This window comes from Protomyctophum parallelum, assembly GCF_964188405.1.
Source record: "Protomyctophum parallelum genome assembly, chromosome: 7".
NCBI classification, from domain to species: domain Eukaryota; kingdom Metazoa; phylum Chordata; class Actinopteri; order Myctophiformes; family Myctophidae; genus Protomyctophum; species Protomyctophum parallelum.
Genome location: NC_139705.1, coordinates 15,662,016 through 15,806,194, shown reverse-complemented (window position 1 = coordinate 15,806,194; position 144,179 = coordinate 15,662,016). Strand labels below are relative to the sequence as shown.

The window sequence follows — 144,179 nt, the reverse complement described above, 5'->3', positions numbered from 1 at the left end:
CTTGAAAATGTGGCGCAAATCTTTGAATATATGTTCTTTCAGAGAGAATGTTTTTTAACTCAAATCTTTGCTTCTGGGTGGGGGTCCCTGTAACAGCATATTTTCAGATGTGGGTCCGCGGCCAAATAGGCTACATATCATTCTGGGGGTCCTTGACATGAAATACTTTGAGAACCACTGATATATAAACATAGGTTTTTCTTGAAACTGTCATGATTTAGGTCAGATTCTCACCTAATACGGTAATTCGGTAGACTCAGATCCGTATGGGCGGGGAAATTGGGATTCTTGCATATTTAATTGGCTGCGGTTTGCCTTCACACTGTCATTCGCAGCAATTGGAAACGCAGCAGGGGGGACCTTTATCAATGTGTTCCATTCATAAACTATAGCCTACACAGTGAAATCTATGGTGATAAAATTACACTCATAACGTGCATGTGTCGTGCCGTCTGGGACCCCCCCCCCCTCTCTCTCTCTCTCTACGCACGCAGCCGCCACACACTGTTCTTTTGGGCATGCAGCACAGCGCTGCATGAGCGCACTGATATAACTCCCCAGTCCCACACAGTGACAGCACTCCATGTTTACGGCACGCACAGACAGACAGACAGACAGAATATTATGTAGGCTATAATACACTGCAGTGTTTTATGTGTTTTCTTAAGCAATTGATTAATGTACACGTCCTCATTTCGATCAGGGCTTCAGTCTCCTTATTCGACCACGTCTATCCACAGTAACGGGACATCTTTGCGCTGCGTAAAATATGCCTTCTCCGTCTCCAACTGTGTTCAGCTCCTCACCTGTCACATTATGTTTGCTTCATTTCCTTTATTTACTGCGGATTGCATTCACACCTGCACCGAATCGTAGTCAAGTGCGATTCGAAGCGAAGCGAAACCCACGTTTTTGGGCGGAGTAAAATGAGGTTATTTGCTGCGCATTAGGATTCGAATGAGCCTTCACACCTGCCAAACGAAGCGCACTTTCTGACAATGCGCAGCAGGATTCGTTTTAATCGCAGCAAAGCTCTCTGGTATGAATGTGACCATAGAAGACATTTTGTAGAATCAGTTCTCAGGTCTACTGCCAATGACCACTTTGATGACCCCCCCCCCCCTCCCCCCAAAGGCCCACACTGCCAAGCTGTGGTTGACTTTTGTTTTCTGCATCAACAGTTGCTGGACTAGACTATATACACATTATTTTGAAAACTAAAGAAATAAACAAAAGTTCCTTGTTCAACAATTCAAGCCAGGTGTTTTGCAATGCAGCCAGCTGGTATTTCTGGCAAACCCGTTTGTTTATATAGTCAGCGAAACGATTCAGCAAGTGATTTGCTCGTAACTCGGAACAACACACCTGCCGTGCCAAGAAATCAGATGGATAAAAGATCACAATGATGTGTTTTTCAAACCCAAACTGCAATTTGCAATTGGCAAAATTCCATACCTGAACAATGACCATGCTGTAGGCTATTCATAGACAAACAACTGTTGTTTGTAAGCAGTGAGTTTTTGGAGACATTTCTCAGAATGAGAACGCGAGTGGCAGGTTGTCTAGTATGATATGATGTGTTTTGATTTGAGCATCCAAAATCTGCTTCTATAAATTGCAGAGATGAGAGGTGGCAAGTTATTCACAAACATGTGTGCCTCTGGTGGGAAGCTACCATCAACGGTAGGGCTGTGGCTAGGAGGTAGAGCAGGTCGTCCAATGATCCGTGGGTCAGCGGTTCGAATCCCAGCTCCTCCTGTCCACATGTCGAAGTGTCCTTGGCAATGTTGAGCGCACTTTGTACATTATGCTCATGTCATGTTATGGCTTTATCAAACCTATAGAATAAGTAACAGTTGCATTACTTTTAACAAGTAAGACGCGCAAACGCGGGAAGCGAGCGCAGCTCGTAAATTGCAATAACAACAATTAGAATAAATTACGTACTTTTTTTTCTTTTTAGTTAGTAATTGTTTTTAAGTTTTCTACTGTGTGTGTGTGTGTGTGTGTGTGTGTGTGTGTGTGTGTGTGTGGTTGTGTGTGTGTGTGTGTGTGTGTGTGTGTGTGTGTGTGTGTGTGTGTGTGTGTGTGTGTGTGTGTGTGTGTGTGTGTGTGTGTGTGTGCTACAGCTGCGCCCTCTGGTGGCGGGCGGGTGGTGTCACAGCGGGACAGACAGACAGACACAGACACACACACAGGACATGATCTGCAGGGTCTCATAGTTAGTGCTCATTGCATTCGCAATAAACTGTAGGCTATAAGGGCAGTTACATAAAAAAAGAAAAAAGCATATCCCAGTATTAGCTATGTGAACACAGGTAGAGGAATAAATGTTGACAAAATGGTGTGTAGATAAACAACAGGCCTAAATGAGTCAACAAAACAATGCATTGACATACTGATTGACAGATGTTTAAAAAAAAGGTTACCCCTGGCTGAGAAGTGACAGGCATTATGATTAATACAAGCCGGTAGCCTAATAATGTATGCATGTATTGTAGTCTATATGATGTGAGCATTTATAGTCCTATACCATTTGTAGCCTTAGCCTTACTAGCCTACACTCCGAGTTAAATTAACAGATTGGGGTCCCAGACAGTCCAGAGATGAAAATCATAATGAAATGGCCTAGGCTAATTTATAACAATTTAATTTGGGGGACCTTGAAATTAAAATGGCTGAGAATCACTTGGTTAAACTGTAGAGTATAACAACAGGGCTTGGTTTAGAAAAGCCTATATTTTTTTTAAACGGTGTTAGCTATATTTGGAACTGGACATGAGGCATCAACATATTATTCAATTATGATAGCACACCAAGGTCAGCCCTCAAGCGTAAAGAGGATTTGGGAGGTTGATTTAAATCAATCCTTTACTGACAGTGAATGGAAGATGATTCTACGTAACTCAAAGATGTCCCGTCAACTTAGAACCAGATTAGTTCAATTTAAAATAATGAATAGAGTCTACTCGACTCCGACAAGATTGTTCAAGGTGTACTGGAGGTGTGGTGAGGACCCTGGTACACTTATTCATGTATTGTGGGAGTGCCCTAGGGTACAGACGCTATGGTGTGCTATTCATGAGAATATAATGCAAATCACAAACCAGGATATTCCTTATACACCTGCTCTCTTTATTCTGGGTGATCCATCGCCATTAAAACACCTCCCCGCACCTCTAGCTGACTGGATTCATACAGCATTAATGGTGGGCAAGAAAATCATTGTTAAGGAATGGAAGTAGGATTTGCCTCCAGCACATTTATGGTTCACTCAGCTTGGTATTGTGGCTGCTTTGGAGAAGTTATCTTTAGTTTTAAGATGAATAATCAGTTAGATAAATATGATTCGAAGTGGAACGTGTTCCTCAGTCATGTTGCAGGTCCTTGATGTGATCCGTGGTCAGGCAATGCCCTTTTGATTATTCTGTCTTAGTTTACATAATATGATACGGTTGATGATGCTCCGTGTTTGGTCGTGTAAACTAATTTAAACTTAATTTGATTTATTTGTATTTTTATTTGTTTATCTTGTCTATCCTTGTTTTATATTATGTTTTTGTGTTCATACATAATGCCCATGCATACGTATAATGTTGTTGTTGTTGCTTGTGTTTGTTCTTTCTGTTTATTTGTAAAAAATCCAAACGATTATGACGATTATCACAAAAAAGGGGTGTGCACGCTTATTCGACATAACATAGGACTGACATGCGGAAAACGATCAGATTAAGATGGCTACCGGATTAAGGTTGGCGAACATGCGTTAAGTTTGGCGAACATGTGCTGCTCCGTGCTTGAGTTTATGGTTAGGTTAGGGTTTGAGGTAGGTTGTCGTTGTTGGACCAATAGTATACCCCAAAAAATTGCCATTTCCTCAAATAATTGTGATAGACGATTATGCGATAATTGTGACAACCCTAGTTGTGAGCTTGTAGATTGGTAAATGATAACTTTTTTTGCCATCCCTGTGTTATTTCTTCTGAAATGACTCTGAACACAGGTGCTGGCCATCACGCCCCGAGGTCACCATACAGCCCTGTTTTTCTTTTCCAGTATGGGGGCTAGAAGTGGCCATCTGGTGTCTCTACTACTGTGCGTTTTCCAGCACGGTGTGATCTGGATGCAGTGATGCACACAGGATAGGAGACACACAGGCATCATGTGGCATTATTTTTTGTTGATTACTATCTTTCACCTGCATCCCTCCTCCCCTCCACGCCCCGGTAGAAAACAGCGGAGAACACTGACGTCACCAAATTTGGGCTTTTATGCAAAGTTTTCCAATGGTTTTCCCCAGACTTTTCTTTTTGGGAAGAATGCAAACGAAAATAAAAGCCTGGGTACCGAGGCTACTCTACAACAGTCGGCAACCACTGCCAGGGTTTTTTGAGCATTCTTCTTATTAATCTTTCAAGACCCACAGAATATTTTCTTCTATGATCTTCTGATCTGGAATCTTTAGGCCTGGGCTACACCTATATGGATCTTTTTTCAAGCGCACATTCTTTTGTGCGTTTGGGCCTTTCAGCCACACACAAACTGTGTATTTGGCCACTCAAACGGAGGTTTTTGGAAACGAATAAATAAGTGAAGATTTTCCAAAATATCCGGATCAGTGGATCTGTGTAGTCATGTGAAACGGAGCTTTTGAGAAACGATGATGTCACCGCTCATTAGCGCATATCATTTGACCTATCATTGTTTCATCAACTGCACCACGTCACCAGCGAGCAATCCAATATAAATAAATCTTTTTTAAATAAGCCTATACAGCTAGTCCACGGTGGCCACCAGATGAATTGTATTGGTGCGGAGGGCGAAGCTTGAATAATAGGTTAATTGCGGACCGACAGAGAAACTGTGGATCATGCGTGGCGTGTGCATACTGCATGCATAACTATATTCTTGTGCGTAAAGTTAGTCTGACAGCTACACCAGCTCACGCCGCATGGATGTGAGAATCATGCATTTCCTCGCCTATTGTGACATCCCCTACGACGTGTTCATTGCGATGAAACATGATGAAACATGACGGTCGTATTTTTTCAGAGCTATGATAAGACATGCAGTATTTTGCTCTCCGTTTCATCATGGTCATGGAGGGGGGGGAGAGAGAGGTGTGAATGCAATCACATCAAATAGCGTGGTTGGTGAGAAGAAAGTGTAGTGGGTCATGTCCAGTCGCGCACCGTGCACATAGCACATCTCTCGTTACACAAGGCTGGAATATTGCAAGTAAACTAGAAATGTAGTATAGAAACATAGTATAACTAGTACAACCTTTCATCAATTAAAACAAGTATTTCCTAAATAATATCAAAACAAAACCAATAATTTCCATATATAGATAAAAAATGTTGTTAGCATACAAGCTCGAACAATGCGGCACAAAGCAATGCGTTGTGAGCTTGCCTTGTACATCTGCTATTTTTACTAGTTTGGGGAAACATCTAAATTCTCTTTTGTGAATAGTTTGTGAAAGCAGTTGCCTCCTGGCATCTGGTTCCCTTTCTTTCTTCTGCCAAATTCCTGCTATATGTATTGCATCATGGGAATTAACGAGTGACAAGATTGAGCCTCTAAGGAGTGAGGAGTGAAATATATAAAAAACTATATTTGCCTCTGAGACATACTGTAGTGGAGTAGTAAAAGTATTGACATTTGTAAATACCGGTACTCCAGTAAAGTAAAGTAAAAAAAAAAAATCCTCGAAAGTGTACTGTAAGAGTACAGTACTTGAGTAAATGTACTGAGTAGCTTTTTTTTTTAACACCACTGCCCTATTGAACCCAAAACATATACCCAATTTACCAGAAACGTCATGCTCCTGGCTGCAGGAGGAGAAGGAGCCTGTTAGTGACAGTCCTACCACAACCTCCACTATACGCTGACCTGCTTATGAGATGATGATGTGCTTATGTTACATAACCCTCTGGAAATCTAGGACTTTTACTTGCAACACTAAATTCTCCTCTCTCTTAGAAGGCCACCGCCTCACACACACACACACACACACACACACACACAAACACACACACATACACACATGTGCGCATACATGCACAGCACACACTTAAGCTTGCATTATGCACACACAGCACAAACACAAATATGCGAATATACGCACACGTACACACATACGCGTGCGTGCGTGCGAGAACCCACATGTACACAGAATGAATCACAGCCCTCTGGATTAGGTGGACAGATTAGAGATTAGAGACTGCATTGAGGATTACACAGTTCAAGCCTGACTCCAACACAGACCACAACCATCGCTGGTTCTGTCATCTAAACAGCACAGACACACATACACACACACACTGGCATACGTGCACACATAATAAACTTGCACCTATCCACACACACGAGTCACAAGTATGCAAATATACTGTATGCTCACACACGCACACACTCATGCAGGCACGCGCACAACCACACACACACACACACACACGCACACACACACACACACACACACACACACAGTCACACACACACACACACACACATTTCAGACTTTTGAAAACAGCCAATCTGCAAGCTCACACAATGTGTCGCATCGCCACGCATTATGAGCTTGTAGATGTTCCATCTTCAAAAGAGTATTTTTATAGTATATTTGAAAACTTGAAATTGTTCATAAGTATATTTTGAATTCCGGACATGTAACTTGTAACAGAATATTTCTATATTATCCCATTTTGGGCGGGAACCCCTTTTGGTGTTAGCATTATGTTATGCTTTAGCTATTGAAAAATAGCAGATCTACAAGCTCATAGCGCGCCACCGAGTGGCGCGCTACGAGCTTGTAGGTCTGCTATTTTTGAAAAATCGAAGAACGACTGAGATAGAAACATGGCTTTTTCAGAAAACTGTCAGGATGTAGATTTCTTTTTTTTAATCTGATCTCCACCACTGGATGTAGGGCAGAATGATCTCCGGAAGGAAGTATTTATGTGTCTAAAAGGAGCCATGGAGGTGAATTAACCCATTAAGACCTGAGAACAGATTCTATAAATGTCTTCTAAATCATGATGATTATGTTTCTTTATCAGTGGTGCTCAAACTTTTTCATGTCAAGGACCCCCAAAATTTGTATGTATTTGGCCGCCGACACCCTTCTGAAGATACGTTGTTCCAGGGCCCCCCAGAAGCAAAGATATGAGTTCAAACTCAGAATATATCATTCAAAGATTTGCACACGTTTTCATGATTAAAAAAAATAGCAGATCTACGAGCTTGTAGATCTGCTATTTTTCAACAGCTAAAGTTTAAAATAATGGTTGAAATGGTTAAAAGCTATAAGGTAGAGCGGACCAAGAATGCGCACATCGACAGGCTCGGTGCTGGGCTAAAGAGACTTAAGTAGATGATGGAAGGACCCGGTTGAAGATCACATAGATCAAAACGTTGTCAGAAATGTCAATAAAGAAAGTATTTTGTACCTATAATGGTGTGCGGGCTCCATCTATCATCTACTAAAAGCTATAAGTTGACACAGACGCAACCTCAGGTCTTAATTGGTTATCCAGTCGGAGCTGGTAATTGAAGTGCGCTATCCAGTTGAAGAGTGACACCCCGGGGAAATGATGGCAGAAGTGTCTTAGGAAATGGGTCCTCAACGGAACATAGCAGTGATGAAAGAGGGCGGTCGAGGAAGCCTGCCCCTAAGGAGCTGTTTTTGAGATGCTGTATTGATTCCTGAACAGTGTTGAATTCGGCGATTAATACTTTGACAAAAAATGTTCGTCGACTACCGTTTTTCACTGGCGAAAACTAAATGGAAACTAAATGAAAACTAAGCTGTGATGACTAAGACTAAATATATCGACAATTTCGTCAGCAAACAAAAACGTTAGACTAAAATGTTGACGGGGACTAGTGGACAAGAGATCCAGTATAAGTCATCTAAGACTTGGTTGCATAGTGAAAATAGCCGATCTACAAGCTTGCGACGTGTTGTGAGCTTGTTTCAGCAAGTGTAAAATCAGCCATTATGACAGAATCAAGGGCCGCCACATTCATTTTAGTCAATTAAATCAACCGTAGATTTAGTCGACTAAAACTAGACTAACACTAAAACATTCCAGGTGATGAAAATGTGACAAACTAAATGAAAGAACAACACTGTGCCTGAATTACTAATCAGAACAGTGTGGGCAGAAGACTGGTCTCTTTTTTTAAGCTACTTTTGGAGGTTTTGCATAACTTGGTTTAACCAAATGAACCCCCGCGTCCAATGGTGGTATGTTGTTAATCTGTGAAATGGGGTCGTTGAAAATTAATGGCATAGAGCATCAAGGTCATATTATTTATTCTGCATTTGAGCCACGGACCACCATTTGATGACACTTAGCCTCTCAGACCCAAAACCTAGAATATTTTGTTGTCGTTGAAATAAGCCCACAATTCTGTGCTGTATTGATGTTGGTACCATGTGTGGGGTAAAAAACATCTCGAGTTTGACCCGACGAGATTTTGTCTGTGTTGATTGGCCCTTGGTCGTCTTTGTAGGTGTGCAGAAGTCTGGCTTGTTAAAAATAATATGATGTCATATGGTTAATGCGCGCCGTTATCAAGATCTAGTAATAAGTGTCAAGAGTTCAGAGAGCTTTTTGTGGACACAGGGACCTTTTTTAAATAAAGACGATGGACAGACAGACCTCGCTGACTCACCGACTTGGAACAGGAGCAGAGAGGAGCTTATATGGTGGCTTAGTATTCTGACAAGGCTGGCTGGAGACCAGGGTGTCTGTCACCCTGAAGAGGAGACTCATGGTGTGAATGCTATGAGTCATTGACTCCTCCTGGCAGCGAGTGGACTGTATAGCCTGCGTGTGTCTGTGGCAGTTCATAGCTGATAATCACAACATTCTTAACCGACTAACCGGGGGGGGGGGGGGGGGGGGGTTAGTCCAACCTATGTGGCCGGTTAAGACTGAGGTTAGGGTTAGGGTTTGACATATTGTTAGTTATCGGTCGGACTAACGGGAGGTCGGAACGATGACATGTCACCCTAGACAGCCACATGTCTCCTCCGAAACACACACACAGTTGCCTGCCGCTTCTTTTGTTTTCGCCTGACTTATTAACCTGGAGGACGTAACAGCATGTGGAATAACTTACTATCCCCAGGGACAAATTAGCCATTGGGCCTGGGGCCGGAAAATTGGTACTAGGTTTGACACCCTAAAAAGGGCTCCTGGGGCCCTTCATTGTCTCCACCAGGCCGAAGGCATGGGGGGAGAGTATGTTTTGCACTCCGTCCGTCCGTGTGTCCGTCCGTCCGTCCGTGTGTGTGTGTCCGTCCGTCCGTGAGCAGCTAATCTCGGCCACCGTTAACCCGGTCGATGCCAAATTTTGCACACACACTCCCTGGATGCCAACGATGAACCTCTGCCCCAAACTTTCCAGAACGGCCTGTTATAGCGCCACCAGGAGGCCGCTTTGTTCAAAACAAGTTTTTGCACAGTACACCTACAGATTTTGTCCAAACATCACGCAAATTGGTACACAGTCTCTCTAGAGCCATTCAACGAAACCGGTCTTTCAGATTTCTCAGACTCCATCCTGATTGGTTAAGATTGGCTTCCAAAGTTCACAGGAGTGCTCAGTTTCAAACAAAATGCTGCAAATCATGAACACATCGCGTGATTTCCGTGAAATTGTGCACCCACATTCCCACTAGGCCGAGGACGAAATGCCACATGAACAATTTCAACTCAGCCTCAAGGTGGCGCTATAACTGGCCGAAAAGTGTTTTTATTTACTTTTGTTGCCCTTTTATCCAACCACCAGATGAAGGCAAGCTGCAATGTCCTACATTCCTATCCTGGTGGAGACCTGTGCCCAGAAGGGCACTTTTTCTAGTTGGCCATTGATTTAGTTAAATTTAGGTCAAAAACATGATAAAAACACGAAGAAATTTGAAAAAGGGACCCTCTTGGGGGTTAATCCGTCCCTGACTACATTCTGCTGGAGGGCAGAATGTGGAGGGTGTAGGATAGTACGTTCCTCCACATGCTGTTAGGTCCTCCAGGTTAATAAGTCAGGTGAAAAGAAGCGGCAGGCAACTCTGTTTTGGAGGAAACATGAGGCTGTCTCTGTAACAGTGTGGTTCCCTGGAGGAGACATGTGGCTGTCTCTGTAACAGTGTGGTTCCCTAGAGGAGACATGAGGCTGTCTCTGTAACAGTGTGGTTCCCTAGAGGAGACATGAGGCTGTCTCTGTAACAGTGTGGTTCCCTAGAGGAGACATGAGGCTGTCTCTGTAACAGTGTGGTTCCCTAGAGGAGACATGTGGCTGTCTCTGTAACAGTGTGGTTCCCTGGAGGAGACATGTGGCTGTCTCTGTAACAGTGTGGTTCCCTAGAGGAGACATGAGGCTGTCTCTGTAACAGTGTGGTTCTCTGGAGGAGACATGAGGCTGTCTCTGTAACAGTGTGGTTCTCTGGAGGAGACATGAGGCTGTCTCTGTAACAGTGTGGTTCTCTGGAGGAGACATGAGGCTGTCTCTGTAACAGTGTGGTTCTCTGGAGGAGACATGAGGCTGTCTCTGTAACAGTGTGGTTCTCTGGAGGAGACATGAGGCTGTCTCTGTAACAGTGTGGTTCCCTAGAGGAGACATGTGGCTGTCTCTGTAACAGTGTGGTTCCCTAGAGGAGACATGTGGCTGTCTCTGTAACAGTGTGGTTCCCTAGAGGAGACATGTGGCTGTCTCTGTAACAGTGTGGTTCTCTGGAGGAGACATGAGGCTGTCTCTGTAACAGTGTGGTTCTCTGGAGGAGACATGAGGCTGTCTCTGTAACAGTGTGGTTCTCTGGAGGAGACATGAGGCTGTCTCTGTAACAGTGTGGTTCTCTGGAGGAGACATGAGGCTGTCTCTGTAACAGTGTGGTTCTCTGGAGGAGACATGAGGCTGTCTCTGTAACAGTGTGGTTCTCTGGAGGAGACATGAGGCTGTCTCTGTAACAGTGTGGTTCTCTGGAGGAGACATGAGGCTGTCTCTGTAACAGTGTGGTTCTCTGGAGGAGACATGAGGCTGTCTCTGTAACAGTGTGGTTCTCTGGAGGAGACATGAGGCTGTCTCTGTAACAGTGTGGTTCTCTGGAGGAGACATGAGGCTGTCTCTGTAACAGTGTGGTTCCCTAGAGGAGACATGTGGCTGTCTCTGTAACAGTGTGGTTCCCTAGAGGAGACATGTGGCTGTCTCTGTAACAGTGTGGTTCCCTAGAGGAGACATGTGGCTGTCTCTGTAACAGTGTGGTTCTCTGGAGGAGACATGAGGCTGTCTCTGTAACAGTGTGGTTCTCTGGAGGAGACATGAGGCTGTCTCTGTAACAGTGTGGTTCTCTGGAGGAGACATGAGGCTGTCTCTGTAACAGTGTGGTTCTCTGGAGGAGACATGAGGCTGTCTCTGTAACAGTGTGGTTCCCTAGAGGAGACATGTGGCTGTCTCTGTAACAGTGTGGTTCCCTAGAGGAGACATGTGGCTGTCTCTGTAACAGTGTGGTTCTCTGGAGGAGACATGAGGCTGTCTCTGTAACAGTGTGGTTCTCTGGAGGAGACATGAGGCTGTCTCTGTAACAGTGTGGTTCTCTGGAGGAGACATGAGGCTGTCTCTGTAACAGTGTGGTTCTCTGGAGGAGACATGAGGCTGTCTCTGTAACAGTGTGGTTCCCTAGAGGAGACATGAGGCTGTCTCTGTAACAGTGTGGTTCTCTGGAGGAGACATGAGGCTGTCTCTGTAACAGTGTGGTTCCCTGCATGGAGGAGACATGAGGCTGTCTCTGTAACAGTGTGGTTCCCTAGAGGAGACATGTGGCTGTCTCTGTAACAGTGTGGTTCTCTGGAGGAGACATGAGGCTGTCTCTGTAACAGTGTGGTTCTCTGGAGGAGACATGAGGCTGTCTCTGTAACAGTGTGGTTCCCTGCATGGAGGAGACATGAGGCTGTCTCTGTAACAGTGTGGTTCTCTGGAGGAGAAATGAGGCTGTCTCTGTAACAGTGTGGTTCCCTAGAGGAGACATGAGGCTGTCTCTGTAACAGTGTGGTTCTCTGGAGGAGACATGAGGCTGTCTCTGTAACAGTGTGGTTCTCTGGAGGAGACATGTGGCTGTCTCTGTAACAGTGTGGTTCTCTGGAGGAGACATGAGGCTGTCTCTGTAACAGTGTGGTTCCCTAGAGGAGACATGAGGCTGTCTCTGTAACAGTGTGGTTCCCTAGAGGAGACATGAGGCTGTCTCTGTAACAGTGTGGTTCTCTGGAGGAGACATGTGGCTGTCTCTGTAACAGTGTGGTTCTCTGGAGGAGACATGTGGCTGTCTCTGTAACAGTGTGGTTCTCTGGAGGAGACATGAGGCTGTCTCTGTAACAGTGTGGTTCCCTAGAGGAGACATGAGGCTGTCTCTGTAACAGTGTGGTTCCCTAGAGGAGACATGAGGCTGTCTCTGTAACAGTGTGGTTCTCTGGAGGAGACATGTGGCTGTCTCTGTAACAGTGTGGTTCTCTGGAGAAGACATGTGGCTGTCTCTGTAACAGTGTGGTTCTCTGGAGAAGACATGAGGCTGTCTCTGTAACAGTGTGGTTCCCTGGGGGAGACATTGTTCAAACACAACAGAAACAAAGGATTATATATTTCAAGGGCGAGAGATCACAATAAAAATCCTAATCATTCTTTCTCCACACTGTGAGAAAAACGGCATCTGAAAGTTTGATGGTGCATTTGTTTACATGTAAGTGCAGTGTGTTAGACTTAGAACTTTTTCATTGCATCTTATGAGAGGTAGGGTCCTTGTGCTGCTGGTATGTGTGCGGCCGCGCGCATGCTGTTGCTTATCAGTGTGACATCGTCTGTTAAGGCGTCTATCATCATACATCATCTCATCCGGCCAATCACAATTTGCATCCTTACCTTCGTCTTCAATGATTCTGTTTACACAATGTTTGTGTTTACGCAACAGTCAAAGCTGGACATAGGAGGGGCCCCTAAAACATTACAACACAGTGTATACACAACCCACGGACGGATCACACAATTTACACACACGGCTAATTGTGCTCGTGGGAGCCTGCTTTTCAATGCATCACTAGTTCCATCATTAAGTCTACTCTAGTTTATATGCATTAGTGTGACACTTTCCACCATTATGCTGTTGAGTATAAATTAACCACTTTCATTCTGGCCTTTTAAATGTTGTCTTTTTAAATTTCTGAAAACTTCAACGACTTCAACTGTTTTTTTAGAGTAGCCAATTATTTTCACCCCCCTTTTTCTCCCCAATGTATTCCTCTCACCACACACATTTCTTTCTGTGTTGTCACTGCTGTGAGGAGCCCCCATCGGGAGGACGTGAGGCCTTTGACCTATACTCCCTCCTGCCCAACACTCCCCGGTGTCAGGTGCCACCTCAGCCTGTAGGATTACGTGCAATGACCCTCCTCTCCGCCTGACTTCCCTCCCCTGAACACAGCCAATTGTGTTTGTGTAGACGCCTGACAAAGCCGGATGCACCACGGTGGGTTCGAAACCCAAAATCTGGGAGAAAAAAGAGCGGTGGGCATGGACTTTACCACTGCTTTGCTTTACCGCAGCTCATGTTGAGAATAGATCTTGTAGATCACCTATTTTTGGGGCGCAACCCCACACTCTTTAGCTACTGGAGATGCGTTGTACGACATGGATTTCTACACGCGAGGACAAATTCTTTCAACGCTCAAAGTTCAGGAGCTCGAGTTTGGAAAAAGGCAATACTCCTGAATGCTGCCTTCGGGTATGGCATGGAAAAGGGGGGAGGGCATTTGCATTTCTTTCACCATAGTAAATGCTGTATTCATGGTCTGGAGAGGGCACTTTTTTTTACAGACCCGAGCAAGGGCTCAAGGCAAGCTTCCTGTGATGTATACTGTAGGTGTGCACGTGCCTGATACTGTGTCTCTGTCTCCCCCTATAGGTGGATGCCGCCATGCCATTTGGGTGCCTTGCCCTGCGAGATGGGCGGTCGTACAACAGCATATCCGATATCACCGACAAGTATGAGATTGGACAGGTCCTCCGGGCGTGAGTACACCGTCGGCCAATCAGGGCTCCTGTCCTTGTGTTTCCGTTATTAAATTTAACCTCTCTTCTCCTAGGCTTTTTATGAAATCACTTCTGTACTTGCCAAGTGATTTACTGCTCTTGCACTCTTTCCCTCATCAGTCATTTAAAGTGTAGTTGAATTGGATCATTTTCATTTAATGTGTCATTTTGATGCGTTTGCCACACTTTGACCGAATGAAGAAAGAGGAGATAATAGAATGAGGCTGCTATCCAGCCCCCGGACCCACTAGATGGGCTATTTTATTTGATCCATTTTTAACCAAGCAATTGACTGTATATCTTTTTTTTAATCATTAAAATACATGAATCATAGTCTTTGAATGGTGTAATTTATTCTGTTTAAAATATTTTGTCTTTTGCCCTGAGTATAGGAAATATTTTAAGAGCTGTGGAAATCTCGCTGCAGCTTCTCCAACTGAATTCTAGTCGTGCTCTTTTATTCTGAGTAGCCTACTTCATTATGTTCCGCATGCACGCACGCACGCACGCACGCACGCACGCACGCGCACTTGCAGGAACACACACACACACACACTGGCTTCATATCTGGTGCTAAAGATCTCTGCTCTGTATTTATATCAAATCCAATTAACCGAGTGGAGGAGAGTATAGAGCGTCTCAGTCCCGCCCCCTCGAGAGACCCGGAAAATAATTCCCCGTCCATTTTCCTCATGCGGACAAAGCCAACTCGAGTTGTGACACATCATGCCAATAAACACAATGTTTTGGGCCAAACAAAGAATTAGAAAGAAGAAAAAACGGAAGGTTACAACACTTCTTTTGTTGTTTTTATTCTTTGTAATAATTTGTTTGGTCCAAAATGTTGTGTTTGTTGTCATGATTTGTCACAACTCGAGTTGGCATTGTACGACGCTTATAAGGTCTTTAAATAAATACTTTTTGAAATGTCTATGGGAAAAATGCATTGGGAATTATTTCCTGGGCTTGGCGTCGTCATGAAAGGGGGCGACACTCTAGGTCGTCCTCAGACGAGCCCTCCATCGTCGTTTCCAGTCATCCCGGTTCTCCATACATCTGGCCAGTTCGTTGGTACTTTGCGCTCCTGCGTCGTTCTTGAGTACATCCACGTATGTTAGCGTGGGACGTCCTCGTGACCGGTGCCCGTGTGTTGGATCCCACAGCACTAGTTTACTGGCTGGCAGCTCTTGGTGTCTTTGGCAGTGTCCTGCTAGTCTCATTCTCCTGGCTGCTATTTTCTGGCTCACCCTTGGCATTACATCATACAGATTTGTGTTGGTAACATGTGTGCTCTTGTTGATGTTGAGTACTGCACGCAACATTCTGGTGTAGCACCCATCGAGAGACTTCTGCAGGGTTGGCTTCAAAGTCCAGCATTCACTGCCGTATAGGAGAACAGACTCTACCGTTGCGTAGAAGAAGCTGAGTTTGGTTTGACAGGGGAGGTTGGAGTTCCATACACTGGCCATGCCGTTTAGGGCCCTCCATGCAAGTGCCTTCCTCACTTTCAGGTCTTGTTCGGTTGAGTTGACCCATGAGCCCAGGTACTTGAAGTCATTGACTTCCTTCAAAGCAGTGCCTTCTGTTGTTGTTAGAGGTGGATGATCTGATGGGATGTTATAGGTGATAACTTGAGTTTTCTTGGCATTCAGCCGGAGGCCAACCTTGGCACATTCTGATTCCACTCTGGTCAGGAGCTCCTGCGCTTGTTCCACATGGTCAGAGAGCAGGCTGATGTCGTCCGCGTAGTCCAAGTCTGTCAGGACTACTGTTGGGTGTCGTCTCGACCTCCTTGGTGTTATGGTGAGGCCAAGGTCTTGCTCTCGTCCATTGATGGCCTTCCTTAACGCGTAGTCCAGGACTATGACGAAGAGGAAGGGGGCTAGGGTGTCCCCTTGCAGTACCCCAGCCACGATGTTAAACTCCTCACTGTTGCCATCTGGAGTCAACACCTTGGCCCTTGTTCCTTCGTACATGGTTTCTATTGACCGGAGTAAGTTGGTAGGGACACCGTAGGCCTTAAGGATCTTCATCATCGTTCCTCTGTGTATCGAGTCAAATGCTTTTTTGAAGTCGATAAAACACAACACGGCAATCAGGTTGTTCCTTTTAACCTCCTCAATGATTCTCCTTAGGGCCAAGATCTGGGCCACGGTAGTTCTCCCTTCTCTACACACTATAGGCCAGTCAATCTAAGTCAATCTAAAAAGGGGCGTGACCCAAAATAAATTGCAATAGCAATTGTTCAAGGTTTGTTATGATCCTTAGGGTCATCCAAATAACATATTAAAATGTGATTATTATATACATTTTGGATCATGGTAAATTCAGAATAACCCCTAGTTTGACATGTCACATGCTACTTAAAACCCATTTTGGGCGGGAAACCCTTTTGGTAGCATTATGTTATATGCTTTAGCTATTGAAAAATAGCAGATCTACAAGCTCATAGCTTTTTCTGAAAACTGTCAGGATGTAGAAGACATTTTTAGAATCTGATCTCAGGTCAAAATGGGTTAAAGCATCATTCTCCGTCTCTCATTCAATGATGAAAACTGAAAGCCCATAAGCACCTACAGTATATTTATAGTTGAGCACTGAGCAGTCACACCATTCATGTATCTACCCCCCCCCCCCCCCCCCCCCCAGAGGCAGAGAGGCTGGTTTTAAACTGTTCCAAGTGCAAGTCTTCCAGTGCAATCAAACGCAAACCACATAATGAAGAGCACCAGTGATTAAAATGTGCGATCAAATCCCCCTGAAACCATTGGCAATATGTTGCAGGAACTCATTCAGATTGCTTCCAATCTGTGCATATCGTTTTACTATCTCTTCACAGTCTTCCAAGAGAGTCGAGTAAACTTCTTGTGCTTTTCCTGTAATGTCAAAGTCAACGCTAAGTATTATAATAATAATCTTTATTGTCCCCGAAGGGATATTTGTCTAAAGTTTTGTCCTCATCAGTTGAGGTTCTTGAAACAGCCACTCACTCAAACAACACTTTTCATCTTTTCCGTTCTTCATCTTGAGCAACAACCGCAAATTACTTGCAACATCAAAATGTGTACCAGTGGTTAACTAACTTAAAAGAGGACGCAGACATCAATGCCAGTTCCAGATGGAGCCAATTTTGTGTTGTTCCTTGTTGTATTTAATTATTTACAACTCCTTTTCATGTTCTAATTTCAAAAGCAGCAATTATATATGCTGTTTGAATGTTAATAAAGAAGCCAGATATGTACTTACAGTACACCAATCTTACCTCCCCCAACCCCCATGCGTCCATCAGTAGCACACCGCTTTAACATGTACAGTATTAGCCTTCATGATTCTCTTCTGAGGGAGACTGGAGGAAATCTTCCACAGTGTTAGCCATAAAATGCAATAGCAATCTAGAAGAAAATCAACGGTAAATTATACAAAACCTATACCGACTATGACAACGTGGACAAAAATTACTGGAGTCTCCGCACCCTAAACTAACTAAGATTAACGAACTACCTGAACTCTCCTAAGAGAGATACTTGTTGTGGGCACGTCACGCAGTGGCACTGGAGGACAATTGCATGCCAAGCAACGCCCCCAAGAAACCCTGGATGTGATCCCAAGTAAAATGATTTAGAAAATTCCGCCATAAATAAAAGAAACCCGCAAAAGACTCCAAGTAGAACCTGCACGCCTCACATATGTGCCATGTGCAGTCACAACCCAGATATCAGCCATCGTACTCAGCGAGCCATTATCCAGAACCCAGCAACCAACCGAACTGAACAAATGCAACACACAAAACATTAGCTTTTGTCATGCATGCAAAAGTATGCATGCCTCCACCAGTCCACCTTATTAGTCATTATATCCTCCACACACACACACACACACACGCACCTTGTTATGGGTCTAAACACAGTCGAACACGATGTGAGATACAAATCTCAGAACACACAAACGCACACCAATTACAGCAATCTGATCCTATGCCATCTTTAGCGAGAGCGACTGATGATCAAAATCGGTATGAGTATCAAAGACAGCGCATAAGCCTGCTCCTAAACTCTCTCCACACTTCAACCTACAGTGACATTTTTTGCTTGGTGAAGAAAAGGAACATATGCCGGCGCTAACTGCCTTATCTATTGCCAATTCTACAAGTAGGGACCCCCACTCACTATTGTATGAAATTGTGTACACCATACAGGTACATACTCTGAAAATAGCTGATCTACAAGGGATGTTCACCAAAAGTAAACTATATCACACAATCTAATAAAATAAAATGGCTATAATATCAAAATAATATCTAGTTCAGACCTCACAGATGCGCAACAGACAGTAAAACAAACAAGTTGATTCTTCTGCTGTAGATTTCTGTTTAGTCGGTTTATGCATAAAGCATGCATAAAAACCGATACCGATAATTCCCGTTATTACATTTTTATGTTATCTGCCGATAATCTTCGGGAGACCGATAATATCGAAACATCCCTAGTTGTTAACTTGTAGATCTGGCCTGCTTATTCCCTCAGAATAAGGTTTCTAGGTCGTAAAAGTCGTAAAAAAAAAAGAAAAAGAAAAGAAACATATTACACAAAGATTAGGCGGCCCCCTGTAGTAACTCTGAGGACCCCCTAGGGCTCCCGGTCCAGGGCCCCCTGTTGAAGACCCCTGATGTAGATCTTATTGCCTTTTTATTGCCCGGTGCTGCTGTAGTTTGAGCCCACTGAAGCGGCAGAAAGCAAGAAGACCCCCCACTGACTGACACGCATATCTGATTGTTATTGTTATTTACTGTAAATATCTTATTGCTTTCTTCTTCCACGGGGGGACATTGTTCTGTGCTGTTCTGGGTCCAAACAACCCCAATCCAATTAAAAGTAATTTCGCTGCATTTCCTCAAGGGGCCCCCTAGTGCCCCATGATTCACTAATTTGAATATTACTGTGTAAATACTGGATATTTGAGTGGGTCGTATTGTGCTTGTCTACTTCTCCATGTATAATATTCATGTATTCTTCTTATCTGCTTAATTGTGTACCATGGTGTCTATTGATTTGTCTATAGGAAGGAGTTCTGCGAGCTGTGCCTGGCCAAGGACAGACGGACAGACAAGGTGTTTGTCTGTAAGAAATTCCTGAAGAAAGACGGCAGAAAAGTCAGAAAGGCTGCCAAGAACGAGATCATGATCCTGAAAATGTACGCAAACAGTCATGCGTAGCGTTGCTGTTGGGCAGAAACATCCAATCTTCATTGTACCTTTTTGCTTTTCCCGTTGCACAAAAGCAGTGAAAATAGCAGATCTGAACGCTTTTTTAAATTGTTATAATTATTAAAAGGGGACATGCATGGTTTCTACGCAACAGCAACGGTAGGAGATTTAAATGTAAACATGTATTTTCCTGTGTCCTTTTACTCCTAGTATAGTATATTACGTACTTAAGTTTAAATCAGTCGGTGATTTTCATCTGACAGCCTACAGCATGTTATCCAGACCAACCCAAAACAATTCATTGCAGACTGTGTGTGTGTGTGTGTGTGTGTGTGTGTGTGTGTGTGTGGTGTGTGTGTGTGTGCGCCTGTGCGTGTTTTCAGGGTGAACCATCCAAATATCCTCCAGCTCATCGATACGTTCGAGACGCGTAAAGAATACTTCATAATTCAGGAGCTGTGAGTGATTCTTTTTTCAGACGCTCTGACTTATCGTGCTTATCTCGTCATCTGTCCAGCTGTATGCGTGTCCGTATGCATGCATGTATGTATGTGCGTGCGTGCGTGCGTGCGTGTGTGCATGTTTATATATCCCTGTCAGGATGTCTATGACACTTTTCCCCCCAATTTATTGACTCTCTATAGGCTCTCTAAGCCTATAGAGAGTCACAGTCCCGCCCCCTCAAGAGACCCGGAAAATAAATCCCCGTTCATTTTCCTCATAGACTTTTAAGATAGTATTTATTTAAAGACGTTTACGCCGCGGACAAAGCCAACTCTTGTCGTGACAAATCATGACAACGAACAAAAGATTTCGGGCTGAACAAATAATTAGAAAGAAGAAGAAAGCGGCAGGTTACAACACTTTTTTTTCCTTTTTTTGAAATTATTTGTTTGGTCCAAAATATTGTGTTTGTTGTCATGATTTGTCACGACAAGAGTTGGCTTCGTACGATGCTTATAAGGTCTTTAAATAAATAAGTTTTGAGATGTCTATGGGAAAAATGCATTGGAAACTATTTCCTGGGCCTGGCGTCGTCTAAAAGGGGGCGACGCTCTATAACCCCTAACCTCACTCTGCCAGATGGAAGAGGCTTGCTTCACATTTGTTTCACAACGTACTTCCATATCAGATCTCTGTTGCCCAATCACGCCTTCCCTTTTTTTAAGCATACTTGGCAAGTGATTGGATGGGACCGTCCGTCTATCGCGTGCTAACCCCAACCAATCATATTGACGTTGTCTACATCAGGGGTAGGCGACCTTAGGCACCAGTGCCAACATTGGTCCCTCACATTTGTGTGTAAATTACATCCTGCATTCTACATTAATTAAAACTAAACTCTGTTATTGCCTTGACTCTAATGATCATTATAACAACGTGAAAGGAAATATTAAAAAAGAACACGCAAACAAGCAACAAGCTAAATATTTTGGGATTAATTAATGAAAACAGGGCACTTCATTTAAGGTCGCAGACCCCTGGTCTACATGATGTATAGTAGCTGCGCCAACAGGAAAGTAAACACTTGCTACACGACCACAAGCGAAAAAAGTGTTAACGCATGCCTGATAGCTTTAGGTTTACCTCATTAAAACTCATTATCGTGTCGGATGTGTAGGTGATGTTTTCGTTTGCTTTCAAGAATACAAGACAATTTTTTAATTTTAAGGCGCTGGGCCATTATAGTACAGTTAACGTTTCAGGCGGGCAGACCGGCAAGGCGCTGGGAAATGAAATTGCAACATGCGCTTCTTCGATGCTGTCACACCCGGCCTCGCCAAGATCCCGCCCGTTGCTGTCAGTTCCAAGTTAACGCCAATCTCTGGGCGATCTCAGATGGAGGCTGTATTGTGAACTTGTGAACTTAATATCGCCCCATCTGGCAGAGTCAGGTTATATAACCCCAAGCCCTGAACCTATCCTCTAAATTCCTAATCCGAACCCTGACCCCAAACTGAATCTTTTACTAGTCTTTCTAGTTTAGAACAGACTGTGTTGTCCAATCTCTGTGTTGTTTCACAGCCTGTTACACAAGGAACAGTAGCATACAATACAATATATACAGGTCAAATGTCACTGCGGTAACGTGTGTGACAAATCGCACAACTTTGACTTTGACATGCTGGCTTGTGGTGGACATAATTTTGCCACAGACACACAAAATGAGTGGACGATAATATTACTAGAAACACTTACATTGTATGAAGAAACAGCGCTCAAAGTCACTCTTTTAGTGCATAAACAAACACAAACAAAGTTGATTCAGACAATGTAGAACATCACCAAACTTCCTACTGTTTTATTTTTTGGAGTTACATCATGCCGAGGTAACTATACAAGCCTAAACCTGTACCAAAGTGGTCTTGCACTTTAAGGGGGTCCTTGCAAATACAACATTTGAGAACCACTAGTACAGTACTAGTTGCACTCCTAATGTGCCACATAGTGTCATCGTAAATCAGTGTCATACATATACTGAAGAAAACCTGGAAACTTCGGTAATTGGCTATTATGATCCAAATAAGAACATTGTAATTCCGTGCCGTGGCAAATGTTTTGGCACATTTTGTCCATGTGCGGACATATTGATGACCCCTGTTCCCATCTCAAACTTCTAGACCACTGTCCAGGTGGCATTAAATGAGACATGTCCACGTGGGGCTTCAAAATGTCCCAATAAGGTCAGGTTTTGTGTTCTTTTTTTTCAGGTTTAAATATCCCTGTGCGGCACCCCGTGTGTGTCGTTAAACATGCATGTGCGTGCGCACACACACACACACACACACACACACACACACACACACACACACACACACACACACACACACACACTCAGTGAGCTCCAGGGCCAGGGGTGCGATATGACCTGCTATTATCAGTGTTCTGTGCTTCGCCTTCACGGGAGGACCAGCGTTAGATTTGATGAGATATTTGCTCTTCCCCGTTACTCACTCACTGTGACGCTGCTGAAGCTCCCATCCACCATGACAGTCTCTCTCTCAACAGAACAGAGGGCCCTGGATGGATCGATGCCCGCAATACAGTGGTGGAAAAAGTACTCACATTTTGTACTTTGTACTGTAGGATTCAAAATTTACTTTAAGTACAAAAGTATTGGCATCGAAAATGTACTTAAAGTACCAAAGGTAAAAGTACTCATTATGCAGAATGTCCCGTTTGTGGTTTTAAAATGCATACAAATCTTTTGAAAATAGCAGATCTACAAGCTCAAGCACTTTGATCTTGTAGATTGGCTATTTTCAAATGACTGAAATGCATATAGGGCTGAAGTGGTTAATTTAGGTTTTGTAATAATAATCAAAATCTACAAAGTCAACTAAATATAGATAAAGATAACTAAAGGTAACTAAAGTTTTCAAAAAAATGTAGTGGAGTAAAAGTACAATATTTGGATCCGAGATGATGTGGAGTATCAATATTGGAAATTGTTAATACTCAAGTACAAATACCTCAACATCGTACTTAAGTACAGTACTTAAGTAAATGTACTTGCTGTATAGTTTCTTTCCACCACTGGTTGCGCGGGAGATATTGTTCTGCTCACTACATGTATAATCACACACACATTGTTCTGCTCACTACATGTATAATCACACACACATTGTTCTGCTCACTACATGTATAATCACACACACATTGTTCTGCTCACTACATGTATAATCACACACACATTGTTCTGCTCACTACATGTATAATCACTCACACATTGTTCCTGCTCACTACATGTATAATCACACACACATTGTTCCTGCTCACTACATGTATAATCACACACACATTGTTCCTGCTCACTACATGTATAATCACACACACATTGTTCTGCTCACTACATGTATAATCACACACACATTGTTCCTGCTCACTACATGTATAATCACACACACATTGTTCCTGCTCACTACATGTATAATCACACACACATTGTTCTGCTCACTACATGTATAATCACACACACATTGTTCTGCTCACTACATGTATAATCACACACACATTGTTCCTGCTCACTACATGTATAATCACACACACATTGTTCCTGCTCACTACATGTATAATCACACACACATTGTTCCTGCTCACTACATGTATAATCACACACACATTGTTCTGCTCACTACATGTATAATCACACACACATTGTTCCTGCTCACTACATGTATAATCACACACACATTGTTCCTGCTCACTACATGTATAATCACACACACATTGTTCTGCTCACTACATGTATAATCACACACACATTGTTCTGCTCACTACATGTATAATCACACACACATTGTTCTGCTCACTACATGTATAATCACACACACATTGTTCTGCTCACTACATGTATAATCACACACACATTGTTCTGCTCACTACATGTATAATCACACACACATTGTTCTGCTCACTACATGTATAATCACACACACATTGTTCTGCTCACTACATGTATAATCACACACACATTGTTCTGCTCACTACATGTATAATCACTCACACATTGTTCCTGCTCACTACATGTATAATCACACACACATTGTTCCTGCTCACTACATGTATAATCACACACACATTGTTCCTGCTCACTACATGTATAATCACACACACATTGTTCTGCTCACTACATGTATAATCACACACACATTGTTCCTGCTCACTACATGTATAATCACACACACATTGTTCCTGCTCACTACATGTATAATCACACACACATTGTTCTGCTCACTACATGTATAATCACACACACATTGTTCTGCTCACTACATGTATAATCACACACACATTGTTCCTGCTCACTACATGTATAATCACACACACATTGTTCCTGCTCACTACATGTATAATCACACACACATTGTTCCTGCTCACTACATGTATAATCACACACACATTGTTCTGCTCACTACATGTATAATCACACACACATTGTTCCTGCTCACTACATGTATAATCACACACACATTGTTCCTGCTCACTACATGTATAATCACACACACATTGTTCTGCTCACTACATGTATAATCACACACACATTGTTCTGCTCACTACATGTATAATCACACACACATTGTTCTGCTCACTACATGTATAATCACACACACATTGTTCTGCTCACTACATGTATAATCACACACACATTGTTCTGCTCACTACATGTATAATCACACACACATTGTTCTGCTCACTACATGTATAATCACACACACATTGTTCCTGCTCACTACATGTATAATCACACACACATTGTTCCTGCTCACTACATGTATAATCACACACACATTGTTCCTGCTCACTACATGTATAATCACACACACATTGTTCTGCTCACTACATGTATAATCACACACACATTGTTCCTGCTCACTACATGTATAATCACACACACATTGTTCCTGCTCACTACATGTATAATCACACACACATTGTTCTGCTCACTACATGTATAATCACACACACATTGTTCTGCTCACTACATGTATAATCACACACACATTGTTCTGCTCACTACATGTATAATCACACACACATTGTTCTGCTCACTACATGTATAATCACACACACATTGTTCTGCTCACTACATGTATAATCACACACACATTGTTCCTGCTCACTACATGTATAATCACACACACATTGTTCTGCTCACTACATGTATAATCACACACACATTGTTCTGCTCACTACATGTATAATCACACACACATTGTTCTGCTCACTACATGTATAATCACACACACATTGTTCTGCTCACTACATGTATAATCACACACACATTGTTCCTGCTCACTACATGTATAATCACACACACATTGTTCCTGCTCACTACATGTATAATCACACACACATTGTTCCTGCTCACTACATGTATAATCACACACACATTGTTCTGCTCACTACATGTATAATCACACACACATTGTTCCTGCTCACTACATGTATAATCACACACACATTGTTCTGCTCACTACATGTATAATCACACACATATTGTTCCTGCTCACTACATGTATAATCACACACACATTGTTCTGCTCACTACATGTATAATCACACACACATTGTTCCTGCTCACTACATGTATAATCACACACACATTGTTCCTGCTCACTACATGTATAATCACACACACATTGTTCCTGCTCACTACATGTATAATCACACACACATTGTTCCTGCTCACTACATGTATAATCACACACACATTGTTCCTGCTCACTACATGTATAATCACACACACATTGTTCTGCTCACTACATGTATAATCACACACACATTGTTCCTGCTCACTACATGTATAATCACACACACATTGTTCCTGCTCACTACATGTATAATCACACACACATTGTTCTGCTCACTACATGTATAATCACACACACATTGTTCCTGCTCACTACATGTATAATCACACACACATTGTTCCTGCTCACTACATGTATAATCACACACATATTTCACTGTCTTCCCAAAGTTAATCAAGTCGTTCAGAGGAATGAGTCACAGACTCACAGTGTTAATTTGTAAATTGCCTCGGTAGGGCTATCTCTGTGTCTGAAGAGGCTTATTGCTCCTACTGAAGGTATTAAACAAGTGAAGTACGGTGGTTTTGATAATTGCATTACTCAATGTTTAATGTGATCTAATGCGCCGCTGCATGTGCAACGGAGTCAACTGGCTCTCGTTTCCATTAATAATAAGCCCGAGTGATACTTACTAGTATGTGCGCGGCGCACCAAAAATAACAGATCTGCAAGCTGTGCTTTTTTAGATCTGCTATTTTTGGTGCACGAGAACACATGTATGTATTGAGGAAGCAGCATCTAAGTAACAAGCAGGCTTGTGTGTGTGTGTGTGTGTGTGTGTGTGTGTGTGTGTGTGTGTGTGTGTGTGTGTGTGTGTGTGTGTGTGTGTGTGTGTGTGTGTGTGTGTGTGTGTGTGTGTGTGTGTGTGTGTGTGTGTGTGTGTGTGTGTGTGTGTGTGTGTGTGTGTGTGTGTGTGTGTGCGTGCGTGCGTGCGTGCGTGCGTGCGTGTGTGTGTGTGTTTGTGTGCACGCATGCGTGAACACGCAGCGCCACAGGGGGAGATGTGTTTGACTGGATACTGGACCAGGGGAATTACACAGAGCGAGATGCATCCAATGTCATCAGACAAGTGCTGGAGGCGGTGGCCTACCTACACTCTCTCAACATAGTACACAGAAACCTTAAGGTACACATTAACTCTCTATGTCTCTCTCTTTCTGTCTCTCTCTCTCTCTCTCTCTCTCTCCCCCCCTTGCATGCTTTCTTTCATACTTTATCTCTCATTCTTCCTCTGCTAGTTTAAAGCATGCAGTTTTCAACCTTTTTCAAGGTCCACTGTTTATCGGGCATTTGAGCCACGGACCACCATTTGATGAGATTTAGCCTTTCGGACTCCAAACAATACTTGTTTACATAACATATATGTTTATGTTCAGTACGATATATAGCTTTATTGTATTTCAAATTGCGCGTGTGTGCCTGTGATGATTTGTCATCATGCCATGGAAAAAGAAAGGCAAAGAAGAAGTAGAAGTACTAAAATGCTCATTTGGATTCAATGAACAACATGAAGATGGTATAAAAAGAGATAAACTATTCTGGTGCTTAATTGTTTTGCAGCATAATTGTGCATGTTTTGTGCATGTTTTGTCAACTGACTCTCTGTGGAGACAAAAGCATTACAGATGCAATGCAATCCTCACTTAATGACTCTGCTTCCACTGTTTTTTAACAAGGGACTAAGCTGTTTTACTGCAGTCTAATCTGACATGCAGTCATGCACACACACACACACACACACACACACACACACACACACACACACACACACACACACACACACACACACGTGCATACAAGAAGAAACATGATCTTCAGCCATATTTTTATCACTTCTATCTGAGTAGAGTAATAAAGTGTCTCTCAATGACACCGATGCCTTCCCTGTTTTAATGGCTTAAACTGCTTAATTTGTGGAGTAGTAATGACAAAATGTCATTATCTACTAGGCCTACAGTATGACATAACGGTTTAATCTAGCTGCACCACGTTACATTTAAAATCCAGTGTTTTCCCCTAAATCTGTGCAGGACTGGAGAGGGACACGGCAGGCCAGATACAGATTGTTTCCTAATGCCAACATTCGACCAAACCAGCCTGTCTGTTCACATGGAAATCACTAATCACTGTGTGCAGCTCCGCTTAAAAATGAGCATGCGACACACACACACACACACACACACACACACACACACACACACACACACACACACACACACACGTACATACAAGAAGAAACATGATCTTCAGCCATATTTTTATCACTTCTATCTGAGTAGAGTAATAAAGTGTCTCTCAAGGCTTCAGACGCCCCCCACTGGTAGGCATCGGAACTTCACAAATGTCTCTGATTAACCTGTTTGGAGGAATCAGTTCTCAATTTGGATCTTTTCTTGGCCAATAAGCAGAACACAAACCACTGAAGAAATACATATGAGCTCTCTTTCAAGCCAAGGTATCTTAATCCATTTAGACCTGAGGCCGATTCTGCAAATGTCTTCTAAATCCTAAATTATGTGAAAACCTTATGTTGTTATATATCAGTGGTTCTCAAACTTTTTCATGTCAAGCCAAGGACCTCCGATTATATGTATTTTCCCTCCGTCCCCCATCTCATAAAATTCAGTTCCAGGGATGCCCAGGAGCAAAGATTTGGTTCGCTTTAAATGTAGGCAATATATTCAAAGATTGGCAAAAAAAGAATTCAAGTAAATAGCAGATCTTAAAGCTCATAGCGCTGCATAATGGTTAAAGTGGTTAAAATATAAAATGACACCGATGCCTTCCCTGTTTTAATGGCTTAAACTGCTTAATTTGTGGAGTAGTAATGACAAAATGTCATTATCTACTAGGCCTACAGTATGACATAACGGTTTAATCTAGCTGCACCACGTTACATTTAAAATCCAGTGTTTTCCCCTAAATCTGTGCAGGACTGGAGAGGGACACGGCAGGCCAGATACAGATTGTTTCCTAATGCCAACATTCGACCAACCAGCCTGTCTGTTCACATGGAAATCACTAATCACTGTGTGCAGCTCCGCTTAAAAATGAGCATGCGACACACACACACACACACACACACACACACACACACACACACACACACACACACACACACACACACACTGGCGTAAGGTTTGGAACAAAGACAACAGACATTTAGTTCAGTTTTTTGTCGATTTTAGTTTTCGTTATCTCATTAGTTTTTGTTAACTAACAATGAACAGGGAAGTAATATATATTAATAATATATTAATAGTTGCATACAACTACTGGTTGTATGCAACTATTAATATATTTATTATTATTATTTCGCCCTGAGGGCGAAAAGCGACCTCGCCCTAAAGGTCTTGAGTGTACAAGGTTTGATGAGGTCAGATCAACATATGGAATTTCAGGTCAGCTCCATAAATGGAGATTTAAGGGTTGCAGCGGGTGTCTTGAGTGTACAGGGTTTGATGAGGGCTCGGGTAGGGCCGGGCCTTCATTTTCGGGTCTGTTGAGAACTCTAGTTTTCGCCGCCTGCCGGGCACGGCTGCACAAATAACTTTGGGGTGGCCCCGTCTAGAGTTTGAATGGACAGGTATCAGTCAAAAGGGAGACATCGGGTGGGGAAGGATGAACATATGGAATGTCAGAACAGGTCAGCTCTATATATGGAGATCTAAGGGTTTGAGGTCAGATGTAGAATTGCTGGCCGACTCCATATATGCAGCTCTAGGTGATGATCCAGTCTTCTCCCTGTATGGATATCCAGGGTTCGATGAGGTCAGTGTCGTGATCTTCATATATGAATGTTGATTAGGTGATGTAACTTAGGTGATACAACAAACGGTGCCAACACAAACATTAAACGCCATTAACAATAAAGAGACAATATGACGTAAACGACACAATATGAATTTTCCCTTCATTGTCAATGCGTTTACTAAACAAACTTTGAACTAAAGACAAACATTAAACCTGTGTATAGGAGGGTAAATGTGAATACTATAGGGGTGGCAATTTCCATTCCCTGATAACCCGAATGATTACCCTATAGGCCTACTCAACTTGTGCCTTTCAAACTTAACTAGCATTCCTGTCAGGAGGAGTGAGCTGCAGCTACCATCCATGCACTCCATCCTCTGAGATGAGATGAGATTCAATTTATTGTCAATGTACAGTACAATGTACTGTACATTGACCAAACGCTGATTTAATCTGATATTATCCAACAAGCCACGGGACACTTTTGGTCTATAGTAGAGGACCAGATATGTAGAAGATATGTATGCACTTCATTTAGGAGAGAATATCTCAACTGTATGACCGCCGCGAACAACTTGGGAACTATGGCTAATTCTCTATCCGGGACGAAATACCTGAAAATGACCACACCCTATTTAAAATGACCGATGTTATGAGCTACTTTATGTCAAGAAATTCCTTGCAGGTGATTTTTTTTTACAAGTATTGGAGTTTGGAAGCGCTCATTGAATAATCACTCAACGGTACTGCGTAGCCTACCACCTGTTTTGAATTTGCACATAATGCAGGAGGCAGCAGGATGCTGCGTTACTGAAAGGGAGCGCTTCCAAACTCTGACACTTCGAAAGAAATCACCTGCAAGGAATTTCTTGACATAAAGTGGCTCACAACATGTCTATGTTGGATTTTTATGAAACAAACACTTTGCAGATAGAAAGAGCATCATTCAAGCTTTTTGTACAGCTGCAATGTTGGTGAGTTTGACATAATTTAATACAATTAGATAGGACTTTGACGGTTTAGTCAAACAGACCTGACATACAAAAGCCAGTAAGAGCATTGGCTTGACGTCATCCCATCTGACATTGATAATTTAGGTCAGCACACATCGATCATACTGTACGTACATCACCAGAAGGCTTTCCAAGAAGCGTGCGTACATGCACGTGTGCATGTGCGTGTTCTGTGTGTCTAGAAGATTACTGAACTTGTCTTTCATTCTACGCAGCTAGAGAACCTGATGTACTACACAGAAAACAACCACAAGAAAGTGGTTCTGCGAGACTTCTACCTGTCCAAGTTTGAGAACGGTTCCATCACGGAGCCCTGTGGAACGCCAGAATACCTTGGTACTAGGCAACTCTCTCTGTCTCACTCACTGTATTTAATATATATCTCTCTCTTTCACACTTTTTCATGGCTTCTGCTACTGTTTTTGTTCTGCCAAGAGTGCGTTTGGGCTTCAGTCTCTTTGGGAAAGTTGCTTTGAAGAAATACATTTCACCTCTTCTTTACACCTGAAAACCTGTGATGTGACAATGAAAGTGATTCAGAGATGTGTGAACAAGAAGAATGCAGACACCAATCAGTGTCGACTGATTTACTTCTCAAATTAAAGCAAAAAAAGACAATTAAGCTTCAGCTCTGCACCCAGGAAAAATAAAGGCTGGGTATGTGATGAATCACTGATTTTCACTTTCTAATTTCATCGACCCCCAGATCAGTTTGATATACATCAGGTCACAGACTTTTTTATTTATGAACACAGAATGTACATACAGTACAAGCGGAAATGACATAATTATATAGAATTTCTGATTAATTAAATAGACCATACAGCAGTGTCTCATTATTAAACTATAGAAAGTGCCCCTCGGGGCACAGGTCTCCACCACGGCAGGTCAGGTTGTGGCCTCCTGGTGGCGCTATAATAAGCCAATGTGAAAAGGGTGCCATTTCTTCTTATGCCTTGGATGGCAATTGGATGATTTGAGGCATTTTGTTCAAAAACATTGTATTGCAAAAATCCACCTGTTGGTGGCGCTATAACAGGCCAATGTGAAATAGGGTGGGATATATTCCTCTGCCTAGTAGGAATGTAAATTGCACACTGCGTTCATCTTTTTTTTCAAAACGGGCTAATCCTGCATGTAAACTTTGAAAGCCAATGTTAGCCAATCAGGATGGAATATGAAATATCGGACAGATCTGTCTTGAGCACATGACTATAGAGATACTGGTTAACGATTTGCAGGATTTTTGGACAAAATATGGAGGAGTAATATAAAATGAAATAAAGTCAGCCTCCTGGTGGCACTATAACAGGCCGTTCTGGAAGATTTGGGGCGGAGGTTCATCGTTGGCATCCAGGGAGAGTGTGTGCAAAATGTGGCATCGACCACTCCCTTTCTATACGTATTCCCTGAATCTGCACCCAGCATACGCCTGAACCCTCTCAGACTGTCAACTTGAGTTGAGCGAGCCTTTCCCTTGAAGTGAGTTGGGCATGTGCTGTGGCCCAGTGCCCAGCAGTGAATGAATGTCTCAGGCATTTCAGTTCTTAATAACCCTGTGCCACATGATTGTACAAATAAATAAGCAAATCTAAGCCTTCAGTGGCAGAGGGGGGGGGGGGGGGGGGGGGGGGAGAGAGATAGGGTCCAGTATTTCAGGCTGGAAGGAATGAATAATGTGGTTTAATGGTCTGTGAATGGAGAGCCCAGATTTCTTCAATCATTCCACCCCTCCCACTGATGCATTTATATAGCGGCCTTAATATCCAACCAACTGCATTCACCGGGGGCCACCGATATAGAAAAAGCTAGAAAACTAGAAAGCTATTCTATATTGAAAACTTTTTTCAATTAACAGAAAAGTTGAGTCTCATTATATTTGTATTATTTGTATATTGTATATATCAACAAATCAACATAAACAAAGTCATATTGAATTTTTATAGCCCACTAAATCTGTCTGTCTGTCTGTCTGTCTGTCTGTCTGTCTGTCTGTCTGTCTGTCTGTCTGTCTGTCTGTCTGTCTGTCTGTCCAGCTCCTGAGGTAGTGGCCCGCCATCGATATGGCCGTCCTGTGGACTGCTGGGCTGTGGGCGTCATAATGTTCATACTGTAAGTCTCCATTAAAACATTGCACGTCTAATACAATCTAGTCTCCCAGCAAAATCCACACACACACACACACACACACACACACACACACACACACACACACACTACTACTATCGACTAACTACTAAACTATTGTTAACTATAGTTAAACTCGTTTAACTATCGTCAAAGTTGAAACCGGACATGATTGGACCGTGATGAAGGCTCCATAGCCAAAACTTGAAGCACATTTATTTTCAACTGAGTGGTGCCTTGGAACTTCTTGGAAATTCACCTGTTGTCTCAAACTTGCATGTAACCCTGCACTACTACAAGGAACTTAGGCAAGGAACTTAAATATGTTTACCTACTATTGAAACCGGACATACTGTAGTTTGTTTCTCTTGAGAAAGACTAAAACAAAATACATGGCATGGATGCATATGGGACGTGCATACTGGGACGTATCCTCAGTGATGTATCCCAAGGTCATCAGGGTTTCTGGTCTTCCAACATCGTACCCCTCACTCAGGTGACCTAGCCGGCGTGATCACGTCCCGACTTACGTCCCAGTAGGTACCCTCGTTCAGTCTCATTAGGGAAAAACCAGGGCCACACAATCCGTTCCCCCGGAACTACTCTGCCGGGACGGGGTATGCGGGAGGATCGCATCAATCTGGCGCGTGGAAGCACTAGGCTCTGTGGGTTGACTCCTGTCCGGGCCCCTCCTACGTCTCACCAGGTCCTGCAGTCCTGTGTGTTGCACCAGACTCCACACAATACAATACCATGCAATTTTGGCATTTCAAAATCAGACTTTATTATCAAGTATAAGTGCACGTCTTCTTGACTTATTTTATCTTTAACATTGTATTCATTGTAGAGGAAAGTCCAAGCATTCCCTAGCCAGTAACGACTGCCAATGGCTGTATTGTTGAGCGTTGGGCAAATAGAAACTTGAATCTGTTGGTTACATTTTTGCACAAGGACATTCGTTTTGGCGTGTGGTGTCTTCAATGTAGGATTACTAACTATAACCAAGTGGCATGTAGGTCTCACATTAACCAAATGAACCCTAGCATCCCTCTTCTGAAGCACACGTTCTACAAAAAAAGAGCAGCTCTACAAACTCAATTAAATTCAATTAAATTCAAAGGGCTTTATTGGCATGAGAAAACATACGTTTACTCACACCGCAACGTGACCTGTTGTGAGCTTGTTCGTCGTCTGTCGGTCGACGAAGAGATTTGGTTTACAGAGCAACAACAACAAAAAAGAAGCATACCAAATATAGAGTTCTAGTGGACTCTGATCAACAATTATTCTGGCCATTTCTCTCTGGTTGTTATGACTATCTGTTATTTTTGTGCATCATTGCATGTCTGTTAATGGTGTCACATTATAGCATTACGGTAATAATAGCAGCATGACACAGCTTAGTTCATTCACAATTCACATGAAGTGAATGGCATACTTCTTGGTCATGTCCTCTGAGAGAGGACACGGTGTGGGTCCATCAAGAAAATAGACCGATTTTATTTTTTTATTAGGACAAAATATAAGTAGGCCTACATAGTTACAGAAATATACATGGTGAGAGGGACAAAATAGAAATAAGTGACAGCAAACTGAGCAACAATAGCAGAGAAATTATCATTGTGAGTGTGTCGTTCTTTGTGTATTGGACATTATAATTATTACATGGCATGAGGATTTACACACAATGTTAAGAAAACCATTGAAGCACAGCAAAACGGAACAAAATGGGTAAGGATATACGCATGTTAAAAGATATATGCAGATGAAATGCAGGATTACTTTCATTTAGCGTCCATGTAAACACTTCAGTTGGAATCTCTGATCTGAATTATTTATTTAATTCTGAATTGAAGACATATTTTCCCTTCAGCCTATCGGGGAACCCCCCTTTTTACGACGAGACAGAAGAAGAGAACACGGACCTCCACAATCGCATCATCTTCTGTCGCATTGTTGCGGGCGAGTACGAGTTTGATTCCCCATACTGGGACGACATCTCACCCGCAGGTACACAACTGAACCACTAGAGGGCAACAAAGACTTAGCTGAGATTGTTGAGTCTTCGCTTGGAAAAATAAACTCACTGGAACTTAGTCATGCATGGGTGTCAAGGCCGGAAATGCGACTTCATGCAGGCCGGATTAGTGTCTGCCTGTCTGATGTTTGTGCTTCCGCTGCTGAAAGGCCTTGCTATCGTTGTAGTATCCTCTCACATTATGCACAAAACATGATGGGGTAGAATTCATGATTTATTAGGCTACTGGTTTCAGGTCTAGGATTAAATGGTACCGAATGGATTTTGTTCCATTTGTGCACTCTCAGAGCTGTTTGTAGATCTTGTAGATTTTGGCACAAAATAAAATGGGCTTCAGCCAGACCATGTTATGGTCTGGCATGCCATCATGTCGTGCGTGGTCTCTCCTCTCGCTGCCTCGGTTTCCTGTCGGCTGTCGCTCTACACTCTCCAATATGAAATTGAGCATGACATGCCAAAAATAGATCTTAAAAATAAAATAAATACAAATCAGTTCAAGTTATGTGAATGCAGTTGTTTGTTCTTTGCTGCCCTTTCAGCCAAGGAGCTTGTGTGTCGACTGATGGAAGTGGATCAGATGCTGCGAATCACAGCGCAAGATGCACTGTGGCATGAATGGTAAGCACGCACGCATGCGCACGCACACACAGCCACACACACACACACACACACACATACACACGCACACGCGCTTTCACATGCATATTTTCAGGACACTAGATCACTTGTGTATTTTTGGTGTGTGTGTGTGTGTGTGTGTGTGTGTGTGTGTGTGTGTGTAAGGATTGCAGGTAATGGGGCATCGGAGAAAAACCTGAAGGATGGCGTGTGTGCCCAGTTTGAGAAGAACTTTGCCAAGGCCAAGTGGCGGGTGAGACCTCTATCATTATCTGCTCCTCTAATGCCAATGGTTTATGACCATGACCATAACTACAGACAATACAATTTGACATTTGACATTTTGGCCATTTGAAAATAGCCGATCGACAAGCTCACAATGCGTCGCATCTGTTTTCAAATGATTTGTATACATTTGAAAACGTGTGTAATGGGACATTCTGCATAATGAGTACCGGTACTTTAGGCACTTTAAGTACATTTTGAAGCCTATACTTTTGTACTTTTACTTTAAGTACATTTTGAATTCCGGACTTTTACTTGTTGTAACAGAGTATTTCTATATTGCAATATTGATACTTCCTTAAGTAAAAAAATTTAGTATTTTTTCCACCACTGACATTTGTACACTCACGTTACAAATGGTTACGTTAATTTATCACTGAGGAGTTTACTCTGTGTGCAGGCATAGAAAGCAATTATGCTAAATATAGTCCAAATGATCATGATCTGTATCCTCTAGTGCTATCAGTGGTGAATGACCTCAACCCATTAAGACCGGAGTCCGATTCCATACAAATGTCTTCTAAATCAGTGCTTTTTCGTGCCAATTAAGGATCCCCACAATGACATGTATTTGGCTGCGTGCGTATCACATCTCAAAATGTTTTGAGCCAGGGACTCCCCAAAAGAGAAGATGTATGTTAAAAAACACTTGCTCACTCTGCTCAAAAATAGCAGATGGCACTGTGACCTTCTATATCTGTTCTACACCCTAAGAGTTTTCTGAAAGAACGTGCTATACAGCTCAAATCTAAAATGACACGGATACTTCCCTGGCTTTAATGGGCTGATGTTGATCACGAGGAGGAGGAGGGTGAGGGTGATGACTGAGAGTGAGGCAGGTCACGCTGATAGTTCTGATGTGACAACGTGAATAACATCTCTTATTATTAACCCTCTTTCTCTCTCCCTCCATGTTGGTTGCCAGGAGTTGAAGGTATCGTAGCTCCACTGTGAGAGAGAGTGGGCGTGGTCGGAGTTTTGGGGTGCAGACTCACGGTCTGTCTGGCATGACACAGTACAGAAACATCTTTATCATCATGGCTGATTGGCCTCTCTAGCATTAAGTGTTTTGTTTACTTATTATAAACTCTACTTGGTGCCAATCAACAGTGCACTAATCAATCCTAATTCACTAATCCAGTGCTTCTCATACAAGGACCCGCAAATTAAATATGTAATACCGTAATACCATGTATGCATTTGTATTTTACCATACCAAGATTTGTGTCGTTCAAATGTTTACAAAATATTCACACCTTTTTTTATATAAAAAAGTACTCAAACAGACATACATGGAGACATACTATGTATACATACTAGGGATACACATAGCTGTTCATTGGAGCGATTAGGTATCGCTAAAAAAAAAGAGAAAAATAGCTACAAGCTCACAACATGTTGCATTGTGACATGTTGTCAGCTTGTTGATTGGCTATTTAAAAAAAATAAAAATGATGTATATAAAAAGTGTTTAAAGTGGTTTTAAAGACTGAGTTTAACATTTTGCTGAGGGGACCACCTGGAACGTACCCCTACAAGGTTCCGACTTTGAAAAGCACTGAAGTAATCAACCAAACCTAAAAAGATATTCTGCCATAGAGAGAGATGTGTCGATCATGTCAGATTGTTGAGGCTGCTACCCACAACAAGCTCTGGTCCTGCCCACTGTCGCTCAGCCTGTCCCAGAAGAGTTCCATCCGCTCTGCCCCACTTTTTCTTCACTGGATTCGACTCAGATGTTCAAAGTGGGCCCTCTGCTCCTTTCCTCTCCCTTATCTGCACTAATCTTTTAAACTGAGCGGTTGACTGCAAAACAAGAAAAATAAACAATTGGTCTTGTTTATATGAAGATTGGTGTGGTTAAGGAGAAGCATATATAAAAGGGAAAGGACAGAAGGAAAGCCACTTGTGGACTATTGACATGCAGTGATGGGACTATTCAGCCCTCTTGTCATTCCTCTGAAAGTGATTCCCGGCTCACCGCACCATACTGTGTCTCAGTGTCACATTCTAGTCGTACTTGAAGCCATGCAGAAGCTACCCAGTTAAGAAATACTGTTAACAGTGTGATATATATCTGTGTCCAAATGGCTTTCCACTTCCAGAGAATCAGTGAAACTAAGAAACAATTTCCGAGGTCACTCTCTTCCTTGCACCTCAAGGGTTTGTAGATTGCGAGGAGTCGGATAAATCTGAACATGATGGAACATCCCTCTGATTTGAATCTATCTGTTCATCTATATTTCGACCAATCAACAAACTACAGAGGGGTAACTGTGGGAAGAATGGGTTCAAACGGGTTGTTTGAAACCAGTACATATCTTGTCATAGGCTCCTGGAAGTGCATAGTAAGCACTTGTCTTTCCATAGTGTTCACTTCACTAGAGTCACATGATCAGTGCTTAATATGATGATGCCTAATCATGGTGCCTTGAAGGCGATCTTAGTAATTTGCTTGACTTCTAGAGCTTATAAATGACGCTTGGTCATAAACAACTAATATCCAAATTGTTGGCGTTTACTGTACACTTTCTTTACCCTCCTATGTCTGTCTGTCTGTCTCTTCTTCAGAAAGCAATCCGTGTCACCACCTTCATGCAACGCCTGCGGAACCCAGAGGCCTTTGCTGAAGGTTCAGCGGAGGCACAGAGGGGAGACGTGGGAGGAGTGGTTGAGGCTCACGGTACAAGTGGTGAGACTCAGGGACGTCAGCGAGACAGTGAAGGAGAGGGGACGTTGAGCGACGTGCCTTTAGAGGTTACTGTAGAAAATACACCGGCAGATGTAGATCAGCAGGAGGAGCGTGATATGGGAGATGTGATCAGAAGAGATGAGGATGTAAGAAAGCAACAGACGTACTGTCTGTCGGTAGGGCTTTCACCCACAGATATTAAGGAGCCTCCATCTCAGCCTAGCCAAGTGAATGTAGCTCCACGGCCTGCAGAAGTGGAGCCTGATATGTATGGGGCAAAGACAGCTACTGGTGATGGAACCAGAAGAATGGCTGCCAATTTGGGTCAAAGTACATCTGTACCAGAATCCACACAAACTCCACTAGTGATTCCTGATCCTTCCAGTGTACCAGAACCCTCCTTAGGTCCTAATGTTGAAAATAAACACACAGGCACCACCCCTGACACCAGTAGCAGACGCAAGATGGGTGCAACCCTCCCTGGCTCAGTACCCACAGCCCTCACGGCAAATGCTGCCGCTACTGTGCCTCCGTCTGAGAAGAGGCCGGCCACCCAGGGAAAGGAGAAGGATGAGGGCGAAGGAAGCTGGTGCCAAACCCAGCTTCCAGAAGCAGTGGCGGAGAGGCCTGTTGGAGTGTCCGTGGCACCAGAAGGAGTGGATGCTGCTGTCGGAACGGATGCAGGACTCGAGGTGGTGCTGAAGAGTGATGCTAGCCCCGTTGTCGGAAGGGATAGGGATGCCAGGGGGACAGACAGGTATAGTGCAGAGTTCAATACAGCCAGGGGAGGAGGTGTCCCAATAGGACCGCTATGTTACACAATAGGCGGCTCCGCTAGCTTGGGCCGAAATGCTCCCCCGTACAACCCAGATGTCGGCGCCGTAGGGCTGGGGCTGGCGGCCGGGTACGGAACTCCATACAGCTCTCTGTATGCGAGTGGAGGAGGGATGGGCATGTACGGGACCGGGTTTGACCACGGCATGGGAGTGGGAGGGCTGGGGGGCGGCGGCACCACGAGCGACTGGCAAATGGACAGCGTGATCGAGCAGATCGAGAAGCAAATGGCCGCTGTGCTGGAGAAGATCGAGGGAGACATGCCCTCGCTGCTGGAGCAGATCAGCGACTGTCCCGTCGAGACGCAGCGCGCGCTGAGCACGCACGCCTCGCCCGCCACCTCCCGAACACGCTCTTCACACCACCATCCCCCTACCGCCGGCGTTCTGTCCTCCACTCCACCACCACCTCTGCCTACTTCTCCCAGACCCCCGCTGCCTTCTCTCCCTCACCTCACCATTCCTCCTCCATCCTACCCCCCACCCTCCCCACCCACACAGTCCTTGGGTCACGAGGAGGGGGACAGGGAGGGACAGAGCGGGACTGCTCCTTCTAGCCAATCTCCCAGAACTGGGATGGGCAGAGGGAACATGTGAACATCTCCAACATCCCATTCAAGTTATGCTTGGTTGTGTGCCGTGTGTCGCGCATCGGAAATGGCAGATCTACAAGCTCACAACTAGCTAGTTGTGAACTTGTAGGTCTGCTATTTCCAACGCACGGCAGCTGCACGAAACTAAGTATTTAAATCACCCATCATGTGATACTTGTTAAGGACACTGCCTCGCCAGGAAAAGTCTCATTATGTCACTCGCTGCCGTGTTTGACATAAACAACAAAAAGGGAAGCAAGCAATGCTGTCGTTTTGGTTTTGTTTGTGTTCATGTTGAGCCTGACGTTTATAGTCTGTCATGCATACAGTACATTCCAATAGTCTCTTGACTGGAGGGTGGCGGGACCCGGTCTACTGTGTCGCAAGCATTAAGTCTCAGTGGTGCAGTGTTTTTAATCTGCATGGCTTGACTGGACATCCGTGAACCCTGAGATTAATATCACATGACCTGCACCTGCGGGAGTCGAAGCACTGAGCATGCTTTTGTAAACGTTAAATTCCACACAGCATTATGAGGAGTTAACTTGCATATATTATTTTATACAGCACATAACTGCAGATTATCATTACCGCCGATATACAGGCTGTAAATACATACAAATGAACATAATATATTCCTCGTTCTTTAGCCTCCTTTAACCCATTAAAAACCAATCATTTAAGATTTTTTTTCCTTGGCTATTCAACAATGGAAGATCTACAAGCCTGCATCGTGTCACTTTGTGCCGTGCTGCGGGCTTGTACATCTGCTATTTTTTTTTTACATTTTTGAAAATATATGTTGAATAATTCTCTCCCTAATGTAGTCGTTAATGTAGTCATTATCGTCAATTGATTCGTCCCCACCCACATTTCTGTGTATCCTACTGACTCACCTGCCAGGCTGCCAGTGAGGATTCCCCACCGGGAGGATGTAGAGCCTTCATTTTTCTCATCCCGCCCAACACTCCCCGCTGACGGGTGGCGGCCATTATGTCAAACTCAAGGCCCGGGAGCCAAATCAGGCCTGTGAATGAATTATCTTTGGCCCGCGGGATGCTATTTAATTATATTAGAACTGGCCCTCTGGTATATTGTACAGACCACTATAATACTACAAGTCCCACAATGCACTGCGAGTGCATTGGCACATATCGAGGGCCGTCTACTCTTCACTATTGATCAGCAGTGAAAGTATATCGCTTGTGGTCAACTTTCAGCTACCTCTCTCCCCAAAAATGGCTAAATGAAAGGTGGACTCTGAAGACGGGGGTTTTCAAGTCAGGTGGTAGGCAGATAGGCAACCCCTGTGTCTCTTCTGTATGGAGACAGTGTGGCTGTAATGAAAGAATATTACTGAAGAAGACTATGATAAGAAATGAATGCAACTGATTTGATTTACGTTCTCATTTTACTACGAAAGCAGTGCTTGGTGAGTTTGTCTGGGATGTCCTCATGACCGCGGTGCCCGCATGTTGAAACACAGTCCGGCCCTTGACTTGTACCAATTTATTTATTTTGGCCCACTGTGTATTTGAGTTTGACATCCCGTATGTGCAATATATCACCCTCCCCGCCCGACTTCACAGGCCAGTTGTGTCCGTGTAGTGTAGACCCTCGACAAAGCCGGATGCATTCGAACCCACAACCTCTGTGGTTTACCACAATTTTGTATTTGTTTTGAACACAAATCTTCTCTTCTGGGGGAGCCTGGCACAAAACATTTGCAGATGGGGTGGGGGCGTCCACGGACAAGTATATACATATATCAATTTGGGGATCCTTGGCACAAAAAGGTTCTGATCTAGAAGGCATTTGTAAAAAGAACTGGTCGCCCCCTGTCAGGTGATAAGAAGTGGCCTGCTCACTCCTCATGCATTGAAGGAAGCACAGTTTGGGGCTCTCTCCCCCGGGTGGCAGAGGGAGAGTACCGCCCAGGACTACAGTTTAGGCAATTGGCACCGGGTGAAAAAAGGGGTTACAAAATCGTGGGATAAAAATGATAAAAGTAGAGGGCATTTGAAGAATAAGCCTCAGCTGGTCTTAATGGGTTAATAAATGTTTACATATCTCAAAGCAGCAGCACATCCTCCAGGTCATCCATTGGTTATTTATTTTAATGTAGCTACTCAAACCTTTGTGGCACTGTGTCATTATGTCTATTGTACAGACATTAATGATTAAGAGAAGGTCCTGCAGTACCATCCCTTTTAGTGTACAGTATATTTAACATTTATTGTACAGTATTTAAAGTACTGCATTGCCACTAAAGTCTTGTGAGAAGCTCCACTGCTGCTACACAGCATCTATTTAAAATAAATATATATACATTTACTCATCCTATTCCTACCTACCATAAAAAATCTACCCATTATGTTTTTATTCATGTATTTATTTATTTGTTGGTATCCTTAACTGGGCTGTACTGTCTGCGGTATTTGCATATTTTCCTCCTACAAGTGTTTAAAAAATAAAATAAAAATAGTGTATTGTCTTTGAATTCCTTTCTGCTTTGGATCTATGTAAAATTGTCCTCTGTTAATCTTATGTACCCGTGTTAGTGGTCTGTCTTCTGCAACTCTTTCAATAAAAGAAAAGGTTTTGAAGCTGTGTGAGTGTGTGTGGTTATTATGCTATATAATTCAAACGGACGTCCAATGCTCCAATCCATCTCAAATGCAAGTACTCAGACCATTGTGGCTGTACAAGAAGCTTGATATGTATCCACGGATACAGTACTAGGATACATCTGTGTACATGGGCATCTGGGCACCTCGAAGAATTGTCTATTTTGTCCAAAATGTTAAAACATGTAACGTATACATTATGTGAACATGCATGGTACATCATTATCAGAATTAATTTTCCTTCAACTTCTTGTTTATGCCCCAAAATACCAGGCTACCGGAAATACCAGTATACAGGTTTTGTAGCAAATATAACAATTATAGACATATTGGATAATATTAAATAAGCATATGTTCTGACCAGGTCACCCGGACCTAGTCATGTATACTTTACTTAATTTTAAAACATTTCCAAAACATTTGTTTTATAATTAACACACTGAGTTGCCCACCTGTCTTTGTAGACAGCGTAAAAGCTATAACAACCTGATTACCGGGTGTGCCAAACTTTTCTCAGTTGTTCCTAATATGATTTTTGACGTAGAATCTAATTCTGCTTGGGACATTTTTGTATCGCGCATAGTTAATATTCACATTTTATCAAATATAAGTATGTCAAATGAGGTTTTAAGGTGAGATTAGTAGATCAATTATGCAAACGAGATAATTCTGTAAATGTATGAATTATTCTTTAGAGTGACGCATCAAAGCAGATATTTGCCTAAATATGGTCCTGTGCAATACTTTGTGCAATATTGTGCATAATTTGTATAAACAAATTTGCATATTTGTTTAATTGAAAAGCTAAACATATTGGATTAAGAAAAACAAAAAAAACATGGTACCTATTTTAGTGAGGTAATATTCACAGTGTGCTAGCTTAGATGCTTGCAGTGTAAGATTCTAGCATGTTTATTGTGGTTAATCAGTATATATTATGCATATGTAACATGCATATTCAGACTTAAAGCAATATGCAATTGTTAGTAAACTAAATGTTAGTCAGGCATAACATGAGAAAGTCTTATTAAAAGTAATCTGAACAGTCACTCTATCTGATGTATCTGGATCACTGCTGAGAACAAAATCACTGCCATGCACTCTCTGATGAGGTTTCTCACACATTCTGATTCGTGTTTCCACGTAGTCTTCCCCCTCTTTTCCTGGATACATTACTGTCCGCATGAAGAAGAACATGTTCTCAAGGTGTTGCAATGAGACTGGAACAATTCCCACTGAAGTCAGCAGGGTAGACTTGTTCTCTGACACCATTTTCTTGAAAGTTTTAACCTTTCCAACTTTGTAGGGATACGAGGTTGTGTCACATCCCGTAACACTATGATACGCCGGCAAGACATCACATACTTCCTTCCCATTATGTCCAAATGCAAACAGTTGAGGTAGCTTGTTGCAACTCTCAATGTGTTTTTCTCGTACAGAACTGATTAATGATATGTTTTTTATCAGATATTCAATGATCATTTTTGGATTCTGTACCACTGTTGCTGGACATCAGATCAGTATCTCTCAAATTCTGGGTTTGACATTAATAGAGTCAAGTTCCATTGGAGAGAGGCTACATCTCAATAATTCCAGTGAGTGCCTGAAATCTTGCATTGTGTAATGTCGTTTAAACCAGTGGTTCTCCAGGGAGCCTGTGTGACCACATTACACTTAAGAAATGCCTGTTGACTAGCAAACATTTATACAGATATATTTGATCAAATGTGAATAGTTTTGCGTTACAAGACATAACTATGTTATTGTCTACCAGCTGCCAAATTATTCATACATTTATGTAGAATTACATTAGTAATGTATCTCAAAATATAAAAATGTCCTGCATAAACTGATTCTACAGAGGAAAGTACCTTTTTTTTTAAATATCTTTTTATCCCACGATTTTGTAACCCATTTTTCACCCCTGTGTCAATCATCATTCTTCCTGGGCTCTACACACCCTCTACCAACCTAGTCCCCATATATGGGGGACAAGGGGAGAGCAACGGACTCATGCTTCCTTCATGCCTGAGTGTCCAAGTTGCTCCTTTCCACCTGACAGGGGGGAGTTTCCCTGGTTTGACGTATAGCGCGTGGAAGGAACACGTTATTCCAACCAGTTCCTTTCCCCTCCATCAGGTGCCCCGGCTGGCCAGGGGGAGGCAGTTTAGTGACCAGGATTACTGCATGTTTTTTGTGAGGGTACCTACCCTAGGGGACACGGGGAGAACATGCAAACTCCACACAGAGGAAAGTACCTTGATAAAATTTAGATAAGTTTGGTAGTGACCATTGGTTTCCAAAAATATTGTCAAATTGACAAATTACTGGTTATTGTTATATTTACTGCCTCTGCAATGATCACATTTACAGTATTAATAATATTTTTAAAAACAATTACTTGGAACATCAATAGGCTACAAAGAAATATGACCATGTATTTGCGTTGAGTCATTATATATGCCTACTTTATGCTAATTAAACATTATAAACATACCCAATGGTTACATTGCAAACATCCTTACACCTAAATGAGATAAAATATTCATTTACATAGCAGATAACCAAAACACAAAGTTGTCTGACCTCTACTTCTTATTTCTGCTCATTTATTCAAATATGCAAATTATCTAATTAACTATGCGCGATACAAAAATGTCCCAAGCAGAATTAGATTCTACGTCAAAAATCATATTAGGAACAACTGAGAAAAGTTTGGCACACCCGGTAATCAGGTTGTTCTAGCTTTTGCCCTGTCTATTGGCTGTGTTATATTATCCACTACTTAGTACTTACTATACATACACTTCCAAGATTCCGTTATGCCTACATGTCCCATGTGGCCCTGCGCGACCCAGGGCTAGTCTATTATTACATAGGGGTGGCACAAATATTTCAGCTTTTTGGACATAAAATATCGCTTGAATCACGTAGTTATAAACTACAATAACTCATCACTAAGTGTCCGTCTACATTGTCATCCACATTCAGCGCAACAATCTAATATTCCTTCCGAGAGTGTAAAACGTATTTTTAGGTTGTAATAGCCCACCCCTCGGTTGAGGGCGCATGGTGGTCGCGCCCGCACCGTGCACATGTTGCTGCTTTGCTTTGAACAGAATTAGTGAGCGTGCTGAGGAGAGACGCGCTGCTGGAAACAGCCGGCCAGGCAACCGTCCAGCTCTTCGCGGAAAAGAAGAAAGTCAAACCCCGGGAGCAGACCAGAACACACACCACCACCAGCAGATCACATCCCGCCACCCTCCTCTCTCCTTGACACACCGACTTATCAAGTTCGCCGTCAACTTTCACGTGTCGAGTTGTCAAGTTTTGACTTTGTCAGGTTTCTTGTTCTTTAGGCAACAAGGTGCATTTTTGTTTGGGTTTTCCCCCCTTTCTTTTCTTTTTTTGGTACTACAGATCAGGCCGAGTAATATCGGATGTGGTAAGTTATGCACACTTTGAGTTAGCTTACCGTTAACTGTCTGGGTTATACACTCGTTAGTGGAATTTATACTTTTTAATAGTCGCTTTGGCGACACGACACATTTCTCAACCGATGCGCACTTTTGTTTGTTTAGAAAAACATATGCCGGTATGCCTCTTCGTTTTCTCGGGGGGCAGGTTTCGTGCAACGAACGGAGTATATAAAACGAAGGCAGCGTTTTTTTTAGCTACACTACAGCTAGTTAGGCTACCGTTAGCTTGGTTGGCTAACAGACTAGCGCCAGTGTGGGGGGAGAAAAAGTCGTTAGGTTGGATAGCTTTGCAAGCTAGCCGCTACGCACACTCACTACGCAGTCGTTTATTATAGACTCCCAAATATCCTGGCTCTGTTCTTTTCTCCTCTGCTAACGTTAGCAAGCAGTGCTGCCCCCACCACCACCTCCCTTCTGTCTAGTTTCTAACGTTAGCCAGTGAGCCGCTGTCACTTAATAACGGTCACATTTGGTTATGTGATGATGGGCACAATAGATTAGAGACGGCGTTTAACCAACTAGCTAACATTGCTTCTTTGGCCACTGGTAGTCACGTTAAGCTAACGTTGCTGTAGCTTTATCCCCAACAACCAGCAGCATTCCACAGACAGACACATGGGCATTGTAGGGCGCACTACAGTGGCACTGGGCAAAATATGGAACCCACTTGACTATTTTCGGCAATATACAGTAGCATTAGCTGACCATATAAGGTTCATTTCCTACTTGATGCAAGTCGCCAACCAGCCTAACGTAACGTCACCGGTGTCTTATCTATCTAGTATGGTCAGAGCATGCATTTCCCACCATACTATGGTGGGAAATGCATGCTCTGATGCTTTTTCATTGAATAAGCTGGATGGATTCGGGGTTCCCCATGCATGGCTTCTACATGTGCACCCGAGAATAAGCGGCGGCCCACTTTTCTTCGGCCTGGCTTTGTCATGTCAGACACCCCCCTCCCCCATCACTCCTCCAGTCCTCTGTGCAGGCCATGGGAGCGAGGAATGCCGCTCACCCCCTGAACCTAACCCCAGGGTGACTGTCTACTAGTCTGTGTGGTGGGACCACAGGCTCAGACGCTCAGTCCAACATATACTCATAGCCATGCCGGCTATCCATCTGCAGCCATAGGCTGCTTGCGTAACCTCGCTAACCTGCCACCAGTGTGTGTTTGTGCTTGACCTAATGTGTGCACCCACTGCACCGTGCATCATCACCCTGTTTCATTCATTGATTTATACATTATAATCGGTGTGACGTCCGTATAGGAATATTAATAATGTATCGAGGAAAAACACGGATTGTTTCAGCAACTTGCTGCATCGTTGTACATTTCTGGAGACTGGGACCTGTGCTGCACTGTGTTGGTGTTGTACCACGACTAAACTGATCTGTTGCAAGGATGCTGCAATTACGCTTCAATTCATATTCTTTGATTGCTTTTTGCATTATTGGAACACAGAATGTTGTTTCTCAACCATAGCAAAAGTAATGTTCCCCTCGTGTTATTCCACTTACTAGCAATAATAATTATGTTCGAGTATTTATGCGTTCTAATTCTCGTTCATTGTTGGACTTACTACGGCTCATTGTACAGGATGGAACGACCTGGCAGCCAGGCACATCTGACAAGGCGGGATCATGTACATTAGCAGCACCCTAGCCTAAAAAAAAGACGCCAAGGCTATATTAGTGACGTCACACACTATTGGAAGTGTTGGAAGTCTACATTCATCCTGGTCATGATGAAAGTGTATGTCATGATCTTATGACTATATCGGGGAAAATATATTCCAAAAATAATATATTTGAGACTAGATATCTGGAATAGAATATCCTAATATATGGCATACGTGCTCTTGTATATTCCTGGTTTATGTCACTCATTTTACACTTTGAAACATTTCCCAAAAATGCTAGGTCATCATGCAAAGGCTTGCATTAATCTTTGAGGGGCACTAGCCTCCTAGGTTTTGTTTAAACACAAACATTGAAGACAAAAGTGAGGTTGCAAATTGTGATTTGCCAGAATGAGATGATGTATGATGACATATGATAAGAGTGCCCCTCACTTCACACAGGTGTGATTTTTGAGGGGAGCTAGCCCCTCCTATATCTAGCTTTAGTGTGTGCATAAACTTTGTCTTACACAAACATTAAATTCCCATTGACAATGAATGGAGAATGTTATGTCATAGTGTAGCAAAGACATCGTGTCTATTTTACGTCTATCGTTTTACGTCTATTTTACGTCACAATGATGAGTGCCCCTCACTTCACATGGGTGTGATTATATTTTATATACAAGTCAATTATTACATTTAGAACATTTGCACTACACACGAGCCCTACCACAGTTATGGCTTGCTTGGTGACAAAATTACATGCACTTTATCAACATGACAATAATGAAGTTTTGCTGTTACAGCAGCGGTTCACAAAAGTGGTGTCTGAGGGGTCCTCCTTGAGGCTGTTCCCAGGGGTCCCTGGTAAACATTTATTTCAGTTAATTCAGCATCAGCTAATTTTAACCCAATCTTGAAGCTATACAAAGACTAGCGTCGCAGTCATTTTCCCATTCATTTTCCCCATAGACATTTCAAAAAGTATTTATATAAAGAAGTTTATGCCGCGGACAAAGCCAACTCTTGTTTGACAAAACATGACGATAAACACAATGTTTTGGGCTGATCAAATCATTAGTAAGAAGAGAAACAAAACAAAAGGTGTTTTACCCTGCCTTTTTTTCTTAATTATTTGATCTGCCCAAAACATTGTTTATTGTCATGTTGTGTCACAACAAGAGTTGGCTTTGTCCGCTGCGTAAATGTCTTTAAATAAATACTTTTTGAAAAGTCTATGGGGAAAATGAACAGGGATTTATTTCCTGGGCCCTCATCGGGGGCGGGACTGTCGCTCTGTGTGTAATTTTATTGGTGTTTATCTTTTTTTCTACATCTTGGTTTTATAAACATTTTCAACATCTTGTATGATAGCCTGCGGCACAAAAGTATTTATATATTATAATTTGGGGGTCCTTGACATGAAAACGTTTGAGAACCACTGACTATTCGAAAGCACTTCCGCAGTTGTGAGTGATCACGTCACTGACTTATCCCCGGCTTTATGTAGTGTGGTGGGTAGCACCGGGCTGCGTGCAGCCAGCCAGCCAACCAAGCCTTCTTCCCCAGCCCCTGCGTCACACTCTCCTCTCCGCCCCTTCAGCCCCATCTGCCATTTTGGTTTTGTTCCCGTCTGCAGTCGCAAAGCCAGCAACGCGATTAACATTGGACTCTCGAGCAGGAGGAGAGGAAAAAAAACGACATAGTGACTCGACAATATAGCCTAGTAGGAAGCCCCTTTAACCAACCCCGCATTGCGTTTCGTTCTTTTTTTGTCCTTAACCGGCTGAATCCAACCATCGTAATTGTTGACACCCCCGGACATCTAAAGGAAGAGAGGAGCGGTTTGCTTTGAGAAGGGACAGAGAAGGATTATTGGTAAGACAAGACAAATCAATGGGGGCACGAGTGCAGAAGCCAGTTGCTAGGCTTTCATCCGGCAGAATAAATGGCTGCTTAACAATAAAGTTCGAGTGTTTTTTCCCCTTCCATGTCGGTGGGCAGGTATTAGAAACTGCTAAAACACCCATGCGGTCGTGTGTTAGCTATCGGAACGAAGCTATTGTCATTGGTAGGAGGAGGAGAGAGCAGGTTGCTACCCTTTTTTAGTACAACAAGCCAGCTAGCGAGACCGTGAACTTGTGTTCCGCACTGGGGTTGGATTGGAAGGCCTAGTGGTGAAGTCAGTCCGCTAGAGGCTAGACTAGAGTGGATCCCGGCTGGAAGTCCGGTGTTTTCTTGCTGCTATAAGTTATTGATGTTGGGTGCTTGGCGGAATGAATGATCCACTCACTGCACAAGCCAAAATCACTTATAGGTGTGATTATTAGCGGTTAACACGACCTACTATCTCCCCTCCCTCCGTAGAGTCTCTTTGTGCTTTGTTAACTCAGCTTATTGTTTTAGGACGTTTTTTAATTTGGAAAAGAGTGGAAAATGTTGCCCATGGGCTAATCATTAATATCTTCAGATGGGGATTTATTTAAGCGAACGGGCGTAATCCGAAACCTACGTGGGGAGCTTTGCTGTATCATTCTCGATGCCTTCATTTTCGCTTTGGTGGCTAGTAATAAATCGGATCATAATCTGCTGGGTGAGATGTGAATATGTCGGGTGGCTTTTTTCCCACCCATTTCTCGTTCGATATAAACTTGAAGCTTTCATAAAAATAAAACACTTGGCTGTATTTTGCATCATAAAATGTTACGGTACCCATAGCCAGAAGTTTCACTTCTGGCACGCAGGCAGGGAGCCGCATTGGATGCGGAAATTCTGGTTTGTCTAATAGAGAATCGATTCTTTAATAATATGCGACCTATTTCAGTTCTCCAAGTAACTTGTCTCAAGAAGACACATAATAGCGACACTTGCAATGCGCGTGATTTATTTTTTTATAACTCTAGAAATAAATAATTGGTGTTCTTTCGTGGCCACTTCTAAATGATGGCGTGGCCCTTGCTTCTACACCTGCGAGTCATTGTCAAAGTGTTGCACCCTGTGCTCTTGCTCTACCGCAGTGAAGTTCTAATGATTCAGCGCTTTTGTTGAAACGAGGTGGGCGGTCCCTACATAATAATAAACAATACCGGTACATAAACAAGCCACCTCTGTCTCAGAGTATGAAAAGGGCTGATAATGCTGCTATTCATGTCTCTTCCCAGGACCCAGTTCGTTTTCTAGTAGATTTTTTTTGCTTGGCATGCAGCCAGCCCAGCTGCTACCCAAACTAGAAATCCTTTCTTTCCTCCCTACATGAAAGGGATGGGATGGTGTTTAGCTTGAATACCTATCATAAATATGTAATCATCTTGCCTTACAATTTAAACATTTTACATGGTGAAAACCACTTATCATCGCCTATAAACATGTCAACTTTTAACTGTCTTTGTACATAATGTACTTGTTAAGGCCTATTACATACTCCAGTTTAAGGTTGATAAGGTGACCACTGAAACGGTGGTTAGTAAAAACAGATGTGTTTGGGTGAGTGGTGAGTCGCTTGTCACTCACTGCGGCATGATGTCATGTTGTAATTTTCGGTGGTCACCTACCGTATCAGAACTTTTCATAATGGCCTCATTACTGGTTGAATATAAATAACACCGTAATGGGAACTCTCTAATCGATGTTGGACTGTTAGCCGCCACTTGATCAATGTGATTGGGAAATGAACGTTCCGTAATGTGCTGTGCGTGTGTTTGCATCACAGATGTCCAGCTCGCCGCTGTCCAAGAAGCGTCGCTTGTCAGGAACAGAGACGAAGACGGGATCCCACTGCTCCTCCTCTAACTCTGTCAGAACTGAACTGTCCCACACACCTGCCAACGTAAGCGCACACAGTCACACACCTGCCAATCTAAGGGCGTGCGCACGCACACACCATCATTTGGTACTGGTAACATTCAACACAAACTGACATATGCCATTTATCTCTCCAGGGCATGGCGAAGAATGGCAATGATGCGGAGATCGATGAAGGCCTGTACTCCAGACAACTGTAAGTTCCATCATAATCTTCATCAATCAAGCCTGCACTCGTTTAGCCTCATGAACTCTATATATTTTGTTGACTGGGGGTCCCCTAGTCTCGCGTAGCCAGACAACTATTCCACAATCTCCTAATGCTATATTGCGTCTGGAACTATACCTTCCAAAATCCGAGTAAGGAAAGTTGGAAACTGCCATTTCCGTTCACGTAAATATATTTTAAAATGTCCTTAAATACATTTTGAAACGTCTATGGGAAAAATGAATGGGGAATTCTCTTCCGTGCCTGTCGTCAGGGGCGAGACTGCAACACTATTATGAAATGCCCAGACTAGAGATGATGCAATGGCTACATGTGGATAATGATGCCTTTTCGTCCTGCAGTTATGTGCTGGGCCATGATGCTATGAAGCGCATGCAGAAGTCCAACGTCCTCGTCTCTGGCATGAGAGGCCTTGGAGTGGAGATTGCCAAGAACGTCATCCTGGCTGGAGTCAAAAGTGTCGCTGTACACGACCAGGGTGTTGCGGAGTGGAGAGACCTCTCCTCACAGGTGAGTTGGTTTACAGCACAATTTTAGTTAATTGGTCATGATTATTACATTCATTGTCATTTGGCTAGTTTTTATGGCATGGCTCTGCAGCAGGCTAGCAGTCTATAAGAAGGCCAGTGTGTCCTGTCCAGAGCTAAGCTCGCAAATGTCAGGACCGAACAGTGCCAAATGTCTTGAGCCCAAATTTGGAGTGATTACTAATGCATGGGTCATAACTAACTGATGTCATCGATTTCTGGCGTCCTTGCCACATGAAGTCAGAGATCCACATTGGACCTATGTAATTTCCATGTGGATCCCAAGATCCACACGATTAGATTTATTTTGATACATGAAACTGAAAGGTCAATATAATGGTATTATTACTACTCATTCTGTTGTAGCCATCTAACAATAGGGCGGCAGCAAGCAGCCCCTCCCTTACTGACCATGACTGACCTAGATTTAGCAGTGTGTATCCTGTGCTAGGGGCACAGACTGGTAGTGAAGAGAGAAGGCCTATTGGACAACATCGCTATGGGAATAAAACAACCATGTTGCCTGTTGTCAGACCATAGCCTGATTTATACTAAATCCTACGATGTTGTCGTGCGCTGAAAATAGCCGATCCTCAAGGCAAGCTCACATCCGCAACGCATTGGAGCCTGTCAATCAGCTATTTTCAGCGAGTGACGCGGTCGTACGACATAACATGAATTTGGCATGACACCTTGAGTTTGGCTTGTTCAATTTGCGCCCAATCTACTAAATGTAGAGATTGCCCTACTGTATTCAGTATGATGAAGCGGTGATGCTGTATTTAAAATACTTCTGATGCAACTAAAAGTAGTTCTGAGAACCTCACCCCAGCTTAGTGGCAGTGCTGCAGCTGCACAATTACTAGATTCAGACACAGACCCTCTGACCCGATCTCATTTCTGCAATTGAGCAAGAATCGTGCAGCACTAGTTGGCTGTCCAATTCATTTGAGTTGCTCTCTGCTACAAGAGGTACTTGAAGAGAGGTTTAAGTCAAGCAATTTGTTGTCTGTTTAAAGACACAGTAGTTGGCTGTAGGTGCCACATTTTGAATGTACCGGTAGTTGTTCAGCAACTACAGACTAAATACAATAAATATTTTCATGGGGAAAAAATGATTTACAATTCTTGATTCACATTTGAGCAAGAATCGTACAGCACTACCCCAGCTCCTTATATGCACATTGCCATTTGCCACGGCTCACATAGTCTGCTCATTAAAGTACCATTAAACAGCCTCGATTTATCATGACTTACTTATTATAGCAACCCCGCTTTGATCCATTTGAATCCATCCTCTCATTTATCGCCATGTCTGGTACACATTCCTCAGTACGGTATATTGACATAAATTATTCATTGTTCACTAAATTATGCATCTCTACAACATATTACAGAGGGACTGATATAGATGGTCATATCGGTATCTGCAATATCGGCCTAAAATACTGTTTCAAATGGAACCGATATCAAAATAATATCTGTTTTAGACAATATTTTGGTAACTGGTCAAACATTGGCCAATTCAAATATAAGAATATTTTGAAAATATACGATCTAAAAGTTGTGAGCTTGTAGATCTGCTATTTTTCACTATTTATCTGTGGAAATGAGTCAAATAAAATGTAATGACTCAACTCCTACATTCCAAGTGCTTGTCAGGGTGGGAGCCTGGGAGGTTCCCCTTTCAAATATGATTATGGGGGGGGTCGCATCCTGAAAGGTTGAGAACCACTGGCCTAATAAATCGAATAAGAATGCACTGTTCTTTTAAAGTCTGCATTTGTACACAGAGTTTGTTATTGTGTAACCGTTTGTTACTGCATAATGTCGACCAACAGCTTGTGTGCATTCCTAAAATGTTGTGTTTGTTTTGTCAGTTCTACCTGCGGGAAGATGATCTAGGTAAGAACAGGGCAGAGGTGAGTCAGACTCGTCTGGCTGAACTCAACAGCTATGTCCCCGTGGCAGCCTACACCGGAACACTCACAGAGGACTACCTCACCCAATTCCAGGTATATGTTCGCTACCAGCACTTTTTAATGTGGATTAGAGCTCCGATCAATCCACCAACAATCGGTGATCGGCCGATATTCACTCCAATTGACTAGATTGGTGATCGGCAATTTACCCTATCTGGAGAAACTAATCTTTTATACCATTTAAGTGGTATAAAAGTAAATATATAGTATATCATTTTGCGTCTTTGTGACATTCCCCCCTTCCTCCCCACACACAGGAACAGTTTGGACGTATAATATTTTTGGAAATATTCAAATCTTCCCGTTACGCACAAGATCGATATCGGCCGATCATGAGAAACTGATCGGTGATCGGGACTGTGATCGGGACTGGTCCCAAAAAACCTGATCGGAGCATGCTTATTGTGGATCCAATTCAGCATGTGGATGCAAACCTGTGATTTCACATTTTCTTCCTGTGTGCTCTAGGTGGTAGTGCTGACCAACTCCAGTCTGGAGGAGCAGCATCATTTAGGTGAACTTTGCCACAGCAATGGAGTCAAGCTGGTCATCGCAGACACACGGGGACTGTTTGGGTAAGAGTCTTAAATGTGCCATTTACTCGCTAAAACCCAAGACGTTTTCACGGTTGAGAACCACTGGTGCACATAGAGCCCAATAGAGCTACAGTAATTGGTGCCATTCTATTGTGAAGACGCTACAAAACAACCCAGTGACCGCAGACTACACCACATTGCACCCACAGTGTACAGACCGAACTGCATATTTTAAAATGGATGACATGTTTTTGTTGCCATGTTAGTTATTTGGGTAGCAGATGTACACAGTGAAAGGATACGTCCTGCCTGTAAATTGTTTCATAGTCCTTTCAAAGTCTTTAGGATTGATGGAGGTATGTGAGGATATCCTCACAGGCTTGAGAAGAGCTCAGCTGTCGAACCAGTTCAAAAGGGTTCATCTGGAGCAGTATGAAGTTATGAATAGGGCTGGGTGCAATAACCGCAATACCGCCATACCGCCGGTATGTAACGCATACCGCGGTATGGGGTTCATTACCGCGGTTAGAAAAAAATGAAATGAAAAGTGTATCATAATAAACAGTGACGCTCAGTCAGTCTAATCATGCCAGCAACACAACAACACCAGAGGGAGTTCAAAAAACCATGTGCAACCCAGATTCGGCACAAACAAGGATGGATTGATTGATTGATTAAAATATTTATTAACAGTTTGCAGAATTACACTACATTTCAAGCACAACTCAATACAAAGACTGTTAACTGTGAGTGGACACTTGTTTACAAGAGGGTCCACCTAAATTCATTTCACTCCTATGCCACAAAAATGTGGAACGCCCTACCAACTGTCATTAAGATGTAAATCCCTTGACTCCACCCACCCCTTTCCCCCCTCACTGTATACGTTTTCCCCCTTTTTAATAATAATTTTAGTAATAACCGCCATACCGTCGGTATGGGGGCCGGCAATAACCGCGGTAATAAAAATCCCATACCGCCCCAGCCCTAGTTATGAACCAGATGAACTCTAGCCTCCATATGCAATATTCATGTTATAATAGGTGAACATTCAGAAAGAATATTGGCAAATAGATCTTGCGTAGAGGGCAAAGAAATGGAGGAGACCCCTGGGAGATGCCGTCTGCCAAAGTGTGTTCTTATCGCACCATGGCTCTTTGGTCACAGTGGCTCTATGTGGTTGCCGTCCATGCAAAGCATTGACTGACCTGAATTAATTTGAAACTGCCCACAATCGTGACATGACACAACCATAAGATACCTAGTTATTACTAGGTACTAGCTTGACTTTACAAATGATGTAGCCAGTTTGTTGCAATTATCATTTCAGCTGTGATTTCTAAATGCACACAAATTGTAATTCATGGAAATGTTAAACAAAATGGGAACCCTTCTCTTAGCCATCCTGCATCGTGTCCTGCTGTGGCACATAGGCCAGTTTAAAAAAACATCCATCGACCAGGACCAAATTCTTTGTCCTTTCTATTAATAACGCCCGACGCCTAAGACAAGTTTGATCCAAAAGTTTATTAATATGAAAACAGCCTGGAAATCTTAACCCATTTCGGGCGGGAACCCCTTTTGGTGTTAGCATCATGTCATGCTTTAGCTATTGAAAAATAGCAGATCTACAAGCTCTGCTATTTTTGAAAATTCGAAGAACGACTGACATAGAAACATAGCTTTTTCAGAAAACTGTCAGGATGAACAAGACATTTTTTTAATCTGATCTCAGGTCAAAATGGGTTAAACAACGGAAATCTTAAAACGTTAATAACTAGCGATCTAAATCATCCCGTCTAATTATAAAAAAAATATCCTGTGTTAGACGGCCCTCCGCGGTCCATAGATGTATTCTTTACTCCCGTTGTCGATCGCCTCTAGAGTGGTGTGGCTACATCTAGCTGCTACAGCCACATCCGGAACAACATCCGGTCCGTCGGTAAAAGTGTTTATAAATCGACTGGGCGCTATAATTTAATGGATTAAATAACCCTGGGCAATTAAAGTGTTAATTTACTTAGTCTGTCAATGAGTTTCTAATATTGGCTTATGTCTGTTTTGCAGCATGTTGTTCTGCGACTTTGGTGAGGAGATGGTGGTGATCGACTCAAACGGAGAGACGCCTCTGAGTGCCATGATCTCCATGATCACCAAGGTTAGTGGATGCACCTGACCACCCAGCTACTGTCATGTTTCATCACTTAATGGGAAGAGAGTGATATCCAAAGATGTTTGGTCACCCCATTTCTCCAGGATGCTGCTGGCGTGGTGACATGTCTGGATGAAGCGCGTCATGGCTTTGAGAGCGGAGACTCCGTCACCTTCACAGAGGTTCAGGGTATGACCGATCTAAACGGCTGCAAGCCTGTTGAAATCAAGGCTCTGGGTAAGATCATCCTTCCACATAGGATGTTGTCAAAACGTTGGATGAACTTTGGTCAATTTAGGTGATTATTGTTTAACTTGTCTGTCCTCTTTACTCAGGTCCCTACACCTTCAGTATCTGCGACACAACTGGCTTTTCTGATTACGTGAGAGGTGGGATTGTGTCTCAGGTCAAGATGCCCAAAAAGATAGCTTTCGTAAGTGGCTCCCATTTTTTACTGTCAAGCAACTAACTGCAAGGTCACAAACGTTGCAGTTTGACGACCCTGCCGTATCTCACTTTGCTGCGTTGTCTTACCTGTGCAGAAATCACTCACATCCTCCATGGCCGAGCCAGAGTTCACAATGACAGACTTTGCCAAGTTTGAACGTCCAGCACAGCTGCATGTGGCCTTCCAGGCTCTTCACGCCTTCCAGAAGAAAAACGAACGCCTCCCCAAGCCTTGGAACCAGGTAACGCTGACGTTTTCTATTTGGAATGATGAAATTATAAGTGCATAATGTTAACACTCCGATTGGCAAAAGCGGAGGTCTCCTTCCTATCAAATAACCCCACTCCGCGCCCAGGACGGTGATTAATCAAAAGTTCCGTCTTTAATCGTATCATAAGGGAGCGGACTACTCTACCGGGTGGTAGCGTCGATTGAGCAACATTCAATGTCATTTCCGGTTGGGACGTCATCCAAATTGGTCCTCCTTCATTTTAGTGGATGGGAGGAAAAATCTTAAAACGTGAATAACTGTTGATCTACAGTACATCAATGCTTCCAATTCTAACCAAAGATTGTGTTTTTGACGGCCCATCGCGGTCCCGTCACTTGTCGCGTTAGAATAAATCATATTTCCCGTTGTCCCCTCGGGTGTTTTGGCTACATCTAGCTTCTTCTAGCTACTTCCAAAATAGCGTGGAGCAACCTTGAAATAGGCTCTGAAGCTGCAAATCGCTGGGCACGCTGATGTAATGGTTTCAAGTACCCCCGGCGTTCGGAGTGTTAAGATGACCTCTGTCGGCCCAGGCCGTAGCGTAACGGTCTGGGCACCGGACTGGTGATCCAGTCGCGGTGTGCCGCGGGTTCGACTCCCGGACCCGACACGGCCTTTACCGCATGTCATCCCCCCATCTCTCTCCCGTTTCCTGTCAGCCTACTTTCTGTCCCTTAAAAAATCAATAAAGGCGTAAGCCGCAAAAAAATATCTTAAAAAAAAAAAAGATGACCTCTGTCAGGAAATGTTTCAAAGGCATAGTGTAATGCATTGAACACTGCATAGAATAAACATTTGGATTCTATAGATTTGAGTAATTTATATTCCATAGACTCCAGCATGTCTTCTATGTAATATGTTGCGCAGCGACTGCGGAAATGGCCTATCGACAAGCGCTCAATGCAACAGAGCTTGTAGAATAGTCTATTTTTGGCTAGAGCATTTGAAGTGGTCAAACTTGCTATTTGTTGAGAAGCATCTTCCATAAAATCTTAATGGTCTCGCATATTTCATATAAAAGCAACGGTTAAAGCCATAGTCTGTGATTTCTTCACCTGGTTGGCAATATGTAGCACAGCAGGAACAATATGATTAAAACTGTTAATTGTTTGCAGTGGTTTAGTGTTTTTGTTTTGTTGGTACCACAGCGTTTTAAATGACGTTACGTGCGCATGCGCACAGAACGACCGACAACTCACAGCTGACAGTGAGTCAACTCGCCAGCGTTAGAAAGACCAGTGTTAGAAAATATCTTCTTAAAAAACTTAAAATTGAATAATATTATAGTTTACTGGTGTATAAATAGTAGTTGGAAACTTTAGGAACTTTTATAAATCTTCTCAAGGAATGCCTTGAATTTAAAGGTGTTGGACTGTAGGCCATAATGCAAAGAAAAACATAACACAATGGACATGTATAATTGTTGGAAAGGATGAACAAAAACGATGTTTTTCTGACTAGTCTTTATTGCATTTGCATTGAGTTTTTATGTTCTAGTTTCAAATTATATGAACAGTAATTGGCTTTTTTGCCTTTTTTTTATTTTGTTCAGGTAAAGAAAAGCTGCATAGGCCATTATAGTATTTAGTAGCAATTGTAACAATAACATACGAATATGTTTGCATTTCTGTCAAGAAAAGGTTAATCACATTTTCTATTAAAACGCGATTATTTCTTGCTGATGGTAACGGCTGTTGTTTCATGATGATTCATTAATCTTAAGAGAAACACGGTAAATGAATAATAAATGAGGTAAATGCACACTTTCATTTTGCACAGCATGTTAACTAGGGTTGGGTGACGATACGAATACATCGTCAATCGCGAATATACGAATCCAATCGCCGAATATTTTTATTAGGCGATTTCTCGGGACGATTTAGCCCAATTAACATGTAAAGTGTGAGCAACATGTAGTAACAGCGGCCGGGTGAAAATCCCCCGTTATAATGGTATGCTCCCAGCCTCCTACAGTCCCCGCACTCAGCACTGTCAGCAGCCAGCATCGGGCACCGGGGCACGGCACTTACAGGCTACAGCAGCCGCCAGCCAAAGTAAAGGCTGGGAGCTGGGAGGATGTAGCCTACATGTTGTTTACGCTCCGGAGTCCAGACCCATGCAGTTTAATAATATACAGTCACAACAGAATGCACACTGCTGTCTCGTGTCTCATCACAATCCCAATGCGCCACCCGTGAGTGGCGGGGGGGGGAAATAAAAAAAACTTTCTACTAGTGTTAGTGTATAGGCTCGGGGATCATAATAGCGCTTAGCTTAGCATTAGCTTAGCGTGTAGCCAATACTGGTGCAACCCACTGATTGAACTTCATCTCCGCCTGTAATCCAAGTTATTTTTATTGACAACGTGAACGAACCCCGACACCAGCGCTGCAAAAATAGACAGATCTACAAGCTCTCAACGCATAGCGAACGGCACTGCAAAAAGAGGCAGGACGCGATGCCTTGAGAGCCTGTGTGGATCAGCCCGGGGCGGCCGCAGCAGCTTGTGGGCTCCGCTCCGAGCCTCCGACGTGCGGGGAGGGAAGGGAGCTAGTTACCCTGCCTGGCTGCGCTGCAGTCTGCAGAAACAGACTGATCTACAAGCTCTCAACGCCTAGCGAACGGAGCTGCGAAAACAGGCAGGACGCGGCGCCTTGAGAGCTTGTAGATCTGGCTTTTTTGCGACCTGCAGTGAGCTGTTCTCACTTTACTTTTATGACACGAATACATCGTCAATCGGCGAATATTGGTCAGACGATTGGCGGTTGAAAAAAATTGGCATATCGCCCAACCTTAATGTTAACTTGTTTAGTTTACTTAAGGCAGCTCGCCTAATTGGTCATCCAGTGTCACTGCGTCTGCTGCTGGAGGTGTAGGAGGCGTGGCTGCAGTAGAATAAGCATAACTAATAAGTTTGCTTTGAAGGAATATTTTCCTGAGCTGCATTCAGACCTGTATGTATATAAAAAAAAAAATACAAACTGTGTTGCCTTCATGCAGTGTATGAGGATGTTGATGGTAAACAAATGCTAATTTGTTTTTGGTACTTGACACGGTGTGAATCTGGGTGGAGGTGTCGGCCGGGCGGACACTCACTGCCACCTGTTATGCAAGTAGGCTAGCAGTTGACCAAAGGATTTTTGGGTATGTACGGCGTGGACTGTTCTGTCCCCGCATGTGCACGTCAAAACAAATTACTGTTACCACGGTGTGGTACTGCGATCTATGAGCACGACACCACTGATTGTTTGGGAAACGGTGCTAGTGTGCAGGGCTCCTGTCACACGGTTTCACACATCGCACACATGTTCAGTGGTGAGATTGTATTTAGATGTAATCCATGTTGCTGTGTATTCCAGGCTGATGGTGGTGAGATTGTATTTAGATGTAATCCACGTTGCTGTGTATTCCAGGCTGATCGTGATGAGATGTATTTAGATGTAATCCACGTTGCTGTGTATTCCAGGCTGATGGTGATGAGATGGTGACGTTGTCTAAGGAGGTGAACTCGGCCCTGACGGGGTCGGCCAAAGTGGAGCAGCTGGACGAAGCTCTCATCAAGAAGTTTTCCTGCGTAGCTGCCGGCGACCTGGCACCACTCAACGCTTTCATTGGTGGACTGGCCGCACAGGAAGTTATGAAGGTAAGCAGACTCGCCATGCTGTTTATTCACTAGACATATCTAAAATAAGGAGATACTGTATGCATTCATTGCATTCGTGTTCTGTGTATGTGCAAGTTGATAAGGACTTGTGGTAAAACTGCAGTCAAATGTTACAGATGCAGATTGAAATACTTGTGTAATCATTTTGTGCACACCCTTGAATTTTGCACTTGGAGGATATATACTTAATTAAAATGAAGAAAAAAAATAAAAATCTGGAGGACACAGTTGTGCTTTCTTTTCGCACAGAGAAAAACGAGCTCTTTCATAGAACAGGATCTCTTTCATTGTTCAAGGTCTCTTCTCGGATATGGAAAGAACATTGTGTTTGAGGCATGAGAAACACTGGTGTGTTTGTGTTTTTTAACCCATTGAGGCCTGAGGCCAAATCTGGGAACGCCTTCTAGGGCCTGACCTAAGGTTTCTGAAAACCTTCAAATTCTGATTCATTATTTTTTTTGAGTGGTGCAACCACTCCTACAACCAGCTTGCAATGTCCTCGTACGTGTTTGTGTGTCTGTGTGTGTGTCTGTCTCGTACTTGTTTGTGTGAGCATGAGTATGTGACTTAAAAATAGCAGTAGGGGGCGCCAGAAACAGTGAGAGGGGTAGTGACTCTAATGAGAGAGAGTGAGAGAGGTAGTGACTCTAATGAGAGAGAGAGATAGAGAGAGAGGGGGGGGGGGGGGGGGGGAATTGCACCACTCAGTTCACACGTGTGTGATTTTTAATAGTTATGTTGCTACATGTATAGCAATAGCTGACACAGAGCGCGCCAGCATAAAAGGTAGAACAACGTGGTGTTCTAATGTTGCACCAGGCGTCAATTGGTTTGAGCAAGACAAATGTCATTGTAAAATCGAAAGAGGCAGGTTGACTGTAAAATATTCAAAGATGAATGGCATGAGAAGAACTGTGTTCATCCTACCTGGTTTCTAGCCTGTGTTCCAGCCTGCTTTGCTGCGTTCTGTGATTTGTTTTGTCACTTCGCTACTCTGTCTGGCCAGCAGGTGTTTGACTCGTATTTCATAATGTCACGTCACCTGTTCAGTAGCCACGTTGTTGATGATACGTCATCAGCCAGCGCATGTCCATGCTTCTCACTGAGACTCGACTCGAGAGTAAATCCTAAGGTAAAAAGTAAACACTAATTTGATTCAGTATTCCGTCAGATTCAGCAGTACAACTGATGGCTGTGTGGGGTGAGTTTAGTTGAATTGAAGCTACTGCGCATCATTCAACAGGGCAACAGCAGTAGCTGCGCAGTGCTCATTGATGTGTCAAACTGGTGTTTTTCAATCAGAAGCCACGGGTCGATAGGTCTACATGTCCCACCTACCTTGGAGATGGGACCCTTTCCAGACTGAGTAGCGAAGTGACAAAACAAAAGTATAATAAGCATTCTTCAAAGTGTAATACACATCGTACAAGTGTGAGTAAATTATCTATTTAGACATTATAACCTATATGTGGGAGTGACGGTGAGATATTGTAAATATTTACAATTTATTATTTACAATAATTTACAGGCCAGATATTATTGTTGGTGGGACAGTTTTGGTCGCCAGGTGGCCTTTTGCTAACATACTGTACGTACAAATTGATGTCAGACTTTCAAAAAGTTAGGTCTCCTCACTCCGTTATTGAACACTTATGCAAGTCAGGGCACTCTTATCGGTATATCATTAGTTTGTTTTGTGGTATCTCTCATAAGACAAGTTCAGACATGCTAGCAAATCTCCTGCATGTATTGTTTCTTTTTAGGCGTGCACAGGAAAGTTCATGCCAATGATGCAGTGGCTGTACTACGATGCCTTGGAGTGCCTGCCTGAAGAAGATTCGCTCACAGAGGAGGATTGCTCTCCTGTAAGTGCTTACATAAACACACGATACACACGGACTAATAACCAATGTATTTATCATTGGTGATGAATGATGGCGCTAAACCATCTTCCTGTCTTGGTTCTGTTCTTTTTTTTGTTTTTCTTTTACCTCACCCAGAGGAACTGTCGCTACGATGGCCAGGTTGCAGTGTTTGGGTCCAAGCTGCAGGAAGCACTTGGCAAACAGCGCTACTTCCTGGTGAGTCAGCCAATCATGAATGTAGAACCTTTTTCTGTGTGTTCTGTTGCCGGGGAGAATTTGTCTTTACCATTTTCTTTTCCTCACAGCTAAAGCCTAACGATCTGCTCAGAACAACATAGACCAGCATTTAGGTTGTTCTCTTGAACATAGCACATTGACATTGCTTCCCCAAATACCCTCATATAATTGCAAATGGAACATGGATATAGATAGGACTACAACGGTCAATTCGAGATTTTTTTAATATTTATACAACAAAATATATTTATATAACTTACACAATCTATGTAGATATTTTTGCTAATTTAGGAAAAAAATAATATATATATATATATATATATATTAATTAGATTGGTTCGATTAACTACTGCATCCCTACATGGATATACCCTGCTAATTGTGTTACCTATTGGCCTTGTCAGGTTGGGGCGGGTGCCATCGGCTGCGAGCTTATGAAGAACTTTGCCATGATTGGTCTTGCTGCTGGGGACGGAGAGGTCATTGTGACGGACATGGACACCATAGAGAAGTCCAACCTCAACAGACAGTTCCTCTTCAGACCCTGGGATGTCACGGTTAGTAATGCATCCTTAAAGTCTTACATTCTTGCTTCAAAGGTTTTAAAAGTGCCACAGATGGGTACAATAAGATTTAGTTTGTTTAGATTTTTACCTTGTATACAAATACTTTACAATTGTGATTAAATTGGTCTCAACCACCTAAACCCTATATATGTACTTCAATAGACAGCCATTTTGTTATTTTTGTGAATTTCTAAGGCCTGCCTAAATAACACTAAATTACAAAGTCTTAAATATATATTGCTGATGAATAATTATTGCTGTGGGTGTTGTGCGACCAAAATGGTACATCAAGTGAACCAAAACGAGCCTTCCTCTGCCATCCGTAAAAAGACTTCCCTTCTGAGCTGGCGATAGCCCTTGGTGCTAATAGTTCTAATAGCTTGGAGACTGTTCACTCATTGACACCCCAGAGCGGGGGCGTTGCTGAGCATGGCTGTGCCCTCATTCTAGCGCTTTTTGTGAGATATCGCAGTGTGCCAAATTACTTGCCTACGGTATTTTGAAGTTGATAAACGACGCAAGCTGATTGTGCAGAGATTGAAATAGTCTCGGTGTGAATGAGAAAGCAGAGCTGGGTGTGTGTGTGGGCGCACTAGGTGGAGACAAGTCATTGGAGAATGCATGGCTGGTATATTTCAGCAAATTCGTATTGAAGCCGTTTTCAATATTCTGAATCAATTATGTAGCATATTGAAACACTAAAGACCACACCAAAGGGTCGGGTTGGGACAAAATGTTTTTTTTAAAGGTAAACCACACCAATGCAATTCATTGAGTTGCAATGACTTGCATTGGTGTGGTCTACCTTAAAAAACGTTTTGTCCAAACCCGACCCTTTTGTGTGGTAAGTTTGGAGGGCGATCCTACATTTTTCCTGGTCCTTCTAAATGTTTAAAATGTGAGCACCAGTGCTATCAAGTAAAAACTTAATTTTCCAGTTGGATCTAGCAGAGGAAGGTTAGGATTGTTCTGTAAATTAAACTATGAAAGCTTTGATTTGTAAGCATAAATACGTTGAAGTAAAGGGGGACAGTTTGTGTATTTGCAGTAGTTTTGGGGATTCTCTTGTTAGTATTTATTTAATAGCAATATCAGTAGTGTATGTTATTTTGAAACTACTACATAATTATACAAATCCATACTTTTATTATAGCGCACTTGCATTGGGATATATTGGCATATTCTACAAAAGTAGAACATTCTACAAAAATCAATCAAAAAGGCTATGAAATATAATGCAGTTTTAATTCATGAACTTAGAAGGAATGCTTTGTGATGCCGAGACTGTAAAGCAGTCTTGATATTTGCTTCTGACCAGAGATGAGGGATATGGTTATTGAGGTGATTTTGTTTTCCTGTGCGTTCTATCAGAAAATGAAGAGTGAGACGGCAGCAGCCGCGGTGAAGCAGATGAACCCATCCATAAAGATCACAGGTCACCAGAACAGGGTGGGCCCCGACACCGAGAGGGTCTACGACGATGACTTCTTCGAGAGCCTCGACGGCGTGGCCAATGCGCTGGATAATGTTGACGCACGTAAGGCACCCAAAGTCATTCTATGCCCTATTCTGTGTAACTGCCAAAATGACTGCCCAATAAAAACGACAATTGGACTCTTGACGATATATTGCTCCAATTCCCCAAGCCTAATTGACCTACAAAGTATGTGGGGTAAAAGGTGGAGACGTATGGTAATAATCCTCACCAAGGTATCCGATACCAGACTTGTTGAAATTGCTTCATGTTTATGCAGCAGTGGGTGTAAAATGTCAGAGCGGTCCCTACAGGCTGTGCTGCTCCTCCACTCAACCAGACCCCAAGTGGGTTGACCCGATTGACATTTCTATCTCTTGAGCCTTGTGTTTTCACTAATGGTGCTAAAAATGGAAAGTTATTATTGGTGGTGGAATGGAGTGGGGGCATATATCTTAGTATAATCACTGAAGGAGGTGCTTGAGGCAAGGCCATGGGGTCAACGAAATCTGTTGTGTTCATCTTGCAATCTGCCTACTGGATAATGAGACACCTCGTGTGCAAATCTGTCATTTTGGCCTGAGGGTGGTGCGAGAGGCAACATCATGATGGGGTCATTCACTGTGCACAGCAAATGTGGCTCAGCTCATGTGAATCTGCTCATTAGATTTTGGGAGATCTAGTGCTTAACCCTTTAGAAGACATTTGTAGTATCTGGTCTCGGGTCTTAATCTAAATCATGACAGTTTTCTGAAAAACCTGTTTCTATCAGTGGTTCTCAAACTATTTCATGTCAAGGACCTCAAAATTATATGTAATTGGCCGCCGACCCTCATCTGAAAATATGTTGTTCCAGGGACCCCCAGAAGGAAAGTCCATGCATGGGGTCACCAAAGTCTGCGTTCAGTCAACGGGGAGCATGAATGCACACTGTAAATTAATTAATCATATAGACGGGAGTGTTTGAGATGTTGTTTAGGATCAAGCTGTAAACATTAGCATCCTTATACCTGATTTATACCATACCGAAAAACAAGCTCACAACACGGTGCACGTTTATAAATCGTCTATTTTCGATGTGCAACACCGGCACGCAACTAAATATAATTCGGGATTTAGAGCCCTGCCACGAGATGGGCTCAAGTTCTCAGTCGCCATGACTGATTTCATTCATTTGAATTAGAAGCCAGCATGTCTTCTGTGGAAGCATAATGCACAGTGAAAAATCTACAAGAGCTTTGTTTATAATGGCAATATGTTCAGAAGTAGATTCATGCAATCTTAATGGTGTCCGATATTTCATATAAAAGCAAAGGTTAAAGCCCCAATCCTTCACCTGGTTGGCAGTATTTAGAACAGCATAAACGATATTAGTAAAACATCGATACATGGGATATTGCAAGGTATTGTTTGTGAAATGGCACTGGTGTAAGGGCCTCCTTTCACACTGTTTTCACAAATTGGCCATTGAACCTTTTCAGTCCTGATATTTTGTTTTAGACTCCATTTACACGAGAACGGTGTTCATAGATGACAGCAAAATAAAGTATCGTCTGCTGGGGTCCCTTTAGACGAGAACAGCGTTTGCAGGAGGTGAAAACGCAACAAAGTAAAGACTCCTTCCAGTCCCAGAGTAGAAATCTTTTAAAACGCCATATCCTGCCTAGTCCATGTACATGGGCAAAACGATGAATCCGAAAAACCTGTGACATCATGGCTCACGTGGGTTCTCAACTCTTGATGCATAGCTGTAGGTGATGTATGGCATGGATTCTCAACCCGTGGGTTGCAACTTGCAACCCCTCTGGGGTCGCCAAATTAATTTGGGGGATCCCCAAGACACTGCCAACGCATTTCCGTTCCATTTTCCTCGGCCAAAAACGTTGAGAACCCCTGATGTATGGAGTTCCTAAAATGAGCAAGCACTCCCTCACCCTACTCATCCTACAAATACAGATGTAGCGACTAGCGGTGGTGAATGTTAACCATGATGTAAACAAAACCGTATGATGGGAAGTGAACGGCACAGTGAACTTCCTCCTTGTACATGGGTGACTGGCCTATCTGGCAGACAGTCACCGCCACCTTGCACAATACAGCAGTGCGTCTCCATGTAAAAGGTGAATATAAACTGAACACAACGCGCCAACGCGGGCTGTTTTATCTGGAGACCGCCGCCGTCTAAAAGTGGAATTAATCCATGTGGTCTAAAAATCATGCATTCCATTTGTTTGAAGTTGGAAATGTCGATGTTGTATGGGTTGAGTTTTTTTATTCCATTAGTCATGTTAATTATTTCTCCCCCCTGATGTGTAGGTATGTATATGGACCGCCGGTGTGTGTACTACCGTAAGCCCCTGCTGGAGTCTGGCACTCTGGGGACCAAGGGCAACGTGCAGGTGGTCATCCCCTTCCTCACAGAGTCCTACAGCTCCAGCCAAGACCCCCCAGAGAAGTCCATCCCCATCTGCACCCTCAAGAACTTCCCCAATGCCATTGAACACACACTGCAGGTAAAGCATCTGCACCCTCAAAGAGGCAAATAAAACTGAATAATGTGAAAAGGAATATATTGATTGTTTGCCGTCTCCTGTTGTGCCATGCACATTGAGACTTAAAATGTATTCCGAGTGTTGCAGGCATTTCTCTTTTCAATATTTTAGAGGGGAACTATCCCCTCCAATATCTAGCTTTTGAAATTGCGTCATATGGTAGCCAAAGTCTATGGCATTTATATTATACCACATGTTTACTGATGTAAACGAGCCTTAAAAGTCCAAAGTAGTCACTTATGTGATTTGTATGCAAATATCTTGTCTTTGGTTTCTGATAAACGCAATTTAATAGTCCCAATCTTGGTCCCGATCTCCTGGCAGATCAAAAAGAGAAGGTTGACCTTCCCTACTGTAGTATCAGGTTGTCCCCAAATGAATGAGATGCGCTGTAGGTTAATTTAGGGCGTGCTCACATAAAAAGTATTAAGTGCCTAACTATACTGCAGACCATTATGAACCATGAATGAGTGAATAATGAACCTGTTGACTCTCCCTCCCTCTGTGCAGTGGGCCCGTGATGAGTTTGAGGGTCTATTCAAGCAGCCATCAGAAAATGCCATGCAATACCTATCGTGAGTCCACAGAACATGTATTACTTTATACCAGGACAGTGTGTACTATTTAAAACACAGATGCTTTTTGTGTGATTTACTGACTGAATTATCTTCATGAATTACATTGACTGAATGGCCATGCTAATTAATCACATTAATGTGCAGAAAATGATGCGATTATTCTGCACAGACAAACCAGGGCAGTGTATTGACACGTTAATATTTCTCAAGTAATGTTATCGCTCTTTTCAAGAGTTACTGTAATATTTAGTACATATTTTCACTCGGAAAGAGCCTATGTGAAATCCTGACCGTAACCAATTCAGTAGACCAATCCTCACATTAAAGGAGAATTCCATGCTAGAAGCCTTTCTTACCTTTCTTTGTAGTCGTTACGGCCCCACCAAAGAGGTCCAGGTGTTTTGTGCAAAAACTCTTTATTGGCTATTTCCCCTAACATAAGCCCTATGGGAATTGAATGGGGCTATGTTTTTTTTTTTTGTATATATCCTCTCTTGATGATGTAAATAATATCCCAAGCGGCACACTTTACTACTTATTTCGATTTAAATAAGCGAATTAGCACAACACCCCATAGCCCCATTCAATGCAATTCATTGAGGGCTTATGGTAGGGGAAATGGCCAATGAAGAGTTTTTGCACAAAACACCTGGACCTCTTTGGTGGGGACGTAACGACTACAAAGAAAGGTAAGAAAGCCTTCTAGCATGGAATTAAGCAATATTACACGAGAGGGTGTGGTTTAACGTGATTATTGCCACGACAGTGATGCGGTAAGGAACGAGACTAAGTCGAGTTCCGCAATAATCACTGAAGTGACGGATGTAGTCACTACGACCACAAATGTCCCAAGAAACTAGCTAGCCTAGCCACCGAGTTTGCTAGCGCTCTGGGAAAACAGAGCAGCTGAATTCTTTGTTTTGATTAGGTGGTGAATGGTGCTGGTTTGATCCACGGCTAGAAGCCGTTTCAACCAATCAGATTGCTTCCTCGAAACGACCTGTTGTAGAATTCTCCTTTAACTACACGGCTTATCTGACGACTGCACCAATCCACAGAACATTCCACAATATCAACCTAAATGGAATGTCCTGATTTGGCCATAACTCATACTAGGTTCCTAAGGTTACTTAACTTCATATATCGTCTCATTGTGTCTTCCAGAGATCCTAAGTTCATGGAGCGCACACTCAAACTACCTGGAGCTCAGCCTTTGGAGGTTCTGGAAGCGGTGTACAAGAGCCTGGTCAATGACTGCCCCCACAGCTGGGCAGACTGCGTGGCCTGGTCCCGCAACCACTGGCAGTGCCAATACAGCAACAACATCCGCCAGCTACTACACAACTTCCCTCCAGATCAGGTAGACTTTGGTCACATTTTAACACTTCTACTTTGGTAGACTCTATGCGAATGGGCGGAGAAGTTCCATCATTCAGTACGGTATGGTACAGTACGCTACAGTACAGTACAGACTGCTACAGTACAGTCTGCTACAGTACAGTATGGAACAGTCCAGTACAGTATGGAATAGTACAGTATGGTACAGAACACTTAACCTGACGCTGCCAGATCCAAGAAGCTTGCTACACAAATTTGTTTCACAGCTTATTGGGATCTGGGATCGCGGAAGCAAATTCGATGACGGGGCTGTTCCTTTTTTTCCAAGATACTTGGTAGATGATGGGACCGTCTGTCTATCACCGTGTGGGCGTGCAAACACAACCAATCATATTGACGTGTCTAGATAGCTTCACATCCGGTTTCGCACATATTCCGCCCTTAGCTCACGCTGATTGGTCCCGTACGGAACGGATTTGTCAGCTCAACTCCCTGAGAGATCCCAGATGAAGGCTGTGTTGGGGAACATGGTTACCCAATACCGCCCTCATCTGGCAGCGTCAGGTTACAGAACACTGGCCACCTGGATGGCGTGGCTCGGCGCTAGAGTGAGACCGGCCAAAGGCCGGTCGAATTCTAGTTTACTTTATTTGATGCGATTGCATTCACACCAAGTTAAATGCGGTTGTTTAATGCGACGCAGGATTCAAATTAACCTTCACACAAACGAAGCGCACTTTCCGACAATACGCAGCAGGATTCGTTTTAACCTCAGTAAAGCATCCTGGTATGAATGTGACCTTTGTGTGCCCATTCTATGCAGCAAAACCTTCCAAATCCTCCATTTAACTGAGGGTAAAACATAGACATATCGGGCCATCTGTACTCTTCAAAAGTGAAATTAACACTCAGGAATTTTGCAGTGTTTTGTATGAGTAAATTTCTCTACTTGCTCAATGGAAAATAACACTGTTGTTGTCTGGTCTTTCAGCTCACCAGCTCTGGCGCCCCCTTCTGGTCTGGTCCAAAGAGATGTCCTCATCCCCTAGAATTCAGCACTAGCAATGTGAGTGAGAGGCTCATCAATAATTCTGTCTTTAGTTAGTTTGTTTTTCTCTCAGCAACTATCATACTTAATTTATACGATGTCACATGATGGAATAAAGTGTTCAGCATGCAACTACTGTATGTATAAATCAACCTTCTACAAATTCTGAACCAAGCTAATCACTTCACTTCTGTTCCTGACCTTTTGGAAGTTATTCCCATGTTACATTTTTTGTGTGTAGGACCTACACATGGACTACGTAATGGCAGGAGCCAACCTGTTTGCCACGACGTACGGCCTGCCGGGCAGCTCCGACCGTGTGGCCTTGGCCAAGATCCTGCAGGAACTCAACGTGCCGGTCTTCACCCCTCGCTCCGGAGTTAAAATTCACGTTTCTGATCAAGAGCTGCAGAGCGCCAATGCATCCGTCGGTAAGAACTTGCATTTTTGTAGTAGTGCTGCACCATCCGGGCATAATTGGGCTTAGAATTGAGATCACGATTCTTGCTCACAATTCTTCAACATACATGACTATATGATGATGAATATTTGTCCATATATTGCATGTATAGGGACATTGTTTTTTTTGGGACACACACACACTTATTTATTGAAAGGTAGTATTGCTTTAAAAATCACAATCCATGTTGGCTCTGGTTGTCCAGTGCTGTGAACTCCGATGATGATTTCGCCATGCTAATACTGATGCACCAGGCGTCTGCTTGGGTGCATGTGAGTTCAACTCGACTTCTCACGCTGATTGCATCAGTGTGTGCTGAGGAGAACAGCATACAGTACATGCTCTGGATTTTAGTATTTTGGGAATGCAAACGTGTCTTGGGGAATGCAGGGAGTCTCTGATTTATGTACTGCTTAATTTCTACAATGTGACGTCATTCAGACTTTTGGGGGGATGGGGGCGGGGGATCATCCTAAAGTTGGTGCTTCGGTGGCACTTAAATGTTGTGACGACTCGAAATCTTCGGCACTCCAGCAGTATTTCCTCATTCATTAAGTCCAGCTTCGAGGCAGTAGCTGCCTCTGCATTTCCCAACTGAAAACCAGTTGCACCTTCTCCTCACACTCATTCTCAACAATAAAACAAATACTGTCTATAATAATTACAAACCTATGCTAGGCTACACAAATAAACACGTTCACATAAGAAACAAATGCATACCTCTGTTCCCCACAGCATTGCATTCTCAACGAGCCGCGTTTTAATTAATCACACACACGCACACACAACAGCCAGTCTGTGACAACACACAGCTCGTTGGAGGAGGAGGATCAGGGTAATTTACAATCTCAAAGGTAGCTTTTGCTTCATTGAGAGAAGATGGATGCTTACGCTGTCAACGCTTTATCCAGGCATCTTCCAGCACCCCTGAGATCATGATGTAATTGTTTTGTGAATTGAAGCAATGGCATACAATATACAGTAGGGATGAACGATACAAAAGTATTGTGTGTATATAAACGTGTCTAATTAAAATGCATATTTACTAATTAAAATACACATTTGACGAAGCTTTCTGCACTAAGTAGGTTAAACAATCCTTTATGCTGTTAATTTGCCATAGAAGCATTAGAACCACAACAGGTGTTTCATCATTCAAATGCCAGAGGAAAACAAAAGTAGGCATTTCTATTTATATACAAATTGAAACTCCTACTGTAAGACGCAAGTATTTGGGAATATTTAGCATGTGTTGTAAGCGTAGCAGGGCCGGCCTACTTTATTGTTGTACACATCAACCGACCGCTGGTCTGCGTTTTGTTTGCAGACGACTCCCGACTTGAGGAGCTGAAGACTCTTCTCCCAAACATCGAGAATTCCACGACATTCAAGCTCACCTCAATCGACTTTGAGAAGGTACACTCCACCTCTTGACATAAAAGATTGTGGCAGAGTTGTGTAGCTTGTCCTTATTGCCACATAGAATACTACTATGTGCCTATGTGCCTCCTAAAAGACCAGCACAGGAAGCTGTCATCTGTCCCGTCATTTCTGTTCACGATAATATACTTAGGCGGAAATACACCTCTACAAGCTCACAACCTGTCACATGAGCTTGTATATCAGATCTGCTGTTTTTGAGCATCTAAGGGGGGGTGAGGGGCATTTTGTATTCAAGTCTTTGCTTCTGGGGGTCCCTGAAACAAAATATTTTGAGATGTGCGACCGGCGAAATGCATACAACTTTGGGTGGTCCTTGACGTGAATAAGAGCACCAGTGATATAGCATAATGTTTTTCAGAATGTTGTTGATGTTTTAGTGGCCCAGTGACTCTGTTGATGATTGTGCACACGTTTGTTTCCAGGATGATGACACCAACTTCCACATGGACTTCATTGTGGCGGCGTCCAACTCGAGGGCAGAGAACTACGACATTCCCCCTGCCGACAGACACAAGGTGTGGGCACACTCTTTGATGTTGACCTAGACATTTTGTCACACTCTGGACTTAATTTGGGACTTCACCACCCATGTGGAAGTGGTGTTCTGTGCTCATAATATTCTGTCTGTGTTTACTGTTCAGAGCAAACTGATCGCTGGCAAGATCATCCCTGCCATTGCCACCACCACGGCCGCTGTGGTGGGCCTGGTGTGTCTGGAGCTCATTAAGATCGTGCAGGGACACAAGAAGCTGGAGACCTTCAAGAACGGCTTCATGAACCTGGCACTCCCATTCTTTGCCTTCTCTGAGCCCATTGCTGCTCCCAGCCACAAGGTATATATTTGGCTTAGTAGCTGGATGTGGATACATTATGCATTTACTAAATGCTTTCACATAATGTAGTGCTAAATGATAAGGGAAATACAAAGTGTAGTTAGTTAGACTAAAGAACCAGCTGAGCTTAAAAAGAAAAAAAAAGATGGCGTCCTTTAAATAGTTTCAGCTAACTCGTTGTCCAGTGCTGTGAACTCTGATGATTTCGCCATGCTAATACTGATGCACCAGGCTGTCTGCTTGGGTGCATGTGAGTTCAACTCGACTTCTCACGCTGATTGCATCAGTGTGTGCTGAGAACGGCATATATGTATATATTGAGAGAGCAACCAGGTGCTCACTGGAGATCTAAGAATCAACAGAATTATAAGAGACAGGATAAGACCCGATAATATCAGATTAAAAGAATTGGAGGAGGGAGGACTTTATTAAACCAACATGTTTCGACCACAATCCGTCTTTGTCAGGGTTGGACTGCAATTTTAGCATTTTGAATTGCAATAGCAATGCTTAAACATGCTGTTTGAAGCATGGGATAATGCTTCAAACATGAGTCTTTCATTTATTTTACTGACTTTCATGTCTCCACACGGCCACTCTTCCTCTCTGTCTTCACAGTACTACGAGATTGACTGGACATTGTGGGATCGCTTTGAGGTCAAGGGAATACAGGCCAGCGGCGAAGAGATGACACTCAAACAGTTCCTCGATTATTTCAAGGTACTAGGAACTATAATTACTTGCCAGAATTTGTGCTTTGTTTCACGATGGTGTCGTGCATGGAAAATAACAGACTTTCAAGCTCACAATCTGTCAGGGATGCGACACGTGAGCTTGTAGGTCATCTATTTTCGAAGTATGAATTGGGCTTTATGGTCCCGTAAGGGGTCTTGGGACCCCGAACTGGAATCTTTCCATCACATGTGGAACAGTTTCCGGAACCGGTTTTATCACATTGTCAGAGTTGATATGTGCACTTCACATCTGCTATACAATTAAAAGACCGGTGGTTCTCAAACTTATTTTTTATATCAAGGACCACCATAATTTAAGGGTCCATTTGCACACATTGAGTTACAGACCTTTTAAGGGTCCTTTTGGAACCCCCTATAGGAATCGTTAAAGGGAACCGTAACCATTAACACCCCAATCGCCCAGGACGAAGTTCACCGTCCTTTCTATTGGTAACTCCTGACACCCAAGACGAAGTTTTATCCAAAAGCGTGGTGCTTTGTCAGCAGATGCAACAAATAAAAATTTAGCAGAACTGCAAGCATTATGCAAAAATACAATTTTATTTTTTCATATAGGGCTTGAAATTTACTGGTGCTACCAGTTTAAAAATGTAGTAGCACCAGAATTGTTTTAGGAGCACCCACCAAAATGTAAGAAGCACCAATATGTTTCTTTTGAGTCCACCTATTTCCACTAAGACAAAAGTAAGGACGCAAATTGTGATTGGCCAGAATGAGATGTATGATGACGTATGATGATAAGAGTGCCCCTCACTTCACATAGGTGTGATTTTTATTATTAATAAAAACAATATAACATGAAATAGTGAAAGTATCTTACAAAGCATGCAATTATTATTGTACTGTGAGTGTGAGGGTGCTCAAGTCTGTCCGGTCAGTTGGCCTCAAACCTTTTCATGTCAAGGAGCAAGGACCCCAAATTGTTGTTAGCCCACAGACCCCCATTTGTAAATATATGCCAGGGCTCTAGCAGTGATTCTCATTTTAATTTAATAAATATATGCCAGGGCTCTAGCAGTGATTCTCATTTTAATTTAATAAATATATGCCAGGGCTCTAGCAGTGATTCTCATTTTAATTTCAAGGACACACAGTTTGACATGCATTAGGCTACTGACCCCCATTTAATGCCATTTATATAAGGGACTTCAATTTATTATTTTTATTTATATTGTAAAATCAATGTCAATTTAACTCTGAGTACAAATGGAACCAAATGGACCTGTCTATTTCGTTCCATTTGTAAACTGACTCCCCGGATCCCCCAGAACCACTATATTGTCTGTTCGTGTGTAAACACAAGTACAACACTATCCATTCCAGTGGTAGATGTTGTTGTTACATATACAATGGATGAAAAAGTATTGAACGCATCAACTTTTTTCCCAGTAAATACATTTCCAATGATGCTATTCACATGATTTCGTTACCAGACATTGGTATTAACTCAGGAAATCCACACATGTAAAGAAATTACAAAAATAAAGTCCAAAGTTCATCACTAAGTATTAAATTAATTTCAGTTGGTGTGTTCAATACTTTTTTCCTTTTATTGCACTTAATTCCACATTATTATTTATGGACTTGAATGTTGTGATTTCTTTTCATGTGTGGATTACTTAAGTTAATACCAATGGTTCAATACTTATTTCCCCCCCCCCCCCCCCCACTCATTAGCATGGTCTAAATTGCCAAACAGCTACTACTTCTACATTTCTCAACCAAAATGGTCGAGTTTCACAATGCTACACAACTGGACTCTAGAGCAAATGAGTAAAGTCACTGTCCGTAATGAATGTGAGTGAATGAGAGAGGGGAGATAGAGAGAAGTGGGCGGGGCTATTAGCCTGCTGTGGAACAACACACCCAACAGAGTGGAGAAGCTTCTCTCTCTCGTCTCAGCCGTTCCTCACGGAGAGATTGGCCACTAGGGGAGTGTTTGGGCGCACCACAGAAATGATTGGTAGTCCCACAGATGCTCCCAAATATATTTTTGTCACACAGATTACATTTCAGACGCATTTGCGTCCAAAATTATCACAATATACATATACAATATATTATCGGAGCTATTAATAATGTTATCAGGCCCATAATGATCGTGCATCCTTAAAAAAAGACCATGTGTTAGGCCCTCCGCTGTCCAGTCGCTAGTCGTGATAGATTTATTCTTACCTTCCATTGTCGATCGCATGGAGAGTGTTTTGGCTACATCTAGCTGCTACAGCCACATCCGGAACAACATCCGGTGTGTCGATAAAAGTCCTCCGTTGCTATAGTTGCTATAAATCGACTAAGCGCTATAATTTAAGGGATTAAATAACCCCAGGCAATTAAAGTGTTAAAGAGGGAATCTCTATGGAACCAGAATTGTTAAAATCTTAAGGGATGTATTCATTGATACTTCCTCATCACGTCACTTTCCCCCGTTGTGGCGGTGCACCCAAAAATGAAACCAAATTCTAAACCTTTTCTTTCCTCTTCTCGTCAGAATGAGCATAAGTTGGAGATCACCATGCTTTCTCAGGGAGTGTCCATGCTGTACTCTTTCTTCATGCCTGCGTCCAAACTCAAAGAGAGGCTGGAGCTACCGTAAGTGAAGTGACCACACACACACACACACACACTTGGGTGCTCAAGCTTACTGCATTCGACAATCTATAACTTCCGAGTGGCAGTTATAGACTTTGAAAAACTGAAACAGAATGAGCAAAACTGCTACTTGTAAAAAGGTAGCATTGTTCTAATGAATATGAATAGCCAATAATATTTCCCCACTATTTACGTAACCACGGGCATTCAGGCAACCATTGGTGTCAACTTCTGAGTGACAGTCGTGCATTTATCACAAGAAAGTACTGTGAAGGTAACTTACCGTAATTTCCGGACTATAAGCCGCACCTGAATATAAGCCGCACCAGCCAAATTTAGGGAAAATCCCATATACAAGCCGCACTGGACTATAAGCCGCACTGGACTATAAGCCGCAGCTACGTTAGCTCAGAGCCTGAGATGGCTCTGCGTTAGCTGTAAAAATCCATAGATAAGCCGCACCGTTGTATAAGCCGCAGGGTTCAAATCATGGGTAAAAAGCCGCGGCTTATAGTCCGGAAATTACGGTACTTCCACACGTCTTTGGCGTTTGTTAAGACCTGATCTGCGTCAGTCAAAACCCCTTTGGAAAAAGCTTTTGAAATCTCATGGTTAACTTGTCATCTGGGTACGTTATTATTGCTTAAACTGTGTCCTAACTGGGGGTCCCTCGTCCCTGTCATTGATCTGACCCTGCAGGATGACCGAGATCGTGACCAAGGTGTCCAAAAAGAAGCTGGGCAAACACGTCAAAGCTCTGGTGTTCGAGCTATGCTGCAACGACCTCACGGATGAAGACGTGGAAGTGCCCTACGTCAGATACACCATCCGCTGAGCCCCGACCCACCCACGCTGACCACCGCACACGCCCGGGAAAGACGAAGGGATTGGGGTACATGGGGTGGGGGGGGGGGTTATGTTATACCTCCAGGTCAGCTGTGTGGGATCAATCATTTTTCTGAGGCCTGTGGTTAATGTTTTGAGTTTGAGTTCCGAGTTTTACGTAACCCTGTGCCTGATTGTACATAGCCCCCGGTTAAAGCTGACTTGAAGATGCCTGGTATATAGGGGGGGGGGGTTCATTGCCGGGCTATGGGGACAGGCGGTTGACAAAAGGAAGGGGAGCGTGCATGTATACTGGGGCCTCATTGATTTTCATCATCTGTATCTGAACATCTACGTCTCTCAGTTTAAATGGAAAGCCTTAGTGTCTGCCTCTCCCTTGGTGATCCATAGCCCAGTAGCAGCTGTCTCTAAAACCTCACCCCCTAACTCGACTAGCTTTTGGCACTGTGGACATGGGGAAGGGGGGGCTTTTATCCAACGTGCTCTGTCACCTCTCTACTTCCGCCCCCCCACGCACCCCTCCACCAACACTTGTCCCTTTCACCCCACCACATTGATCCCCCTCCCCCTTCATGTTCATGATATGATGCTAAGTCGGTAATCCCCCAAAATGCCTCGAGAGAAAATGTGTTGAGGAATCCAAATTTCCCAAGCCTCCCCCAAAAAAAGAAAAATGCCATTCGGTTCTCTCTGAGACACCAAAATGTGCAGCCGCAGAAAAGGCTCAAGGCACAAAATGCTTCCTGAGGACCCCCCCTTCCTAAACTGTAAAATAATCCCTTATTTGCCGTTCTCTAGCACAGTGGTTCTCAAAGTCGATTCCAGGATCACTCTGGGTCTAAATTGACCCTCACAAGTCTAACTCTTAACAGTATACAGATGGACCCTGGCGGGTCCATTTAGTGTCATTTACATAGTATAAGAGTTAAGGGGAGGTTTTGGAATTTAAAAAAGTTTGAGAACTACTGCTAGCAGAAGAGCTCAGCCTGAGTGTGCCCCTGTTGTTAGTGCTACCCTGTTTGTCATCACTCCCTGTTGGCCCATAATTCCTCATCTGGCACTTGTTCTTGTGGCTCTCAGGGGGGTTGTTGGGGCACTTGCACATGACTTGAGTTTTTTCACTTATACTCCTTATTTTATTTTTTTCATTTGTTATTTGTTTATTTTCTATTTTATTTGGGGACAGAATTGTGCCACATGGTCACATATGAGAAAAAGAAAAAAAAACTTGTAGTTCATAAAACTGTCTTCTTTCTACTTAACTCCAAATGACATAACAGTTCAGAGTTGTATCTTGAAATGGGAGCACTTAGTGAATAAACGTGTAAAAGTTCCGTCGTGAGTTTGTCTTTATTGTGTTCTTTTGCGCTGTGAGCTTGTATATCTGCTATTTTTGAGAGCCACTGTTCTAAATCCTGAAGAAAACATTTACCGGTATGTTGCTATATATTTATACAGGTGGTTTAACGGGTCAACATTTTCAAATGAACTGAAGTTGTAAATGGAAATTATCATTGTGCACGCGTGTGTCATTTCCCAACCTGAACTGCCGCTTGCAGTTTCATCTGAAGTGTCAGATTCAGAAGATATCCGGGAAGCATCGAGCCCCTGAATCAGCAAAACTTCTTTCTTAACCACCTAAAAAAGTCCCGAACGGAAGGCTTTATTTGTACAAATTGGATACGGTGCCTCTTCATAGTGGTTTAGCCTCAAAGGCAAACGTGGTATTAGTATATTTTAACTATGCCAACCTTAGCTTATGCAATTATTCAATGGGCTTCTCATTGTGACCGGTTTCCTGTAGTTAAAGGCTACGTTAACAATATTACTTCCACTTCCTCTTGTCTCACACAGAGCAGTTTCTTTTGGTGTGTATACTGTACGTTTCAACCGGCTTGAGCAGAGGTTCAACTCTTTGTGTCCTGTCTGTGAAATGAGCAGAGTGCATACGTGAAGAAACGCAGCCCTTAAAGGATGTGGTTGAATCTGAGAGAACAAGGAAGAGCAAGAGGGCAGAGCGGAACGCACTGAGGGCTCTATGAACAACCATACGTACTATCTACAGGTGACTGCAAAACCGTAGAGGGAAATATATATATATATATTTTTGCCAATTCCATTTTGCTCCGTGTGAATGCATTGATGACCAGAGAAGATGGAGACGGAGGAGGCTGGGAACACATGCACTTCCTGGTATGATGCTGTTGGTCATTTTAGCTTGTATGAATTAAATGCTGCTCTTCATTTGACAGACTAATGCTTATTTTGCTTGGTGATTAAAAATAACAATATGACCCCTTTTTTAAGCTGGTGCATTATACTCTAAGCTGATGTGAAGCAAACGGTGGATTGAAATAATCGCAACATTTTACTGTGCCTGATTTCTTTTATTTTTGTGTCGTCCTGGTGGAATCTTGTCCTTTGTTTTTAGATCTATGACTTAATTGTCAAGAACTTGTCAAATGACAATCGTGCGTTTGACTGTCTTCTGCCCCTCGCTTGTGGTTGCTGTGTTTCATTAGGTCTTCAAGGCCGAGACACTTTGAAAGCCATGACCATGCCAGGGTAAGTCCCTCTGTCTCTGAATTTGTCAATCTCCCTTTTCCTCGCTTAATTCTAGCAAAGCTTTGCCTTTTCTTTCATGTGCTCATCCACTCATCTTCACACACGTCTGTCTGTAGAAGAAGAGAAAGCAGGAGCCAGACCCTACTGACCATATAAACAGAATAACAGAGGTGGGTAATGTTGTTCTGTAGTCTCGCCTTGCCCCTCTGTAGTGCCTCAATCTTCATTTCGCTGTCTCTGTAGCTAATGGTTGCAGTGGTGTAAAAAGTACTTCTCACATTTATTTACTTGAGTAAAGTATCAATACTGCAATATAGAAATACTCCGTTACAACTAAGTCCGAAATTCTAAATGTATACTTTCTGTTTTTTGTAGTAGAAAGTCTTTGAAAATAGACAATCTACAAGCTCAGAATGTGTCTCATTGCGACACATTGTGAGCTTGTAGATCGGCCATTTTAAAATGGCCAAAATGTATATGTAGGGTTGAAGTATTTAATGCGTTTTGTAATAATCAAAATATACAAAGTAACTAGTAACCAAGTAATTGTATTGTAGTAAAAATATAATATTTGCCTCTGAGGTGTAGTGGTGTAGAAGTAAAAGTAGAAGACTGGATGTTTCAAGTAAGTACCCAAGTAAATGTACTTAGTTACTTTTTACACCACTGAACGGAAGTTAGTCAACCTTACCTTTGTTACCACAGTGCCGAGTGCAAAGCTTAGAAGTGCTCTGCAGTGCACCCGCTCATTAACGCTAAAGGTCTCTTCCTTTATTCAAGAACGGAACGACTCAAAGTTATCTTTAGCCTTGGACCAAGACCGTCAGATGTATTTGACCCATTCTGGCATTTTGTGATTCTCTGACAAAGACCCACCAATGTTAGAATTCATTAAAATAAATCTCTTGACAATCTTGCTCCAAGGCTAATGCTTCTTAATAGAACGTTTGCAGTACTCTTCATTCTTCACTCTTCTTCTTGCACAAAACTGTCATCCTTTTGAACCGATAGATTTTACAACTGTTTACAACTTTCGTTGCATCACAGAACTATTTGTTATGGTGAAGTGTCACTCGCCTGGTAAAATACTTCAGCAGCTGATATGGTTAGTGTGGCAAACAGGCAGACATGTTTTATTCTAATACACGTACACACGCTGCACACACCCCATTCTCTTTGAAAGGTTCACACAGGAACTGAGAGCTCTGCACCCTGCAACACTTCCTCTCCTTTCTCCACATCTTTCTGTCCTCTTTCCTGATCATCTGCCATCCTTCTCAAACATGCTATATATGAAATGACATGTTTTTAATTTAGTCTTTAGTCAATATTGATTTAAAAAGCATTCAGACGTTCTATTACAACCAATGCATTTGATGAAAGCCCTTCTTCCACACATACGCACACGCGCACACATGCATGAACACATGTAGTGGAGGGTTATAGAACAGCCGTGTGTGTGTGAAGTGATTCTTGTTAGTGACTGACTGTATTACCATATGTTATCAGGATGAAGAGGAGGATCAAGATGAAGAAATGAATTCAGACATGGTGAAGGACTCTGAGGTGAGACACTGGTATCTAAATATCAGGTCTTAAGGCCCGTGCACCATGCATTCTATTATTATGTAGGTAAAACGAATGAGATTTAAAACGAACACACGCTTCTCTGTGACATCTTGCACACCTTCAGCACTAAAAGCTGCTTCTAAATATGGAGCTCAGTTGTGTCTTACCGGAGAAGCCTGTCCTTAGGAATACGACAAAAACTAAGATCTCCATGAATTCAAGGCTTCATGTGATTGATAGAAAATAAGTCATTTTTGGGGGATAAAGAGGACACAGTTCCCACAGATCTCAGGTCATACTGTAGGACAGGTCATTCATTACAAAGAGCACGTTCAATATAACATTTGAACAGACTGTAAAGACACATATCCTTCGGGACAATAAAGATTATTATTATTATTACCGGTATTCGTATTCATATTCATATGGACCACATGCACCCTCATCACCACACCTAGTCGGTCAGCACACTGACTGTTGTTGAATGTTTGTCTTTCTAGGAGCCCAGCAATAAAAGGGTCAAACCTGTGGTGAAGTCCAACAGCATGACGTTGTCACCCCCAGTGAAGACCCCGGCCCTAAAACGATTTGGACTGTCCATTTCGGTAAAGCAACACGCACACACTTTATAGACCTGAGGCCCATTTAATTTTTTTTTTTAATTAATATGCGTTATATTATAGTATTTCCTTATTTCCTGGACTACATGTCTCAGTAAGACAGCCCTCCCCTATCCACAAGGAGGAGCAGTGGACCAAAGCATTATGGGAATTGTAGTCCAGGAAGGAAGTGAGCCCCATGTTCATGACATCATGGAGCCCATGGACACTCAAGGACTGTGTAAAGAGGACGAGACACGAAGACCGTACGGGCGACGCCATGTTGCTCCATGGAAGGAAAGAACCATGCGCAGTTGAGACCAAGGACTGTCTAAAGAGGACAAGAAGCGAAGACCGCAAGGGCGCCGCCATGTTGATCACATGGTGCTCCATGGAAGGAAAGGAACATGCGCAGTTGTAGACCAAGGAAGCTGAACGTGGAAGTGTTGGCTGCATAAAGCCCACTGCGCATGTTTCTTTCCTTCCATGGAGCACCATGTGATCAACATGGCGGCGCCCTTACGGTCTTCGCTTCTTGTCCTCTTTAGACAGTCCTTGGTTGAGACCAGGAAGTTGTACATGCCCAAATTGTGCATGTACAACTTCCTGGCCTCAACCTAGGTCTCAACTGCGCATGTTTCTTTCCTTCCATGGAGCAACATGGCGTCGCCTGTATGGTCTTCGCGTCTCCTCTTTAGACAGTCCTTGTGGACACTTTGAAATACTAAAATTTCTAAAAACACACATAAAACCCCCCAGGAAAGTGTTTCTTGTCTCCCAAACATCATTCAAATAAGATCTGGTTGCAAAAGGGCTGAAGTGGCCCTTTAAGTTTTCTGGAAAACTTTTATTTTGAACTTGCTATGCTGTATATCGTTGCTGGCGAGTGGAAACCTTGTATGTACAAAACTGTTCTTACCGTTCCATTTTATCCTTTTAAAATATCTATGTCTTTTATCCTTTAAAAGTTTGAGAACCACTGATTTAGAAGGCATTTTTAGAATCTGTTGCACAAGTTCACACACTGAAAAAAGTGCCGCTCTACAAGCTCACAATGCGTCAGTCACACTGAGCTGCCGCACACAACTACAGTGTAAATCAGGCATTCAAGCACATGTATGCACAGTACTTCATGATAATTCCCTGCATGTGTGGCCGGCCCATTTATTTCACTCTTTCTTCTTCCACCATCGCAGCGCTCCTTCAGCGTTCGCACAGATGCACGACCTTTGACCCCGGCTCCGCTGCGCTCTCGCCAGAAGGCCTCGTCGTTTCCACGGAGACGCACCAATGCCAGCCAATGCTGGAGCGACACGGCGGGGAGTCACGACCTCACCGCCAAGGAGATCAAACGCCAGGAGGTACGGAGGACACATTCACAGTGTTGTTCACACACAGCAGGGTGCGCCAAACTAATTGGCTCCATTCACACAGAATAAGTCTTCCTACCATAGACATAACATGGTAGAGGCCTCCTTCGGCTCTCGAGAGTAGGCAAGCTTTCCCGAGATTCCTTGCGAATAAGGCTCTGTTCCATTTAATGTACAGTGGTTCTTAAACCTTTTTAATTTCAAGGACACGCATAACTCTTGAGAGTGTACAAATGGAAGCTAATGGATCCTTACGGGTTGATTTGGTTCCATTTGTACACTCTCAGAGTTGAGTTACACACCCGTATGATGCCTTTTGGAACCCACTCAAGGACACTTTGAGACCCACTGATGTAGCAATGTGTTTCTAGTAGCCGACAGGCACAATAGCAGAACCCTGACTCTGTTTGACCAGAATTGAACAGAGCCTTCATTAGTATCATCGGTGAAGGAAGTAGGGTAAGGGACCCGGAAGTAGGGAGAGTTATTCTGTGTGCATATAGTAGAGCCTATTGATCAACTGAAAATTATAACCATCAGCACTCTGGCGGCGCAGGGCTAAAGTACCTGTTGTGGATTTACAAGCTTGTAAGCTTGTTTGTGGGCTATATATGAATAGCCAATCTATATAAAATGGGGCTTAAATGTTTGAACTGTTCCTCATTCTGCTGGGGACCCCCTGTACCCCTATTTGAGAGCTCATATCTGGGTCTGTATACCAGTAAAGTAAACTCGGTCAAGGCACTGGGTTTAAGGCTGGCCTTCTCAAAGTGGGTGCCTTGATGCAAGTCCAGGGGTGCCTCAAAATACTTTGATAATATTTGGAATTCATCAATGTCACTTCAGTTTAACCACTTAGACCATCTAGACTTAGTAAAATGGACCCACGCTAAACTGTACTTGGTGCGCCGTTGTATACAAGTTATTTTCAGTCTGTCCTAATGGAAACAAATATTCTCTCCTGTTTTCCTCTTGACCTAAATAAGAAGGAAAGATTTGCATATTATGTACGTACTGTTAATATGACCAAAGGTGCAAAAGAAACAATATTCAGTATTGGGTCCGAGAGGCTAAATCTCATCAAATGGTGGTCCATGGCTCAAATGCTGAATAAAATAATGGACCTTGATATGAAAAGCGTTGAAAACCACTGCCGTGCGTGGCTTATTTACAGGGGCTATGAGCACTGATGAGGTTGCTGACCCACTGAACTACATATGGGTGGGCGTGGCCAGCAGCAATGCCCGCTTCTCTCTGAAGCAACTCTGCAGGAAGATTGTGAAAGAGGAAGTGAGCTGGCACTATAGAAGCCTCACTTCCTGTTTGAAGAAAATCAGCTGTGAAAACTCACTGCATGCATGGTTGGAGAGAATGGACTATTTGCAAATGGCCACAATGTATGTGTAGGTCAAGTGGTTAATGTATGTGTAGGTCAAGTGGTTAATGTATATTTTCTAAAAATAATCAAAATCTACAAAGTAACTAGTCGTAACTAAAGTTTTCAAATAAGTATAGTGGCGTTAAAAGTATAATATTTGCCTCTGAGATGTAGTGTAGTAGAAGTAAAAGTACAGAAAATTGGAAATATTCCAGTAAAGTAAACATACCTAAACTAGACTAGACTACTACTAGACCTAAGTGCCGCTTTCGACAAGATAGACCATGCCATACTAATCAATAGGCTTGAGGAATGGGTTGGTATACGGGGGACTGCTTTACAGTGGTTTGCCTCTTACCTGTCCAATAGGACTGTCGCTGTTTCCATTAATGACCATGTGTCATCCTCAGCGCGCTTAAACTGTGGTGTGCCTCAAGGTTCTATTCTAGGCCCTGTTTTATTTTCCCTGTATATGCTACCTCTCTGTGTTTTAATTAGTCGTTTTAACCACATTACTTATCATTGTTATGCTGATGACACACAATTGTATTTTTCTTTTAAAACCTCTCAGCATTCCAATTTATCTATTTTAAAAGAATGTCTTAATTCCATTAAGGACTGGATGTCCCAAAACTTTTTACAGTTGAACCCTGACAAGACTGAGATCCTAGTTGTAGGTCCCGAGAGCACCCACTGTGTAATTCAGCAGTCTTTGGGTATTACAGCAAATTACACTAAGGTATCAAAAAACCTAGGTGTTCTTTTTTATCACAAAATGAATTTCGAAGCCCACGTAAAAAAGGTTGTCCAAACATGTTTTTTCCAGCTGAGAAACATTGCTCAAATTAAAACTTTACCAAGACCTGGAAAAACTTATCCACGCTTTTATTTCGTCTCGCCTGGACTATTGCAACTCTTTGTTTACAACATTGAGTCGCTCCTCTATATACCGCCTCCAACTTGTGCAGAATGCGGCAGCTAGACTGCTAACTAACACACAAAGGAGGTCACACATCACTCCTGTGCTTGCAGCCTTGCATTGGCTTCCTATCGACTCCAGAATTCAATTTAAAATTGTATTAATTACTTATAAATCTCTTCATGGGCTGGGCCCAATTTATTTAAGTGAACTGGTGCACCCCAAGGTGAATTTGAGACAACTTAGGTCTTCAGACAAAGGTCTTCTCATTATCCCCACCACTAAGCTGCGAACCAAAGGAGATCGAGCTTTCGAATTTGTTGCACCTACGCTGTGGAATGATTTACCACTCTGCTTGAGAAACGCTGTGTCTGTTGAGATCTTTAAGAAGCTACTGAAAACGCATTTGTACCGCAAACATTTTGGCTTGCTCCAGTGATTTCTATGTATTATCTACTTATTATGTACTTATCTATTTCTAGGTACTGTCTTTGCTGCTCTGTTTCTTATTTCATTGTTGGTTTATTTTTTCTGATTGAGATGTTCTTGTTTTATTAAGGCGCTCTATAAATAACATTACCTTACCAAATTACCTTACCTAAACATTTTACAAGTACAGTACTTGAGTAAATGAACTTGGGCACTTTACGCGTGTGTGTGTGTGTGTGTGTGTGGTGTGTGTGTGTGTGTGTGTGTGTAATGGTGAACCTGTGTGCATGTGGTTTTGTTGTGGGAATTGTGGATGTGGGAAGTGAAGTGTTCCAGTGTTGACAGTGTGTTTGGTTCCCTGCAGATCATCTATGAGCTAACTCAGGGAGAGAGGCAGTTGATCGAGGACCTCAGCCTGGTAAAGAAGGTACATACATTAATTTACTCATTAATTTGATTTATTTTACTTCTGTCTGTCGCGGAACAAACCCTGCTCAGTGCCCTCATCTGATTTGATTTAGATTTTTTTGTCACAATTAAGACAACACAAAATACATAACAAAGAGGAACGCCATAAATGGGCTTATACAAGGCCTTGACCTACATATCGTTGCCGAAGGGCAGAAACCTCGCATCAAGCATTTGCTGTTTTTGAAGTTGAATCGTGAAAAGTAACAGTCCAGGGCGGTGCTGTAGAGTGCAGTGTAGAGTGGCCGGATGGTAACCGCCAGAGCCAACTAATGATAACCATATTGAGGGGGCAGACACCTGTTCATGCAGCCGGGACTGAGACAAGCTGGAGTTGGAAATACATTGTTTTCAACAAGGGCGGCACAAATAAGATGTGTGCAACATGCCAACTGTTTTAAAGTATTGTATTACTACAAATCAATCTAAAATAAATGTATTTAAAGGTATATTCAGTGATTTCACTCAAAAAACCTTAGGTTTCGTTTTTGGCCTGGGACCCAGCCTTTCGTCCAATCAGGATAGAGTCAAAAACGAAACCTACGGTTTTTTGACCCCCAGGGGTTAACTGGGGACAGGGAGGAACTCCTTATATGGTCAGCACACTCTATAGTAGGGAGGATTATCACAACAAAACAAAAAAATAAGTGATATTTGAATTAAGTGAAATCACTGAATATACCTTTAAGATCATGATGAAGATGTATGAATGTGTGTGTGAAAGGGTTCACAATCTATATAAAGCGCCTTGATAAAGGCACTATATAAATGCACCTTTTAGCATTTATAAAGAAAACTGAAATCTACTGCTGTGTGTGCTGTCATGTGTCATGTTTAATCGTGCGTGTGCGTGTGTGTGTGTGTGTGTGTGTTTTTTTCTTTTTCAGGTGTATTATGAGCCTATGCTAACGCTGGAGCTCCTGACAGAGAGTGAGCTGGGTCATATCTTTGGAACTCTGGACAGTCTCATTCCCCTCCACGAAGGTGCAACTATAACTCTCAGAAACTGTCCAACTCACTCCTTATCAGTGTTGCCAGTCAGGGAATGTTGAACTATCGGAGGTTTAAAATTATCATGTTTTTCAGTCTAGCAAAAATACCAATCTACAAGCACACAACACATGGCATTTTCTTATTGCTTATTTGCACATAAAAATAAAATAAAAGCACAGCAACAGCAAAATAGTTGGTTGTGCAGGTTTAGGTTTAATTAATTAATTAATTAATTGGATTATTATACTGTTATGTTGTGTCTGTACTAGTGTATTTAACATGTTGTATCAACATGTGTTGTTGTGAAGTCAGTGCTGTCTCTTTTCAAAACATTGCCCGTTCATGCACAGACCTCCTGGCTCGCCTGGAGAAGCTGAGAGGATCGGAGAAGACCGTTGGAGAGGTGGGGATCACCCTGCTGAACTGGGTGAGTTTATTATAGTTACAAATATAATATAGTACAAATATCGAAAACTAAAAATTTAATGTTTTTTTTGTTAAAAGCCAAAAGGGGCTTTTACAATAATAATAATAAAACTTTATTTGTATAGCACCTTTCATGACATCAAATGCAGCTCAAAGTGCTTTACAGAACAATGGAGAATAAAATAAAAGCAAAGCATAAAAGAGAAGCAAGGCAGCGACATAAAAAAACAAGCAGTAACAAAAAATATAAGATCACTTAAAGGCAATGTTGTAGAAGTGGGTCTTGAGCTGAGCTTTAAAAATGTCTACAGAGGCTGCCTGACGAAGGTACAGAGGGAGCTTGTTCCATGCCGATGGCCCGTAGAAGCAAAAAGCTGCTTCCCCGTATTTTTTAGTTGCCATTTCTTTAGGCAAAGCGAGCAGGCCAGCAGTGGAAGACCTTAGCGGGCGGTTTGGGACATAATTAGGCAGGCAGTCATGTAGGTAGGAAGGTGCGAGACCATTGAGGGCTTTATAGACAAGTAAAATAATTTTAAAATCAATCCTAAAAACAACCGGAAGCCAGTGCAGTGATGCCAAAACTGGAGTAATATGTTCTCTCATCTTAGTTCTAGTTAAAACTCTGGCTGCTGCATTTTGGACAAGTTGTAATCTGTGTGTGTGTGTGTGGTACAAGGCCTCTACCTACCTACAAAACATTACCCAATCAGCTGGTCATAAAAAAAAATCTACTCTGCATGGATTAAAGTTCACCACGACTGCTATCAGTCATTTGAATTCCATTTAATCTAGCATGACTTCTTCTATGTAAGCATGTTGCACAGCAACAATAGACGATATACAAGTTCTCAATGCGTCACAGACAGATTTATAAAAACAATAATGGAAATGAACAAGACACATTTACAAAACTTTTTATCAAGGTGTAGCTTGCACAACTCCAACCAGTCTCAAACCTTTTGAGTATTCTTACCGGGTGCGCAGTCGTGTAAATAACTCTAGCATGGCATGTAGCATGGTATGCTACAGAGCAGTATGGTTGCTGCTGCAGTGCTCTGTAGCATACCATGCCAACATTTAATAAATTAAGAGTGCCTTAAAACGTGAGTTCCGTGAGTGCAGGTTTTCTCTTTTAGAGATTTTTCTGTAAAGGCATTTACAAAACTAACTACTTATTTTTTACGATTATTTTATCATTATTCTGTTGTGTGCTGCTGCTTTGTCTGAAGGAAGCCAAATCAAAATACTAAAACCAGTTAAAAAAACTAGCAAGTCTGGTCTAAAAACAAATTAAAACTAACTGAATTAGAAAAGAAAATTGTCAAAACAAAATAAAAACTAAACTATAATGACAAATTGCAAACGTATTAATTTATAACCTTGGTCTGGTGTGTGTGAACTGGGTCAGACCAAACGCCATGCGGGAGAGGAAGTACACAACTGAACCTCTTGCCACTTCCTGTGTGTGTGTGTGTGTGTGTGTGTGTGTGTGTGTGTGTGTGTGTGTGTGTGTGTGTGTGTGTGTGTGTGTGTGTGTGTGTGTGTGTGTGTGTGTGTGTGTGTGTGTGTGTGTGTGTGTGTGTGTGTGTGTGTGTGTGTGTGTGTGTGTGTGTGTGTGTGTGTGTGACAAGATACAGATTGTCGGCACAAACAGTTTCATGTAAATTACTTCTGCCTCGCCCAGGCTGGCTGGAGGACGCACCAGCCAGTGAGGCCACAAACATATTCATGTCAAGGACCTCCAATATTTACAAGCGACATCAGCGCTATAAATTTTAGTCGGGTCGGGGACCCATCCTGAACTGATTTAATTCGGCTTTAAAAATGGACTATTACTTGTAACCCATAAAAATGTGTCGGCGACCCAAACATGGGTCCCAATACCACTGTATGGGGAAACAGTCGTCCCACGTTGCAAATACAATGTAAAGATATTTTTAAATATATTTTCGTGAACTGAAATGCAAGCTCACTAACTCGGATTTCGGGAGGTGTAGTTCCAGATTATATAGCATTCGTTTGGAGATTGTGGAATATTTCATATTTGTCTGGCTACGCGAGACTAGGGAAACACTGATCTAAAGACATCCTTGGTGCTCTCTCTCTCTCTCTCTCTCTCTCTCTCTCTCTCTCTCTCTCTCTCTCTCTCTCTCTCTCTCTCTCTCTCTCCCCCCTCTCTCCCTCCCTCTCTCCATCAATAATTGCGTGCAGTTCCCGTGCCTGGAGTCCTACGTCACCTACTGCTGCAACCAGGTGGGGGCCAAGGCCCTGCTGGACCTGAAGAAGCAGGACAAGCGGGTGGAGCGCTTCCTGCGCTTGTGCCAGGAGTCGTCCTTCAGCAGGAAGCTGGACCTGTGGAACTTCCTGGACCTCCCGCGGAGCCGCCTGGTCAAGTACACCCTGCTGCTCAAAGAGATCCAGAAGTGCACGCCCCCGGACCACCCCGACGAGGAGACACTGCCCGATGCCGTGAGTACATACTGGAATATATGCCCCCGGACCACCCCGACGAGGACACACTGCCCGATGCCGTGAGTACATACTGGAATATATGCCCCCGGACCCCCCGACGAGGACACACTGCCCGATGCCGTGAGTACATACTGGAATATATGCCCCCGGACCACCCCGACGAGGACACACTGCCCGATGCCGTGAGTACATACTGGAATATATGCCCCCGGACCACCCCGACGAGGACACACTGCCCGATGCCGTGAGTTGCATACTGGAATATAAGCTCCACCTGTCTCTCGCTCACTCGCGCACACACACACACCAGTGTTGATTTCGTCGACAAAAACTATGACGGAAAATGTTCGTCGACTATCTTTTTTGACTGAATATATTGACAATTGTGTCAACAAATAAAAACTAGACTAAAATGTCAGGGAGGTACTAGTGGAGAAGAGATCCAGTAGATTGTATAAGTAAAAGAAAAGTAATTTTATGTTTGGTTGCGCTCGGGTGTTGCGCTCTGAAAATTGCATCATGAGCTTGTAGATCCGCTATTTTGAAAAGATTTGTATACATTTTATACATTTGAAACCTCCTGCATAATCTGAGTACTGTCGGTACGAGTACATTTTGTCACCAATACTTTTGTACTTTTGTTACTCAAGTAAATGGACTTTCACTGATACGCAGTATCAATACTTCTTAAAAACGCATACTTTCCCCACCACCACTGCTGTGCTGTGTGCAGTTGGACCTGATCCATGACATCGTGTCCGAGGTGGACCGGAAGACGGGTGAGGCTGAGTGCCAGTTCTACAGGAAGGGGCTGTCCTACCTGGAGGAGATCCAGAGACTGCCGGAGATCCACGCGTCTCGATTCATCTACTGCCACGGAGAGCTGAAGAGCAGCAAGGGACAGGTAGGGTTCATCTACTGCCACGGAGAGCTGAAGAGCAGCAAGGGACACGTAGGGCTTTATCTACTGCCACGGAGAGCTGAAGAGCAGCAAGGGACAGGTAGGGCTTTATCTACTGCCACGGAGAGCTGGAGAGATGGAGATTTTTTTCAGCCTAGGATCAACGGCATTCCAAAGAGTAGACCCTCTCTCTACCTTAGTTGAGAAGAGAACTGCCTAAGTATGACAATAAGGTATATGTTAGATTGACGTGTCACATAATTTATATGAATGAAATGAATATCTGAATTTAAAGAAGAATGACAAAAAAAAAAAAAAAAAAAATTGGAAAATGAATGCCATATCAAGCCGTAATAATAATATAATAACAATAATAATAATAATCTTTATTTAAAGGGCACCTTTCAGACACAAGTGTAGTTCAAAGTGCTTTACATACAAAAAAGAACTTAATTAACTTAATTAAGAAAGTAATTTGTTGAGGCCTTGATATGAAAAAGGTTGAACACCACTGCTTTAATGGGCTAATTTCTGTCTCTGAAAGGGGGCAGAAATACAGCTGCTTGTGAATGCACAATTCTAAATTTAGCTTCTTATATATATTTTTGTTGTCTTTGTTTTCTGCTGTACAGTGTGTTCTGCTGCTGCCCAGAGGCAGATTGTTATTACAAAACATACATTAACAACTTCAGCCCTAGATTAATTTGAAAATAGCCAATCTACAAGCTCACAATGTGTCGCAAAGTGACGCAAAGTGACGTAAAACATGTGAGTGACTTTTTTCCCCATCACTGCCCATGAATGCAGCGGCTGCATGTGTTCCTGTTCGAGCTGGCCCTGGTGCTGACCCGGCCGGGCGAGGACAAGGAGGGCGGCCAGGTGTACCAGGTGTACCGGCAGCCTCTGCCCAACGCCCTCCTCAACCTGGAGGACATCCCCGACGGGGAGGCCAGCGGCGGGGGCTCCTTCAGAGGGGCATTCACCGGGGGCAACGATAAAGGTACCTTCAGAGGGGCATTCATAGGGGCAACGATAAAGGTACCTTCAGAGGGGCATTCATAGGGGCAATGATAAAGGTACCTTCAGAGGGGCCTTCACAGGGGGCAATGATAAAGGTTCCTTCAGAGGGGCATTCACCAGGGGCAACGATAAAGGTACCTTCAGAGGGGCCTTCACAGGGGCAACGATAAAGGTTCCTTCAGAGGGGCATTCATAGGGGCAATGATAAAGGTACCTTCAGAGGGGCATTCATAGGGGCAATGATAAAGGTACCTTCAGAGGGGCCTTCACCGGGGGCAATGATAAAGGTACATTCAGAGGGGCATTCATAGGGGCAATGATAAAGGTACCTTCAGAGGGGCATTCATAGGGGCAACGATAAAGGTACATTCAGAGGGGCATTCATAGGGGCAATGATAAAGGTACCTTCAGAGGGGCATTCATAGGGGCAATGATAAAGGTACATTCAGAGGGGCATTCATAGGGGCAACGATAAAGGTACCTTCAGAGGGGCATTCACCGGGGGCAACGATAAAGGTACCTTCAGAGGGGCATTCATAGGGGCAACGATAAAGGTACCTTCAGAGGGGCATTCATAGGGGCAACGATAAAGGTACCTTCAGAGGGGCAACGATAAAGGTACCTTCAGAGGGGCATTCATAGGGGCAATGATAAAGGTACCTTCAGAGGGGCATTCATAGGGGCAATGATAAAGGGGCATTCATAGGGGCATTCACCGGGGGCAACGATAAAGGTACCTTCAGAGGGGCATTCATAGGGGCAACGATAAAGGTACCTTCAGAGGGGCATTCACAGGGGCAACGATAAAGGTACCTTCAGAGGGGCATTCATAGGGGCAATGATAAAGGTACCTTCAGAGGGGCATTCATAGGGGCAATGATAAAGGTACCTTCAGAGGGGCATTCATAGGGGCAATGATAAAGGGGCATTCATAGGGGCATTCACCGGGGGCAACGATAAAGGTACCTTCAGAGGGGCATTCATAGGGGCAACGATAAAGGTACCTTCAGAGGGGCATTCATAGGGGCAACGATAAAGGTACCTTCAGAGGGGCATTCATAGGGGCAATGATAAAGGTACCTTCAGAGGGGCATTCATAGGGGCAATGATAAAGGTACCTTCAGAGGGGCATTCACCGGGGGCAACGATAAAGGTACCTTCAGAGGGGCATTCACCAGGGGCAATGATAAAGGTACCTTCAGAGGGGCATTCACCAGGGGCAACGATAAAGGGGCATTCATAGGGGCAATGATAAAGGTACCTTCAGAGGGGCATTCATAGGGGGCAACGATAAAGGTACCTTCAGAGGGGCATTCATAGGGGCAACGATAAAGGTACCTTCAGAGGGGCATTCATAGGGGCAATGATAAAGGTACCTTCAGAGGGGCATTCATAGGGGCAATGATAAAGGTACCTTCAGAGGGGCATTCATAGGGGCAACGATAAAGGTACCTTCAGAGGGGCATTCATAGGGGGCAACGATAAAGGTACCTTCAGAGGGGCATTCATAGGGGCAATGATAAAGGTCAACGCTCATTATTAGACATCCATTTGTGCTCAAATGAGGGGGGGTTGGTTCTAGACTCTAACAAGCCTTTTAGCTGGAGACCAAAGTAGTGACAATACCTGCAAGCTCGCAATGTGACACGTTGTGAACTTGTAGTTCTGCTATTTTCACTACTTCTTAAACATTTGTTTTGGGATTTATGTAATTTCTTATATTTTTGTTTAAAAAAATGATATCGACAAGAGCTTGTAGGTCGGCTATATTTGAAATGTTTTGGAAAAACATTTTGTCCGTGGCCATATGAATTTGGGGGCCCTCCTTCACACTCCTTGACATCAAAAGGTTTGAGAGCCACTGATCAAAGTTCAAACTAATTATAAAGCAAAAATATATTGGTGCTAACTCATTGGGGACTTTGTATTACAGGGTGAATGTCATCCTTCTATATTTAACTTTCTCTCTCTCCACCTCTCCCTCCCATCAGTCAGGAACTGTTTCCGTGTGAGCAGCAGAGGGCGCTCCAAGGCCCAGTCCCACAGCCTGCAGGCCAACGACTCCTTCAACAAGCAGCAGTGGATCACGTGCCTGCGCCAGGCCATCGTGCAGTCCCGAGACAAGGCCACCTCGACCTCCTCCTCCTCACACCCGGACCCGGCCCTCATCCACATAGCCCACCTCAGCCTCAGCCCCTCGGACTCAGAGATGACAGACCACACCAATCGCTGACTTTGAGACGATTGTTTTTACCCAGCCATTGATTCTCAAGACAACAGTTCGTTTTGAGGACTCCCTTTATGGGGTGTAGCAGTGACAGGGGCCATTTTCCTGTTCTCTCGATCCATTTAACATCTTTTGACCCGAGATCAGATTATAAAAATGTCTTCTACATCCTGACAGTTTTCTGAAAAAGCTATGTTTCTGTCAGTGGTTCTTTGATTTTTCAAAAATAGCAGACCTACAAGCTCATAGCGCGCCACTCGGTGGCGTGCTATGAGCTTGTAGAACCAAAAGGGGTTCCCGAACACCAAAAGGGGTTCCCGCCCAAAATGGATTAACACCTATTATTTTCCCCATAGAGATTTCCCAAAATATGTATATTGTTTATTTTAGAATCAAGCCATCCAGGATCCTGGTGAACCATGGCCATAAAACATTTGATTCTGTGGGGAAATAATAATAATTTATTGATTGGAATAATTTGCTGTATGATATACTACATTTAATAAATACCCTTTATTTAGTGTTAAAAAAATAAAATAAAAATTATCCATGATTCACCAGGACCGTGGATGGCTCGATACTAGGCCTAAAATAATTGATGTAAATATTTTTGGAAATCTCTATGGGAAAAATGAATGGGGTCTGGATCGAAAGAAACAGAAAATGGGTGCTACTGCGGAGCCCTATAGCTCTGAGAGTGTGCAGTTCCGTTTTGTTTCATTTGTTTTGTGCACACAAAGTTACAGACAGAGCTGTGTAAGGGTTCCGTTTGGAGCCCCCTCTAGCAAACCCTGAGGGTTCCCCTCCTGGACTCTACACTTCTTTGAGAACCACTGGTTTTCCACAATAGACTGTGAAGTGGTCATTTGGTACATTGGCCCCAAAATGGACTCAATTCTCTGTTGGTTGTGAATTATTCTTTTTGCATAGACCGTCACAGACACATACACAATCTGTAGAGACTGTGTACAGATTGGAAGCAGTATTAGCTGGATGTGAATCATGTACCTCACAAATTGTATCTATGCATTATTGTTATTTTCTATTGTTTTTTAAATAAACTGACACTTAAGTCAAATCAGAGGCTCTTTGCAAAGGAAGGACTATTAATATTCCAGTGTTAATTTCGTCGACTATGATGAAAAATGTTCGACTACCTTTTTTCCACTGACGAAAACTAAATAAAAACAGAATAAAGAACTAAGCTATGATGACTAAATCTAAGATTAAATACATTGACAATTTTGGCAACAAATAAAAACTAGACTAGACTAAAATGTTAGGGAGGGACTAGTGGAGAAGAGAAGTAATTTTATGCTTGGTTGCGCTCGGGTGAAAATGCTCACAACATGTCGTGCTGCAATGTGTGAGCTAGATTTAGTCGACTAAATGTCATGATATTTAGTCGACTAAAACTTAAACACTTAAGGTGACAATGTTTGTTTTTTTAAACAAACTAAATGCAAAGTTGCTGTCAAAATCAACACTGGCTAAAAATAAGCAGCACAATCTAGAGACAAGATTAGCAGATTATCTCTCTCTCACTCCCTCTCTCTCCCTCCCTCCCTCCCTCTATCTCTCTCCCTCCCTCCCTCGCCCAGGGAGAGCGAGGTAGACTTACAGAGGTAGAGCCACACAGACATCAAGTGAAACCGTAGCCGTCCCCTTATGCAATTTTTAACAGCTCAGCAGGTGATGGGAACAGTTTGGTGGGACACATTGTCCACAGATAAAGTGACCGACTGATCAGGTGAGTGCGGATCTCCCTCTCTCTGTCTCTCTGTTTGAGCTAATGCTATATATACAGTATGCTTTGTTTATGCAGCATTATACACAAATATAACTAGTTTGAAGTATTGTAGGTTGTTTGCTGACATCATGCTTATAGCAGGGCGAAGTATAGCCAGAGCAATGACAGGGTATGAGCAAGTGTTTGTTAAATTGTTGTGTATATTTTGAGATGTTCTTGACATCGTCTTTGTTATATAAGTGACCCTGCCAGTGTCCAGGGTATCCCAGGACAGGTCAGCTGTAGTAGTACATTCTCATTCACAAAGCTTAGTGTAAGTACACTCCGCAGGAATGTCTTTTTGGAATAAGAAGTGCTCTTAAAGGGACATGCCGGCCTTTTGTTGACATTTTTGCCGCTTCACCTCCCATTGTATGAACGAATGGACCATTGTAAAGCGCTTTGAGTGCTTAGACAAGTGCTAAAAGTTGTCTCCTTTGTCAAAATGTGGTGCCTAATTTATCGTTGCTGTCAGTGTCAGGGCAGAAACCTCTTATCTCCACATTCTAACTTTTTGTGTTTTCTTCTTCGTAAATGAATGCCCTACTAGATCATGCTGCAGTGGCACACAAAAGTCCCCGTTTTGAGCTTGTAGATCTGCCGTTTTTGAATTTGAATCCTGAAAAGTAACAGTTTTCCACCCGACACTAGGGAGACGATATGCTTTGTTGTGTGTCTGCGTCGTACACAATAACAGATCTACAACGCTCAACCACGTGTCACGTGAGCTTGTGTACATCCGCCTTGCTTGGGAGCTTGTAGATATGGGTGTTTGGGCACATTTAGTTGACACCTAAACTGTGAAATGTAAGTGAGAACACAAACATCAGAATACAATTGTGTGGTTAAGGTTTGTGTGATTTTGAGGTGTTTATGATATGTTTTAATTTAAAGAGACATCAGACTTCAATAACAATGAGCAGGCCGATTACAGTATATATCTCAATAACGGAAAAAGATAAAAGAAAACCGTTTTCTTCAATTAAATCCTTAAGACAAAGAACCTACATGTCAAAGAATTATGGTTTGTGTCAAACCATAACACACGCTGGCTCTCCAACATGCATGTTTTTTTTTTTTAACAGTTTAACAGTTATATGGCTTGTTTTATTCTGTTGCTTATGTGAAGCGCTTGTTTTAGTAAAGTGCCATACATAATTACATATGAAGATCTTTATTACCGTACTATTTATGATTATTAAATTCACAGAATTGACTGCCAGGATGCATCAAATTAAACTAAGAATGTCCCTTTAACAGTAGACACTTTAATAGTCACGGATTAGGGCTACATCTTTAACTATATTTCCTATGAATTATCCTACTGGCATGAAATGACATATCAAGCAATCAATCAAGCTTTATCTATACAGCTCAATTAAGTGAAGTGAAGCGCAATGTGCTTCACAGGAAAAATATGCTTTTATGATGCTTTTATGTGACGCTGTAGTATGATCAAGTAGGGCGTTAATTTACGAAGAAAAATACACCAAAAGTTAAAACATGGAGATAAAACATAACGACGGCGACATATAATTCAAAAGTGATTCTCCATTTCAGACAGTATAGTCCAGGAGGAGGAGGACGCGGCAGCAGCCAGCATCTCACCGGAGAGCGAGGTGCAAAGAAAACCACCTGGCCTGTTGTGGCTGTTGCTGTCCTTCTACCACCTGACACGGAGTCCAGACTGTGGCAGTCCTTTTACCACCTGACATAGAGTCCATACCACCAGACATAGGGTCCAGACTGTTAGTCCTAGAACTACCTGACATAGGGTCCAGACCACCAGACATAGGGTCCAGACTGTTAGTCCTAGAACTACCTGACACAGAGTCCAGACTGTGGCAGTCCTTTTACCACCTGACATAGAGTCCATACCACCAGACATAGGGTCCAGACTGTTAGTCCTAGAACTACCTGACACAGAGTCCAGACTGTGGCAGTCCTTTTACCACCTGACATAGAGTCCATACCACCAGACATAGGGTCCAGACTGTTAGTCCTAGAACTACCTGACATAGAGTCCAGACTGTTAGTCCTACAACTACCTGACATAGAGTCCAGACTGTTAGTCCTACAACCACCTGACATAGAGTCCAGACTGTTCAGTTCTACTACCTGACATAGGGTCTAGAGTGTGGCAGTCCTACTACCACCTGACATAGGGTCCAGACTGTTAGTCCTACCATCTGACATAGGGTCCGGACCGAGCAGTAACAGAGCCATCATGCCCGGGGCCACCAGTGACGTGAACGTGGACCAGGGCTCGTGCCAGGCCCTGTGTCGGACACTGGTGTCCCAGAACGGCCTCCAGAGGGAGACGGCCGACATCTCCCAGTCCGTCCTCTACACGTCCCTCATGGGCCTGCTGCTGGTTGCCGACAAAGAGGTGTGTGTGTGTGTGTGTGTGTGTGTGTGTGTGTGTGTGTGTGTGTGTGTGTGTGTGTGGTGGGGTGCACCTCACAATCCCCTCTAGAGGTCGACATAGTCCTGAGACAGCTATCTATTTTCATCTCTTTTCTGTCCATTGTTTTTTTTTCCTTTTTGACCTGAGGCTGTTTCTACAAACTCCCTCCAAATCAGTAGTTCTCACGCTTTCCTTCAAGATTTCTCCAAAAAATAAATCAAAAACAGCAGATAAATGAAATCTAAAGTGAATCGTGACAGATGTTTTCCTCGTTTTAATAGGTTAAAACCTTGAGTAATACATGTGATATGACTGTGACACTAATGAACAGTGGTGATAGCGGTACAACCTGCAAGCTTAACTTGCCCAACACTGGTCTTTGTGGTGTATCCTGAGATACTAGTTTAGCGTATACACCCCTCCTGTAGAATGGTATCGCCCGGAGGCGGAGATAGGTTGAGATCAGATTGATACTAGGAACTGATTGACATGTGACAAACAAACTAAGCGTTAATAAAAGCCTACTGATATAACCTCCTCGTAGAGAACCTTTGCTTCCAAGTGTTAGAATACACGACAGTCTTAATTATTTATTTGATGTTTTTCTTTCAGTAATAATTGAGGCTCGAATACCTGCATCATGTATAGTGGAGTAAGCAATAGGTCTATTAAAGTTAATTCATATGATTCAATGTTTTGCAGTGTTGTGTCAGCTACGTAGCTTAACCTGCCCAACACTGCAGATAACAATGAATCATAGCTAATAGGCCTATCAATTAACTTTAATAGACCTATTGCTTACTCGGCTATACGTGCAGGTATTGAAGCCTCAATTCTTACTGGTAAAAAAAACCCCATAAAATAAATAATTAAAACCAGTGTTGCAAGTTAGGGTAAGCTACATGTAGCTGACCAAACATGCTTGCAGGTAGCTGCCAGACTGCTGCTACACTCTGAAGTCTAGCTGGGCTGACAGCCTGACACTTCTCTGTAGTGTAAACTGAAAATGCAACGTGCTTTTTCCTGCTCTCTGTGATCAGAGGCCAGGGATTGGTCAAAATGAGAGTAATGAGATTTTTCTTTAGAAGAATCAATGCGTGATTGGTTAGTTTGGCTTTCTGGCCCGCCCCTACAGCAGAGCAATTAACACAAGACACATGGTCTGTGTTTTTACTGTTGTTACGAAGCGAAAGGAGAGAGACAGTGGCAGATGGATGGAACGTTAAATATGGATCCCAACCCCAATCCCACAAATAAAAAGAGGAAAGGTGGAGCTGAAAGGGAGAGGGGAAAGAACAAAAATGCCCCTGAGGAGGAGGAGGCAAAATGTTATACGGTAAACTAACTGAAAACTGTTCAGAGCCCCAGCCCACACACGCACGTGTGCACGCGACGTTCACAATGGACACCTGAATTGTGTGTGAACTGTGAAGTAATTATAGCGGCTCAACACACATGCATATACTACTGTACACACTTCTTCAACACACGTGTTTAGGCACTTGTCACAGTACTACTAATAGGATGACGATAGAGGTTGGCCTCCTTTAGCTTCGATGGCTATATAACGAGATAAGTAGGCTAAATCTGTCCTAGCATTTCTGCATGTTGTACTGTACACACGCACACGCGCGCACACACGCACGCACGCACACGCTCACACAGGTGATAGGAAGGACAGGCAGCATTACATTGTACAGGAACAGGGGTCAGATGAAAGTGTCAAAAAGTAGTACTGTCTGTACTAGCAGAAAAACAGAAATAGAAGTCAAACATGACAAATTAATTGATTCGTTTTAGAGCAATGAAGTCTTCAACGTTTTCTAGGCCAAGGACCCCTTGTCTTGGCCCTTGGCTGAGCTAGAGAGATGAAGCAGGGACCCTGGCCTGCTGACCACTACATAATTATATTATAACTTTTTTCCATTGATTTCAAGCTCACAACGACTTGGAGCTTGGTGATCAGCTAGCCTATTTTTTGCGATTGTTCCCTTCAGAATAACGACGCTATGGGTTCAAATGGTTAATGTGTAAAAAATGACACCTGTGTGAAGTGAGGGACGTAAAGTCTATGTGATGTAATGGTGATGTAAAACAAACGGTGCAAACACAAATATTAAACGCCATTAACAATTAAAGAGACAATATGACGTAAATGACACATGACGTAAATGTTCCCTTCATTGTCAATGGTGTTTACAAAACAAACATTGAACTAAAGACAAACATTAAACCTGTGTATAGGAGGGGCTAGCCTAGCGCCCCTCAAAAACAAAAAAGACCCCTGTTGTAGAGGTCCAAAGGGTGAAATAAATACATGGGTTCAGTATCTTTCCTGTCTTCTCTACCTTTACAGAAAGAGCAACTCAACTTAGGAAATGGAAGAGTTGGTCTTAGAAATATTGGAAACACGGTAAGTCTTTGGGGTGGCTCAACAAGACATGACCTTTTGGGATGTTCACAAAATAGCGCCGGTTTGGTTGCCTTTTTTTACGTGCATTTAGACTTATGCTCTTTTCCTTGTGCCTGTCTTAGTGTTTCCTGAATGCAGTCGTCCAGTGTTTATCTCACACACAAGGCTTACGAGACTACTGCCTCCTCAAGTCCTACAGGCACGAGAGATACTCCAAAGAGGACGCAAAGCTCATGGAAGGTACGTGCAGTGGTGGAAAGTAATTGCATTGCAGTAAAGTGCATTTACTTAACACTCCGACCACGAAAACTGTATTAATACGGTTTTAATTAGCCATGCGTCCGGTGCTAGACACGTATCAATATTTTTCGATCTCCGATCCGTCATCATCATCGGCATCATAAAAAATAAACAGTAAATGTAGCCCCAATATGTTCCCTCAGTCCCTATGCTCATTCTGTAGCTCATACAAAAGCCAATTACTGACGAAGGGTAGGTGGGATCAATGTGTACTTCTTTCCTCGTAAAAGTAGACATTCAGGGCTTTCATCCGGTGTATAGTATGTATGGGATATTATTTGTGTTCATTTTTCTAACTGCCTTCAACGTCTGACATAAAACAGCCCCTAGCTAGGCAGGTGTTACATAAAGGTAAATATCTCCAGAATGGAAGATGGTAAAATAAAATCAATTTTTAACTTGGAGTGACAGATTAAGCTTTCTTTTGAGGTATGCGGTGTGCTTCTCGCTATAAGAGAACATTTGTTGTCGGCCTTGGAAAAGGTTGGTCGTCCAATGCTATCAGCGTAGCATCAGGGCTAATCAAGCGGATAGGATATCGTAGCACGCTTTGTGTTAAGTACTGTACTTGAGTGGAATGTTGAGGTATTTGTTGAGACCAAAGGTCGCAGTTAACTATGGAATCGAGCATTTCCCGTCAGTTAGTGTGTCGGGACTCGGTAGGGTGGCCACCTGCAAGACCTCAGAAAGGAGGACACTTTTGCGGGGCTCGCTCCCCCGATGTAGTTTTTCATTTCGGCATATTTGGTTTATTTATCTCTGCATTAACTATCCTAAAGTGATTGTGAGAGCACACATTCCACAACAAACAAACCGACCGTCCCACTGGCAGTGTTGCCAGGTTTTGGAAGAGAACCAAGCAACCATGTCTATGAAAACAAGCCCAAAAGAAGCCTGACTAGGCTTAGTAGGCTATTTTATAAAACAAGCCCAAAGTCGCTTATAATTAAGCGGACATGGCAACACTCCGAACGTCTCCTCTCTCTTTTTAAGACAGAGGGAGTGTGGCCGGCTCGCTGCGGAGCTGAGCAGCACTGCGGAGATTTTAATACCCAGATGACGTAAATGACAGTTATGACACAAGCACTGTATATCACAAAAAAACAGACAATGTGTCCGGCCAGAGGTTGAGGTGGGAGGAGGACAGGTGGGTCTAAAACCGGACTGTCCGGCGTGAAACCGGACGTCTGGCCACCCTAGGACTCGGGCACCATACAGGTATATGGTGCCCAGGTCTCGTGACATCATCTGACATTGTCAGGGATGGAGATGTGGAGACCCTGATAGTGACCCATAGTAAATGCGACCTGCTGTCGCAGTTAAGCCCATATATGGAGATCCCTGATGTCATCAAACCCTGTAACCTTAGATCTCCATATACTGTATGGAGCTGGCCTGTTCTGACATTCCACATGTTGATCTGACCTCATCAAACCCTGTACACTCAAGACATGCTCCTTAGATGGACAGTACAGAATTCATTCCATGTTGATCTGACCCTGCCAAAGCGCCAGCGCTCGCCCAGCAGTCTGCCGTCAACGAGGCGGATGCGTGCATGTGTGCTTCTCGCCCTCAGGCGTCTTACCAGTACTTTACTTGAGTATGTTCAATTTCAAATACTTATATACTACTTATAGTGCCTTACAGTAAGCAAGGACAACACATGGTAATACATCAAATATATAGAAATAGTCATCTAGGATCATAAGTAAACTCATGTTTAAATGAGCATTTGTCGTAGACATGCGCAGAGCGAGTTCAGTCAGGGAACCTCAGTGCAGCTGCTGCTGGCCGTTATTAGGCCACCTCAGCATCACGCTCTCATTCACATGATTCACTCAGCAAATCACACACTCACTCCATCTTCATACCGGCTAGGTTTGCATTTCTCCTCCTGCTTCCTTCCTTCCTTGCTTGCTGCTGCTGTATCAGTGCGCTGCTGTATACAATACCTTAAAGGCGCAGTGAAATGAAAAATATGTTTTTCACACTTTTAGACCATATCCGTGGTCATCATATGGGCATACCTAACAATGGATGCCAAAAAAATGTGAAAATTCTCATTTCTGTGTGTTTTTATATCAAAGGTCCATAAAAACGATTGTATTATTTATTTATTAAAACGAAAACGTGCTGCGTGATGACGTGTAGAGATACACATCGATAAAAGCCAATAACAATGAAGCTCACCCGTTTAATTCCCCATATTTGCGCATCCGTTCAACACAGCTGCTACTGATTACAGAATACTATTATTTCCACTCAAGATAACATCCAGACAGTGTATTACTCGGTTTCAACTCAATCATCACACTTAAATATGTATCTGAAAACATTATAGGGTAGAAATAAGCCACATAACAGTAAACTGGTCCAGCTGGCCGACCATCTGATTTATAAACAAACACATACCACGCTGTTGCGCATAGCATAGCTACGGTCCCTAGCTACCGTCCCATCGCCTGAAGGGATGCGACGCTCTGATTGGTTCAGAAACTTCAGACCGGTGTTTCATGTTGAAACACCATTTTCATGTTGTTCACCATTTCCGTTTCACTACACCTTTAAGAGCCTAACAGTAGAATATCTGTACAATGAAACTATGATCAGTATTCAGTATAGCCGTAGCCGTACGATTCAGATCCCAGTCGTCGGTGTCTCAGCTACCGGCCTCTCCAAATGTCATACTCCCGTCTCCAAATCCCAGTGAAATAATCCCAACTCTAGCCAATACCTGGGAATGGCCTAGGAGTAAACCAACGCAGCATAGGCTCCCATCTCCACAAAATAAGCAATATCCCCAGGTCGCTCCAGGAGTCCAACACCCTAAAAACAAGGGTCTAAATAAGAATCCTCCGTCCACAGCGACTCCATCGATTGCGATAATTTCTGATTCGATCCTAAGAAATGTAAAGGTTCCAAGTGTTTTGCTTCCCTGGAGCTACCATTCCTGTTCTGATCGAAAAGCTACCAGGTGTAATCAATGCACTACCAAATTCAATCAAGAAAATGATCATTCATGTCGGGACCAATGACCAATCCCGTTGCCACTCAGAACTGACGAAGGAGCATTTTTTTTGCCCAGGCACTATCAGCCAATATCGGTTACAATGTACGCATCGCTCCTCCTCCACCACCACCGATCGATACTGTGTTGATCAGCCCGGTGGTGTCCCGCTATTGACGTTCCCCCCCAAACCGGTAGTTCCATTAGTTCCGCCCTGGCCATCACTAACGGACTGGGACCACCATCAGCGTCGTCATCGTCATCATCATCATCATCATCATCATCATCATCATTATCAGTTCTGGTGGAGTCCGCCCCTTTACCTACACCTCTCCATTCTGGGCTCGGACCAAATCACTTTCACGCATCGTCATCATCACCCCCTCTCCCTCTTCCCCCCCCTCCTCCTCCCTCCACCATCCCTGCAGAAACGCTAGAGGGCGATAAAGGACCTTTTGCCATGAATGATATGGACAATATCTTCTCCACGAGAGGTCTTCATATCTTACACCTAAATATTAATAGCTTAAAATGTCCCGCCAAAATATCGGAAGTTAGAAACATGTTCGGAAATGGGAAAGTGGACATTCTCTCATTCTCTGAAACAAAACTGGATGACTCTGTACAAGATGCAGAAATTGAGATACATGGGTACACCATCATTAGAAAGGACCGAGATCGCTCAGGGGGTGGGGTGTGCATATATATAAGATCAAATATTGACTACAACGTGCTCTTGGAACCAGGTATAAACACAGAATCTGTCTGGGTCAAAATATGTTTTCCTAAATCCAAACCCCTAATAATTGGAGCAATATACAGACCACCCGATCAAAATCATTTTTATGAACTAATTGAACAGGACATCAAAGCAATAGGACATTCTGAATTAATTATTCTCTGCGACTTCAACACCAGTGTTCACCGAAAAAACAATACATTCAAACCATTTACCAAATTCTGTAACCTGCATAGCCTCACACAATTAATACAACACATTACAAGACCAGCCTCTCAATCAACCATTGACCTGATTCTGTCATCAGACCCGTCCAGAATCACAAAAAGTGGGGTAATAGAGAGTAGTTTAAGCGACCATAACATCATATTTTGCACCCAAAAAATTCATAAATCCGCAGTTCATTGTCACACTACAGTCAAAAACAGATCCATGAAACATTATACCAGTGAAGCTCTCATAGAAGCTCTTGATAAAATAGACTGGTCAAATATCCTAGATTGCACATCTGTTGATGAAACATGGACCAGATTAAAAAATACTTTTTTGGATATTCTGGACAGTATTGCCCCGACAAAAATGGTAAGGGTCAAAGCCCGTACAGAGCCATGGATGAAGTGGGAAATATTGAATGCCATCAAGCTACGAAATAAAGTTTACTCAGAGTATAACAAAAACAAAAACGATCAATCACATGAAAAATACAAAAAGCAACGCAATGTAGTAAAAAGCCTCATTTCAAAAGCCAAAAAAATGAGAACATTGAATCAAATAAAAAACATCCTGAAAAACTCTGGGAGGCTTTAAATAAATTAGGGTGTAGCAATAAACTTCAAACCAAATCCTCAAACATTATTTCAAGCGGCTCCATTATCACAGACAAACAAATTGTAGCAAACAGTTTTAATAATTTCTTCACTAACATTGCCACCCAGTTGGTTGATAAACTCCCCCCGCATTCAGGCCTGTACGGTGCTGAACATATCAAAACCCACTATTTAAAATTAGGGGCCCAACAAGACTCCTTTTCAATACAACCAGTAGGTAACGAAGAGGTGTTGAAAAAACTCATGGCCCTTCAGCCAAACAAGGCTACTGGGTATGATAATATCCCCAGCAGATTCCTTAGAGACGCTGCTGTCTCCATAGCTCCAATTATAGCCCACATAACACATTTATCCATCAGCCAATGCTATGTCCCAAAGGAACTAAAGATGGCACGAGTAATCCCCATATTTAAAAAGGAAAGCAAATTAGATACTGGGAACTACCGCCCTGTATCCATCCTGAGTTCTACATCTAAAGTCATAGAGAGATTAATTTATGAACAGATCAACAGCTACCTAAACGAACGCAACCTTCCATCCTTTTTGGGTCCAACCATTCCCTTAATAGGGTAACGGATTTTAAGGTCAGTATTGATGACACAGTAATAGCTAACAAAGAAGAGGTTACATATCTGGGCTGTATCCTGGACAATAAACTGACGGGTGAAGGCATGGCAACAAGAGCGATCAAAAAAGTAAATCAAAGAACAAGATTCTTGGGCAGAATATCCTCATTTGTTAACAAGACGGCTCTCAGGACACTAGCTGGAGCTCTCATTCAGCCCTTATTTGACTATGCATGCACCTCCTGGTATTCCAACATCTCAATGTCACAAAAAAATAAGCTCCAGACCTCCCAAAACAAACTAATCAGACTTTTACTAGGATTAGGACCCATGACCCACCTCTGTGCAACACAATCTGATAGCATAGATTGGCTCAGTGTTGAGGACAGAGTTAAACAACTGAAAATGGGACTAACATTCAAGATTGTAAATGCAGCTCTGCCGTCCATACCCACAGTGCCCATTTACTTGACTGATTACCTCAAAAAGGTGAGCAACTCCCACAGCCATAATACTAGAGGGAGTGTAAATAATGATCTGGTGCCACCTATTTTCAGAACAAATATGGGTAAATTCACATTTCACAGCACTGCCACTCAAGTGTGGAATGCCCTGCCCCCTTCCCTCAAAACAAGCAGATCACTGGTTTCCTTTAAAAAGGGTCTGAAAACTCACCTTTCACTGTCATCAGGTCAAAGGGAGAGAAGGTGATTGGCTCTCTCCCCCCCCCCCCCCCCCCTTTATGTTTTATTAATGTATTTCTATTCCAACCTGTACATAGATTTAGTGTGTTTGAGAAACGTATTGTTTGTTGTCATTGTGAATGAATGCATGGGACCCGAATGGAAACAAGACCGCAAGGTCTTTCTTCGGTGCTGTCCTTTTGGACCAATGCTGTGCTTGACTGTACCCTGTACTGTTTGCATCTAATTGTCTAATAAAATTATCAATCAATCAATCAAAAAGAGTGCTATGCCCAGGCCGTGGCGTAACCGTCTGGGCACCCGACTGGTAATCCAGTCGCAGTGTGCCGCGGGTTCGACTCCCGAGCCCGACACGGCCTTTACTGCATGTCATCCCCCATCTCTCTCCCGTTTCCTGTCAGCCTACTGTCTGTCCCTTCAAAAAAATAACCCAATAAAAGGCGTAAGCCGCAAAAAATATCTTAAAAAAAATATATATATATATATCCTGCTACCCTAATAGACAGGGGGTACACGAGCACATCCGTGCTCTATCTCCGACCGAACCACACTTTTACCACACATCTCTCTATGCAAAATAATTTCTGCATGCTCCCAGAATTAACATAGGCTACATTGCATTTACTCAAATGTCTTATTTACTTTACAAATATTACTTTTGTGAAACACGCTGTTGTTGCGCAAGCTCAACAGCCTACGTCAAAATCGTCATGTTGGGGCCAGACTGGCCAGTCCTTCACAGTGACACGCGTTACATGAACCACGTGACCGGGATGGTTTCTTACCCCTCAATGTCGTGAACGCCCTTCTAAGGCAGCCTGCGCCACGCCTACTCTACACTGCTCCATAGCAGCACGCACAGAGCCCAGCCATCCGAACGAAACCGTCTCGCAAACGAAACCGAAACAGATGCTTCTGACAACATTTGCCTGTACGTGCTTAATCGTTGTACTTCTGAACACATTTGCCTGTGCAAGCTTAATCGTTTGCACGCCCGACGCGGCGACGCCCGTGCATTCTGTGCTTGCGTGCGCATTTCCCAACTCTCAGTGATTTATCCACACATCGCCCTGTGTGTGTGTGTGTATGTGTGTGTGTCGCGTCGCCCTCCAGTGTGCGCTGAACCCAGACTCACACACTATCCATTCCATGCACATATTAGTCCTATATTTACTACAGTACGCCTGACAGACAGTGTTGTCGTTAAGCAGCTCGACCCTGTACTTCAACCCTAGCTGACAGGAGTGACAGTGCTGTGCTGTGCTGTGAGTAAACTGACAATGCTTGGCTTTCTGACATCCCTTTCTCACAATCTACAACAATAGATTTGTTACTAACATTAGGTTGTGGCGAAGTAGAAACGTGGAGAGCAGATAGTGTGTTTTGGACTAACAGGCTAGCATTGGTGTTGATTTGGGTCAAATGGAGTCCATATGGCTAAAGATAAATGAACACATGATGTCGGTGGGAGAGGAGTTATTGTGTGTTTTGGACAAACAGCATGGTGTTGTTTTGTGTCAGCTGAAGCTTCATGTGTTTGTGTTGAAGCGCCTCAGTGTGGCCGTATAGGTCATGTGCAACCTCTTCCAGAGAGAGATGGAGACACTAAATCTCAGCTGGAGAAACATGTTTGCATGCATGCATCGCTGCCTTGCATGCTGTGTGCTACTGTTGAGTCTGTCACTCACTTTGATTGATTTATGGCAGGGGTTTTCAACTGGTTTTGACCCAGGGACCACCATTCTGACTAGCAGCAGCCTGGGGACCACCACTGTTGTGTCGGGTGGGTTCATTGTAGATCTACGATTGATAGATAGATAGATAGATAGATAGATAGATAGATAGATAGATAGATAGATAGATAGATACTTTATTGATCCCCAAGGGGAAATTCAGGTTATCCCAGAGCTTGTACAGGCATGTTAGTTAAAAAACACATCACAAAAACAGGGGACACATGTTAAGACTAAGCGGGAATAAACATAAAAGGCATTAAAAAGCATTTAAAAGCATTTAAAAGGTAACAGTGGGGATGATTAAAAATCCTTTGCTATTGCACTCAGGCCCATAAATAAATAAAATCTAAAAAACCTCAGTCCAGTTCATCAACCTAGCGGCTGGCCTTCGAATTGAAGAGCCTAATCGCTGTTGGTAAAAAAGTTCTCTTGAACCGGTTCGTGTTGCACGGCACTGAACGGAACAGATCCCTGCGGTTGCTGGACCCACCCGACACAATAGTGGTGGTTCATGCACCATGGGTTAAGATTGGTTTTGTTTTCTTCTTACTTGTTACTCACTAATCACACTATCACAGGCTACATTCATGAGCTGGACAAAAAAAAACTAAGTATTTTAACAAAAGTGTTTTTTACTTGTACTAAGCAGGACTCAAAATAAGTCTCAAAATAATAATCCATTTCAGTTAATCACCCAAACACTGAAGACACATTTGACACTTTAGAAATAGAGGAATGGAAGCGCTGCAGGGATCTGTTAGTGGCTCTTAGATAGGTGCTCTTTGGTGCTACAGGTAAAACCATATAGACAAAAGGTATCCTTCCTCCAAGTAGTACTGCTTGTCAAAAATGTGAATTGCAGACTTGAAAAGAAAAGAATCCAAGGCACTCCGTCTTTGGTGAAATATTAAATAATTTATTTGGAGATGGGCAAGGCAAATAAATAACAGGACCAACGCGTTTCGACCAGAAGGTCTTCGTCAGGGTCTATCTGTCAGCTTGGCTGATTAGTCACCCTTAAATACAGCCAGGTGGTGGGTGTGACTCAATCATAGCATTACATCAATATTATTTAATTGTCATATAAATTATTTTAGTTACATTATTGTGTTGTATATATATATATATCATGTTGATTATACATCAAAGATGTTCAATAAATCAAAAAATAATAACAAAGCACCCAAAGTGACCAGCACCAAGTGAAAAGAAAAAGACAATAAATGGGAAAAACAGAGGGAAAAATAAATAAAATATAAAGTAAATATTTACATTTAGATAGTAACCCACATCTCAAAGTATAAATATATAAATGCAGGATCATCAGAGGAAAGGCAGGAAATCAACTTCATCATTAAGGCCAGGAAACGTTGTGGCTTTTAGAGTAACTATCCAATATGTTTCTCTTTGGAGCAGTTTGTTAAGTTTGTCACCACCTCTGATGTCGCTTTGAATAGCTTCTATTGCTGTAGCTTTCAGAGAGGAGGGGCTCCCATGCCCTTTTTCCTGATAGTGAACAGCCATCGGGTAGTTTGGGTTGTTTGTGCGAATAGCCGTTTTATGTTCTCCCAGCCTGTCTTTGAATCTGCGTTTGGTTCTGCCTATATAGAAACGACCACAGGGACATTCGAGGCGATAAACAATGAAGGTTGTGTTACCAGAGGTGGGGACTTGGACTCGAGACTCGAGACTCGACTTGGACTCGAGTCCCGATTTTGATGACTTTAGACTTGCTTGATCAAATCAAAAATAGACTTGGACTTGCTTGGGACTTGAATGCCAAAGACTTGAGACTTGACTTGACTTGAACGCCAAGGACTTGAGACTTGACTTGACTTGAGCCCTCTTGACTTGAACATTTTCAAGTCACTTAATATCTTACAGCATCTGATTATCTTTTTTATGACATGTAAAATAGTTTGGTATTTGTATATAAAGGGATGCCGCGGATCGGATATCGGGGCGATATCAGCCAAAAAACGTGATCGGGATCGGATCGGACTACAGCGAAAATGACCGATCCATTCCAAGCACTGCAAGCACTCCACTCCAGTCCATTCTAGTACTCCACTCCTCCAGGACTTTATTCCTCCAGCAGTGTGCGCTACAGAGGCATTGGCAGCCCCAGTCACACTTCACAGTGGCAGTCTTGCACAGTGCAGGCTGCTAGGCTAGCCACTAGCCATTACTGCGCGCTGCTACTCAGTGTGGAGAAAGCCGCATTGACAGCCGCTCCCGCATGGGAGTATTATTATATATTATAAAACAAAAAAGACCCAACAGCCGAGTGCAAAAATGGATTCGCCACCGTGGCAACAACAGCAGCAAAGTTTCAGCCTTAGCTCAATGCAAGCTAATCTTTAGCATTGATTAGCGTCAACATCTTAGACGAGAGAGACGGAACAGCGCAACAAGCTGACAGCTGAGCATGACGACATGCTCATGTTCTTAAAATGATATATCCCCACAGTCCCCAACAGTTGGTTGACAAATATGACCGCTGTTTGTCAATACTTATGTGACAGACCATGCTATGATGCTAATAACTGCTTAAGTGCTAACCAATGCTTAAATAAACAGACGTCACTATTTCCATTGTCACGGACAGACAGTGTGCTGTGTAGCTGTAGGACAGTATGCACGGTTTGGGGATCAGGGGTCCCCACTCCCAGCCAAATGATAGGTTCCATTTGTACACTCTAAATTGACATTGATTTTACAAAATAATAATTTGGGGTCACAGAGATACAAATTGCTGGGTCCTTAAAATTTTGTGCATAATGTGCATAATAATAATAGTATGGATAAAAAAGGCATAGAATACAATAAAATAAATTTGTCACTAGAACACTTCCACATTTGAAGTATAGGCTCAAGTTAAAAATAAATGGGTCAGTTATTCTCAACCTATACTCATGTGGAACTTGTTTGTTGACTATTATTCTGGGGAGGTGTTGTTCTCTGTTTTGAGTAATAATATTATCACTTGATCAATCCTGATTCAACATTCCAGACTATAAAATCTGTAATAAAAGGTAAAGATAAAAAAAGTCTGACAGATTTGGGAAAGCATAGAGCGACTTAAATATGTGCTGGATCGGATTGGATCGATATCGGATCGGTATCAGTTATCGGATCGGTTTTGATGATTTTAGATCGGTATCGGATCGGGAGTGGAAAAAGTGGATCGAGGCATTATGTAACATTCCTCTTCTACCCTGGATTTGAACACCTTTTCAGTGCAAGTAATGACATTTTACCATTGTAATAATAATAGCCTGCTTGCTCAGGGGAAACATTTAATTTGTGTCTCGGTGAGACATGACCTTTGACATGATCTAAATGGCTCAATAGATGCTCATGATTTATGTAAATCTTTACATATCATTAATTAGTATTATGTCTTGGTGGGACTTGTTTGGGACTCGAAACAAAAGGTAAGGACTTGGTTGGGACTTGAAACAAAATGCTTAGGACTTGTTTGGGACTCGAAACAAAAGGTAAGGACTTGGTTGGGACTTGAAACAAAATGCTTAGGACTTGGTTGGGACTCGAAACTAAAAGTTCAGGACTTGGACTTGCTTGGGACTTGAATGCCAAAGACTTGAGACTTGACTTGACTTGAGAGCAAAGACTTGAGACTCGACTTGGACTTGCAACATAGGGACTTCCTCCCACCTCTGTGTGTTACAGTTTGCAAAATGATTGATTTTGTATATATGGTTAGTGTACACATCCATGAATGTATTTGTTTTGGGAATATTGTCACAGTGGGTACAGTGACCACATGGAAAATTGCTGACAGGTTTATGAAGCCAACTAGATTTAGGTGGTAAATGACTGCGCATTAGCTTATTTTGTAGCGTGGGCGCCCTCTTGTTGATGAAGGTGGGTGGTGCAGAGAAGATCTCCTTCATACTTGGGTCGCTGTGTAGCAGACTCCAGTTACGCTTAATGATGTTGTGAATATGAGTCGACTGTTTGCTAAACGTGGATGTGAAATAAACATTGTTTTTGAATGGGCGTTTCTGTTTGGAACTCAAGAGGCTCTTTCTGTCCATCGCTTTTACCTTGAGGAGTGATGTTTCCAACTCGGTTTGTTTGTAGCCGCGCTCAATAAATCTGTTTTTCATGTCAATAGCTTTGGAGGAGAAGTCATTTTCTTGATCACATATGCGTCTGAGACGCTGAAATTGGCCGAAGGGGATATTTTTGATGAGGTGAGAAGGATGAAAGCTGTCGCCGTGTAGAATAGTGTTACGATCCGTGTCCTTTCTGAATATGGTTGTGTGTAGCTCCCCCAAAGGTGTTTTTGTGATTTTCAGGTCCAGGAAATTGATTTCAGTCTGACTGTGTTCTATGGACAGTTCTATACTGTCACTGGTAGTGTTGAGATACTTGTGGAACTGTATGAGATCTTGTAGATCACCGTTATAGAAAAAAATCAAATCATCAATGTATCGTCCGTACCAGATGATATTGTCCCGTGGGGGTTGGAGGGGCCATGGATGTGTTTCTCTTCCCACTGTCTTAAGGTATAGACACGCGTAGTTGGGAGCAAAGCTTGCCCCCATGGCAGTGCCTCGTTTCTGCCTGAATAGCTTTTCCTGGAAGACAAATACATTGTTGTTTAGAGTCCATTCGATTAAAGTCATAATGAACTGATTCGGTGGCTCTTCGTCTGTCCTCAGTTGGAGGGAATGTTTCACAGCTTTAATACCATCTTCATGCTTGATGTTACTGTATAGTGATGTGACATCCATAGTGACCATAAATGCATTTCCAATGTTCTTGATCTCCTCTATTTTATTTAAGACATGTGTGGTGTCTTGTATGTAAGATGGGAGAGTAAATACAAATGGTTTAATGAAGTGATCAATGTATTGGGAGGCTGGTTCAGAGATAGAGTCTATACCACTGATGATGGGTCTGCCTGGGGGGTTAGTCAAATTCTTATGTATTTTTGGTAACATGTAGAAAGTAGGAATCCTTGGACAGGTTTTGCATAGAAAATCCCTTTCCTTTTCTGTTATCCACTTCTGGCCCATTGCGTTGTCTAAAATGCCAGTTAGTTCACGTTTCATGTGTTCAAGTGGGTTGGATGATAGTGGTGTATAATATTCGGCGTTATACAATTGATTATGTGCTTCTTGTATGTATTGGTCTCTGCCCCAGACTACCACTGCACCGCCCTTGTCCGCTCTTTTTATGACAATGTCTTCATTTTTTGAGAGTTCACGTAGAACTGCGTCTTCTTGTTTAGTGAGGTTGTGAGTAGTAGGGCGTTGAACAGTTTGGCAAAGTGAGTCAACTTCATATGACACCTTTTTTGTGAAGGCAATCAGGCATGCGTTGTTAACAATGGGACAAAAAGTTGATTTGGGTTTAAATGTGGGACCCGTAGGCAAAAGTGTCAGAATCTGTTGCAGTGCGTAAAGCAGCATTTTGGGGATTCTGGTGCCACCAGGCTTTCAAATGTAGGCTTCTATAAAACTTAAATAAATCAACTTTTGTCTGAAATGCATTTATATTGTTTGTAGGTGCAAAACTAAGACCTCTGGAAAGCAGGGAAGTACATACTGGAGGGAGATCAGGCCTAACAAAAAAAAACTTTGGTTTCCGGTTGCCGACCGACCCTATTAAATATGCGCGACTCATATTATTTTATTGGCATTTGGTGAAAAAAAAAAAGAAAAAAAAAAAAAGCTCAGAATACGACCGAGTCCAGACCAAAAAGGTCTTTGATCATTAAAATTCTCTTTGATGAGACCATCGGGACGCGCGAAGTCAAAATAAAGTTTTCTTTCGTCTAAAATATCACGTGCGCAAATGTTTTGGAATGCGTCATGGCGAGGTGCATGGTAGGCTACTTGAGGTTGTAACTCACGTTCCATTTCCAACATTCTAATGGTTTCCAGCGATTTCCAGGGGTGAGTAAACATCTTTGAATCAAAGTAGCAGCGATCCTCTGAAGTGACGCAGCATGTCCAATACTGTCCTCGTTAACAAAGTGCAACTTTTTCATCATTCACCGTTGGCTAACGTTGTGCAACAGTCCAGAACAGAGCTATACAATATTATGACAACTGTCAACTTGGCTATAATCTACTAGGCTACTGTAGGCCTACATTAATCATTGCCTCTCAAACCCACATACCACGCGTAATGTGCGTTGCCTAACCAAAATAACAGACATACAAACTATCAACATGCCGCTCGATTGCGTGTCGACAGCTTGCAGATCTGTTCTTTTGGGCACACATGAGGCGCACTGCGCTGCGATGCGGAAATTAAATTGCTGTAGTCTACAGCGCTACGATTTGGAAACCATATAGCTGTAGCCTACAGTGGACTGTAACATTGCTTGGTCAACTATATTACGTGTATGCAGTGAACATTAACATTTTGCGCTTTCATAGTTATATGGAGCATTTACCGTGGTGACGTTGATTTAGGTTATTCACCCAGCTGGGTTCAACGAGACAGCAGTGTCTCGTTAAGCCCCGACGCTTCCAAAACGAGCTATTACGGATTAATCGATGGGCGTATAGAACATTTAAGCATATGGCAAGTTAATTTAAGTTATATACTTTGATGCTGAACACTAAGCAATTAATTTGGTTCGCAAACCAGAGGCCAGACAGCGGTAGCAAGTTCAACAACCACCGTTCTAATCTGTTTGACCAACCACCGTTCTAACACTATTCACTTTTAAGCTGCATACTGTATATCAGTATTTAGAATGGACTTAATTGTTAAAGCTCCTCATTCTGAATTGAGCTCATCTCATACCCTGGGGTAAAATGTTTTATTATTTTCAAATCCTGGTATAATTCATTCACCAGTCAGTATTCTTGGTTTTCCAACTCCTCGTGCCATTGGTTGGTTTAAGTTGATTTGTTTGATCCAGGGATAGCCAGTAGCTCTCTGCTTCAAAACACAAGTTCATGTTTCAGCTTTATTACTTGAAGATCTTTTTTTTTTTTTTGGTATGTGAGTGATGCAGCACTTTACTTTGGTTTGGAGTTGAATTAAAACTCTAAAGTATTCAACCAGTGTGTGGTGGAGTCTGTGGACATTCTATTCAAAGTTTTCAAATGTTTTGGCTGTAGGCATACAGTGTTATGTGTACTTGAACCATTCATTATTTAAAAGATGGTATTTCAGGCAAATATTGAAGTTATTAAAAAAGAAGCCTATCCATCATTGCTGTAGGAAAAAAAAGAAAAAAAATCCTTGCTACCCATCCTTCCCACGACAAAAATAAAATAAATAAAAAATAAAATAAAATAAAATAAATTCCTTGCTACCCATCCTTCCCACGAAAAATAAAAAAATAAAATAAAATAAAATAAATTCCCTACCTACTCAGCCCAAAAATGACAGCCAATCGGAAACCAAAGTTCTTTTTTTTAGGCCTCAGTACCTGATATGTTTATGACTGCGTCCCGTCTTGTCTGGCAGTCTGTCTGGTGTACCAGACTCGGTTCTGTTGACTCTGGGCTGCGCGTCCTCCTCTTTTTCCTCCCCCGCCTCGTCTTGCGTTTGTTTGCGGTTGATTGTTGGGTTGTTGGTTGCGTGGATCTAAAAAACTCGTCTCTGCACTGGAACTCAGTGAGCTGTCGCTGATGTGGTCGTGATCATCCTCACTGCTGCTGGGCAGATTGAATGAGACAGACCGCACCCGTTCTTTCTTGTTGTGTTTGGGGTTGCGTTGTGGTTTATGAGACCAGGAGTAGACTGCGTCCGTGCGGTAGTCCTTCAGGACGCGTTTGTATTTGTCGATTTTGGTCTTTTTTAGATCATATGCAACCTTCTCGATGTCCTCTTGTAGTTTGTTTTCGAATGGAGTTAGCTCACTCTCCTGGACCTGGAGTGATTCGACATTTCTCCTGAGTGTGTCAATCTCGCTCTGTAGTTGCATGCGCTCTCTTTTTCCCTCTTCGACATTTGACACATTTGACAGTCACAGGTTTGTTTCTGACACCCCCCCCCCCCCACACACACACACACACACACACACACACACACACACACACACACCCACACACACACACACACACACACACACAGAAACAGAATATATATTTTTATCTTATTCTATTAATCTAATAATCTTCTCTTTATTTTAACCAACCTACAACCTGCACCGGTTTATACATTACCTTTCTAACATACAGAGGGAACTGTTCATACATCATCGTACGACGGTGTCACGCACCAAAAATAGCCAATCTACCAGCTCACATTGCACCTGGTTGCATCGCGTTGTGAGCTTGTAGCTCTGCCTTTTCGGCAACGATAGACTGAGATGTTGCACATTGAATAGGCCTACGTCACGTATTATGTGAGACTATTCAATCGATCCGCGGCAGATATTATAACTCTATGGCAGGGAGATTTGACTTTCCCAAACGTATTATTATGAATTGGATGAATAATTATGGCACTTACCGTGCTTGCCTTGGGCAGCAAGCACGGTAAGCATGCATGCGTTGGGTGGAAGCACAACATGCGTTGGGTGGAAGAGAAGGATGGTTGTTCCGCTGCAGCAGCTGATGGCTCCGTCAGCTTTTTTTTTGTTTATTTGACACGTTGAGCACTTGACTTTTTGAATTGTAATGTTAGATTCGACTTAAGTTATTATTATTATTCACAAACAAGTAAAAATAGTGCAAATAAGTTTTATATATATATTAGAAAGGTAAAAAAAAAAAGGAAAGAAAAAAAGGCAAAAATACAACATTTCTGAATGCCTGGCTGCGGACCACCAGCAGTACCTCTGCGGACCACCAGGGGGCCGCGGACCACCGGTTGAAAACCCCTGATTTATGGCATTGTCTTTCTGTTAAAATCCAACTATGTTAATTTAAGAACTCTGGACATATTAGGTCATTGTTTATTAACTGTGCACACGTGTAGCCTATTGTATGTCTATGTGTCTGTCACCCCACAGTCACAATCCTTTAGTAATTAGGCTGTGGAAATATTCACACTACTTTTACAATGCGTTGTCAACACGTGCTGAGTTGACAAAGATTGACAGATTTCGGAGAAGACTGATAGTATGATGATTTAGTAATTAGGCTGTGGAAATATTCACACTACTTTTGGATTTGCAGGCCCGGCGCCACGGGGGGGTAAAAGGGGTATATAGTTACAGACAAAACAATGGTACATTTACAGCCATTCAATTAAATTCCATTGCTTGAAAGGGAAGTAAGGATGCATCTTAATACAGGATGCAGCAGCATCTTAATGATCTCCCATCTAGAACTGGAAAAACAACATTCCTCACCTATAGGCCATCCTTGGGGTGGGGAGGGGTGCTAATGTCATTGTTGCAGTGGTCAGGGTGCTTAAGTGGGCAGCTACTGTAACTATAGACCGTGAGCCAGGGGGGTTTGTTTGTACCATTTGGGGGATTAATGCTCATAGTGATTTTTGTGAAGGTATACATGTCTAGAGTCAGAAAATATGTGATAGCATTGCACCAGAGGTAGCTTTATTGGTGTTATCATGCATTTTATTATACAACAATAGGCGAAAATTACATGGGTCAATATATGAAAACATACAACTTAACCCCCTAAAATAAAATATACAAAATGTTTTTCCAATTGATTCTGGTACCTTTAGGTATGCTTGAGAACATAGTGAAAATCTAGTAAAATATATTTTCTAGAAAGGCGTCATTTTCAATATCTAATATGGCTGAGGGGCTTAAAATGGCCATATGAGCAAGGGGGGTTGGTCTGTACCACCTAGGGGACTAATGCTCAAAGTGATTTTTGTGATGGTATACATGTCTAAAGTAAAGACAAGTAAGACGCGCAAACACGAGAAGCGAACACAATTTTATAAATTGCAATAACAACAATTAGCATAAATTAGCAATTATTGAGTGTGTGGTACTGTAAAATTTGTGAAAACAGGGCCGCCACGAGAAGGCTCAGCACCGCTAGCCCCCTATATATATTTATATATATGTTTTTTTGGATTTTTCTTTTTATATAAATATTTTTTGTACTTTTTTTCATCAAGTTTTGTTTGAAATTTCTACAGTGACAACTGCAGTTTACTTTGCTGTCCATACCTTCACAGCCTAATAATCAAAATCATTGTCCAAGTCTTCAACGTCTTCATCTGAACTTTCCACACTCTCTGAGGTGGATGCCTGGTTCTCACAGTCTGCCAGTCTACACATGTCAGTACACTTGAGGCCATTTGCAACACACACACACATTTTGGGAGTGAACATTTCTTTGTACAGTTACAGGCCAGTAGATCCAGGACAGCATCAGGTGCAGGCTGGCCTTCCATCCAGTGCACCACCAACTGTTCAGATTCCCCTTCTCTCTCCATCTTCCATCCTCTGCCAACAGGGCTGGGAACTTGTGGGTCCTGCTCCAAGCATCTTCTCCATATACCAGCCTGGTAGTTAGCTCGCTGTGCATGTTTTGTTAAACAGTCCTTACATTGTGGGAGTTGATGACTTTCAATTTCACCTTTTTTGGCACAGAAAAGATGATACCTGAGCTCATTGATCTTGGTGGTTGAGGCTTTTGGGACATACATGAGACATGTAAATACCTCTAGTTTGTCCATCAGTTCTGGGGAAAGGTCCCATTCCGTACCCAACTCAAAGAATGTGTCCTGTATTTCCCTGTTGCTGGTGAGAAGTTTTAGGGCACTTGTTTTCCCTTTGCCTGCAAAGGCACTTACAGTGTCACATCCAGTACTGTATATTGTTTTCCCTTTGCCTGCAAAGGCACTTACAGTGTCACATCCAGTATATGCATGCAACCCAATGAGAGCCCTACAAACCTCCAAGCCAACAGAGGCAGCAACTTTCCTGATGTCTACAAGCCTTGTACGGGTTCTTGTGCCACATTTCTGGAACAGTGGGGCCGTAATCCTGTCACAGAATGCTAAAGACATAATGAAAAAAATGTCTTCTGAGCAGATGACTACAGACTGGTATCCCTCTCTTGTGGCATGGGCAGCATGGAGAAGTAGGCGACCATCTGCTTCTTCTTGTTGACATTGAAGAGCAGACACCTCCTCACTGTCTTGGGACGTAATTCTGTAACATGTGTCATTCACAGTTGCATAAAGAATCTTTCCCTGTAGCTTTGATCTATATTCTGCATTCCTCCATGCACAATGAATTTAATGAGACTGGTTTTGTTGCTGACTTTGGTCAAGAAGCTCCTCCACTGCCTCACCATCTGTGTGCTGGTGATACTTTGCAACTCATGGCCTGTCTGTTCACCCCGTTGAGATCTCTCACTGTTTTTGATGGAATTATCCTTGTATGTGTCGAACCCCAAATAAATTCTGTTACTCTGACTGCCTTCCCTGAGGGCCATGCTCAGTATTGTTGTGGCGACATCTTTGAAAGTAACTTGATCACCTTTCACTCTTTGGACCAAGTTCATACCATCAACCACTGTAGCAGAGTTTGCTGGGAGTTGCTCGGCCACGGCTACATTTTTCTGCAAGGTGGTGGCCAAAGTAGCTTTATTTGTCTTTCTCAGTAATCCATCTGGTGTGGATAGGGCCCAAGGCAATGGTCCAAGGGGATGAGAAAGAATATGCTCCATGTGTAGACTGCGCCCTTGTGCCATCAATTCAAAACTGGCCTCTGTAAAATCTGAATCCCCCCCCCCCCCCATTTTCCCTCACTGTATCTTTTCCCTTTTTTGCTTCCCATATGATGAATTCCTGTTCTGTACTTTAGCTACATAGAAATGTCTATTTGTATGTCTCTAAATGTCTGTATGTCTTTAAATGTTTTGATGAATTGAACAATGTGGACCCTGTTGTAAACAAGTGTAATGCTTAATTGGGTCGTCCACTCACAGTTGACAGTCTTCGTATTGAGTTTGTGCTTAAAATGTACTGTAAATTCTACAAACTGTTAATAAATATTTCAATCAATCAATCAATCTATGATGCGTCCAAACAAAGATCTGTCTGCTTTCAGTATGATTGCCCTCCCACTTGATTTCACTTCTCTCTTCTTACACATGTTGGTTTTCAGTGGGTCATGGAATTTCTTTTCTGGTGGGTCTTCCTCTAGTCTCTCTCTTTCTTAAAAGTTGCATAGCATTTTTCACCGATCTCACATGCCTTCATCAGATCAGATGCTATTTCCCTTGGTGCTGCCTTTGCCGTAGATATACTAATGAGGTCCCGCTTCTCTGCAAATGGGTTGACCCATCCATGTATGAGGCTAACCATGCTGAAACTGCTTCCTCGTCTTTCTGGATTCATGAGCACTGTAAGTCTGTGTGACAAAGCTGAGATTTGTTGCCTTGCACCATTTCCCTTAACTGTCCCAGGAATGAACTGCGGTGCTCAGCTGTTATGTAGTAACGCTGGACAGCTCCAGCATTCAGGCTGAACCGTGATGTGCCTCCTGGAGTCTGTGTCTTTGTTAATTGTGACTTCAGTAGCCTGGTCCACAGGAATCCGCCCAAAGGGGTTGTTGCTAGACAGCTGCACTGAGAACTGCCCTGTCTTGAAGGCCTCATACACGGAAGGATTCTTCTCTGGGAGGTTTGTCATCTGAGCAAAGTAGGGGGACAGGTACCTGGCATAATTCAGCCTATCATAGGCAAAGCACCATGGGATCATGTTCCTTATAGCATGGAGGTGCAACTCCCAGTCTCCTTCACGTGATGCACGCAGAAGTCACAGTGACATTTTAGTACGGTAAAAATACTGCAGATGCATTACTTACACTATAGCCTAGTTCTATCACTATTCTGTCACTGCCTGTCATAGATATTATTGCTGAAGATGCTATTTTAACAACTTTTTTGTAAAATATATAGTATGGGCTATATCCTCACCATTTTTTAAAGAAAGGGGGTCAATAACCAGATAGAAACATGAATTTGAAGTAGAATGCTTCATTCGGATTTTGAAAACTGTCTTTTAGCATGGGGTTATAAATGGAGTGATAACACACAGAAAGCTACCACCAGTGCAATGCTATCACATTATTTCTAGCACTAGGGGTGTATACCTTCCCAAAAATCACTATGAGAATTAATCCCCCCTTCGGTACAAATGACCCCAAAAATGGGGTCCTGGCTCACGGTCTACTAGCCTATTTATTTGTTTGTAAAAATGTCAATAATAAAATATATATATTTTTATATTTAGCAATTTTGGAATCCATGTAATAATAACAATCACAATAACAATACTACTAATAATAATCATAATAATAACAATAAGCTTCTTTGTAAACTCACTCATTTACAAACAAGCTCACATCAGAACAATAATCCATGTAATAATAACAATAATAACAACAACAACAACAATTTACAATTTACAATTTAGGCATTTAGCAGACGCTCTTAATCCAGAGCGACTTACATTTAGGCAAGAACAAAAGCATGGGAATACATCACATAAAAGCATTTATCATGAAACATGCGTAAGCTAAGAAGGTAACAGTGGAATATCTATATGATGAAACTATACATACACTATACATAATAAACTATACATATTCACTACTATGCTATACATATGTACTATGGCGTGCTATGACTATATACAATACAATTATAGTGCTGTCTACATAACATGCTATAAGTCTAAGTCAAATGCTATCTAAGCCAACAGAAATTCTATCTAAGGGGTTAGGGTAAGTGCTATGGGCCATGATGGAGTCTGAAAAGGTGGGTTTTCAGGCTACGGCGGAAGATTGGGAGTGATGCTGCAGTTCTGACTGCAATGGGAAGTGCATTCCACAGTTTTGGAGCCAGAAGGGAGAAGAGTTTGGGACGTGTGGAGCGTTGTCCCGGCGTTTTTAGTGAGGGTACTTCCAGTTTCCCTGCGTTGGCTGATCTGAGTGCGCGGGAGGGTTTGTAGGGTTCAATCATACTTGTAAGATATGGGGGAGCCATACCTTTGGTTGCTTTGAATGCCAGCATCAGAGTTTTGTATTCTGTGCGGGCAGCGACCGGGAGCCAGTGGAGGGAGCGGAGCAGGGGGGAGACATGTGAGAATTTTGGCTGGTTGAAGACCAAGCGAGCTGCTGCATTTTGGATCAGCTGGAGAGGCTTAAGTGCACATGCTGGTAGGCCAGTAAGGAGGGAGTTACAATAGTCGAGTTTTGACAAGACTGTTGTCTGGATTAGGAGCTGGGCTGATTCCTGGGTGAGGAACGGTCTAATTCGTCGTATGTTATAGAGTGTGAACCTACATGATCGAGTGACAGCTGTGATGTGAGCTTTGAACGAGAGCTGACTGTCCAGGACAACACCAAGATTCCTGGCTGTTGGGACAGACGTTACCAGGGCGTTGTCTACGGAAATAGTTAGCTCCTGCATAGGGCAGGACTTAGCTGGGAAGAAGAGAAGCTCAGTCTTGTCTGGGTTCAGCTTGAGGTGGTTGGAGGACATCCACTGTGATATGTCAGCCAGGCATGCAGTGATGCGCTCTTCCACCTGAGTGGCAGAGGGGGGGAAGGATAGGAACAGTTGTGTGTCATCGGCGTAGCAGTGATAGGATATATTGTGAGCCGAGATGATAGTGCCAAGGGATTTAGTGTACAGTGAGAAAAGGAGGGGACCAAGTACAGATCCCTGTGGGACCCCAGTTTGGAGGGTTCGGGGGGATGATAGCAGACCTTTCCAGGAAACCTGGTAGGTCCGATCGGTGAGGTAGGAGGAGAACCACTTTAGTGCCGTTCCACCGATGCCTAGCTCCGCTAGGGTTTCTAGGAGCAGCTGGTGGTTCACTGTGTCAAATGCTGCTGATAGGTCTAGGAGAATCAGTACTGCAGAGTGGGAAGCAGCTTGGGCAGCATGTAGTGCTTCTGTGACTGCCAGCAGGGCAGTTTCTGTGGAGTGGGCCTTCTTGAATCCGGACTGGTTGGGATCCAGCAGGTTGTTCTGTGAGAGATGGAGAGAGAGCTGGTTGGAGACGACACGTTCAATGGTTTTAGAAATAAATGAAAGGAGTGATACCGGTCTGTAGTTCTTGACATCTGAGGGGTCAAGGGTTGGTTTTTTGAGGAGTGGTGTTACTCTGGCTGACTTGAGGGCAGATGGGACGCAGCCTGAGGTTACTGAGGTGTTGATGATGGAGGTGATGAAGGGGAGCAGATCAGGTGCGATGGTCTGGAAGATTGGAGACGGGACAGGGTCAAGAGGACAAGTGGTAGGTCTAGAGGATGTTACTAGTTGTAGAACCTCGTCTGGGGAAAGAGGAGAGAAGGAGGACATGCATGGTATGTTGGGGTTGGTGTTGGTTGAGTCAGATGCCACTTTATGTGGGAGGGGAGGAAAGGAGCTGCTGATATCATCAACCTTCTTCTCGAAGTAGTTGACAAAAACATCAGCAGTGAGGGATGAGGGTTGAGTGGGGGGAGGGGGTTTAAGGAGGGAGGTGAAAGTGGAGAAGAGCTTCCTTGGGTTAGAAGTACAGGATTGGATTTTGGTGTGGTAGAAGGAGGTTTTAGCAGTGGTTAGTGAGTGGGCAAAGGCAGAGAGGAGTGAGTGAAAGTGTGAAAGGTCATCTGGTAGCTTTGACTTGTGCCACTTTCTTTCGGCTGCCCTTAGAGGTGTTCGTTCAGATCTGAGAGTTTCAGATAGCCAGGGAGCCGGTGGACATGAGCGAGCTGGCCTGGATGAGAGCGGGCAGTGTTGGTCGAATGCAGATGAGATAGAGGAGAGGAAGGATGAGGTTGCAGTGTCAGGTGAGAGGGAGAGGAATGACTCCAGGGAGGGTAGAGAGGAGAGAATAGAGGATGAGAGGGAGGAGGGGTTTAGGGATTTGAGATTGCGTCGGGAGGTGACGTTCGGGGGGTTAGTATGTTTAGGCGGGAGGGTGGAGAGAACAATAATAATAACAACACTAATAACAGTACAGTACAGTACAGTACAGTACAGTACAGTACAGTACAGTACAGTACAGTACAGTACAGTACAGTACAGTACAGTACAGAGGACAACATTACAGTACAGAGGACAACATTACAGTACAGTGCAATACTAATGAGTGCAGTACAGTACAAAGGGGTACAGTACAGCACTCGCATCGCCCTCCATGCATCGAGGATGCGCTATAGGATGAGAAATTCTAGTATATATATATATAGAGTGCTATGTCTACATAAAATGCTCCACTACATCTCAGATCCAAAATCCTTTTTTTTACTCTACTACAATGATTTGAAAACTTTAGTTACTAGTTACTTTGTAGATTTTGATTATTATTACAAAACATTGTGAGCTTGTAGATCTGCTATTTTCAAAAGATCTTTATACATTTTGAACTTGTGATACAGCATAATGAGTACTTTCTACTTTTGGTACTTTGGTACTTTTACATGTATATTTTGTAAAAGTACTTGTTTCAGAGTATCTCTACATTGCCGTATTGATATACTTTACTTAAGTAATAAATGTGAGTCATTTTTCCATCACTGGATAGGTGCATGTGCCTCTAGACCTGATTGATTGATTGATTGAAATATTTATTAACAGTTTGTAGAATTTACAGTACATTTTAAGCACAAACTCAATACAAAGACTGTTAACTGTGAGTGGACGACCCAATTAAGCATTACACTTGTTTACAACAGGGTCCACATTGTTCAATTCATCAAAACCCATGCCAGATTTAGTGTTATTAATGCTCTTCTCCCCTCCCCAGTCCCCAGTCCCCTCCCCTCCCTTGCTGCGTCAGTTACTTTTTCTCCCCCAGACATAATAATGTCGTTGCGTTCCTGTGTGCAGCCTTCTCTCAGGTGCTGGCAGGCCTTTGGGACGTGAACGGTGAAGACACAGTGGTCAACCCTCGACATTTCTACACTACCTTCAAAGAAGCAGTGCCTTGTTTCAGTGGCTACAGGTTGGAATAAAGATATACTATGTATGCTTGACCTCTTGGGCAGGGCTGTGGGGCATTACCCGATGACAGTATATAGCTGTGCAAATGCAACCTGTATGTAATCAATTGTACTTTAAAATTTAGTTGAAATATATTTCATCAACCAACCAAGTTTAGATTAGTCTTTAGTCTTGTTGCCCAAATATAGAGGGTATGCACGTGACATCATCATCATACCCAGAAGTTATGCGGGAATGTCTACTGACTGGCAAAAAACATCTTTCTGGCCGTGACAGCCCAGACATCCAAACAGAAATGTTTGGATTAAACGGTGTTAAAGGACGTTAAACTCACTTTGCCACTCGATTGGCATACCCTCTATATTGTCTGTGTGGCATTTGGTCTGTACTATCAAACATTTCTGTGGAAAATATTAGAACACTCTAAAAACCAAATGGTGCTAAATGGCACTAAAACCGGTTCTTTGGCTCATAATCATCAACCAGACGCTTTTGGTGTACTGTATATCGTCTATATCGTCGGGTGGAAACGTCATATGTCCAAAACTGTTCTACTTCAAAAATATCAGTGTTGTAGTGTGACGCTGTAGTATGATCAAGCAGGGCATTGCACCCCCATCTGCATCCCAACTGGGTGGATGCATCCTCAATAACAAATATAGCCTAATTGTGACCACATTGAAGGCATCAAACATGCACAAATGTACTTTACCAAAGTATACAAAGGATATGTTTTAATTGCATGCTTTTACTTCATGGAAAATCCTATTAGAAAAAGAAAATACAGTATAATGATGTATAATACATCCATTAAACTACCATTAACATTTTTCTTGTGGAGAAGTTAATATAATAGGTTGATAATAGAGGTACATTATATAATAATGTTGTTGTGTTCTCCCCAGTCAGCAGGATGCTCAGGAGTTCCTCAGGTTCCTACTGGACAGGCTGCACACTGAGATCAACCGACGACCGTACGTCAGACGGCCCGCCATAGAGAAAGAACAGAAACATGCCAAAATTAGGTCAGCATTTCAAATGTTATTTATGTGCTTATTCATTTAATAATGATATGTTTTGTTGCATTCTAAAAGTAGAATAGACTCTGCACACTGCCACACTGGTGATGCTTAAAATGCTCCCCTGAAGTTTTATCGTTTGTCAACGTTTTTGATCGTATTCCATCTTCATCAGGCCATATACGCTCTTTCTGATATTTGTCTCCACCAGCCGAAAGCATGGCGAGAGTATGTTTTGCACTCCATTCGTCCATCCCTGTGTCCATCCGTCTGTGGACAGCTAATCTCTGAACCTCTGCCGTCTGCCCCAAACATCATGCAAATTGGTACACAGTCTCTAGCCAGTAGCCACTAATCAAAACGGGTCTTTCAGATTTTTCAGACAACATCCTGATTGGCTAAGATTGGCTTCCTTTTCAGGTGTGGCCCGTTTTGTACAAAATGCCACAAATCATCAACGCAGTGTCCGATTGCGGTGAAACTGTGCACGCATATTCCCAGTGCCACTTGACATTTTTCAAATCAGCCTGATGGTAGCACTATAACAGGCAGGCAGAGTCGCGTCCTTACATATAATTTCACCGATCTGCGTAAAACTTTGTATGCACACTCCCTACAGCCCAAGGATAAACGTCTGGCCTGCATTTTTCAATTATGCTTTTTCTAGCGCCACCATTTATGTGCAACACTTTTTTATATTAGTCCTTCAGATTTTATCCAAAATCCTGGTGGAGACAATGTGCCCCGAGGGGCACTTCTTCTAGTTCGGTTTGTCTTGCACCTGGGCCACGGATGTGCGTGCAGTACTATACCTTCTTGTTCATTCTATAGCCTTCCGTGCTACGCAGTATGACTTATTGACATCTTCCTCTCCATCTTGACTCTCTCAGGATTGCAGAAGAGGCCTCTGCGATGTGGAAGAGGCACCTGGAGAGGGACGACAGCAAAATAGTCGGTGAGGGCGTTCGTCCTAGTACTGATTTCATGTCTCGTCTCAAAAACACATTGTTGCTGTCGGCATGATACCTCTTATTTATCACCATATTCTAACTTTTGGTGGTTTTTTTGCATTTTAATTCTGAAAAGACGGCACGTAATTTTATTCTTTTCATTCTTGCTATCAATCGGAATTTTTTCGTCTCCTCTCCATCAGACGTGTTCTCGGGCCAGCTGCGCAGCTCGCTGCACTGCTCCGTGTGTTCGCACTACTCCACCACATTCGACGTGTTCTGCGACCTGTCGCTGCCCCTGCCCAAGAGGGGCTCGGGGTCGGGGTCGGGGGTCACGCTCAGGGACTGCCTGGACCTGTTCTCTCAGGAGGAGAAGCTGGACAAGGAGAATTCACCTGTGAGTATGGAGAATGCAGAGAGAGATGTAGTAGACCTATTCATCCTCATCACACACACAAGTGGCCGAATATTGGCACGGAATGTTGGTGCGACAACAGCTGTATAATTATATACAAAAAGACAATTCTGGATTTCTTTCAGCAAATACAACAAAAACACACTTACATTCAAAATGGAAGTTAGAAAAGAAAATTCTGCTTCAGTCTTCAGATTATAGGTCATTCTTTCCATGAGACATATTTCTTCTAAAATATCCAAAATATCCAGTGTTCCTCTCTAGGAGGATCTATGAGAAGATGACTGTCTCAATGGAAGTGTAGAATAGGGAGTGTTAACTACAGTTTGGTTAAAATAAAATAAATAACATGGGAATAATTCTGGAAATGCCACTTTTGCAATGTACATCTTTGTGTTCACTTAACAATTGACAAGTGTGTGTGTGTGTGTGTGTGTGTGTGTGTGTGTGTGTGTGTGTGTGTGTGTGTGTGTGTGTGTGCGCTCCAGATGTGTGAGAGGTGTAGGAGGCGAACACAGTGCACCAAGAGACTGTCCATACAGAGGTTTCCTCAGGTCATCGTTATCCGTATCCTTCTCAACCAGTGGTTAGAAAAAGTACTCATGTGTTTTACGTAAGTAAAAGTATCAATGTCGCTATGTAGAAATACTATGGTTTATGTATGTTTGGTAACTAGTAACTAAAGTTTTCAAATAATTGTAGTGGAGTAAAAGTATAAAATTTGTCTCTGAGATGTAGAGGACTACGTAAAAGTATTGGAAATTGGAATTACTCAAGTAAAGTACAGATATTTAAACGTACTAGTGATTTCACTTAAATATCACTTATTGTCTCCACCAGGCCAAAGGCAGGGGGAGAGAGTATGTTTTGCACTCCGTCCGTCCGTCCGTTTGTCCATCCGTCTGTGAACAGCTAATCTCCGGCACCGTTAACCCGGTCGATGCCAAATTTTGCTCACACACTACCACTTTGGCACTATTATATACTATTATATACGGCTATAAAAAAAAATAGACGATCAACAAGGTGCGTTGTGAGCTTGTAGATCTGCTATTTTTGAGAAATCTTGAAAGATTAGTTTGAAAAGATTTAGAATCATTTAGAAACTTTTATATTATTAATAACGTGTTCCTTCTGCGCGCTACGTCCGACCGGTGAAACTCCCCCCTGTCGGGTGAAAAGAAGCAGCTTGGACTCCTCATGCATAGAAGAAGCAAGAGGTCAGTCCGCTGCCCCCCCAGGTTGGCAGAGTAAGTGTAGCGCCCAGGATTACATTAGGTAATTGACACTGGGTGAAAAAATGGGTTGCAAAATCGTGGGATAAAACAAAAGATGATATTGATGATGGTTGAACATCATAATCACATACAGATGAAGCCTTAACAGTCCCATCATCAGATCTTAACCGTTTCTCCATGTCTCGCTGGTCCATCAGTAAAAGTACGGTGTGTGTGTCCTTCCCTCTCACCAGCCTGGACCTGGGCCCTTACGGACCAGTGGACTGTGGTAAACTTTTTTTTCCTTCATCTCCAAGTATTTCATATACTTTACTGCAGGGGTTTTCAACCAGTGGTCCGGGGACCACCAGTGGTCCTTGAGGGGGTTCTAGTTGGTCCCCAGCTAAAATGGACCCTTATTAGATCTTTAAGAGCTCTCTTGAGAGCCAATTGGACCTGTACGGGTCCATTTGGTTTCATTTTACGCTCTCAAGAGTTAAATTATTATTAAACATCTGTATTACCGTTCCATAATTTACAAGAAGTCTAAGTCACAATTAGAGAATGTAGAAGAATTGTTGATAACGTTTGCCTGTTATCTCTCCTATTTGTACCAACATCAATACAGCTCGGAAATGTGGACAAAATCTTATCCAACGATAACACAAAACACAATATTATTTTTTGGGTCTGCGAGGCTAAATGCTATCAAATGGTGGTCCGTGGCTCAAATGCCAAGTAATATATGGCCTTGACATGAAAAAGGTTGAAAACCACTGATTTACTGTATTTGTTTATTTACGGGACAGTGGCACTCACTGGGTCCATTTCCCCTCCCAGGCCCCATCCTGTATGACCTGTACGCCATATGCAACCACTCTGGGACGGTGAACCTGGGTCACTACACGGCCTTCTGTCTGGAGGACGATGGCTGGTGCTTCTATAATGACTCCAGGTGAGACCTTTGGCTCAGATTTTTGTTTTTTTGTCGAGCTCTGGTTCATATCGTTAGAAGGAGTTCTTCTTAACGCAATAGATGGGTTTTTTGTTTACAAGCATTGAGACTACACGCACAGGTGCCGGTTTCATGTAATCAATTCCCAACAGATCCCCAAAACTGTTGTTTTGGGGAGCGCTGTTGCAGTGATCCTCCTCTTGTGTGTTGGCTGGTGAGACGCAGAGACCCTATAGTGAGACAGATATACAGTATACTTCGCCCCACTTGCGCACAGAGAACAGCTGACCTACAAGCTCACATTGCATCGCGGATACGGCCGCTGTGAGCTTGGAGGTCTGTTGTTCTTGGCCTTCTCTGTCACTGTGCGAACACGTTTGCACAGTGAAGAGGTTTGAGGGGATTCAGCTTGCGTGATCAAGCAGCGGCGATAGGAAGCGCTCCCTCTGCGACTGGACGTGGTGTTTCGGGGACAAATGCTTTGAGAATCGCTAGTATTATTGTTTACACACAGGTTGACACAACATAAACCAATGTATATATTTCAAGAGCAATAGATCACAGTAAACATCCACACGAAACCTTCTTCTTCCACACTGGGAGGAAAACAGCATCTGAAAGTTTGATGGGATGCATTTTTTGTCAGTGCTGGGACCACTTTTACCTTTGCACCTAATGGTGTAAAGGTTTATTTAGCCTCCGACCTGCACGTGCATACAGGTTCTTATCAGTGTGACGTTGTCTGGAAATGCGTCTATGGGACTTTCGAGAAAAAAAAACGTTGGCTGCTCACCAAAACAAAGATGATTTTATGAAGTTGAAAGCGTACTTTCCTTAGTGGGAGCACTCTGCTAAATAATGAATAAGAAATGTTTTAGTTCCTCCCCTGTGCCCTCTACAGGTCAGTTTTGAATAGAATGTCTGCTCTGTGAGACACGGAATTCTGGATTAGCCTTTTTCTTACTGAATTCTGTATATATCCATTAACCACAGATAGAGACGGGGAAAATAAACTATATATATACAGTATATATATATATATATATATATATATATATATTGTACATAATACATCACAGAGAATTGTCCCAAATGGGCTTCCGTCATAGCCTGAAACTCAATTTTCATTTCGTTTCATTTAATCGCCAGAACATATTTTTTAATGGATGTGGCTAGCGATTCAGGGCTGGGGACAGGCTACTTCCGTCTAAGACGAGCGGCCGATAAACTCCTCCTCCCTGCTCAGAGCTACATCACGGTAGAGAAAGGCTTTTTTTTAAATTGGTACCAGTGGTTAATGGATATATCAGATTAGAATTCTCCTTTAACTGTATACCCCTCTCCACCCTCTCTCTCTCTGCATCTCTGCCCCCCCCCCCCCCCCCCCCCACTGTCCCCCCCAACCTCCCTCTTGGTCCCTACAACAGTGTGACTGCGGTCTCAGAGAATCAACTCTACACCAACCAGGCCTACGTGCTCTTCTACCAGCGCAGCAACAGCACTACCACCGCCACCAGGAAATAAACCACCTCATGCTGGACTGGACTACAATGTGACATCATCACCTCCTCCTCCAAGCAGCCAATCCCAACAGCTTCTCCTTCAGTGTACACGTCCAATAGGCACAGTTTACGCTGTAGCTGTGGCGTCTCTGATCCTCTCGTACAGCTGTGGGCCGATACACTGGGTGACTTCAGAATTCTGCAACTCTGTCCATTTTTTCCTTTTCCTCGCCCTTCCCGTTTGTAATGCGGGAGCTGGCGAAAACTTCCGGGAACTCAGATGAACCTTTACGAGACCAATGAAGTCTCTAAGCGGAATAATGGGATGCATGGACTTTTTTTTTTATGGAGGGAGGCACAAAGTTGACAATGCCTTTTGGAGTGTCTCCGAGAGTTTTGTGATCAGTATTTTTATTACATTTTCTGGCATACAAACAAATACCAAAGCGGTTCCGAGCAGAAAGGCCATGTCGTACAGTACGTTGAAGGAAAATAGCGTCCCTATCAAAGACTGCATCATAATTTGTACTTCCCTGTCTACAGTAAACCATCAATAAATGCATATAGATAAAAATATATAGGAATACACAAACAAAAAGAGGGAATTTTGACACTGTTAAAGAAGACGTAGGCCTGAATCCCTTGCCCAATCCCTTGCCATATACATGATGCAAGGCGAGGCAAGTTTATTTGTATAGCACATTTCAAGAAGGGAATTCAAAGTGCATTGCATGCTTGATAACAATAGACAATTAACATTGCAGGCAACAAGGCTGGGCGATATTACTTTAAAACAATATCCCAATTATGTCAAACCTCTGCCTCGATTATGATTAATGTACGATTATAAAACAAAGTGAGAATACTGGATCTAGAAGCTCTGTAGACAAACCTACATGAGCTCGGTTAAGTCGGTTCTAAATATTAGTTTTGATTTTCTTTTAAGATTAGTTAATTAATATTTGGTTAATAATTGGTTAATTGTTTATCTGAAATTGCACCTGAAATTCATGGAGAAAGAAGAACTCTAGCCTGATGGTTCAAATAGCAATCGCAAATGTCTTAAGTAATTATTGATTAAGACTAATATTGAAACGTCTGCAGAGCCCAGGATCACATTAGATAATTGACACAGGGGTGAAAAATGGGTTACAAAATTGTGGGATATAAAAAAAAGACCAATATTGACATTGTGGAAATCGGTTTTGCTCATTTGTCTTTTTCCTATTATTATTTATTTAACTATACCTTTTCTTTTTCATTCCATCCATTCTTTGTTGAGGCCCAAAACCAAAATGCACAGGATTAGTGAATGGTGTTGCACAAAAACCTTAATCATAATAATTTGTGTATATGCAAATAAATACAATTTGTGAATTTACAATAGGCCTATTGTGAGCCAGTATTGTGAGTGAAATGGTCAATAAAAACAATCCTTCATGAAGAATAGTTAAATATTCATGAAGCCTCATTTCACTGGTAAGAATTAATTTGCTGGTACTGTACACATCCCAAAAGGAAACGTTGATATCTATTCTTAAGTGTTTTACCATATAAAAGAATCATAACGGTCCATCAGTCATAATTAACTGATATCTACATTTTCATTGTGGTATATCTACATTTTCATTGTGGTGAGTGGTCAATGCATTTTACATATCGTTGCTGTCGGGCAGAAACCTATTATCTCCATATTCTAACTTTTTGAATTTTTTCGTAAATGAACTACTTAATTCGTCACACAATAGCAGACGTGCAAGCTCGAAACGAGCGACCCATTTTGAGCTTGCAGATCTGCTACTTTTGATACTTTTGAATTTGAATCCAGAAATGAGGTTTCCACCCGACAGGTGAAAATATGTCTTCTAAATCCTAACATTTTTCTGAAAAGCTTCTGTTGCTGTATCAGTGCTAACCCTCATGTTCATGTCAAGGACCCCCAAAAAAGCATTTGGCTGCAGACAGATGCTCAACTAGGATTCAGGATTTATCATCAACAAGAATTCCACTCATACACCTGCTAAACAATATGCTTAGCCAATTCTCTCCCAAGAGTATACTTGGCTGAGATGGGACATAATAAAATCCGTGGTCATGTTTCTCAGTTTCACTACGTATGCAGTACGTTGTGCTTAGCGAGGCAGATGGAATGTACACTGTGTGATGATGTGTGACGATGTGTGACGATGACAATAACCTATCTGCTACTATAGGGCACAGCTGTTGTGGCCATTTTGTAGTCCCTCAGATAGAAAACCACATGAATCTTTCATAGAGATTTCCAAAAATATTTATATTAATTATTTTAAGCATGGTGATTTTTTATATTAAATTGTAGGCATATACTAAAAATACCCTTTTTTTGCAGTTTTCAAATATTTTTCACAGAATCAAATGATCATGATTTCCAAGGCTCGCCCTGGATGGCTTGTTTCCAGGCTTGAAACTTGAAACAATTAATAGCCTATGAATATTTTTGGACTCTTACCACCACTGCTATGCTCTATATATACCGGTATGTGTAGGTCCATCGAGACATGAGTGTGTGTTACAGAGAAACTGAGTCACTCTCTCTCCCACTCTCACGTACACACAACACATACAAACAGACTGTGCATTCCAAGCGATCAGCGATGACATGATGACATGGATTTTGTTTTCACAGTCAGAGACTCAGAGAAACCTTTGTATGTCACAACAGTAACACAACACAACGGTATGCTGACCCAAAACAATTCACTTTACAAGGATGAATGATGCACAGTGCATGGGAAATCTATTGTGGTCAGACATTACAGTTGACAGCTGTCCAGTGAATATGAAACACTGAAGTGGTTAAGCCTGATTTACTTCATCATACGGCAAAGCATAAATTAAGCATTATTGTTCCAAATTCATTGCATCCCTGTTCTTACCTTCTACCTTCGACCACAGCTGATAACTGGCCAAACCTCAGTGTTCAGCTTTCAAACAAAACCCTCAATGACAACACATTGACCTTACCACCATGGACCTGTAACTGTCCATTTGGTTCCATTTGTACACTCAGAGTTACAGAACCGTAAAGGTTCATTTGGATCCCTGAATCCAACGTTTGAAACAGCATTATAAGATTCAGGGGCGGCCTTAGGAATATGGAGGCCTGTTTTAATACCTAATATGAGGCCCCCATATATATACCTATGACATAATTATTGTATGTATTGATACAGCCATTACTTTCGACAATTATGCAGTAACACCTCCTCATGCTGTCGTCTCTTCACAATAAAGTGTCTCCCCTTTACCTCCCAATGCTACACATTTTACCCAGGTTATTAACATGGAATAGGTGTAACTTAACATCGTGGGAGAGAGCAAGGCAGCGAGTGAGCGAGAGAGCCAAGGGAGGTGGGGGGTTGACTGACGCCTGGTGGGTCAGTTGGAGCTCGGAGGTCCCCCTGAGGGTGGAGTACCAAATTCAGGAATCATGACACATGCACAGACTGCAGCGGCGCCTGAACAAAGTGGTGGTGTAGTGATGGTTTGTATTGTGTGTGATGTCAGCCCTGAACTCCTATTTAAATTGTGAAATTTTCATTTAGAAACATTTTTTAAGGGTTTCAGAAAGAGTCAGCAAGGTCTTGAGTGAGTGAGTGAGTGAGGGAGGGAGTGAGTAAAAAATCACACCCGTCACCCGTGTGAATCATTATACATCATCACATGAACAACTGAATTTATGTGATTGATTAGCCGATTTGCATGTCTACATATGACGTGTAAATGATCAATGGCATTTAATGTTCGGGTTGCCACAAATCTGTCATATTTGAGGCACATAGATAGGACCTAATTTCTCCTTTCATTGTCAATGGCAAATATGAGACGTGTGGGGCCAAATCTGTACATGTGATTTTTAGCTGATTTGCTCGTCTACATATAACGTAAATGTTCCCTTCATTGTCAATGGCATTTAGTGTTTGTGTTGCCACAAATTTACGTCATATTTGAGGCACATATGACTTTTCTCCTTTCATTGTCGATGGCAAATATGAGACGTGTGGGGAAAAAAGCTGTATATAGGAGCGCCCCTCAAAAATAGGCTGAAAAACACCTAATCCCATCGCAGTCCATAACAACCTTTATGAGAATACATCACTGCTCCTATAACGTACAGTATGTCTTCCCAGACTCTGGTCAGCTTCACTGAGCATCCATATGGCTACCTTCATGTATACGCAAATGACCCGCAATGACCCGGACTGCCAAATGCAGAGCAAAGGCCAGATCCCAAATCACAGAATTTGTGATTTGGCCAGAATAAGATGATGTATAATGATGTATGATGATGTATGAACTATGATGATAAGAGCGCCCTCACTCTCCACCACATCTCAGAGGCAAATGTTATATACTTTGACTCCACTACAATTATTTGAAAAGTGAAAACTTTACTTTGTAGATTTGGATTTGTATTACAAAACATACAGTAGGCCTACACATACATACAGCATTCCTACCTACTTCTTCAGCTCTATATATTTCGTCCACTTGAAAATGCAGAGCTAAACACTGGTCCACTGGCCCTCAATGAGTGTTTATTTTTGTCTTCAAGCAAGACGAATGTGTCACCCAGATCATGTTACTATTACAGTTAACTGAAACATTCTCTTCTTGTGAATCCAGACTACAGACCATTGTCAACAGTAGAGGGCGCCAAAGCTCACGGACTCACAAGGTACATTTTCCCTCCTCACAATGGAACGCATAGTTATGGTTCAGAACTTCAGAAATCAACATGTTTAAATATTTAAGTCATTCTTTATTACGGTATATGTTTATGTTCCGGTGTGTGGTGTGGTTATGGTCCGAGAGGGCGTTTTTCTCATCATTTCTGACTATAGCAAATAATGCACAGACTCAGCCACTAGTCTTTCAGCAACGTGGTTGCCATGTCTGCTTACTATAAGCGACTTTGGGGCTTGTTTCTAAAGTAGCCTCTGTTGCTTATTTTGGCTTATGTTGTTTAAAAAAACAGTGGTTCTCAAACATCTTCATGTCAAGGAAGGGAATACTCTCCCCCACCTGAAAAGAAAATCATGCCAGACAATATTTGTGAGCCTGGGTTCCACGCTGTGTTTTGTCACTCGCTTATGGTTGCTTATTTATTTCTCTCGCAAAATCTGGCAACACTGCTAAACAGGAGAGCGGAGAAGGGATTGGTTATTTATTGTGTACTCACCGTACCGTACACAAACACAAATGACAAACGTCTGACCACGACCATGGACTCACATGTAAGTTAACGACCAGATTTGAGACACCTCACACAATTATGACAATGCTGTGGACAAATTCAATCCAAGCTCTATTATTTATCGCCTTCTTTAGAAACTTCGCACAGTGAATGAATTGGCTTGTTATGGAACTAGCTTGTTTTGCTAGCCGTGTCAGCTGAGAGGAGGAACTTCCTCCCTGTGTCTTGACTGAGCTGATCTGTTTGATTGATTTAATACTGTTTAATAACAGTTTGCATGGGGAAAACACAGGGAAGTACAGTACGAGGTCTGCTGAGATGATTTGTAACCCAAGAAAGCCTATGGCTTGTTGTTTCCATTGGGGAATTTGGGGTCCATGACTCCTTCCTATTCAATCTGTTCTGTATGTATCTGGTCACTGGTGTGAGACAGTGAGAGAGAGTTTTGTCTTCAAATCTGTATGCAAATTTCTTTCTTGAGTTTAAAATCTTAGCAGTGCTTTTTTTCTGCAAACTGTTAAAGAAGTCAGTCAGTCAGTCAGTCAGTCAGTCAGTCAGTCAGTCAGTCAGTCAGTCAAAAGAACATACAGATGCAGTTCAGGACTCTTAGTTGTAGGTTGTAACAGAGTATAGATACTTTTACCTAGGTAAAAAAACAACACTACTGCTTACTACCTATGGTTGCATGTCTTGCCCATGCAGTTAGGCAAGAAATGAACACGTCATTGTTCGCAGTGAAGAGGCTTCTTGTGGTGTCATCACTGATGGGTCGCAGCAGCAGTGCGAGTGACTGTGCTGTGCGTTGCTGCCACCTGCAGGTCATGACCACCAGGCCAGATGACATCTCCAAGCTGTACAGGGAGCTCAGCCTCTACCCCTCTCTGAGCAGGGCCGACGTGGGGCCTGTCATCACCTCTCAGTACGGGGGCAAATACAGCAACGTCTACACAGGTATAGAGACTTGCCCCTTTCGGGACCCTCGGTTACCTTTTCTGAATTACGGTAACCTAGGGTCCCTTCTAGCCGCAATTTGCATCTCTGGATTTTTTTACAATCTGTTGAATCTAGAGTTGCAATACCCTCCATCCACTTCCTATTCATGATTTTCGGTTTCTGATCTGCTGGTCTTAAATGACGTTAAACTCACCAACATTGCAGCTGTAGTCCAAGCTTGAATTATCCTCTTTCAATCTGCCGAGCTTGTTTTTCATAAAAATCCCCCGTAGACATGTTATGAGTTACTTTCTGTCCAAAATATTCCAAGAGTGACATTTCCGAGCCGCCATTTGTATTTTTGCAACGTGCCGTAAAACAAGATGTGAGGGGGAGCGCTTGTTTAATAGAATCTTACCTGCGCAGGTAAGACACCCAAAGAAGAGGCAGACACAGTGCGACGCCCCATCACACACAGCCTTCTATTAAACAAGCGCTCCCCCTCACATCTTGTTTTACGGCACGTTGCAAAAATACAAATGGCGGCTCGGGAATGTCACTCTTGGAATATTTTGGACAGAAAGTAACTCATAACATGTCTACGGGGGATTTTTATGAAAAAAAAGCTCGGCAGATTGAAAGAGGATAATTCAAGCTTGGACTACAGCTGCAATGTTGGTGAGTTTAACGTCATTTAAGACCAGCAGATCAGAAACCGAAAATCATGAATAGGAAGTGGATGGAGGGTATTGCAACTCTAGATTCAACAGATTGTAAAAAAATCTAGAGTTGCAAATTGCGGCTAGGGTCCCTTCCTGGTTATTCGACTCTCCATAGGAATGATAGGACGCAACTTTACCACTGTCTGTTCACGGAGACCCATGTGGTCGCTTGAATGCTGATGAAATGTTTCAAAGATGCATAAAGTTGCAGTAGGAGACTGTGGAAACGGGTGCGAAGCGGCGTTAATCTGCGTTGTCGTTAAGTATTTTTAATCTTTTTTAGAAGTTTTGGCTTCTCTGAAATTCTCTCTCCCTCACGTCCCATGTCCCGCCTCCCACGACACAACAGCATTAAAAACATCCAGCATGGCCAGTCTCGGTGCGGGACATGGGAAGTGAGGAAGAGAGGAAACTACTTAACGGCAACGCAGATTAACGCCGCTTCGCACCCGTTTCCGCCGTCTCCTACTGCAACTTTATGCATCTTTGAAACATCGCATCAACACTCAAGCGACCACGCCGGTCTCTGTGAACAGACAGTGGTAAAGTTACGTCCTATCATTCCTATGGAGAGTGGAATTACCAGGAAGGGACCCTAGGTAAGGTTACCGCTGTCCAAAATTCAGAAAAGGTAGCCGAGGGTTCCAAAAGGAGCTAGTATAGAGGCGTGAGTGAGAAATGTATAAAAGATATTTATAGAATGTAGCCTACAATCTGATTGTCTAAGATGGAGACTATGATATGCAAATTGCAAAGTAACCTAATTACCCGGGACTACCGTACTATGTCAACTCGCATACCCTCTATATCGGAACTTGTCCCTATATATCTGTTACCCTATCGTAAGTAGTATAACAATAAGTAGCTGTTGCTAATATAAAGAATTGGTCTATGGAAGTTTTAATGACATTGATTTGATTTCCCACAGAATGGAGCCAGCGTGACCTGGAGAGGAATGAGAATGTCAAATTCTGCCGGCAGTACATCGTGTTCCACGACGACAAGTCGGTGGTTTACTCTGGACCGTCAGGAAACTGCACTGAGATCAAGGGAGAGTATGTTCACATTTTACCAGGTCAACCACTTAAACCCTGAATTCTTTCTTGACTGGGGACCCCCTATTAGAGCCCTGCACAGGCCTAAAATATAGGCCCGTCCGGCCCTAAGCCCGTTGGTAAAGTCCAGAAACGGCCCGGGCCTGGCCCGGAAGCCCGACATATTTTTATTTAATATTTCAAGCATGCGTGCCGCCGCCGCGGTCGCTCTATTGGTGCACGGACGCAGCAGCAGCTATACTCACTCACAGCTGCACTATATCGCTCTGATAAACCCACATTTAAGGAACAAGAAGTCAATAACACACAGACATCACACTAAAAAGTAGCCTACTTAATTATAGTTTTATACAGTAGCACTGTCAATCAGCGCAACGCGTTGTGAGCTTGCAGATCGGCTATCGCGGACTCAAGCTGCATTATAAAACCCAGAGTAGACGGACAATAATAAGAACACTTACGTTATGTATCTGCAGTTTCTGCAATGTACAAATCCAACTTTGTTTAGTGTGGTAATAATGCTCCCGCAGTATTTAATTTGTTTTTATTGCGGATCTCCTGAGATGAATTCTGTCAGAGGAGAGCCGTAGCCTACTTAGTACTCGGTGTGTGTGTGTGTACTGTGTGTGTGTGTGTGTGTGTGTGTGTGTGTACAGCTGCGCTGCATAATAATTAGGAGAGAGAGAGGACGAGAGTTTAGGCGCGGAGCGAGAGAGATAGAAACACGTTGTTTCAAAGTCTTTATAGTTTTGACCAGATTTTAGTGTGCTTGTGTGTGTGTGTGTGTGGAGGGGTTATTGTCACGTCACTATGGAGTAGACAGCAGCATGCTGCGGAAGCAAGTCCAGTCTGGGTGAAATTCACATCGGAAAATTAATATAACGGCCCACGGCCCGTTGGTCAGGGACAGAGACGGCCCGGGCCAGGCCCCGTCGGTACCCGACGGGCTTGCAGGTCTCTACCCCCTATGGGGTGCATACTTAGTTTAGACTAGTCATTGGTTAGACATAAGGGTTGGGAGAGGGTTAAGGTTAGGTTTAGGTGTGCTTCCCCGTGGGAGGTGAGGGTTTGAGTTTTGCCATAACCATTTATTTTGCCATAAATCAGGTAGCTTTAAGGTACGGCCATGACAGCAATGGTAGGAAAAAAGATAATATTAATCATATTCGGGTATTCGGCCAAATGTTTCCTATATTCAGTATTTGGTTTTGCCCAAGAATTTCCCTTTCGGTGCATCCCTGAAATAGATGGTTGCAGACAACATACTGACTGAGAAATATTCTTTGTGCTTGTCTTTAATGTCCTCTCAGGTTGCTGAGTAGAGATTCCCCTTCCGGAGACATGAAGGCTGTCGTTAGAGAAGTCTCTGTCAAAGGGGAAGACAAGCAGTTTCTGGAGGTCAGTCCATTTATTTACAAGCACCATTAAGTTTACTTTCAGATCAGAATCAGATTGTTCCCTATGGGAAGCGGTCTGCTTTTGAGCCTATCCAAATAATTAAAAAATGCCTTATTGACACCACTTTTTCTATCCCAAAACACTATAGGTGAACATGTCCTATACCCACTGTTATTCTACTCTACTAGGGGTGCAACAGTTCATTGGATAAATAATTATTATTACATAATTTAATAAAATAATTTATTCTTATTTTGAGCATATGTCATAGGCAAAGTAAAACAAACAGAACATTTGTTAAATACATGGAAGATGGTCAAGCGATGCAACACGTGGGGCTTGTAGATCTGCTAAGGTTTTGCACTACACCATTGTGAGACAATGTATTATCCATTAACCAATCGGTTAATGGATACGAAAAAAACAATCCTGCACTACTTGATTAATCGAAAAAGGAATCATTAGAATAATCGTTATGGAAAATAATGGATTGTTGCAGCAGTTTTCTAAACCCAGCACCTCTTATAGCTGCAGTTTTAATAGGCAGTATGTTCATCAGTTTACATGAACACGTGCTAGTATTATTTGTTTTATGACGAGATACAGTGAGACACTCATGAAGCACTTTATTTGTTCTTACCTTCGTATACTGTTGCTCTGTATTTGCCTGCCTTGTATCGCTGCACACAACAGTACTTTTTCATTTCCGTACTCTTTTACCTGTAACTAATGTAACCTTAACTCAACTGCTTTGCTGCTCCTCTGGGCGACTGAATTTCCCCTGTGTGATAAAACAGGTACAGTATCTATCTTATCTATGCTGTGGGATAATACAGGTACGGTATCTATCTTATCTATCCTGCAGATCTGGAGTAAGAACCTAAAGGAGAAGAGCATAAACCTGTCTGCCTTGAAGAAGCACGGCAAGGTCTATGATGATGGTGAGAGACACAGCTTGTCTTCATGTGTAATCATTTTCATTCCCATAACTAGAAGCTCGATCACGGAGAAAATGTATTAAAAAAGAAAAAAAATAAGGGGGGGAAAAGTGTAACACAGAAACCTGTGGCCTGTAGATTGATGTTACCATAGGTGCGTGTCGCTGTTTGATGACATTGTGGAACTTGCATAGAGTGGTCCTAATGGGCTAAAGACATTGAGGGTGGGATAATAAGCCTAGAACCATGGTAGTACTGACCCATTCTGATTGTGGTAGATGACAACGTGTTATTTTCACAAAACTGGCTGCGCATGGAAAGAATTAGCCTCGTCCCGGGCTTACTCATCTGCGAGAGAGAAAAGCCCAGTCACAATATAAGGCATAGAGTGCATAGCCGGTAATGTCAGTCCGGAACATCCGTCAGATTTATTTCCCCCGGATACAATTTGTTGACCAATCACAACACTTGTTTCATACACGGAGAATGTAAACAGATTTGTAAAGCGTCAACGTCATTTCCTTGAGCGGTACTTCGGCCAAAATCCTGTACTTCAGCCAAATCCCAGCAATGCACTCTCGCATATTGTGCCCAGCGTGAGAAAGGATGATTGATGTGATTGGATCCCTCGCTGTACTGCATGTGAAACCTGCAAAAAAGCAGCAGTATTTTAGTTGGTAAAGGCGTAGCTGTTTCTGTTAAAACATCCCATCCCTTTGTGTGTTGCAGTAGAAATATATTGGTTAGGTCGATATACTGTATCGGCCATTGTTTGACTTTTATGACAATGTAGACATTTGCAATGAATGCAGTCGTGCTGAACGACCGAGGATGTTTATGAATACCATACATGATGTTGCTATGTTCACGCTACAGTATGGAAACTAATACTGGAATGGCTTGAATGGCTTTAAAAAACAAAGTCTAAAACTAGAAAAAGTGCCCTTCCGGGCACAGGTCTCCACCAGGTTATCCACAGATCCGTGCAGTTAGAGGTAAAAACACTTTTCGGCCAGTTATAGCGCCACCTTGAGGCTGAGTTGAAATTGTTCATGTGGCATTTCGTCCTCGGCCTAGTGGGAATGTGGGTGCACAATTTCACGCGATGTGTTCATGATTTGCAGCATTTTGTTTGAAACTGAGCACTCCTGTGAACTTTGGAAGCCAATCTTAACCAATCAGGATGGAGTCTGATAAATCTGAAAGACCCGTTTCGTTGAATGGCTCTAGAGAGACTGTGTACCAATTTGCGTGATGTTTGGACAAAATCTGTAGGTGTACTGTGCAAAAACTTGTTTTGCACAAAGCGGCCTCCTGGTGGCGCTATAACAGGCCGTTCTGGAAAGTTTGGGGCAGAGGTTCATGGTTGGCATCCAGGGAGTGTGTGTGCAAAATATGGCATGGAAAAACTTGTTTTGCACAAAGCGGCCTCCTGGTGGCGCTATAACAGGCCGTTCTGGAAAGTGTGGGGCAGAGGTTCATGGTTGGCATCCAGGGAGTGTGTGTGCAAAATATGGCATCGACCGGGTTAACGGTGGCCGAGATTAGCTGTTCACGGACACACGGACACACAAACGGACGGACACACAAACGGACGGACACGCGGACGGACGGAGTGCAAAACATACTCTCCCCACATGCCTTCGGCCTGGTGGAGACAATGAACAAAAGACAAAATGGCACGAGCATCGTACAGCTTTGTGCTTGCTATACATCAAGTAATCGTTCACATTTTTTCAACCACTAGAGGGCAGTATTACTGTGTACGTACTGTACAAATGTTCACATGGTACTGTACTGAAAAAGGGGATCTGTGTGTTTGCAATGAAATGCAAGGTGTGGAAAGTATAACTACTCAAGTAATATTTT

The 144,179-nt window shown here is 42.7% G+C and overlaps 5 protein-coding genes across 9 annotated transcripts in view; all 5 read left to right on the top strand.

Annotated features, from left to right (window-relative positions):
• Positions 1-40,059, top strand: part of camkvl (CaM kinase-like vesicle-associated, like) — a 94,410-nt gene extending 54,351 nt beyond the window's left edge. Inside the window, exons 3-12 of the mRNA XM_083768552.1 lie at positions 13,958-14,064; positions 19,144-19,275; positions 19,672-19,746; positions 26,371-26,509; positions 30,365-30,485; positions 32,186-32,261; positions 34,150-34,286; positions 34,854-34,932; positions 35,098-35,185; positions 37,789-40,059. Coding sequence (XP_083624678.1) covers positions 13,970-14,064; positions 19,144-19,275; positions 19,672-19,746; positions 26,371-26,509; positions 30,365-30,485; positions 32,186-32,261; positions 34,150-34,286; positions 34,854-34,932; positions 35,098-35,185; positions 37,789-39,339 — 2,493 coding nt within the window. The 5' untranslated portion in view covers positions 13,958-13,969 and the 3' untranslated portion in view covers positions 39,340-40,059. The remainder of the gene's footprint in view (positions 1-13,957; positions 14,065-19,143; positions 19,276-19,671; positions 19,747-26,370; positions 26,510-30,364; positions 30,486-32,185; positions 32,262-34,149; positions 34,287-34,853; positions 34,933-35,097; positions 35,186-37,788) is intronic.
• Positions 40,060-45,088: 5,029 nt separating this feature from the next.
• Positions 45,089-78,597, top strand: uba1 (ubiquitin-like modifier activating enzyme 1). Of its 2 annotated transcripts, none has more exons than XM_083769224.1 (26): positions 45,089-45,407; positions 50,776-50,892; positions 51,005-51,063; positions 51,438-51,606; positions 53,504-53,638; positions 54,074-54,180; positions 56,209-56,299; positions 56,398-56,530; positions 56,629-56,726; positions 56,836-56,982; positions 60,479-60,655; positions 62,440-62,541; positions 62,677-62,757; positions 63,183-63,335; positions 64,716-64,881; positions 67,135-67,331; positions 67,881-67,945; positions 69,113-69,308; positions 70,278-70,352; positions 70,576-70,765; positions 72,122-72,210; positions 72,660-72,752; positions 72,879-73,070; positions 73,689-73,790; positions 76,317-76,417; positions 77,117-78,597. In XM_083769224.1, exons 2-26 carry the CDS (start codon positions 50,776-50,778, stop codon positions 77,250-77,252), a joined length of 3,171 nt encoding a protein of 1,056 aa, XP_083625350.1. In that variant the 5' UTR covers positions 45,089-45,407; the 3' UTR covers positions 77,253-78,597. The 2 variants fall into 2 exon arrangements, with proteins under 2 accessions (XP_083625350.1, XP_083625351.1); XM_083769225.1 differs by lacking the exon at positions 45,089-45,407 and adding an exon at positions 48,708-48,944.
• Positions 78,598-79,188: 591 nt separating this feature from the next.
• Positions 79,189-94,718, top strand: arhgef3l (Rho guanine nucleotide exchange factor (GEF) 3, like). 3 transcript variants are annotated; one of them, XM_083769057.1, is made up of 13 exons: positions 79,189-79,456; positions 79,786-79,828; positions 79,945-79,998; positions 81,338-81,394; positions 81,898-82,002; positions 83,193-83,357; positions 86,457-86,519; positions 87,448-87,544; positions 87,904-87,980; positions 90,191-90,448; positions 91,185-91,355; positions 92,160-92,352; positions 94,364-94,718. In XM_083769057.1, the coding sequence occupies exons 1-13, from the start codon at positions 79,419-79,421 to the stop codon at positions 94,603-94,605; spliced, it is 1,563 nt and encodes a 520-aa protein (XP_083625183.1). In that variant the 5' UTR covers positions 79,189-79,418; the 3' UTR covers positions 94,606-94,718. The 3 variants fall into 3 exon arrangements, with proteins under 3 accessions (XP_083625183.1, XP_083625184.1, XP_083625185.1); XM_083769058.1 differs by lacking the exon at positions 79,945-79,998; XM_083769059.1 differs by lacking the exons at positions 79,189-79,456; positions 79,786-79,828; positions 79,945-79,998 and adding an exon at positions 80,443-80,453.
• A 3,897-nt stretch (positions 94,719-98,615) lies between these two features.
• On the top strand, positions 98,616-132,050 carry usp21 (ubiquitin specific peptidase 21; the record flags this gene model as incomplete). The annotated part of the gene is made up of 11 exons (XM_083770321.1): positions 98,616-98,777; positions 101,152-101,208; positions 101,331-101,448; positions 125,857-125,971; positions 126,876-126,995; positions 127,880-127,944; positions 128,143-128,336; positions 128,843-128,921; positions 129,753-129,860; positions 130,412-130,526; positions 131,954-132,050. 11 exons carry the CDS (start codon positions 98,616-98,618, stop codon positions 132,048-132,050), a joined length of 1,230 nt encoding a protein of 409 aa, XP_083626447.1.
• A 5,165-nt stretch (positions 132,051-137,215) lies between these two features.
• Positions 137,216-144,179, top strand: part of LOC310861630 (acylamino-acid-releasing enzyme-like) — a 33,675-nt gene continuing 26,711 nt past the window's right edge. Inside the window, exons 1-5 of one of the 2 annotated variants that reach the window (XM_083769165.1) lie at positions 137,216-137,304; positions 138,083-138,215; positions 139,848-139,974; positions 141,285-141,372; positions 142,238-142,313. In XM_083769165.1, coding sequence (XP_083625291.1) covers positions 137,293-137,304; positions 138,083-138,215; positions 139,848-139,974; positions 141,285-141,372; positions 142,238-142,313 — 436 coding nt within the window. In that variant the 5' untranslated portion in view covers positions 137,216-137,292. Of the gene's footprint in view, positions 137,305-137,966; positions 138,216-139,847; positions 139,975-141,284; positions 141,373-142,237; positions 142,314-144,179 lie in introns of both variants that reach the window. The other variant, XM_083769164.1, reaches the window with a different exon arrangement.

Coding starts and splice junctions, on each gene's coding strand:
- uba1 (XM_083769224.1), top strand. CDS start 50,776: ATGTCCAGCTCGCCGCTGTCCAAGAAGCGTCGCTTGTCAGGAACAGAG. Junction 53,639..54,073: donor ACTACCTCACCCAATTCCAG/GTATATGTTCGC, acceptor TGTGTGCTCTAG/GTGGTAGTGCTGACCAACTC. Junction 64,882..67,134: donor GCTGGATAATGTTGACGCAC/GTAAGGCACCCA, acceptor CCTGATGTGTAG/GTATGTATATGGACCGCCGG.
- arhgef3l (XM_083769057.1), top strand. CDS start 79,419: ATGGAGACGGAGGAGGCTGGGAACACATGCACTTCCTG. Junction 79,829..79,944: donor AAAGCCATGACCATGCCAGG/GTAAGTCCCTCT, acceptor GTCTGTCTGTAG/AAGAAGAGAAAGCAGGAGCC. Junction 87,545..87,903: donor TCTCATTCCCCTCCACGAAG/GTGCAACTATAA, acceptor GTTCATGCACAG/ACCTCCTGGCTCGCCTGGAG.